The following is a 144,179-nucleotide window of genomic DNA, read 5'->3' on the forward strand; positions in this document are numbered from 1 at the left end:
CAGACTTCAGTCTATCCTGAACTCAGACTCATCCACCTTACCAACCGCTCCACATCTGCCACCCCCCTCTGTCATTCCCGCCACTGGCTTCCAATTGCCCAACGCATTAAATTCAAACTACTAACTTTGACGTACAAAGCCATTCATAACATTGCCCCAAACTACCTCACCAACCTGATACCCAAATACCACCCAACCCGTACTCTTCGCTCCTCACAAGACCTCCTACTTTCTAGCTCCCTGGTCCCCTTCTCCCACGCCCGACTGCAGGACTTCTCCAGGACTTCCCCCATCCTCTGGAACTCACTACCCCAATCCATCAGACTATCACCTACCCTCCTTACCTTTAGGCGCACCCTGAAAACCCATCTCTTCAGGGAAGCCTACCCCACCCTCACCTAACAGCCGATCTCCTCCACTCCTCCTACCACTCCATCCTCCACAGCCATTTCCTCCTGTACCACTATCCCCTCCCTACTAGATTGTGAGCTTGAAAGAGCAGGGCCCTCGCACCCCTCGTATATTGTTTTGTTACTGTATTGTCTCACGTACTGCCCCCCCACTATTTTGTACAGTGCTGAGCAAACTTTTTGGCGCTATATAAATACTGTATAATAATAATAGTAGGGAGATGGTAGCAGTGAGGGTAAGATGTACAAGTTTTGGGGTGGAGCAGAGGAGTAAAGAAATTAGATTTTGGGAACGCAGGATAGTAATATGAAAAGGAGGAGTAGAGGGGACATATTAAAAGGTACACGGAGTGGGACTCAGACTTGTAGGAGATGTTTCCCAGGGTGTTTGCTTGAAGTCCATCCAGCTCGCTGTAGTTTCTTGTTGTATCTTCCTGCTGCTTGAGTTATCCTGCTTTAGTTAAACTGCTGTGTTCAACTGCTTTTTAGCACTCCATCAAAAACAGCACTCACGCAGAAAACTGCACTCCATCTGTGACTATGCCCCCCTATGAGCTGATCTAAATTTATAGGGAGATGGTCAAATGAGCACTCTTCTCCGCCCCAGTTAGGAACTGATAAGGATCACATGAATTGGGGGGAATGTTTCTCAAACACAGACCAGACACAGGCCACAGTCATAAAAAGTGCAACAAGAGGTGAGAATCAATCAACACAGACAAAAATATATACACTATTTGTTCTGAGATTAGCAGGAGTCTATGCGTTGTTGAAGTTGCAGTTTAGAGTGGATAGAGCAGAGAGCAGCAATTTACCCAGAGATAGCAGGAGTCTGTGCCTTGTTGAAGTTGCAGTTTAGAGTGGAGAGAGCAGACAGCAGCAGTTTACCCAGAGATAACAGGAGTCTATGCCTTGTTGAAGTTGCAGTTTAGAGTGGAGAGAGCAGAGAGAAGCAATTTACCCAGAGATAGCAGGAGTCTATGCCTTGTTGAAGTTGCAGTTTAGAGTGGAGAGAGCAGAGAGAAGCAATTTACCCAGAGATAACAGGAGTCTATGCCTTGTTGAAGTTGCAGTTTAGAGTGGAGAGAGCAGACAGAAGCAATTTACCCAGAGATAACAGGAGTCTATGCCTTGTTGAAGTTGCAGTTTAGAATGGAGAGAGCAGACAGTAGCAATTTACCTGTGAAAAGCAGGGAAGCCATGATTAGACTGCTGTGTTCAACTGCTTCTTAGCACTCCATCAAAAACAGTAATATTTTTGCATTAGTTTTTTAAGTTACCCTAGAAAACACAGTTCTAATCCTTATACTGTAGTATAGCTATAGGTTATAAGAAGTGCCTTTAAACCTTTCAGAGGAAATGTATTATTACTATCGTCATCGTGATCATCGAATTTCATAATGCTATTTCCTTCTTGAACTCCTATTTTTTAATATAGCGAGTTGGTTGTAACAAGCTGGAGATTTAATTCATATGATTTTATATAACTATTAAAAGTCTGTCAGGACCAGCCCGCAATGTCATTTTACAGCAGACATGCCCAATCTGCAGGATTATGTGGATGCTTTTATTATAATTTAGTTTATCATTTCAGCGACTGTTACAAATCAGTGACTCATCTGAAGTGGCTCTGGTTCTAAAATTGCATCTTTCACAGCAGAATGTCTTTTAACACTTCCCCAACCTTAAGGCATGCAAAAAGAGACGGCTGCAACAGGGGCATAGCTAGCCATACATCAGAACCAAATGAGGTTTATTTACTAAAGCTGGAGAGTGAAAAATCAGGCTCACTTCTGCATAGAAACCAATCAGCCTCCAGGTTTTATTACCACAGCCTAACTGAACAAGCTGAGGTTAGAAGCGGATTGGTTTCTATGAAGAAGTGAGACTGATTTTGCATTCTCCAGGTTTAGAAAATAAACCCTGATATGTCATCTTAATCTGAGGATGGTTAAAGGATAAGTTCACCCTTTACAGAAAAAAATACAAATGCATATGTTTTTGCAGGTAAAAAATGTGCATTTATTGTGTATTTTCTCAGCAGCCTGCAGAGCATTGCACCCCCGATCAGCAGATCATGGGTGCAATGTCAGGCTCCTGTAGACACTTACTACAGCTTTCTACCTGTACATCTGTATGTGCTTTCTGTTTACAAGCTGTAAGAAATGTCAAAAACTATGAGAGTGCTCACCAGAGTGTAAGAGAGTTAGTGATTGGCTAGCTGTTGGCACCAAATCTCCAAGGTCTAGTCCTGCTTTGTGAGAATGGCACTCCCACAATTTTCAGGCCATTAGTCTTTATATTTACATGAAAGGGATGTTACACAAAGGTTTCCACACTTCACTGATGTTCTTCAGAAGATGGCAGTGACAAATCACATCACATAGACATACTATCTGGGATCACTTGACATCATGTTGCCAATCACATATTGGACGTATCGTAGCAGTCATTATGTGAAAGCAGCACATTTTCAGCCATCTTCTCTTTTGCAGTCTCCTTTCTTCCCAGGGTCATTAGTTTTCACTCAGAGGGCTCTGACCTGACCCATTAGGTATTATGCATCCAGCTCATGACACCCTGTATGTCGTTCCAAAGAGAGGACTGCTGCAGCTGCTTCTCTAGTTCCTGTACACTTCTCCCAGAACCTGCAGGGGGATAGAATTCACTGCAGAGAACACTTAGCGTGGCCTAAAATGCCTTCTGAAATGTGCTCTAGTCTCCACCAACCATTAAGAGACAGGAGACTACAGCCGGCTCTTCTAGGTGTAGGACCCTGCCCCTATCCAGGTCTTCTGCTGACTACGTCTGTATGCTGGTGGGGTATCTGGCTCCCATTCCCCAACTGCACTAAAGCTCCTCCCCTCATGCCTTTTATATTGGCAATGACTAAAACCATGACATCACTAAAGGAAGACTTTGTCTAAAAGGGACCTAACACCTAGTTACACAATTCCCTGCTACGACACACTATTTTGGGCCAAAGCCACTTAATGGCAGACTAGCTAACTACACCTGCTTACAAGCACCCATGCAGGTGTGGTGGTGGATGATACCATTCCTGTGAATGAAGGATGCGGCTGCATGAGTGGAGCCCCGTACAGCTATGTTCTTTTTCAAATCTGATAGTGGATGCAGGGAGAGGAACCCTTCCCACTGTCATGGGGAAGGGGGGGGGATTGATGGTGCAGGGGGGAGGTTGCTGAACATGTTACACATTACACCCTACAAATATTGGTGTACCCACATGGATGAAAAAATATATTTGAAATATATTTTAAAAATATTCTTCCCACATATACTGACATATATTTGAAATACTATAATTTTGGCCATATTCAATATATTTCAAACTATATTTAATAAATATATATAAATATATATACTGTATGTTGAAATGCGCTTTATTACAAAATATATGAAAAATATTTTTCAAAATACATTTCAAATATACTGTATGTCTTTAAAATTACAAATCTACATTTTTGGAATACATTTACAAATATATGTAATAATATATGTTAAAATAACTTTTTTATATGTTAAAAAATCTGAAGAATATATTTAAAAAAATATATTTTTTAAAATATTTTTCATATATTTTGTAATATATAAAAATGCATTTCAACATGCAGTATATATTTATTGAAATATAGTTTGAAATATATTGAATATGGCCAACATTTTAGTATTTCAAATATAGGTCAATATATTTGGGAAGAATATTTTTAAAATATATTTCAAATATATTTTTTTTCCATATGGGTAACATGTTCTGAAAGGTAACTTGTCTTTTAAAGCTGAACTCCAGTTTTACATTCAGTCTTGCACAATTCTATAGGTTCCTCTCCTATATTGAAATAGCTTTGATTACACTGCACACCGTGAGTTTCTCACAGTGTGCTTCAGGGCTCATTCACATGGGTGCTGAGGCCCGCAGCATGCAAGAGTCCTGGTTTTGTTAGTGCCCAGAGAACTGTAAAGATGCGTGTAGGCCAGCAATGGGCAAACTACGGCCCGCAGGCCGTATACGGCCCGGCGGACCTTTTAATCCGGCCCGCGGAGCGTGATACTGTCAGGATGGCTGTCAGGATGTGTGTAGGCGGGGCAGCGTGGCGAACGTGAGGGGAGCTAGGCTCCTCTCACAGTCCGCCCTGAAGACCGGTGTAGCATGAAAATCTGTCTCCTATGAGGATCTGTCCCACTCGACGTATCTGCGCATGTGCCGGAGATCGCCAATGGGCTGTTAATGCCTGAAACTGGCACATGCGCAGATACGTCGAGGGGGACAGATCCTCATAGGAGACAGATTTTCATGCTACACCGGAACGGCGCGGGAACACGGCGAGAGGAACGCGCGGAGCAAAGGTAAGTGAATTGACACAGGGGGGACTTGGGGACTTAATATGGGGGATGAATTAATATGGGGAATGAATTACTATAGGGGGGATGAATTACTATATGGGGGATGAATTTACTATGGGGGATGAATTACTATGGGGGATGAATTACTATGGGGGATGAATTACTATATGGGGGATGAATTACTATGGGGGATGAATTACTATATGGGGGATGAATTAATATGGGGAATGAATTACTATAGGGGGGATGAATTACTATATGGGGGATGAATTACTATAGGGGGGATGAATTACTATGGGGGATGAATTACTATATGGGGGATGAATTAATATGGGGAATGAATTACTATAGGGGGGATGAATTACTATAGGGGGGATGAATTACTATGGGGGATGAATTACTATGGGGGATGAATTACTATATGGGGGATGAATTACTACGGGGGATGAATTACTATATGGGGGATGAATTACTATGGGGGATGAATTACTATGGGGGATGAATTACTATATAGGGGATGAATTACTATATAGGGGATGAATTACTATATGGGGGATGAATTACTCTATGGGGGATGAATTACTATAGGGGGGATGAATTACTATAGGGGGGATGAATTACTATAGGGGGGATGAATTACTATGGGGGATGAATTACTATGGGGGATGAATTACTATGGGGGATGAATTACTATACGGGGGATGAATTACTATGCTTACTATGGGGGAATATTACTATACTTACTATGGATGACACATACACATCATTCATCTACTCTTGGTCCAATATATGAACCCATTGCGGCCCTCAAGTCAAAAAGTTTGCCCACCCCTGGTGTAGGCAGTCTTTTGTTAGGCAATGGAGATACAGCGGCTGTACATATTTAATTGGGGTACACATTATGAGAAAATTGGACAAATGGTCATCTTATTCTCCTCTAAGGTGTGTATCATGATGTAGCTGACAATGGTATTAACTTGTACAAAACTTCTTGAAGGACAAAGGCAAACGTTCTATCATGTGCACTATTTCTATGTTCGTTGCCATATTCTTGCAAGTCATTCTTTTCTTCTGATATGTGAATTTCTTTCTATTTGTTTAATGTACACATTGAGCGAAAATCAGATGTTGTGTTCATGTACGATAAAAAATTTCTAGCTTGCGCCTTCGTTTTTTTGTCAGAACAGTTGGAATCGGCTGTCGAAAGCACTATGCTAACGATCAGATAATTTTCTGATCGTTCCTCGCACAGAATTTTTCTTCCGATTGTCTAATAGAATGTACCCAGCTTTACCCGCACATCTGGGTTGACAGGTGTACAGGGACGGGTGGCTGACACCGAACACTCACTGTCTGCCTGTCCCCGCATGCCTGTCAAATATGCGTCTCTTGCACACTGTGGTTTCAGCACAAGTGTGAGCCCGTAGAAACTGCAGCACATCAAATAGAGTCTGCCTCAATTTCTAGTTAGAAGACATACATCATCATATAATCTTCTCCTCCCACCAGCCATGATCTGATATAAAAGAAAAAGCAAACGAATGCTGAAACTCCTTTACTGGATGATGGGCTCCACAATGTTAGTGTCCCCACATGGAGTACATTTTAGAAATGCAAGCCTTGATGCCCTCAACGGACCAGGGAAATCCAAAGGAACTGTGTGTAAAGAAACAAACAGAGGGCGCACAGGCCTAGTGCATTACCTTCTAAAAATGATATGTATTGAATAAAAAGTGATATAGTCACAAAGGAATAAAATCAAAGGCTCTGAGAAAAAAGTTCTGCCTCGAAATGCGTCAGTAATTTTGGAGATCTACAGTCCCCTAATAGCTACCATCTGGGGAGATTGGACTATGCTGTCTTTCTTGTGATGTGCCTTTGACTTTATTCCTTTGTGAGTATACCACTTTTTATTCAATATATTTCATTTTTAGAAGGTAATGCACTAGGCCTGTGCACCCTGTTTGTTTCTTTACCAGCCTATGATCTGCCTGAACTGCATGGAGAAGCACAGAGTCTGTGGATAAGGTTAAATAAGGTACGTAATGAAAACATACAGGTTTTATTTAAAAATCTCATAAGTATGTTGATGAGGGGTAGACAGGGAATCAAAATATAAGTGTATAAGCGGGATAAACTTCAGCTTTAACCACCTCCCTTCCGGCCGTTGTATATAAACAGCCGGACGGTGGCACTGCAGGGCGGGTGGCCGTTCATAAATGGCCTCCCTGCACCCTGCTTGTGCGTGCTCCCTGGGAGCACGCAGCACCGCGATCCGGTGCCCGCTGTGTCCTCCGGACACAGTGAAACACCGATTGTCAGACGGGACCTCTGTACGAGGTCCCGATCATGTGATCACTGATTGGCCAATCAGTGATCACATGCAAAGTAGTAAGCAAGATGTTACTTCTGTGTCAAGGTCCTACCTTTTCCCAGAGGTTATGTTACTCCATGTGCTAGCATCCATCTTGGATTTCTGCTGAGCATGATGGGAATCTTTTATGCCTTCAGGTCTCTGAGGTCCATCCCCCAGAGGGGTGTGGCTGAGTACATATAAGCCTGGGATCTGCACATGCTCTTTGCACTTGTGTCTTGTGTCTTTGTCTTGCTACAGCTCTGTGTATACGCTCGTGACTCTTCTGGTATTCTGACTCGGCTTGTGACTAAGACCATTCTCTGCGTTTCCCTTTGATCTGACCTTCCGTTGCTGAACCCGGCCCGTGACCTGTGATTCTCTGTCTACTGTTCTGTACTGTTTTGTCCCGTTGTTATTGACCCGGCTTGTCTGACTACGCTATTGTCATTCTCACCAACTACACGCCATTGGCGGCGGCCATTACCGCAGCTGGGGTGTCTCGGGGGCCGCGACCTGGTCCCTGGTTGCGTCAAGTCCATCCCCACCATCAGGGGCCCTGGTGAAGGGCAGCCTGGGACTTAGACTCCGCGCCCTGAGGGACTTCAGTCTGTTGGTGGTGGTTGTCGTCAGCCAGTGCGTTACCCTGCCACTAGGCCTACCTGTCCGTTCCACAGCCCTGCCCTGACATTACACAAGTGCCATGAATCCTGACGGTGCAGGTACGCCTTCACTTCCTATGTTGGTTGCCAGACTGGATCAACAGGATCTCCTGTTGGATCAGTTCGCTCAGGCGTTGCAAACTCTGCTGGCACGCACCGCGCACCTTACTCCTGGTGTTATTAGGCCGGTTGTCACTCCGGTGGTCGCTCCCGCTGCTGTTCCGCTTGCTGTGCCTACCGCCGCGGCTGATGCGGCACCCGCGGTGTCCAGAGGTATGACCGGTTCAGCCCCTCTTCCACAGCGCTTTGGGGGTGAGCCGAGTCAGTGTCGTGGGTTCCTTAACCAGGTGGGGATTTACTTTGAATTAATCCCCTACGCTTTTCCGACTGAGAGGTCAAAGGTGGGTTTCCTCATCTCACTACTCTCAGACAAGGCCTTGGCCTGGGCGAATCCCTTATGGGAGAGGAATGACCCCGTGATTCACGAGTTTTCCGGTTTTGTGGATGCCTTCCGTAGGGTATTCGATGTACCGGCTCGCTCCGCCTCGGCTGCCAAGCTGCTCATGTCTATGCATCAGGGTTCACGGACCGTGGCCGAGTACGCCATAGAGTTTCGTACCCTGGCAGCAGAGGTGGGTTGGAACAATGAGGCTCTGGTGGCTGCGTTTTCTCAGGGTCTTTCTGATGCATTGAAGGATGAGATCGCAGCCAAGGAATTGCCTGTGGAGCTGGAAGCACTAATTTCCTTCCTGATCCTGATTGATACCAGGCTCAGGGAGAGGCCTTCACTCAAGGAACGCCTGCGGAGGCCTTCCAATCGACTGGCACCTGCGTTTTCTATCCCACCCATTCCTCCCTCTCCTCCCACGCCTCCTGGGGATAGATTGTCTGGTGGTGAGCCCATGCAGCTGGGGTTTGCTCGCCTTTCCGAGGGAGAGCGAGCCGCTCGGCGTCGGGAGGGTCGCTGCCTGTACTGTGGTCTTGGTGGGCACTTTCGGCAGTCCTGTCCGGTCCGTCCGGGAAACGCTCGCACCTGAGATCCTGTCGGGGACAGATCTTGGGTGGAGTCTCCTCGTCCCCGGCGTTCCGCAGAGATAAGCCACTGATCACCGTTGTCCTCTCTTGGGCAGAGGGCTCGGTGACGGCCCAGGCGTTGGTAGATTCTGGGGCTGGCGGGTTGTTTATGGACAGCTCGTTTGCTGCCCAGCACTCCATTCCCCTGCAGGCTCGAGTTACCCCATTGGTTCTCGAGGCGATAGATGGCAGGCCCCTGCAACCACCGCAGGTTACCCACGAGACTATGCCAGTTGAAGTAGCTATTGGGGCTGTTCACAGGGAGTTGGCCTGTTTCCAGGTGATTTCTTCTCCGCACTATTCGGTGGTTTTGGGGTATCCCTGGCTCCAGATGCACAATCCAACCTTCAATTGGCAAACTGCCGAGATTCTCTCGTGGTCTTCACAGTGTGGGGCCGGGTGCATCCGTGGGCCGGTTAAGGTGTTGTGTGCCTCCTCAGACTCTGCGTTGCCCACTGATTATGGGGAGTACCAGGACGTGTTTGATAAGGTACGCGCTGGTGCCTTACCTGCTCATCGTCCTTACGACTGCGCCATATCCTTGCAACCCGGTGCCACTCCTCCGCGTGGCAGGGTGTATCCTCTCTCGGTTGCGGAGAATAAGGCCATGGAGGAGTACGTTGCGGATGCGCTTTCCCGGGGGCACATTCGTAAGTCTACTTCCCCAGCAGGAGCGGGCTTTTTCTTTGTAAAGAAGAAGGGTGGTGAATTGAGGCCTTGCATCGATTATAGGGGTCTCAATCGAATCACCACTAAGAATGCCTACCCGATTCCCTTGATTACTGAGTTGTTCGACCGCCTTAAGGGGGCAACAGTCTTTACCAAACTTGACCTTAGGGCGGCGTACAACCTCGTACGGATCAAACAGGGGGATGAGTGGAAGACCGCGTTTAACACCAGAACCGGTCACTACGAATACCTGGTGATGCCCTTCGGGTTGTGTAACGCGCCCGCAGTTTTTCAGGAATTCATAAATGATGTCCTTCGTGACTTGTTGCAGCAGTGCGTGGTAGTTTACTTGGATGACATCCTGGTTTACTCTGCCTCCATGGAGTCCCATATCCAGGATGTCAAGCAGGTGCTGCAACGATTACGTGAGAACGAACTTTTTTGTAAACTTGAGAAGTGCGAATTCCATCGATTCCAAGTTGCCTTTTTAGGCTACATCATTTCTGCGGAGGGATTCTCCATGGACCCTCAGAAGGTTTCGGCAGTTCTGCAGTGGCCTCGTCCCAATGGCCTTCGGCCCATTCAGCGCTTTTTGGGTTTTGCCAACTACTATCGGAAATTCATCAGAAATTTCTCCACGCTGGCAAAACCTCTCTCAGACCTAACCAAGAAGGGCAGCAATCCTCACGAGTGGCCATCCGAGGCCATCGTAGCTTTTGAGGCTCTGAAATCCGCCTTCGCTTCGGCTCCGATACTGTCTCATCCCAATCCTGGATTGCCCTTCGTTCTTGAGGTTGATGCATCCGAGACAGGAGTAGGCGCTCTCCTGTCTCAACGTCGGTCGCCCGATGGACCCCTACTTCCCTGTGGGTTCTACTCCAGGAAGCTTTCCTCTGCAGAGTGCAACTACCAGATTGGAGATAGGGAGTTGTTGGCAATCATTCTGGCTCTCAAGAAATGGAGGCACCTGCTCGAGGGCTCCGCAGTTCCGGTTCTCATTCTTACCGATCATAAGAACCTGACTTATCTTTCGGAGGCCAAAAGATTGACACCCCGTCAAGCCAGATGGGCCTTGTTCTTGTCACGGTTCAACTATGTGGTCTCCTATTTGCCTGGTTCCAAGAATGTCAGGGCTGATGCATTATCGCGGCAATACTCTGAGTTGTCCAGGGAGGACTCTGAGCCAACCTCGGTCATACCTCCGGATCATATCCTGGCTGCCATTCGTACCAGTCTGACTTCTCCCCTTGGGGAGCAGATTTTGGCGGCTCAAACTGACGCTCCTCCCGAGAGACCGGAGGGTAGATGTTTTGTACCCGAGGGGTTGCGCACCCGTCTGCTGCGTACCTACCATAACTCCAAAACTGCCGGGCATCCGGGGAGGAACCAGTTGTCTTGGGTCGTCTCTCGGTTGTTCTGGTGGCCAACTCTCCGTGCCGACATCGCCTCTTATGTAGCGGCATGTTCGATCTGTGCCCAGAATAAATCTCCACGGCATCTTCCAATGGGTCTTCTGCAACCCATTCCCAATGGGGAGCGTCCTTGGTCACACCTGGGCATGGACTTTATTGTAGACCTCCCTGTGTCTCGGGGCCATACGGTCATCCTCATGGTCGTCGATCGTTTTTCCAAAATGTGCCATTGTATTCCACTCAGGAAATTACCAACAGCGCAAGAACTGGCCACGGTCTTTTCCAGGGAGATTTTTCGCCTGCATGGGTTGCCCAAGGTGATTGTCTCGGACCGCGGGAGTCAGTTCGTGTCCAGATTCTGGCGCGCCTTCTGCTCCCAGTTGGGCATTAGTCTCTCCTTTTCTTCAGCCTACCACCCGCAGTCCAATGGGGCTGCGGAGCGTTCCAATCAGGCCTTAGAACAATTCCTTCGGTGTTATATCTCGGACCATCAGGACGATTGGGCCGATCTCCTGCCTTGGGCTGAGTTTGCCAGGAACTCAGCGGTCAACTCCTCCTCCGGGATGTCCCCCTTCATGGCCAACTATGGGTACCAACCCGCGGTATTACCTGAGAGGTTCTCACCACAGGACATTCCGGCTGTGGAGGACCATCTTGCTGCCCTGCGTTCTTCATGGGGGCAGATCCAGAGGGCTTTGAGGGACTCGGCTCAGCGTCAGAAGTTCCAGGCTGATCGCAGACGGTTGCCCGCTCCTTCATACCAGGTCGGCGATCGGGTGTGGTTGTCTACTCGTAACCTCAATCTTCGGGTGCCCACACCCAAACTAGCTCCCCGTTTTGTCGGTCCTTTTCGCATTCTCCGCAAGGTGAATCCGGTGGCCTATGCCCTTGCCCTTCCACCTGGGATGCGGATCTCCAATATCTTTCATGTATCACTGTTGAAACCTCTGATCTGCAATCGCTTCACTACCTCTCTGCCTCGGCCCCGTCCCATTCGGGTTGACGGTCATGAGGAGTATGAGGTGAGCCGGATCCTGGACTCTCGATTGGTGCGCGGCCGATTACAGTTCCTGGTTCATTGGCGCGGTTATGGTCCCGAGGAGCGTTCCTGGGTTCCTTCCGCGGATGTCCATGCTCCTGCCCTCCTCCGCGCGTTTCATACCCGCTTTCCTCGGAAACCTTTTGTTGAGCCGCGGAGGGGGAGGGGCCCTTGAGGAGGAGGTACTGTCAAGGTCCTACCTTTTCCCAGAGGTTATGTTACTCCATGTGCTAGCATCCATCTTGGATTTCTGCTGAGCATGATGGGAATCTTTTATGCCTTCAGGTCTCTGAGGTCCATCCCCCAGAGGGGTGTGGCTGAGTACATATAAGCCTGGGATCTGCACATGCTCTTTGCACTTGTGTCTTGTGTCTTTGTCTTGCTACAGCTCTGTGTATACGCTCGTGACTCTTCTGGTATTCTGACTCGGCTTGTGACTAAGACCATTCTCTGCGTTTCCCTTTGATCTGACCTTCCGTTGCTGAACCCGGCCCGTGACCTGTGATTCTCTGTCTACTGTTCTGTACTGTTTTGTCCCGTTGTTATTGACCCGGCTTGTCTGACTACGCTATTGTCATTCTCACCAACTACACGCCATTGGCGGCGGCCATTACCGCAGCTGGGGTGTCTCAGGGGCCGCGACCTGGTCCCTGGTTGCGTCAAGTCCATCCCCACCATCAGGGGCCCTGGTGAAGGGCAGCCTGGGACTTAGACTCCGCGCCCTGAGGGACTTCAGTCTGTTGGTGGTGGTTGTCGTCAGCCAGTGCGTTACCCTGCCACTAGGCCTACCTGTCCGTTCCACAGCCCTGCCCTGACATTCTGACATCATTGCTTACTACGTGTGAAATCTGTGAATGATCACAGAGGTCACATGGTACAAGGCTATTCACAACAGCCTTCTACCATGTGACAAGCTGTGACCAATCACAGCTCACTCAGTAGTTCTCAATGGCTGCAAGAATGCAGACAGAGAGAAAGAGAAATGATTGCTTTTACATCCTATATGGTGTAAAAGCAATCAGTGTAAATTAAAAAAAAAAAAAATCACCACCCCCCACAAGTACTACAGTGTCACCATGGTGACACTGTACTGCTAGGGTGACAGTATGTAAAAAAAAAAAAACATAAATAATAATATTAAAAAAAAATAAAAATATAAAACATTTTTTTTTAATTATAATTTTTGGTTCTAAACTAATTTGACTTATTTTTTTTTTTACTAAAAAGGTAACGGAATAAATTCTGGCTAAGATTTATGATGAAATATTATTTATTTGCAAACTTTTATAAGAAAAACACATTTTTCAGAATTTTTGGACTTTTTCATTTACATAACAAAAACAATAAAAATCCCAGCGGTGAATAAATACTACCAAAATAAAGCTTTATTTAGTTTTGTCCTGTTTCTGTAACCAAACAGATTTCCCTAACCTAACCAGGAGAGGAAATTGAGCAATCCCAACGCACACGTTCCTGCATCAAAAAATGGCTGTATGTGTAGATGGGTAATGCAGCGACCATCAGGTAGAACTGATAAGAGTGAAAGTGAGAAAAATGTCACCAGCACACTGAGGATCTCCAATAAGGGTCCAAAGCTTACTATTTTACACAAGAGCACCGCAGCACCCCTCCTGTGGCACCTGACAAACAGCTGATGTTATGTAGCTTTTTCTTACACTTCCAGAAACATAACCCAGTGTTAGGTTACTGTGTGAATGTTAAGCTGTCATATGTTTGGACTTTTAATACCATTTCTTTGAGACTGTTATGGGCAAAATAAGGTTTGTTCACTTTGTAACTGAAGTTAACTTCCAGTAAAGTTGCAGAAAAATGTGAATGCCTCTAAATGGTGTGTATGACAATCAGTAGCATTCAAGTGGACACATTTGCTTAACGACTGCAGGCAGTCATTCACAGCAAAAAGCCTTACATTATGCTGACCTGTTATCACACCCATGTTCAGCCTATACCTGGGGAAATTCTTGGCAGAAGCAGGTTTGGGGAAGGAATGATTCTGTTTCGGTGGTGGAGAGTCCACCAGTGGTGGTGATTGGATAGATTCCTCATGGTGCACCTGCTATGTCACCTAGACCGGTCTTTTTCAACCAGGGTACCCAGGCACACTGGGGTGCCGTCTGGGTTCTTCAGGGGTGCCTTAGCAAAATGTTTAAAAATTGCCCAAAAATTGTCAACCCAGCAAGTGCAGCATTACAACTTTTGGTACTGTGAGGACCAGCCACTGGTCAATGATGTAATTGGTTGATAAGGAGAACATCAGGTGCCTCCATCTTTGTTTTCCCCTCTCCATCAGCACTGGGGTCATTTACTGTAGCTGAGGGATGAATGGTTGAATACTAGTCAGTACCAGTATACTAAGGTATATTAGCTTTGTTAGAATAAATCACCTCAAATGTTGGGCACCCTACTTATGTTAATGTTGCAACATTATGAAAAACTATTAATTTAGGTCTTTACATTTTAGAATGGGGTGCCTCGGGAATGTGCGGGTAATTAAACGGTGCCTTTACTGAAAAATGGTTGAGGAACACTGACCTAGACACCTGTGTTTCACTGACCTTAGGTGTGATATGGGCCTCAAAGAAAAGATTCATGTGTAACTCCTACTAAGGCCAAAGGCCAGAAAGGTGGAATCTGTGATTGATGTGTGTAACCGGCGGGGAGGGTGGAGTTTAAAGTCAATGCCCCTTCAAAGCTGTATGTGTACCTGGGGAGGGAGAACTGGCCTAACAACTCCTGCCAGCAGGTGACTCCTGTAGAGTTAGGAATAATTATTGCTGTCTGTGACCCTGTTCAGCAGATTCACCTTGACAGTAAACTGGAATGTCCCCTACTGCCACACAGATGGCAATATATAAAAAAAAAATGCACCAATGGAAGAAGCAGCAACCAAATGATAAGAGTCCAAATTAATTTATTGAAGTCTTTTACAGGAATGTAGCCTTGTCTATTGTGAGCATCATAGCCTGAGCCATTGAGCTCTCTGAATGTTTTTTGTCTTCTCGCTACTTTGTGTGAGCTCACATCAAAATCCCAGCACCTCTTGGATGCATTTTTTCTTCATCAGCAATAAAAACGATTAGCAGAGGTTAAAAGCAAAAAACATGTTTTCTTTAAGTTTTAAAAGAAACTTTTGGTATGAAAAATATAATCATTGTCAACTTTCCTTTAAAAAAAAATGCCAGTCTGTCATGCTGATCCTTTGGTTTTAATACTATCTCAGTTAGTGATACAGAAGCACAAATGAGTTTGTTTCACTGCCAAGAATTGGGATGAGAGAATTGGGATGCACGAGTTAGAACTCGCAGTGATTCTGGTGGACGCACTCCGAGCCAGGGTTTCCCAGGAAGTCGTAATGTGCTTTACCAGCGAACATGATTTAGCTTGAACGCTTGAAAACTGGTTCACTGTATACGTGTTAACTTGTCTGATGTTGCATTTTAGGACCTCATTTGTAATACAAATTCACACTAACAATACTATCACTGGTGTGCACTCACCAGCAACAGGGTCAGTAAGAGACGTTCCCCTACAGCTTCATTCTACTGGTGTTTTCCCAGCAGCAAGTGAGGTTCTGCAGCATTGTAGCCAGTGGAAGAGTGACACCCCAGTAGGTCTGTTGTCTACTGCATGTCAGTGATTCTGCCATTAGTAAGGTGTCAGAATTGTCAGTGTTACATAGCTCTTACATTTTTGATAGCATGAGTGACAGTTACAGATCACATGATCCATTTAGTATCTTGCATCTCTGCATCTTTCAAATGCACCTGATTGATAGTTGATAGAAAGGGTTACACATGGGCATTAGACAACTGCAATTTAATTTCAGTTGATTATGTTTGGTTTAAACTCTTACATATACCTAGTGAAGTGATTGGCCTCAGGTGATACACAGAGAAGAAACAAATCCTCCTACATAAGTTGTACCTGTCTATCTGCAGTCTTCTCTCCTCTACATCCATGCAAAGTCCATATTTATAAAACTCATCTGAGAGTTCAGAAAAGGGGCAGAGAGCTGAAATGACACACTGCAAAGCTCAGTGAGGAGCGTTCTGAAAGCTGATTGAAGGGAAGAGACACACCCCCTCCACAAAGCTCACAGGAACAGAGCTGAGGCTGTCAATCTGCTGGAAGTCCCTCCTCTGTCACCATTTTTCTCTTGGTGTCAGGAAAACTTGTCAGAAGTGACTCATACTGATATCAGAGGAACAAAGCAGTAGACAGAAATGGCACTCAGTACTCTTAACTATGACAAGTACACAGTATAGAGGAATATGCTTTGTTCATATTTTATGTCTGAGGTTTACAACCACTTTAAAGCAGAACTAAACCCTCCTATAGCCAATGAATCTGTCATCTTAGCCTTTGATTGATCTTCAGTTGCCATGGTACTGCAAATGTGATCAGCTATGACATCAGTTATTTCATGGTTTGATAGTGTGCTTGAGAGCTAGCATAAGCACACTAGTGACTGTAACAGTTATAATTCAAGGCATACCTTGAATGTAACTGTTTTAGGAAACCATTCAATCGGTAAGTTTAGTTCCACTTTAATGTAATTAACAAACTCATTTTATAGAGAACCTAAAGGCTTAAAACATACTTGTTCGACAGTCCTGCCCCAGTGAAGGCATCTTCGAGTGCTGATCTTTGGGCCTCTTCATTGGCCAGTGGATGATGATGTCACTCCTGCGCATGCACAGGAGACTGTCATCTGGGTATTCAGAGGCCTGGTGCTGTAAGCTAAGTTGGGCATGTGCAGCTCAGTTTACAAGGCCAGGGAAGACAGCTAGCAGGTAGGTAGGGGCATTTTACTACAGACGAGACAGTAAAGGTACACAGCTTGCTATGGGGGTACATGCAGTGGAGAGGGGGGCACATGCTATGGGGGAGGAGTGGAAAAGTGGAGAGTACTGGTGGCGGAAACCAGAAAGGACCACTCTGTGCACAGAGCAAGTAAGTATAAAAAATAAATTTTCTGTAAAAAAATGTATCCTTTAGAACCACTTTAAAGAAGAAGATGTCAGCAATGACGGCTTTCATGTTTGCCACAAATGAGGTTCCCTTTAAAAGCTTGGAATCCTAAAAAAAAAAAAAAAAAAAAAAAAGGAAAGACAAACCAGAAAAAACTTACCAATAAGTTTAAGGAGAATGTCTTCAATAATAATATTATTATATAATATAATAAAGGGATATTAAATAACCACAATGATGTCAAGCTATTCTGATCTTGGAGATAATATCTGGTACCCAGCAAGTGTCAAGACCTTTTAATAACATACAGATACAAAAGGAAGGAAGGAAGTTTTGCGAAAGAAAATGCATCTAGGTCAGATGTGGTTAATGTGGGCAAATGAAAATCTAACTAAAAGTTCTCACACAAAAGTTGTTTGTGAGCTTGTCTTGCTGCTCTTTGTAGTTGGTTCCTCCTAGTATTTCACAATTACATTGCATTTTACATGATTTCATTATTTTAATAAAGTAGGGTATAATGATGCATAAACTATCCAAAACAGATCATAAACAGAAGTATATGGGGCAGCTGGATAATCTAGGTAAACTGGTAATGTGTTTGAACACTGGCAGAGTTGGCCATGTATCTTAATGGCCAAATATGTAAGATACAAAAATTTGGTGCCTTGATGAGACTCTATAATAAACTGCATTTAGATCCAACACATTTATTGTTCTAATGTTTTATACAATTTGAAGGAATTAGACATTTAAGTGTGATACCAATCCATGGTCAAATGCCCATTTTGGGATGTTTGGGCGGATTTTGTTGGTGATTTGTCTTTTTCTCTATCCTTTATGATGCCGTTTCCAGTAAAAATGCTAAATGGTGCATCATGATTTTCTTATTAGGGACATAATAGGCATGGTGGAAAATAAGTGTGAACTCTAAAGTTAGAAACATATGCTAACTAGTTTTTGAAGATGCTGGCTCTAACACTGCTATACTAAAGATGGCTTTATTACTTAGTGAATTATTGTCTTGGAACAAGCATTGAGATAATGAGATGGCAAGACAACAAAGATACACATGCTTGTTCCAGGTCAGTGAGTCACCAATTAATGAAGAAAGGAAAAAAAATGACAGCCTTAGACCATGCACCCTCAAAAGCAAGTCAGGAATGGAAGTGTACATATTTTTTACTTTCCTGACAGGTCTCTATCTAAAATGTAAGCATTTTACCCACCACATCATCACCAATGAAAACAGTTCATTCTTCTTGTTTTTTTTTATTCCCAAAGTTATTATAAAAGTTAGTTTGTAAAACAGCCTCACCATTCTGAAGGTATGACAAGTGCAGGGGCAGATGAGTAGAGTAGAATACTGAAGCAAGCAATTTATAAATGTGAACCTCAGGCAGATAAAATAAAACAGAATTTAAAGAAGAATTCAAGGTGTAAGCAGATTGAAATGCTGGTTAATGAGATAGCTGCTGCCCCAGCGGGGAGGGAGAAAGTTTACCCAGTTTTCCGCACTTTCTGCTGAGCTCTTACTCTCTCCCTATGCTGTAAATCAAAGGGAGGAGGGCTGTGCCCAGACAGAGTCTGCTGCATGGGAAGGAAAAACACAGACAAGCCACAGCATGTAATCTCCAGATGCTTACATAGAAGAGAAAAGGGGAAGCAGGTCCACCTCTGCAATCAAGCCTGCCTACTGTCACACCCACCATGTAGTGATTCACTGGGACCTGCAGGCTGCCCTGAGGACAACAGTTCTGGAGATCTGCCATTATGGACTCTGACATGAATGGACTCTAATCCTGTGCAGGTATACTGGGGCAGCCAAGACTGAGTTTGGGATTAGTCTAGGGAAAGACTGTTATCATTGACATCTGCTAAGATAAGTGTTTCAGTAAAGCTTTGAACCTGGTCTGAAGTTATTCTAAAGAGGTGTAATTCAAGTAACCGACACACCCTGCACTTAGTCTCCAACTTGGGTCAAGTTAGAGCACATTAGAGTATGAAGACAGCAAGTGTTTACCAAGGTAATGGAAGTCTAACAGTCAGTACATGCAGCCTGTTATGAGGCGTGTATCTGTGATAGGTGGGACAGCCTCTTGTAGCAAGGGAGTTGTTGTTGGCAATATTTTCACTGGCAGTCTATCTCCCATGGAGAGCTCAGAGGTCTCTGGCCTGTGCACAGGTACAGAAGAGCAAGAGCAACCTTGTAGTGCTGCTCTAGGCAAAAAAGGAAAATGTATATTGTGCTGCTGGTGCTCAGTAATGGGGTGCTGGCATGAAATATCACCATCCATTAGTGTGTAGTATACTTAGAAAAATTGCCGCTCTCCCAGTCCAGTCTGTGTTGTTAGCATGTGTGAGATGGCCTCAACCTTACACCACTCCACAAGCCATGCCCTCTGACCCACCGGGGCTTAGTCATAGGGGATGACTCCATGACTAAGCCTTTGGTGGGTGGGGCGAAACATGGGCATGGCTTGTGGAGTGGTGGGGCCATCTCACACATTTTACCAACACAGACTGGACTGGGAGAGTGGCAATTGTTCTAAGTATACTACAAACTACAAGAGTTAAGTAAGTGTACGCATGGAGCCCACACAAAGCTCATGGCGGGGCCCCATTCTGTTACTGGAGTGAGGTAACGGAGATACACTGGACAGGTGGAGTGGGCATAGCCTCAGCATGTCCCTCCTAAATGCAACAATGTCAGTAAAGTGTACATTGACATGGGGATGAGAGAGTTAACTGGAGGACAGTTTTTTTGTGCACTGTGTGTACACAGTGTACGGCCATCTCTAAAGTTGGTTGTCTGCCTTAAAGTTGATCTATCCCTGAAAGCGACCCCCTGCCTTGACCCAGGGCATTGATGAACATGGTACAGTATAGGTACCCCCTGTGTAAGGCGAGTGACCTTGTTCTAGGTGCCTAGCATAGCCCAGAAGAACCCACTCTGGGGTAGGCCTCCCAAGTGACTCCCATGGCCTCCCATGTGACACTTGCCACCCAATGAGGAGGAGAACATGGAGGGAGTGTCACCTGACTACCACTTACACAGGCATTGATATTTTATTGGACGAGGAGGAGAGCGTGATGTCACCATCCCACCTCTCATCCAATTAAAAAAGACTTTGTATTCATTGGAAAAATCCAAAGTGATCTCTGAATGGTGTCCAGATGGAGCAGCTGACCTGCTATGTTCAGTAGGTAGTAAGGCAGCCCCTCAGGACAGGATCCAGAAGCTAGTGGCGATCATTGTAGTAGTAGTATCTACACCTGCTTTACTGAAAGACGAACAGTATTAAGAAGCAGTTCTAGGCAGCAAGCAAAAGCAATTAGTGACTAGTGACCAGGGGAGTATCTGCCGCAAGGCAAACAAGGCGTTTGCCTAGTGCGGCAGTTTTCAGAGGGCCGGCACCACTCGGCGTGACTTAGGCGGGAGGCAGGCTCGGCTTGGCTCAGGCGAGAGGCAGGCTCAGGCAGAAGGCAGGGTTTAGGCAGGGGACGGGCTCAGCAAGTCTTGAGCAGGGAAGGTGGGCTCGGCTTATGCCATCCTGAACTAATGGCAAGCCGGCTGTCTTATCCTCTCTGACCATCGCACCTATGCTCCGTCCACCCAGCCTCTCTATTCCATTCACTGCATAGGGCCGGAGGGAGGAGCCTAGAGGTCAGCTGACCGTAAAGAGGGGGTGCAGGAGAGGAGACCATTGCTGCATGTCAGGTATCAGTGCAGCCGCTGACACCACGGACCCCAGATAAGTGCTCCATTACTTGTCAAATAGAGTCTCCCCCCTCTCTCTCTTCTCCCCCCTTCTCTCTCTTCTCTTCCCCCCTCTCTCTCTTCTCCCCCCTTCTCTCTATTCTCTTCCCCCTCTCTCTCTCTCTTCTCCCCCCTCTCTCTCTACCCCCCTCTCTCTCTTCTCCCCCTCTCTCCTCTCCCCCTCTCTCTCTTCTCTCCCCCATCTCTCTCTTCTCCCCCTCTCTTTTGCTCTCTCTCCCCCCCTCTCTCTTCTCCTCTCTCTTCCCCCTTCTCTCCCCCCTCTCTCTCTCTCTTCTCCCCCCTTCTCTCTTCTCCCCTCTCTCTTCCCCCCTCTCTTTTCCTCTCTCTCTTTTCCTCTCTCTCTTTTCCTTTCTCTCTTTTCCACTCTCTTTTCCTTTCTCTCTCCCTCTCTCTCTCCCTCTTTTCCTCTTTATCTCTCTTCTCCTCTTATCCCCCCCTCTCTACCCCCCTCTCTCTTTCTCTCTCTTTTCCTTTCTCTCTTTTCCTCTCTCTCACTCCCTCTTCTCCCCCCTCTCTCCTCTCTCTCTCTCTCCTTTCTCCTCTCTCTCTCTACCCCCCTCTCCCTCTTCTCTCTCTCCCTCTTCTCTCTCTCCCTCTCCTCTCTCTCTCTTCCTCTCTCTCTTCTCCTCTCTCCTTCTTCTCCTCTCTCCCTCTTCTCCTCTCTCCCTCTTCTCCTCTCCCTCTTCTCCTCTCACCCGTCCTCTCTTGTCCTCTCTCTCTTTTTCTCTCTCTCTTTTCCTCTCTCCCTTTTCCTTTCTCTCCTTTCCTCCCTCTCACTCCCCCCCCCCCCCCTCTCTCTCTCTCTTTCCCTCTTCTCCTCTCTCCCTCTTCTCCTCTCTCTCTCATAGACCCTAGATGCTCACACACACATAGGTCCTTCACGCATATGTAAATGGAGATTGCACCACACATATGTGGTACTGCCATGAATGTCAGAGTGAGAGTAAAAATTCTAGCACCAGACCTCCTGTGTAACTCTAAACTGGTAGTTTGTAAAGGCTTTTAAAATGTTGCCTATGGAGATTTTTAGGTACCATAATTTGGCACCAAATGGTATACCGTGGCTGGCGTGCGATAAATTCAGATGGTGGGGGGCGCCCGATTTTAGTCTTGCGGGGGAGGCGCCCAATTTTAGTCTTGCCTAGGGCAGCACAAAACCAAAATACATCACTGCTAGTGACAGTAAAATAAACAATGCACAGTGCTAAAATCATAAAAATGCTTGATTTGCCTTCTGTAATACACTACAACCAAATTTCACAGACCACGGGCTAGTAGGAGGAGCAGAAGGATTAGACTTCTAGCAGCATGTACTGCTAAAGCCCAATTTTATTCATTATTGAAATTAGCAGAAAGTACAGTACTTACGTTCAACTCAAAGTGTCCCTTGTGCTGATGGCTGCTCTCTTGGTTGAAATACCCTGGAAGCTGTAATCTTCCTGTGCTGTCAAGGTCAATACGATCGACTGGACATGTTCACATGCACTAGTCAAGAGTGTTGACTATGCCTGCCTATTCTGCCCCCTCCTATATTCACAGAAGCTGTACTATAGCTTCCAACAATGAAAAGTGATCTATGAATGGAGGAGGTGGACCTTTCATGTGTCTACCCATTTATAGAGTGCTTTTCATTGCAGGAAGCTATAATGCTGCTTCTATGAGTGGAGGAGGGAGGCTCAAAGGTTGTGCATAGTTGGCGAATGCCTATGATAAATCCAGCATATTATAATAATAAAAATATTGTTATGGGGAAAGGGGGGGGGGGTCAGAGGACCTTGGATTTCAGCTAACAGCAGTCAGCAGTAAAAGGGACACTTTGATGGTAAGCACAATCCCCTGTGTTTTTTTTTTTAACTAAATGTAGGCTTTAACATCCTCCTGCTTATGGAATTACTAATATTATTCAAACTTCCAAGCCAGAGTAAAAGGTGATTGTTGGCTTATGACTAGCATTCTCTTTCACTGCATGTGGGGGGGGGCAACAAGGAGTCTGCAGAGATGGTAACACCTTCCAGGCACAGATGTGTTTCATTAGCACCAAATTACCAACAAAGAGAAGTAGAATAGATTGGAGGACTACAGCAGTGTCTGGATGAAAAACCAAAGTACTTTGATGGAGGCTGTTCCTCCTCCCTCAAGCTTCTTGTGTATATCTGTTTTACCTGATGGCGCTAGTCATAGCCCCTGCGTGGGCGAACTAGGTGCTTCTTGTACTATTCTGCCTTTATGTTATTGTTGAATAAAATTATTGAACAAGAAAAAACAAAGCAAGTGGGATGTGCTCCCTGTGTGCTTTCAAAGGCTTAATTTTCATCGTTGACTAGAGTGTACCTTGAAGTGATATTAAAGGCAAAGTTTAAAAAAAAAAAAAAACAGTCATGTTATACTTATCTGCTTTGTGCAATGGCTTTGTGCAGAACAAGCCCGATCTTCCTTGTCTTGGATCTCCAGCTGACGCTCCTGGCCCCTCCCTCATGCCAAGTGCCCCCACAGCAAGCAGCTTGCTATAGGGGCACCCAAGCCGCTGCTCTGTATGTCCATTCACACACAGAGCCGCAGCTCAGCCCCCACCCCCTCTCTCTTCTCATTGGCTCACTGGCTGTGATTGCCAATGAAGAGGGAGATTACGCAGAGAGCCAAGGCTCTCATGCACATCGCTGGATTGCGATGGAGCTCAGGTAAATATTGGGGGGGTTGGGGGACTTCTGCACACAAAAGGTTTTTTACCTTCACGCATAGACTCCATAAAGGAAAAAAAAAACCTTGAGCCTTTACTGCCACTTTAAATTCAGAATAGAATACAGCAAAGAAAAAAAAAAAAAATATATATATATATATATATATAAAAAAAAGGTTTCCAGCAGATTGATGAAACACAAAAGCAATAGACAGTCTATGAAAAGATATTACCGTATTATAGAGGGTGCACACAGCCTATGTTTTAATATCTACGACCCCCAGCAGCACCTGTAGCGACCTGTGAAAGCTGCTAATATTCCTCTCCTGACCCCTCATTACACCTCTGCAGCCATGAAACGCCTTGTAATATCTCTGTAATATTTCTGTAATGAAAACCCTCTTTTGTAGTTGTTCCACTGCATCTTAATCCAGCCCCAAAGACCTGCTTTTCATTCATATCAGCCTGTCTCCCTCATCCACTTCAATGTTATCCTTAAAGAAAAAAAAAAGAAAGTAGACAGGTTCTATTTTTAGGTTACATTCAGTCTTAGAAATAAAAAAAAGAACCTCCTGGCTCTCAGAAGTAGGGAATGTAAAAGGCAGTGTAAGCAGGGCAGACTTTCCATGAGTCAGTGTGTAAGTGAAGCCAGCAGATGTAGAAACCTTGCCCACAGCTGGAGGAACAGAGGGTTGTGTGTCTCTGTGCAACCCCTGGACTAAACACTGTGTATTCTATCCCCCATTCATTGAGATTACTATGTCTACACGGGATCTTTGTTCACCTAAAGCCACTTAAAGGGTGCTAAAAGGTTCAAACATGAACTGACAAAGATCTTTCTTGTGAAAGATCTTTCAATTTCTAACATGTCTGCACTCCATGGATCAAATTTTGTAGGCATCCCGTAGCTGCTCTAGGTGGCCGAACCTCCAGCTAGTGGCCTACAGTAACATGGGTCACCCAGGGGCCAGGTTGTTAAGCCAGTTCCCAGGCCAGGTGCTCAATGCATACCTACAGGTCTGCATAACATGCAAAGATAACAAGTCTGAAACCCCCTGTTATGTATTTCCCTGATCCACGTCCACTCTGACCACTCTTCATACTGGGAGCACATTCTCTTGCAGGGTCCTGCATATTCTGTGGTTCAGCCTAGGTCCCTTAGGTTAGTCCGTAAGCCTGAGACCCATGTGACATGGGGGCCCAGGCCACCTAGCGAGTGACACAGTATGAGAGGTCCTCAACCATTGCTAAGATGGTAAACCCCCTTTCAACTAGCCACCACCAGCTCCTAGGTCAATCGTGTTTGCACTCAGCACTTGCATCTCTCCTCCTAATAGTACATCATTCTCTTTGTCTTGCATTCACAGTTAATAACGAGACAGCAACAGTTCACATAATTTAGTAGAATAGTGTTGTTTACAGAATCATATGATTGTCAATAACAAGCCCCAAAGAAGATGTCATAACACCCAAATATTGGTCCTGAACAAGATGTGATTGCCAGATGTCCAACTAGCACTACTCAGGAAGGGCTGCTGCGTTGTGCATTTACTCATAATGGTTCTCTACTGTTCAGGCCCCAGGCCTTCCAGTAACTCCTGTAATGGGAAGGGCTTCCCTTTTATATTTGCTACACGGCTGCCCTTTCTTCTCATACATATTAACTTGATAACAGGCATTTTTAACCCACTCTTAGTTACCCCTATACCCCCCCAACCCTTCTCGTACCCTCCCTCCACTCTTTCCTCCATTCTTTCATCCCTGATTCTTTCTATTGTAGTGCCCCTGCCTTTTAAGGCCTGATCAGGGTTTCCCTAAACCTAGTGGTTGATTGCTTCTACCTGCTTTTTTAGGAATATTCTTGAAATAGTGTGGGAGGGTCAGTCACTGGGTTATGAATAGTTTTCTGACCTTAGCCAATCCCTGGGAGGCTGACCCAGAAGGTGTGGCTAGGGAGAAGATAAATATTTGGGAAAAGCTAATCAGAGCTCTTTTCCCCTGGGGCCTTTCCTCCTGGGAGGGGGATCATGTATGTGTGTGTTGCAGGGAAGTTACTGCCGCTGGGCCTCAGCTGGTGTTATGGCTGAGGGCCTAAAGGAAGCTAGGCATAAGGGAACTTGCTGAAGAAAACTTCCTGTGGAAGCTCAGCTGGAGTGATGGGTGTCTTTCTCCTGAAGCTTCAGGTACAGAACTGCTCACTGAGGAAGAGATGCCAAAGCTTGCTGCTTAAAGACTGTGACTGCTCTCATAGAGTCTCAGATATACTGGCTGTTCCCCGTAGGTGTGCGCAGCCTATTGCATTAGGGTGTGCTCCCCAAAGCTCAAACACACATGTGCCCATTGGCTCAGAAGGTAGCAGGAAGTGTATCCACTGTAGCTTTGTAGTTAATGGATACAATGGAGAAACAGAAAAAGGGCGCACCGACCTAGTGCATTATCATTTAAAATAATTTATTAAAGAAACAAAAATAGGTATCATACTCACAATGGACATAATAACACAGGCATGTCAAACTGAACAAGATGTATAATCCAAACAACATCTGAGTCCATACGATGGAACCCTGGATGACCAACTGGCTAACACGTTTCGAGGACACAACCTCTTCCTCAGAGCCAACCAGGCTCTGACTCAGATGTTGTTTGGATCATACATCTTGTTCAGTTTGACATGCCTGTGTTATTATGTCCATTGTGAGTATGATACCTATTTTTGTTTCTTTAATAAATTATTTTAAACGATAATGCACTAGGTCAGTGCTCCCTTTTTCTGTTTCTCCATTTGTATCCAGTGTATTCGGACCACCCCGGTCTGTTGAGGGCAGCAAGCAGTGCATATTCCAGAAAATTCCAGAACATTCCTATTGGGTCTACTGAGTCCTTTTCTAGCGCAGGAGTAAAGTGTTTGTTGTGTTAGCTTTGTAGTTAACTCTTTTGTTTCTCCTTGTCATGCTGGCTAGCAGTTCCTTTACAGGTTGGGGCTGCTGGTTCCTTCCTGCTGCTTCTAGTCAGTGACAGGGCGAGGGGGGGGGGGGACTTCGGGGGCATTCAGACAGCCCTGGCGCATGGGGTGATTAGGATGTGCCCAAGCACACCGGCACACCCTCTGCGCATGCCAATGCTGTCTCCCTAATGCTAAATACAGCTGGAACAGGAATTTTTTAGGGAAATTGTCCTCAAGATGTTGTGCCATGAGTACCTTGCAGCTATAAACCCTCCTCTCTGCATTTGTTTAAGATCTGCAATTCATCTTCAAAAGACACCCCTAGACTGAGCCTGAATTTGTCGTTGTGCTTCTAGGACTAAAAAATGGGCAGGCAGCCTCTGAACAGGTAAGGGGGACACAATTTATTTGCAGCAGCCTCTTTGGGGGTCAGCACTACACTCTACTTTCCTTTACCTCCATGCTGGACCGACCTCAGAGCTTCTTACCTACGCTGGTTTCTTTATTTCCTCTTACCTAGATTTTGTGGAGCTCGGCATTCCTCTCCAGCCTATTTCTGTTTGTTAGTCCTAGTGGACCAAGTGACCTACTTCTAATCAGTTATTAGACTAAAAACATTGGTCCTGCTCTGCAGGACACGACATATGTTGGTTATAAAATGAATACTGTAGAATGGGTCCTTCAGCCATGTGGCACTGATCTGTTAATCTTACGCAAATGATTTTGTATTATTGCACTTTTGAAAAATGTGCTTGTTTTAGTGTAGTTTTGAAAATGTTTTCAATAAACTTTCCATTAACATGCATGCTTACATTATGTGGACAAACATTTTCTATGGCTAAATAATGTAGTGGGGAGAACATGAATGAACAAAGGCATTCCCAAAGCTGGCATGCAACAGGTAAAAAAATAGTAGATTGATCATTATTTCCAGGCCCATGTTTAGACCTCATACTGTCTCAAGCACAGGTGAATAATGATGCCACAATTACACGCTTCCATGTTATTATTTTTAACAAAAAAATGTAATTATTATATTTGTTTGGAAGCAGAAAATGGTCTGTTTTAAAAACAGGACTAGTTTTTAAGAGCAACCACACTAGAGATGGTTGTCAAATGGTTTTGCAATTCTTGAACTTGAACTTGAGTAGTCTTCTGACTAGTCTCATTATTCCCTGAACCCCCTTCCTTCTTACAGTTATCTTGCTGAAGATGACCATCTAAAAAAAATCAATAGATTCTCTCATCCACATTGAACAGGGTGGATGGGCAAATGCCCCCTTACCGTCAATTGTGTCCTGAAAGCCGACACCCACCCAGAATACCTGAACAGTGCCTGCAAATTTTTGACTATACAGACAAATAAACTAGAGATGGTTGTCAAATGGTTTTGTGTTTCTCAACATTTCCTACCTCCCATTTCCTCTTACAATTATCTTGCTTAAAGTGATATTAAAGACATTTTTAAAAAAATAACAATGTCATACTTACCTGCTTTGTGTAGTGGTTTTACACAGAGCAGCCCCGATTCTCCTTTTTTCGTGTCCTCCTGCCGGCACCAATAGCATGAAGATAAAAAACCTTGAGCCTTTACAACCATTTTAAGCTGACTATGCACATTAGGATCCATGAGGTCTCCCACCCACTGTAACAAAATCCCCTGACTTTAAAAACTGGCACCTGCAGCTTATTGGCTGTAGTCACTGTTTGACCAGCCTTTTTCGAGGGTAGACTTGGCAGGGCCTCCCATGGCCGCATTTTGGCTGATAAATGGAATTGGCTAAAATTTGAGCTGTGTATGGCCAGTTCATGTTACAGACGTGGACACAGATACAAAATAAGGAAAAAATCTAAATTTGTACATTTTCAGGCTTGCTGTTGTCCCCTCTGCTGCCCTTAATAGTGGTCAATGTGGATTATTAAAGTAAACACAGCCATGGCTATTTCCCAAGATTGGATGGATAGGGATGTCTATGGCAGAAGTACAGTGGTCTTGAAGAACACCTAAAAGCACCACACAGACATAATAGAACATTCATCTGGACTAGCTGCTTCCATTTGGATCTGCAAATGTTCAGACATTTGTAAGCCAATTGGCTAGGTCTGCTCAAGGAAAAAAGTAATCAGTTGCCAATTCTTTTCTCCTCAAGCCACCACTCGTAGCCCCCCTCTCCCTTCTTATATGGCACTGAAATGTAAGTTTATGTTTACTTATTTGTTGAAAGATTGTTCCTGAGAGCAATAGTTCAGCATGTTAGCAGGGGCAGATTGCTAGTTTGCCACTAGGTGGCTCTGTTCCAAAGTAGTGTGGTGAAGAGGAATGATGTAATTGGGTGTTAGGCCCCATCCTCTGCTTCAGCGATTTAATGACGGCCATACACACTTTGATAAATTATCAAATCTTTTTACAATTGATCTCTTCCGATAGTAATAATCAATCTACAGTTGAAAATCCATTTGATTGACATGCCACACACAGAGAAGTGGGTTTTGATCGATAGGTAAGATGCGATCATAAGTTATTGATCGCATTTCTGTTTCCACATTTAACCTCATAACCAGATCAACTGTTTTTATAAGCAAAGTATTTAAAGTGATTCTAAAGGCTTAATTGCTTGTTTTGTTCTTTAAATAACAAATATGTCATACTTACCTGCTGTGTGCAGTGGTTTTGCAGTGGTCTCCTCTTCTCAGGTACCCCACTGGCGCTCCTGGCCCCTCCCTGCTGTTGAGTGCCTCCATAGCAAGCAGCTTGCTATGGGGGCACCGGAACATGCACACTCCCCTGCCGCTGCTCCATGTGTCCAATCATGCACGGAGTCTTGGCTCGACCCAGCCCCACCTCTCTTCTCATTGGCTCACTGGCTGTGAATGTCAGTAGCGGAAGCTAATGGCCCCTGCTGCTGTCTATGCCAATGAGGAGAGAATGTCCCGGGATAGCCGTGACTCCAGTGCACATTGCTGGATCAAGAGAGGGCTTAGGTGAGTATTAGGGGGGCTGGGGGGGATGCTGCACACAGAAGTGTTTTACCTTCATGTATAGAATGCATGAAGGTTGTAAGCTCCAAGGAGCAGGGCCCTCCTAATCCTCTTGTATTGAACTGTATTGTTGCTGTATTGTCTCCCGTTATATTGTAAAGCACTGAGCAAACTGTTGGCGCTATATAAATCCTGTATTATAATAATAATGAAAGTAACAAAAAAATTGAGCCTATACAACCACTTTAAGTTCTGCCAATCAATGCAAAATTATAGATTGTTTTCCTTCATGGCCAAATGAATCAGTTTCATCGAATCCAAACAAGATTGAGTCTAAAGCAATCAGAAGGGTAGTTAGAGTTATTTGATTATGGATTTGCTCATTTTGATTGAATCACATATCAATCAGATACAAAAATTAAAACATAAGTGGCTACCATAAGGTCCTAACATCGTCAAGATTAATGCAGGGTACATAGCCCTGCACTGGAGGTTATGATGCTGAGATACAGACCACTGCTGGAGCATGAAGGGGGATGCCTGCTGGAGGTGTGGAGGATCAGGTAAGAAAAATAGTTTATCCTCTTTCCTAGAATAAATGAGCAGATAACCCTTGCAATGCAGATGCAGCCCAACTGCAAGGGATATTTTTCAAGTTTCTAAGAGTTGGGCTTTAAAGCGGTATTAGGCCCAAAAGCAAACATTGTAGCTTACAATTTCCTAAATGTGATGGCTGCATTCATTTTTTAGGCGTTCTTTCTTCTTTTTTCACCTGGTGATCTGGCCGGTAAATCTGTTGTTTTTCATAATGTAGCGCCAGCCCCAAAGGAGCCACTAGGTAATTTTGGGTTGAACAACCTCAGCCCCTCTGGCACACCTGGTTGAATAAAATCACTGCGAGCACAAGTAAAGACATTAATGTAAAATACCTTTCGCCTGGCTGTGGGTTATTACCAGTAAATAAACACACACCCATTTAGTGGTACTTGCATAAACTCACAGCAGGTAAATTAGGACACAATCTGCTAGACTGAACAATTCTTAAACTGGCCATACATGTGTAGATTTTTGGACGAGAATATTTGTAAGAAATGTTGTCCGAAAATTTTTTAAATAGTCGATGAACGGATGAATGACATTTGAAGATTTGTTTGAAGATTGTCTTTTGCTTTTAACATTCGATTTTAAAATGAATGTACTTTCTGAACGATAACAACATACAGTGGCTGAACATTTGTTTGACTGAGAAACGTTTTCCTTTTTGCACCTTCAAATTTTCTCGGCACTGCTGTCGAAAGTGAACATTCATTTGACTTCACTAACGAATATTCTTGGAATGAAAATTCTCGACTGAAATCTATACGTGTATGGCCAGCTTTAAAGGATGATGATGGCTGCATTCGTTTTTTTCAGGCTTTCTTTCTTTTGTTTTTATCCAGTAATCCAGCCAGTAAGTCTGTTGGTTTTCAAAAGAACAAGCTTTCTTGTAGATGTAGCAGTTACGGGGTTGAGACAAACCACTGACAGGGGTGTTTACAATGATCAGCTTTTATTTATTTATGTAAAACATTTATCCCAAAAGGAAAACGAACTACAGTTGCAAGAAAAAGTATGTGAACCCCTTGGGATTACGTGGAGTTTTGCATGAATTGGGCATAAAATGTGCTCTGAACGTCATCTAAGTCACAACAATAGAAGAACACAGTCTGCTGAACATAATACTACACAAACATTAGATGTTGCCATGGTTTAATTGCACATAACATGTAAACATTCACAGTGCAGGGAGGAAAAATTATGTGAACCTTTGGACTTAATAACTGGTTGACCCTCCTTTGGCAGCAATAACCTCAACCAAACGTCTCCTGTAGTTGCAGATCAGACCTGCACAACGATCTGGAATAATTTTGGATCACTTTTCTTCACAAAACTGTTTCAGTGTAGCAATATTCTTGGGATGTCTGGTGTGAATCGCTCTCTTAAGGTCATGCCACAGCATTTCAATCAGGTTGAGGTCAGGACTCTGACTGGGCCACTCCAGAAGGCGTATTCTGTGCTGTTGCAGCCATTGTTTTGTTGAATTACTTGTATGCTTTGGGTCATTGTCCTGTTGCATCACCCATCCTCTGCGGAGCTTCAGTTGGCGGACAGATGGTCGTACGTTTTCCTGCAAAATGTCTTGATAAACTCTGGAATTCATTTTCCCATCAATGACAACAATCCGTCCAGGCCCTGAGGCAGCAAAGCAGCCCCAAACCATGATGCTCCCTCCGCCATGTTTTACAGTGGGGATGAGGTTTTGATGTTGGTGTGCTGTGCCTTTTTTTCTCCACACATAGTGTTGTGTGTTCTTCCCAAACAACTCAATCTTGGTTTCATCTGTCCACAGTATATTTTGCCAGTAGTGCTGTGGAACATCCAGGTGCTCTTTTGCAAACTTCAAACGTGCTGCAATATTCTTTTTGGACAGGAATGGCTTCCTCTGTGGTGTCCTCCCATGTACTCCATTCTTGTTTAATGTTTCCCTTATTGTAGATGTGTCAACAAAAATGTTAGCATGTGCCAGAGATTTCTGTAGGTCTTTAGCTGACACTCTGGGATTCTTCTTTACCTCATGCAGCATTCTGCGCTGTGCTCTTGCAGTCATTTTTACAGGACGACCACGCCTAGGGAGAGTAGCAACAGTGCTAAACTTTCTCCATTTGTAGACAGTCTGTCTTACCGTGGACACATGAACATCAAGGCTTTTGGAGATACTTTTGTAACCCTTTCCAGCTTCATGCAAGTCAACAATTCTTGATCGTAGGTCTTCTCAGAGCTCTTTTCTGCGAGGCATGGTTCACATCAGACAGTGCTTCTTGAAACCAGTAAACCCAAAACAGGTGTGTGTTTTTTAAGGGCAGGACAGCTGTCAGCAACACATCCAATATCATCACACTGATTGGAGTCAAGGTTGGCTCACTCCTGGCTCCAATTAGCTCTGGGAGAAGTCATTAAGCTAGGGCCTCACATACTTTTTCCTCCCTGCACTGTGAATGTTTACATGTTATGTGCAATTAAACCATGGCAACATCTAATGTTTGTGTAGTATTATGTTCAGCAGACTGTGTTCTTCTATTGTTGTGACTTAGATGACGTTCAGAGCACATTTTATGCCCAATTCATGCAAAACTCCACGTAATCCCAAGGGGTTCACATACTTTTTCTTGCAACTGTATTTGCTGTTACTGCTTATAAAGATTTAGCTGTAGATTGACTTTAATTTGTTAGTGTATTTAAATCTACTAGTCCATCTAATACTCCCCTCCAATGACAACGCTGCTGTCTAAAGGTGCCCATTGTGCTCCTTCATCCAGAGTGGAGGTATTCTAATACAGGAGGTGTGCTACAGCCTCAGCTGTGTTCCTATGTGCTGTGGTCCAAAGGTGCCCCCTGTGCTCCTTCATCCAGAGTGGAGGCATCTAATACAGGAGGTGTGCTACAGCCTCAGCTCGGGTCCTATGTACTGTGGTGCAAAGGTGCCCCCTGTGCTCCTTCACCCAAAGTGGAGGCATTCTAATACAGGAGAAATTAGAGGAGAGAGAGAGGTGCGCCAGACTAAGTGTAGTAAGAAGGTAAACGTTTATTGCACACAGGTTTAAAAACACTCACAAGAGGTGGGTCTATATCAGGCATTAAATAGTGAATTGGAGGACGTCATCCGGGCGGGATCTCTGGAGCAGATGGCTGAGGTTCCAGGGGCCAAGGTTACCGTGATAGCTGGTGCTCATTAGCGGGTCCCAAGGGAGGAGCGAGGAGGGTAGATGGATGTCCAGGGAGTCGCGGTGCCGGGAGGAACCGGATCTCTGAGTGGGTGTGCCTGGCCTCTCCAGCAAGCATGGGTTAGGTCAGGCACACTCTAATACAGGAGGTGTGCTACAGCCTCAGCTCGATTCCTATGTGATGCGGTCCAAAGCTGCCCCCTGTGCTCCTTCACCCAGAGTGGAGGCACTCTGATACAGGAGGTTATGCTACAGCATCAGCTCGGTTCCTATGTGCTTCTGCCCAAAGGTGACCGTTGTGCTCCTTCATCCAGACTGGATGCATCTAATACAAGAGGTGTGCTACAGCCTCAGCTCGGTTCCTATGTACTGCTGTCCAAAGGTGCCCCCTGTGCTCCTTCATCCAGAGTGAAGGCACTTTAATACAGGAGGTGTGCTACAGCCTCAGCTCTGTTCCTAAGTGCTGTGGTCCAAAGGTGCCCCCTGTGCTTCTTCACCCAGAGTGGAGGCATCTAATACAGGAGGTGTGCTACAGCCTCAGTTCGGTTCCTATGTGCTGTGGTCCAAAGGTGCCCCCTGTGCTTCTTCATCCAGAGTGAATGCATCTAATACAGGAGGTATGCTACAGCCTCAGTTCGGTTATTATGTGCTTCTGTCCAAAGGTGCCTCTGTGCTCCTTCATCCAGAGTGGAGGCACTCTAATACGGGAGGTGTGCTACAACCTCAGCTCTGTTCCTATGTGCTTCTGCCCAAAGGTGACCGTTGTGCTCCTTCATCCAGAGTGGAGGCATCTAATACAGGAGGTGTTCTACAGCCTCAGTTCGGTTTCTATGTGCTGCTGTCCAAAGGTGCCCCCTGTGCTCCTTCATTCAGAGTGAAGGCACTTTAATACAGGAGGTGTGCTACAGCCTCACCTCTGTTCCTATGTGCTGTGGTCCAAAGGTACCCCTGTGCTCCTTCATCCAGAGTGGAGGCACTCTAATACAGAAGTTGTGCTACAGCCTCAGCTCTGTTCCTAAGGGCTGTGGTCCAAATGTGCCCCCTGTGCTCCTTCACCCAGAGTGGAGGCACTCTAATACAGGAGGTGTGCTACAGCCTCAGCTCTGTTCCTATGTGCTGCTGTCCAAAGGTGCCCCCTGTGCTCCTTCATTCAGAGTGAAGGCACTTTTATACAGGAGGTGTTCTACAGCCTCAGCTCTGTTCCTATGTGCTGCTGTCCAAAGGTGCCCCCTGTGCTCCTTCATCCAGAGTGGATGCATCTAATACAAGAGGTGTGCTACAGCCTCAGCTCGATTCCTATGTGCTGCTTTCCAAAGGTGCCCCCTGTGCTCCTTCACCCTGGAGTGGAGGCACTTTAATACAGGAGGTGTGCTACAGCCTCAGCTTGGTTCCTATGTGCTGCTGTCCAAAGGTGCCCCCTGTGCTCCTTCATTCAGAGTGAAGGCACTTTTATACAGGAGGTGTGCTACAGCCTCAGCTCGGTTCCTATATGCTGTTGTCCAAAGGTGCCCCTTGTGCTCCTTCATCCAGAGTAAAGGCACTTTAATACAGGAGGTGTGCTACAGCCTCAGCTCGGTTCCTATGTGCTGCGGGTACAAAGGTGCCCTTGTGCTCCTTCAACCAGAGTGGAGGCATCCAATACAGGAGGTGAGCTAGAGCCTCAGCTCGGTTCCTATGTGCTGCTGTCCAAAGGTGCCCCCTGTGCCCCTTCATCCAGAGTGAAGGCACTTTAATACATGAGGTGTACTACAGCCTCAGCTCAGTTCCTATGTGCTGCTGTCCAAAGGTGCCCCCTGTGCTCCTTCATTCAGAGTGAAGGCACTTTTATACAGGAGGTGTTCCACAGCCTCACCTCTGTTCCTATGTGCTGCTGTCCAAAGGTGCCCCTGTGCTCCTTCATCCAGAGTGGAGGCACTCTAATACAGAAGTTGTGCTACAGCCTCAGCTCTGTTCCTAAGTGCTGTGGTCCAAAGGTGCCCCCTGTGCTCCTTCACTCAGAGTGGAGGCACTTTAATACAGGAGGTGTGCTACAGCCTCAGCTCGGTTCCTATGTGCTGCTGTTCAAAGGTGCCCCCTGTGCTCCTTCATCCAGAGTGGAGGCATCTAATACAGGAGGTGTGCTACAGCCTCAGCTCGGTTCCTATGTACTGCTGTCCAAAGGTGCCCCCTTCACCCAGAGTGGAGGCACTCTGGAGGTGTGTTACTGGTCAGATCACCAGGTGAAAACAGAAGGGGAATGCCTAAAAAGAAAACGAATGCAGCCATCACATCTAATGACTGATAAGCTGCAAAATATGATATTTTTGGGGTTTGGGTTTAAAGCTGCTTTAAGCAGATTTACTAAAGGAGTGGAGAATCTTCACACAATAAATGTTGTGAATTTCCACTTCCATTACCCATTCATATGTGAATGAATTGAGTAAATCGGATTTTGCCTTTTTGCACAGTCGGATAATTAAAGCGAATAGTCGCCCAATTTATTGTGTGAAGATTGTGGACTCCTTTAGTAAGTCAGCCTGGCTGTGTACAAGGCCCTGAGTATATTGTCACTCAATCTATGCTGTTAATTATTCATCGGCTCCGTAAACCAAACCAGGGCTGCTATGCCACTAGAAAACTTCAGCGGATACTTCCCATGTGTTTTCAGGCAGCCAAGTCCCGTAAATCCAGCCTTGTTACATCAGTTTAACCATCTTGGCTGCCCGCCATCCCCAGATATGTAACGGCATGCACAAGCCTGAGGACTACACAGCAGGAGAAGCAAAGTGAAGCCTCAGACTGGGCTGGAGTGACTCACAAGAACCTCCAGGTACCAGCAAAGAAAGGGAGGGGATCCTGGGGAGGAGATCTACATAGGGAGAGGCTGGGGAGGAGAGCAGAGCAGACCTATGAGCGCACTGACAGCCACACGTAGAAACAAAAAAAAAAAACCACATTCATACTAGTTCCTGACGTATCTAAGGATGGAGCTACGGGGCGAGAAAAGGGAACTTTGTAAATGAAGTTTATGGATCTAGCCTTCAGCAGAAAGGTAAGACGCAGCTGGTATTCCAGGAGACTAAATTTAGAGTTTGTTGTATATATTACATGGAAGGGTTCAGTGCAGAGAGGGACCTGGAACTTTGTAGCTGTCATTTCTAAGCCTTCCTAGTTCCAGTCTGTCTACATGTTTCCCAGTGAGTGCCAACATGTAACATGGAAGTCTGACAGACTCCTTTTAAAAGTTTTAAACATTAAAAAAACATTAAATCAAACATTTTAGTAGTTGTTGAAGGGTTGACTCACACACGGAAGACTTACATGTTCTTGGTGTCTGAGTTCCCGATTTGACTCACCATTATTGTTTTATTTATGACGTGTTCCTATAGTGCCGACAGTTTACGTAGTACTTTGTATATTGTATGTTCACATCAGTCCCTGTCCTGCAGGAGCTTACAATCTAAGCTGTCTATCTGACATACTGTATGTACTAGGGTCAGTCAAAGTGTTACTAAACCCACAACAGTAAAATCAGTCTGGATATTTATTTCAGGTACTTATATAGCGCCATCAATATATGCAGCGATTTACATATATGTTGTACATTCACATCAGTCCCTAACCCTCAAGGGGCGTACAATCTAAGGTCCCTAACTTACATTCATACATACACATACTAGGGACAATTTAGACAGGATCCAATTAACCTACCAGTTTGTCTTTGGAGTGTGGGAGGAAACTGGAGTACCTGGAGTAAACCCACACAGGCACAGGGACAACATGCAAACTCCAGGCAGGCAGTGCCATGGTTGGGATTCACACCAGCGACCCTAGTACTGCCAGGTGGAAATGCTAACCATTTAGCCACTGTATATTATTATTATTATTATACAGGATTTATATAAGGCCAACAGTTTGCTCAGCGCTTTATAATATAACGGGAGACAATACAGCAACAATACAGTTCAATACAAGAGGGATAGGAGGGCCTGATCCTTGGAGCTTACAATCTAGGAGATATAGTAAAGCATGCCTGTAAAGCCTGTGGAACCTAAGGGGTTAATCCTCTGCATTGCGTAAAAACGCTGTTTGATCCTGACTTCTCTGATTCTCCCCTTCTTCCAGTGCCCCTACTCTTATCTCCTGATAAGACATATCATGTGGTGTCACTCTGCACATGCTCAGTTTAGTGTGTATTGCTAGAGAGGTTCTTTTTCCCCTAGGAGAATGCATGTGATCAGCACAAGGCCAATCAGCTCTGTCCAGACGGAGGTCAGGGGTTCTGCATCCTCCTAGAGCAGAATGAAAACTCCTCCTACAAGCTTTAACCAGTGCTCTGCTGGACACTGATAGACATCACTAGACTGCTCTAACTGCTGATGAGAAAAGGTATTTAGCAGTTTATATTTACTAAAATAATTTAATTTCCATGTTCTGTGTACTGTGGGAGATCAGATATAGTGAATGCTGGGTCCGGGGTTTAGTAACACTTTAAACGACCAACATGTCTTTAGGGGGTGGGAGGAAACCCCCTCAAATGCAGGTAGAGCATGCAAACTCCATGTAGGTCCTGTTTGAGATTTGAACCAAGAACCTTATTGCTGCAAAACAGGAGTGCAAACCACTAAAGTGGGCCAAAGATGCATCAAAGAATACACTAATCAGTGCTGCAGCCGCTTGGCTACATGCGCTGATCGAATGAAAATTTCCAACACCTCCATTCAAGCCGATCTTTGAATTGACTTTTCTCTAGTAGGAACAGGCATAGATGGATTTAAATTTGCCCGGTCTCTGCTGAACTGGACACATTTCAATCCAACTATGCCTATTCCTACTAAAGAAAAGACAATCTAAAGATCGACTTCTCTTGAACAGGGGTGTTGAAAATGTTAATGTGATCAGCGCATGCAACCAATTGGCTGCAAAGCAGATTAGTGTATTCTGAGAGCAGAGGAGACCTGTAGTCAGAATAAAAAGGGGGATTCCTTCATCCACCTCGAATTTGTGGATGGGGGAATCCACTCATTATTTTTTTTTTTGATCGGCTGGCTGATTAAAAAAAAAAAGATCGATCTATGGCCAAAGTAGTTGTAAACCTCAGTCATGAAATATTAACAAAGCATATCCTTGTATAGTGTGTGCTTGTCTCAATCCAGAGCAGAGAAGTGTAATTTCTGTCTGTTACCTCGCTCCTCTGCCATCAGCATGGATCATTGAATTTTCCTGAAACCAAGAGAAAAATGGTGACAGGGGATGGAGCTCCAGCAGATTGACAGCCTCAGCTCTGTTCCTGTGTGCTGTGTGGAGGGGGGTGTCTCTCTTCCCTCCAATCAGCTCTCAGAGCTCTCCTCACTGATGTTACCTTAGCTTTCCGCCCCCTGTTTATCAGAGCTGAGAGATCCTGTGTAAATTGTGCACTTTGATTGGATGTAGGGGAAAGACTGCCGTAGATAAACAGGTACAGCCTATATAAGAGGCTTTGTTTAATCTCTGTGTATCACCAGTCACTTCACTGGGTATATGTAAGGGTTTACAACCACTTTAAGCCTCTTAGCTGCTCCAGGTCTTATGTTATCATTCCAAACGATGAAGAATGCAGCCAGAGGAGTGAGACTCCCCAACGGATAGGCTTTACAAAAGTGAGATATAAAGTTAGTGGATGATGTGTTGCACCAGCTGTGGAGGATGGGGTGGGCTTACCTCCTGCCACCATACCCATAACTGCACATTTGTTGTTTTTCTATTTTTTATAAATAGTTTTTTTCAGCAGTCCTTGACAAGTCTGAGATTGGAAGTTCCAGCTGAGGTTCCAGCTGTGGTGTCTAGGAGGGATAGAATCCCTAAAGAATACTCTGAGAAACCATAATGCGATCTGTGATTTTACAACAGGTGGGGAGCTGCAGGTTGCTGCATTATTTGTAAGTCCTGGTTCACACTGGTGCAACTTTTCATGTGATTTGACAGTTCCAAATTGTATGACAAGTTGCACCCTATTGTCGACAATGGAACCGTTCAAATTGGTGCGACTCCGACTTTGCGGTGCTACACCAATTTGAAAAAAAGGTTCCTGTACTGTTTTTTGCGATTTCAAATGCAATTTGCATAGACATCTGTGGACGTAGTCGCAGAAATGTCAGGGAAGTCGCACCTGAAATCACACTGACCTGCAGCTTTGAAATCATGCGACTTTAAATGAAGTCGCATGATTTCAAAGTCGGATTCAGTGTGAACCAGGGCTAAGGGGCAATTTACAACTATGCATTAGAGCAACGCATGTGTTACCACAATGCACATTACAAGCGTTGATTCATCGCAGCACCATTCATTTTGAATAGCACCCCTAACACGCGTATTGCGGAAAAAAATTTGTGACATTTTTTGGCAGATTTGGTGCATCGGAGACCCATTGATTTCAGTGGGCCGCCTTAATGCAGCACACATTCATGTGTGACAAAACGCGTGTATAAATGCACCACACAATGTAAATGGGCCCTTCATACCTGGACAATGTACAGAGGTAGAACGCTCTTTGATACAGGATGATATTGGAATATACATATCACGTGGCAGGAGGAAAATGTTTGTACAGTAATTCTGCAGGTGTGTCTCAGCACTTGTACACTGGCAATGAATACAGCCCAAAAGCCTAAAACACACAGTAGCCTGTCTACAGCCTAAAAACTAGATACAAATGAACTCTTGTTGAATCCGCGTAATTCAGTATCTTTCTGTGATATATGCGGTAGACATGTGTGTTTCGATTCATTTTTAAGACTACAATTTGTGTATGCAAAATTCCGAATGGACAATGAATGTCAACGCATCCGCAAAAAAGTTGTAACAAAATAAACAAATGCTTTCTTGGGATGTCACATGATGTGATAGTTCAGGTCCATAGGGAAAGGAATTCAATTTTTGAATTCTTTCATTAATGTGTATTCGGCTAATGAAAGGATCCAAATTTCCATCCATTCATTAATTTAGATGCACATGACACCAGTCAATATTGTCCAATCAGTTTATGCCATTTCTCTTGGTGGATTGGACTAGCATCTGAAAAATATTGAATCCTTCTGATTTGAATCCATCCAATTTGATAATGTATAGAATATATTGCAATGTTCTGGAAAAACTGCATTTTCCATATCTATTTTTTGAATCCACCCGGACCAACGAATAAATGAAAGAAATGCCGAAGATACTAAACGAGTTCTGAAAACAAATCGAGTCAACAAATATGAGGAAACTAAATTCTTCAATGAATGAATGCATCCGAAATAAAACGAAAGAAAAATTTCCGACGTGCACATGTCTAATAATGGGACTCTTTTTGATGTTTTTAGGTCAGCATCTTTGCAACTTAGCATCCATATATGTTATTGTTTTTACATACTGTTTATGCTTTTTTACTTAAAGTGTATGTCCAACAAAAACTTTTTCTTTAGTGGGGAAGGGCTGGAACCCTTACCAGATTTATACTACCCTCCGGGGTTCCCTTAATCCCTAAACCCAAGAATTCTGAAGCTTTCTGTAGAATTATTGATTTCATCTAGAAAGTCAGCACTATGACTTACTCCTTCTTGTACCATCACTGTGATGGGCGGCCTTACTGGTCAATAATGAGGCACATGAGTAGGAGGGCTAGAGTTTAAATTTTCTAGCTCAGGTTGGCATTTACATGACAGAGTTCACTACGTTTTGGGGTTTTTTTGGCACTGTAGAAGCTGCATTTAGGCACCTGGAAATGGTTGCTGTACAAGCGGTAGATTAGATAAGTAACAATAGGGTTACAAGTTCATATCTGGTAGGGTCCAACCAAAACTAACATTTTAAAAAATTTAGCACTACCCTTGTGAGGGCCGCTGTGTTGTTGGTATCCCTAAGTCTCTCCCCGCACAGCCAGGCAATAGGTATTTCTCACACAGACTTGCATCCAAAGGCAATAACCAGTCCATGGACTTGGTTTTGTTGTTTTATTAGGAGAATTCAACTTGGATATTTAAATAGGGATTATTGGATGCCCAGTTTGGTTTGAATCAATGGAATGGGGATACTTCCTTCCTATGTACAAAAGGCAGATCCTGAACTGTTCTTTTCCTGAAAGCCATCAGTTGTTGCGGATCAGTAGCAGCTACCCCTTATGGGCAAGGAACTAGCAGCTCCTCAAAAATCATCTCCACTTCTCGTAGCTACATCCAGAGATGTATTTTCTTCCCCTGTAGAGCTGCAGCTCCAGGCCTGCAAACACCACCAGTCCTCCTGGCCTCTCAAAAGGTCTACCGGGACAAGAGTAAATGATTGAGCCCAGCATTGTCCTTAGAACACTTGCCACGTGTGGCAGTTTTTCCCCTTGTAGATCTCAGGGGGTGCTGCTGTACTCCTTCCTCCCTGCTGCTCCAGGTCTCGATACAATTCATGCCTTACTACTGAATGCATCCTCCTGAGCCAGCCCAAGCCCAGCCTGGGAACCCCTCCCAGGCACCGACAGGCTCCTCAACATTCCATCTTCCACCCATCTCCCTTGTCAGCCTGACTCTCCCATATTTTTGGGTCAGTCCACCATTCTACCAGGCCTCCAAACCTGGGATTGGCCAGACTTCTATGAACATGCAAATCAGGTCTCCACCTCTTCCTGCTTACTGACTTCTGGAAGGTTCTATGGTCCTCCAGAGTCAGGGGGAGGCGTTAGAGCTACAACCTGTTGAGTCATCCAGCTGACCTGCAATAACCCGACTCACATGACTCACACAAGTACCATGAATCATACCCACTGATTTTGCCTATAATCTCCTAGATTGTAAGCTCGAAAGAGCAGGGCCCTTGAACCCCTCGTGTTTTGTTTTGTTACTGTATTGTCTCATGTACTGTCCCCCACTATAATGTGCAGCGCTGAGCAAACCTTTTAGCGCTATATAAATACTGTACAATAATAATAATACACTGCACTATTCTAGTAGCACACCAGCGGGTGCTACAGAAATAACTTCAAAGCAATTGCTAAATGTAGCATGTATTAGCTATCATGTCATTGGAGATTATATAGCCATGAGGATTTATCTGTAACTAATGGAAAATGTCCAAATTGTGCCAGTTGTCAGGAGGGAATGTAAACACATTGAGTGTTGTGTCTATCCAAGTATTCTACAGACAAAAGGAACACAGTCTGCAATTCCTTTGAATAGATAAGATATGGTTATTGGACACTACACATTAGGGTCCTGAAACAGAGGAGAGCTAATGTTTTATCTCCAGACAACAAGTTATATAGCCAAGCTATCAATTCCATTCAATTTACCTTAATTTTGAGTTTTTCCAGATCCAACAGGACCCAAGAGGTTCCTTCCCTGACAACTTCTTGTCACACACAGAGGGTAGTTTAGGGATGTCCACAAAATAAAGATACTGGTAACTGAAACGGATCTAGTGAGTAGGCATTCAGCTACAGAGGCTGTGTTTTAAAAGAAATTAGAAACCAACATACAAGCAGTGGGGTATTTAGATTTTGTGCTGCCTTAGGTAACACAGAAATTGGCTGTCCCCGCCCCCCCCCTCCCCCACAGCAGAGACAGCCTGACACCGACCAACACCAGACCTTCTCCCCCTCCCTCCCACGGAGAGAGTCTGACAGTGACCAACAACACCCCTGCACCATCCCCCCCACCCAAGAGAGCCTTCCAATTACACCCACCCCACTTCCCCCGCAACAGAGAGAAAGATACTCACCCTTACAGCTCTTGACATCCCCAGGAAGGACAGTTGGGCTCTGCATACACCATCAAGCAACCCGCAGCCTCTCTTGCATCCCACCTGGTCCCCATGCTGCATATGCCCCTTGCTCCGGGGGGCAGTGCTGCCTCCCTAAAAAATGACGCCCTAGGCAAATGCCTTGTTTGCCTTGTGGTAAATACACCCCTGCCTACAAGTAAGCTCTGTAAGACCACCCAAAGCTGTCATTACATTTTTGGTTAGTACTGATGATGAGTTGAATCACCTACTATCTTTTTCCATCACTTGGAGACTTCGATGGCAAGATTGCCAGGGCTAGATCTGTGCCAACCTTGGATGTGTAGGCTGTGACCAAGCTGGCAGTTTTACTCTTAGCAGCACCCTTTACATATCTGCGATCTGCTGCTAGTTGTGTTTCTTTGCTGTGGAAAGTTCAAATTGTGGCTCCCTAGAAGACTTGAAATATTGAATGTCACATCAGGATCTATTTACTCAGTTCTGTGTTTTGCAATATGTACTCAATGTATTAAGCAAAAAAAATGTAAACTAAAAACATGCAGTGTGTCATCAGTTTGCATGTCAAACCAGTTGGCCTAGTAGAGCCAAAATAATCATTCTAAAGATTATCTCTGAGAGTCATACCATACGTCTTACCTACTGCTGTAGCAGATGTAGTTTCAGTTCCCCTTCTGCATCCTAATAGAAAGTAGAAGAAAACAAATATGGGTCTAATGAAATTGCCCATCTTAGGGGCTTTTGTAGGTAGACAGTTTTGGATAGTCAAACACATCAACGTTTTTCCACAAGAGTCCCTGAGAAATAAAATAAACCAAAAGTGAACGCAACTAACTAGTATCTCCAAAAAACAGAAATCAGTTGTAGGTGTATTGATCCTTGCAGTGAATAAACTAGTTTGTTGTCTCTGGCAAGTAAACTATGGCCTGGAGATCAGGTGTGTCAGACAGCAGAACCCTGAAATTCTGTACAAAGCAATGACAGGTAGACAGTGGCCATAGTTAAATCACACGGGGAGAGATTACCTGTCAGTTAAAGGATAAGTTCACCTTTTGGAACATGTTACACCCATATTTAGGGTATAACATGTAACAAGTTACGATCATGTTACCCCGCTCCCCGCTTTGGCAGCTAGCAGAGGATCTTCTAGCTGTGAATTTTTTAAAAACACGGCCGTGCGAAGCTCTGCCCACACAGCCACATTACTCATTCACTGTCATCTGTGAATGAGAGACTACAAGTCCCAATGGCCTTAGTGGCTGTCAGCCTATAGCCCTCAATGAACTACCGCGGTGCTGTGAAGTGCTATGGTAGTTCATTGATTCTTCCTGTCAGTATATCTGCTCACCTATACATCCCGTATAACAAGCAGATATACTGACAGATCTGCAGGAGACCAGCATGGTGTCAGCAATCTGCTGATCGCTAGTACAATGCTTTCCAGGCTCCTGCAGACAAAAATAGTAAATGCACATTTTTTTACCTACAAAAAAATGTGTATTTATTATGTTTTTCTAAAAGCTGAATGTATTCTTTAAGGACAGATGATCTTTCCTGGATGCAAGCCACTTGGGATGATAAATCTGTTCCTAACCACTGGTAATTACTCCTTATGTGATTACTTTCAAACACCAGCAGACAGCTACAGCCTGTCAGTCTGTCAGTGCTTTGTACTGGCTTCCCGGCAACAGATTTCAGCACACTCCTCGCCACAGTTTTTTTTCTCATCGCTGACGATTTGGCATGTGAATGAAGCTTAAAGCGGAGTTCCAGCTGAATAAAAAAAAAATAAAAGTCAGCAGCTTCAAAAACTGTAGCTAGCCACTTTTACAAATGCAGACACTTACCTGTCCCTTGGTCCAATGGTGTCCTCACTATGACTGGTTTCACCGGCCACCTTCTCTCCCCGGCTCCAGCATCTTCAGTGTGGGCACCCGGCTGTGACAGCTTGCGGCTTCACAGCTGGGTGCTCACTGCGTATGCGTGAGAAGCGTTGTGCTTTGTAAATGGTCCCGTAGTCTTCTGGGACCTGTTACGTGTCCCAGAAGACTATGGGGAGGGAGGGCAACTTCCCCTTCCGATCTCAGCGGAAGTGGGTACCTGTCAAATTCGGGTACCCCCTCTCACCCTGTTTTTTAGACAGATAGAGTTTCATTGGTGGTATTTAATCACCACTGATTTTTTTTTATTTTTCTGCTCTATAAATGAAAAAATACCGAAACTTTTGAAAAAAGAACCAAAATATTTTTTTCTTAGCTTTTGCAAATAAATAATCTTTCTTCATAAATATAGAACAAAATATATTCAGCTACATTTTGGGGGTAAAATTAGGCCAAAACAGTGTATATTATTTAGTCTGTCTGAAAGTTATAGAGCTTCCAAACTAGGATATATATCTGAAAATTGATCAGTTGAGGCCCTATAATATCAGACGCTGGTATGACGTATGGCAGTGATCAGGATGCTGGTATGGGGTATGGCAGTGATTAGGACATGGATTTGAGGTATGGCGGCGATCAGGATGCTGATTTGGTAGTGATCAGGGTGCTAGTATGGTGGTAATCAGGATGCTGGTATGGGGTATGAGAGGGATCAGGATGCTGGTATGGGTTATGAGAGGGACCAGGATGCTGGTAAGGCATATGGGATGATCAGAATGCTGGTATGGGGTATGGCAGAGATCAGAATGCTGGTATGGCAGTGATCAGAATGCTGGTATGGGGTATGTCGGTGATCACAATGCTGGTATGGGGTATGGCGGTGATCAGAATGCTGGTATGGGGTATGGCAGTGATTAGGACGCTGGTATGGGGTATGGTGGTGATCAGGATGCTGGTATGGATGGGGTATGGTAGTGATCAGGATGCTGGTGTGGGGTATGGTGATGATCAGAGCACTGGTATGATGTATGGCAGAGATCAGGGTGCTGGCATGGTGTATGGCGAAGATCTGGGTGCTGGTATGGTGTATGGCGAAGATCGGGGTGCTGGTATGGTGTATGGTGAAGATCTGGGTGCTGGTATGGTGTATGGTGAAGATCAGGGTGCTGGTATGGTGTATGGCGAAGATCAGCGTGCTGGTATGGTGTATGGCGAAGATTGGGGTGCTGGTATGGCATATGGCGGTGATCAGGACACTGGTATGGTGTATGGTGAAGATCTGGGTGCTGGTATGGTGTATGGTGAAGATCAGGGTGCTGGTATGGTGTATGGCGAAGATCGGGGTGCTGGTATGGTGTATGGTGAAGATCTGGGTGCTGGTATGGTGTATGGTGAAGATCAGGGTGCTGGTATGGTGCATGGCGAAGATCAGCGTGCTGGTATGGTGTATGGCGAAGATTGGGGTGCTGGTATGACATATGGTGGTGGTCATGGTGTTGGTATGGGGTACGGCAGTGATCAGGACATTGGTATGGTGTATGACGGTGTTATTGTGATCACTGGAACAAGTGACGGGCTGGCTGCATTATTTTATTTAAATTTCACTGGGGCAGTGATCAGGGACACTGGGGCAAGCTGGAACTGCAGTCTATGAATGTACAAGCATCCTGGCAGGCTGCATCATCGGTTCTCTCTGCTCTCACAGTGAGAAAGAACTGATGCTTACTTTCACTTTCCATTGTTTACTATGTGATTTCTGTGATTGGACGCAGAAATCACATGATAAGTAGTGTGATCTGCTGTGTCTGGGTGACACACAGATTGCTGGGCACCTGGATGTGCGCTCTGTGAGCTGCGTAGGAGCCACCGATGCGGGCTGACATACAGGTACGTTAGCTCACATTGGCAATGCTTCCCGGCCACCATTTATAGGCTATGGGTGGACAGGAAGCAGTTAAAGAGGAGCTGTAGCTGCTGACTAATAAAAGGACAGCTACCGGTCCAGGGATCCAGCACCACCCTCAACCAGGCCAGTTCTTTGGCAGTCATCGAGTCCCCGAAGTCGGCATGTTTGCTAATAGAAGCCAGCCGAGACTCCCTGTTGCTTCAGAGCCAGTTTCCCACTACACATGCGTGAGCCGTGCTGCACTTTGTTAATGGTCCCGCAGCCTTCTGGGACCTTTGACTTGTCTGTGGGCAAAGGGGGAGCCTAAACCTCTGCTCCAATCACCTGTGCGATCCGAGAGAAGTGGGAGCAGGTACCCATCAAAACTAGGTACCTGCTCAACAAGAACAAAAAAGTGTCCAAAAGTGGTGGAGGAGGGCAGGGAGGAGGTGGACAAGTAAACCTTTCCTTTTTGGGTGAATTTCTGCTTTAACTACAATTATTTCCTAATTTCCAGTTTTTAAATGATCATAAATGGCACCAAATCAATGGATATCACCTCAATACAAAAAACAAAAAACCCTATTTTCAATCAATCTCTGTCTCAGTTTTGTATTGTTGGCTAATTATAAGACAGGAAGTGTTTTTGGTTGAAAGCCGATTGGATGCAATGAAGTTGTGAAGTACATGGCCAGAATAATAGAAGACATATATAAAGCAGGCCATTGCTTCCAGGAGCCTGGACATTGGCCACTGATGAACCATCATTTTCCAGAAGCTGCCATGGTAATGTAAAGGACGGGGTGAACATTTCCATTTACATGGTCACATCGCCCTGTTTATAGATGACAGCAGAAATTCCCATGGATCAGGCTGCGGAGGAGGCGGAGGATCCCTCTTGTTGGGATGTTATTTTCCTGTCATCCGTGAGAGGTTCTCTCAGTATGGTCTAATCCTCCTTGTATACAATGGTGTGTATGTGGAGGAAAAGCAGGCGTCTGTGCTTGTTTCACTAACATCTTGCATGATAAACAACTCCTGCTTCCCCTCCTCGGTAGAAAAGACACTGGAGCCATTGAACTTGCTCTCCCCTGGGCTTCTCTGAAGTCCTGTGATAACAATTTAGAGGAAAAAACTTTCACGCCCCCACTCATTAAAGTTGAAAATTCCACTGGTCCCTAATATGGGCAATCTGAGCGCGTGAGCCGAAAATAAAACCAGTTCCTTGTGCAGGGAGCTTAACCCTTAAATTGTAAGAAAAACAAAAATAACACAAACAGATACAAATGGTTCTTGTTTAGGAAGAGCATAGTGGGCCTCATTTAGAGAAGCATTGAGCATGTTGCCCAGAGCCACCAATCAGAATCCTCAGACCGTAATCCTTCATAGCCCTGAATTATCCCCCTCCAGAGGCACAGGCCCTTTTTCAGACCCCAATCCCTTTGTTCCTGTTTTCTCCACACTGTTTCTCTTTCAGGTCAGTTTTCTAAAGCTACAAAAAATAGTGTTTATATTGCACTTAAAATTGTTGTAAAGGCTCAAGTTTTTTTACCTTTATGCATTCTATGCATGAAGGTAAAAAAGCTTCTGTGCGCAGCAGCCCCCCAATACTTAGAGGGCAGCACAGTGGCTAAATGGTTAGCACTTCCACCTGGCAGTACTAGTGGTTGTTGGTTCAAATCCCAGACATGGCACCACCTGCCTGGAGTTTGCAGGTTCTCACTGTTCCTGTGGGATTTCCTCCAGGTACTCCAGTATCCTCCCACACTCCAAAGATATGCTGGTAGGTTAATTGGATCCTGTCTAAATTGTCCTTAGTATATGAATGTAAGTTAGGGACTTTAGATTGTACGCCCCTTGAGGGTTAGGGACTGATGTGAATGTACAATATATATATAAAGCACTGCATAAATTGACAGCGATATATAAGTACCTGTAATAAATAAATAAAAAAACATTTTGTCCAGAGCCACCAATAAGACTGCTCAAATCATCCTTCATAGCCCTGAATTATCCCCCTCCGGAGGCACGGGCCCTTTTTCAGACCCCAATCCCTTTTGTTCCTGTTTTCTCCACACCATTTCTCTTTCAGGTCAGTTTTCTAAAGCTACAAAAAATAGTGTTTATATTGCACTTAAAATTGTTGTAAAGGCGCAAGTTTTTTTACCTTTAGGCATTCTATGTATGAAGGTAAAAAAGCTTCTGTGCGCAGCAGCCCTACAATACTTAGAGGGCAGCACAGTGGCTAAATGGTTAGCACTTCCACCTGGCAGTACTAGGGTCATTGGTTCATATCCCAACCATGGCACCACCTGCCTGGAGTTTGCATGTTCTCCCTGTGCCTGTGTGGATTTTCTCCAGGTACTCGAGTATCCTCCCACACTCCAAGGATATGCTGGTAGGTTAATTGGATCCTGTCTAAATTGTCCCTAGTATATGAATGTAAGTCAGGGACCTTAGATTGTACACCTCTTGAGGGTTAGGAACTGATGTGAATGTACAATATATACACACAAAGTGCTGCATAAATTGACAGCGCTATATAAGTACCTGTAATAAATAAATATAAAAACATGTTGCCCAGAGCCACCAATCAGACTCCTCAGACCATAATCCTTCATAGCCCTGAATTATCCCCCTCCGGAGGCACAGGCCTGTTTTCATACCCCAGTCCCTTTGTTCCTGTTTTCTCCACACCTTTTCTCTTTCAGGTCAGTTTTCTAAAGCTACAAAAAAATAGTGTTTATATTGCACTTAAAATTGTTGTAAAGTCGCAAGTTTTTTTACCTTCATGCATTCCATGCATGAAGGTAAAAAAGCTTCTGTGCGCAGCAGCCCCCCAATACTTACCTGAGCCCCTCTCGATCCAGCAATGTGCACGAGAGCCTCAGCTGTCCTAGGTAACTCTCTCATCATTGGCTGAGACAGCAGAGGGAGCCATTGGCTCCCACTACTGGCAATCACAGCCAGTGAGCCAATGAGGAGAGAGGCTAAGCCGTGTCTGTATGTGAATGAGCACATAGAGCAGCGACTCGGGAAAAAGCCTGCTCAGGTGCCCCCATAGCATGCTGCTTGTTGTCGGGGCACTTGACAAGAGGGAGGGGCCAGGAGCTCCGATGGGGGAACTGAGAAGAGGAGGATCTGGGCTGCTATGTGCAAAACCAGTGCACAGAGCAGGTAAGTATGATATGTTTGTTTTTCAAAAACATCTGCCTTTATAATCACCTAAAAGTGAAACTAAACCCATCACTTTTACTCTCCATATACATTGGGTTTAAAAAAAATGCCAGTTCCCTTGACAGAAAAAATTGTTGATATAGAATATTTTTGTACACAGTTTAGGCGAGTTTAGGAGAGTTTAGTGTTTTTTCTGCCAGAAATTTTTTTTCCTGCCACTAAATGTTGAGCTTAAACTATGCCTCCAGGGCAGCACAGTGGTGTAATGGTTAGCACATCCAGATGGTAGCAGTAGGGTCACTGGTTTAAATCCCAACCACAGCACCAACTGCCTGGAATTTGCATGTTCTCCCTGTGCTTGCATGGGTTTCCTCTAGGTACTCCAGTTTCCTCCCACACTCCAAAGACAAGCTGGTAGGCTAATTGGCCCTAGTATGTATATGAATGTGAGTTAGAGACCTTAGATTGTACACTCCCTGAGGGTTAGGGACTGATGTGAATATATATATATATATATATGTAAAGCACTGCATAAATTGACAGCGCTATATAGGTACATAAATTAAATAATCATCCTGATGTGCATGGACACGTAGGATAACAGCAAGCTGCTTCTACAGGCAAAACACTAAACTTCTGTACAAGCAGCAATTTTTAAACCAGTGTGCATGGAGCCTATTTCCCAAAAAAATTACATTCAAGGCATGCCATGAATGATGACCATCACAGTTGTTTGTGCTCTCAACTAAACTGTTGAGCCATCAGATGGCTGGTGTAATAGCTGATCAAATGTACAGCATCAAGGCAACTACAGATCAAACAGGGGTTAAGATAGCAGCTTCCTTTGGCTGTAAGAATTAGGAGTGTTTAGTTCCACTTTAACTGTTTCCCAAAAACAGTTACATTAAGGCTATGAATGATAACTAGCACAGTTGCTTGTGCTGTCATACAAACTGTCAAGCCATCACCAGGTGGAGTAATAACTGATCACATGAGCAGCACCATGGCAACTGCAGATCAAAAAGGCTAAGATGGCAGCTTCTTTGGTTGTAAAAGATAGGAGTTCTGCTTTAAAGCAGCATTAAACCCAAAACCAAAAAATTTAATATATTGCACCTTATCAATCATTAGATGTGGTGGCCGCATTTGTTTTTTTTTTTACCTTTTATTTTCACCTGGTGGTCTGGCCAGTAACATGCCTCCACTCTGGATGAAGAAGCACAGGGGCACCTTTGGACAGCAGCATTGTCAGCCTGGGGGGAGGGGGTGTGTTAGACAGACTAGCAGATTTTAATACACTAACAAATGGAAGCCAAACTCCAGCAAACACTTTACAGCAAACAATTCCTTTCAGGATAAAGGCTTTATATAAATATATAAAAGATGATCATTGTAAGCACCCCTGTCAGTGGTAAATGGTTTGTACCAGTCTTTTAACTGCTACATCTGCAGGACAACTTGCGCTTTCGAAAAACAACAGACTTACTGGCTGGATCACCAGGTGAAAGTATCAGAAAGAAAGTCCAAAAAAGAAAACTAATGCAGCCATCACACCTAAGAATTTGTAAGCCTGCAATATAATAAAAGTTTGGTTTGGGTTTTAATTCCGCTTTAAGTTTATGTTGGACACATTCAATAAAAATCTTGAAGGAGCCGATTGTTAAGTAAAAAGGTGCTACACCTATAGAAACCTATGTTATTTATTTTCTACCGACGTGAGTCACTTTTTTTTATTTGTGCATTTCTTGAGAACATGCCATGATTGCTTTATAAAAGGGGATTACTAGTGCAACCTCAGGCTGCCTATATACGTGAGATTAAATCTTCCAGATCGGGTGCCAATCTCATGTCTATGGGTGCAAGACAGGTTTGTAAATCTGTCCTAATAGATATTAATCCCCTATAGTAAAATCTCCACCCTTTACCTTTCCTCGCCATTACCATGAAGAAGACTTCAGCCAAGCTCACTCGTACTGTATATCTACGGGCACTTGTGCTCCACTGGCTGCTGATATCTCAGGGTGGAATTGCATAGTCTCATATTTGAAAGTGGTGCAGATAAAGAGCATCATGACATGATAAATGGATCATGAAAAAGTTAGATTACGATTTATCACTCATGAGCATGGAAGGGGCTCTTTACTGAGCAAAAAGATGTTCCTTCAATACTTGTTCCTTTTTCTTTACCAGCAAGAGAACAATCCCTTTACATCTTGTTTGGCATTAAACTGCAGGTCCTCGTAGCTATCCCAGGCCTGCCAAAACTTTTCTTTGTGATTTCGACATCCTTCATAAAGGTTTCCTCCCACTTTTCTCTCATCCCACTGCCTTTAATGAAGTTAGGAGATGCTAGTCTTCATCAAGCCTTAACACAGGTACTTAGTGCATTCTGCCATGATTTTAATAACGTTAGGAAAACTATAGTAAATACAAACACGTTTCGCAGTACGCATCGCTTCTTCAGGACTGTATCTAAAATGTGACAGATGCAATACATATGGTATACAACTTTAATCTACAAATTGGAAAAGACACAAATAATATATAGGTACATATAGGTAACTATGTACCAGGGGCAGACTGACAACTCATGGGGCCCCCGGGCAATAGGGGATCATGGGACCCCTGTTTCCTTGCCCAAAGTCAAAAAAGCCTATGAAAAAGGTACCAGGGGCATCTCATGGGGCCCCCTACTGACCCCAGGCCCTCGAGCAGTGCCCGAATTTCCAAATGGTCAGTCCACCCCTGCTATGTACCTATATGTTTTTTATTTGTGTCTTTTTTAATTTGTAGATTGAAGTTGTATATGTATTGCTTTTGTCATATTTGAGATACAGTCCTGAAGAAGCTGTGTGTACCACAAAATGCGTAGACTCATCATGTGACGCAAATCTTCAATTTTAATATAATATTGTTATTGTTTCTCAACAGAACAAGCTGTCCTGCAAACATAGCAATTAGAGTGTTGAGACATACCATTTACTACTGACCGGTTGCTTTTCAATGATCAGCATGTATGAAAAGGAAAACCTGTTGCTGAAACTGCTTGTGTAACTGCAGTGTACTGTAAGCTGGAGTTTGGCTTCAATTAGTGTATCTAAATCTGCTCTTCTATTGAACACTCCTCCCCACCACCCGCTCCCACCCCAGACTGACAATGCTGCTCTCCAAAGGTAACCCCTGTGCTCCTTCATCCAGAGTGGGGGGACTCTAATACTGAGAGTGCATTACTGGTCAGATAATCAGATCACCAGATGATAACCGATGGAAAAGCCAAAAAGAAAATTAAAGCGGCCACCGCATTGAGGGATTAGTAAGCTGCCGTATATCACATTTTTTGTGCTGGGTTTTTACCACATTAATGTGATAACTTTAAACAAACAAATACTGTGATAAAAATCTAATGATTGCATTAGTGTAACAGCGTCAAAACTTACGCACAAAAAAAAAACTATAAAATACAAATAAATACTATAATTTTAAATATTGTCCATCATGCTGGACATTTCTTAGAACACGTGTACTACATGATCTTCACCATATATAGATTGGTGCAATAGTAAATGAGTGCCATGCTACTGCTTCCTGCTTACTTATACCAGTTTGCAAGTGGCTTAGTGGTTAGCACTTTAGCAAGTGGCTTAGGGCGGCGCAGTGGCTTAGTGGTTAGCACATCTGCCTTGCAGTAAATGGGTCGTGGGTTTGATTCCCGACCATGGCACCTCCTGCATGGAGTTTGCATGTTCTCCCTGTACTTGCGTGGGTTTCCTCTGGGTACTCCGGTTTCCTTCCACACTCCAAAGACATGCTGGTAGGTGAATTGATTCCTGCCCAAATTGTTCCTAGTATGTGTATGTATGAATGTGAGTTAGGGACCTTAGATTGTACACTCCTTGAGGGTTAGGGACTGATGTGAATGTACAATATATATGTAAAGCACTGTGTAAATTGATGGCGCTATATAAGTACCTGAAATAAATAAATATTGCTCATCTTTCTTAGCTCTGTATACATAAAAGTTTTTTTTTTAAGATGCATCTATAATATGTATTTTATCTTGAATTTTAGTTGTATTTATGCCAGTTGGTCATCCTTGAACCAACTGGTGTTTGTATTTACTATATTTTTCCTCTTGTCTTTTTGGTGTGATGACCAAATGATATGTTCGATAATTTGCAGAGGGTCATCCCCCCCTTTTCTCTACTCCTCTTGCTCATTTGTATTTTAATATCATTACCTGCTCAAGCCCTGAAAAGGTGGAAGACTTTTTTCACCTGAAATGCGTTGACTGCATTTGAATCTCTTAACCATCGAAAGCTTGAATAAGTCCCTTAGGTGAGATGAACTTCTGTACCACGTGCTCCTCTACACATCCAAAAATGTAAAGTCTGAGGAGCACTTTTTAGTCACTATCAGAGAGGTAGCAGCCTAGGACCAGAAGAGGGACCACCCATACTATATTGCAGTCATGGATGTGCTTCTTCGAAGAACAAAATCACATTACGGTAAATTCATTGCAACCAATTTTTACTTCTATCGATCCAGCACTATCACAGACACATCAGCCATCCACTTTTCTCAGTAAAATCCATTGGTCATAGAGTTTTTCCAACAAGCTGAGTATTCTTTTGGTGAGATAAGGAATGCTTTCAGGTCTTTGCATGTATATTTCTTGATTATTGCAAGTGAGACATAAATAAACAGCTGTTTATGGCCTGCCCTGATGTGACCTGAAATTTAGAAATTTGATTATCAGGGCATTTATCAACTTTAAAAAAACATTGCTAGTGTTTCATTACATTTATCATGGCTTATCTGGCTTTGAATCATGCACAATGGGCATTTGCATTTCTCAGCTGGACGACTTTTACCCCTGGCAGGAACAAGCAGCTTAAAAAATGCCCCTAAAGCCGCGTATCGCACATATGTTCAGCTGCATTTAAGAGCTTCAAGTGTTTGCATGTTTATGTACTCCATTGGCCAGAATATTCATGTATTTCGGCCATTTGAATGAATGAAAACTCAACCATTAACCACTTGCCTACAGGGCACTTATATCCCCTTTGTGCCCAGGCCAATTTTCAGCTTTCAGCGCTTTTGCACTTTAAATGACAATTGCACGGTCATGCAACATTGTACCCATATGACATTTTTATTATTTTTTTTCACACAAATAGAGCTTTCTTTTGGTGGTATTTAATCACCACTGGGTGTTTTGCGCTATAAACAAGAAAGAGCAAAAAAAAAACATTTTTCTTTGTTTCTATTATAAAATTTTGCAAACAGGTACTTGTTCTCCTTTTCTCCTTCACTGATGTGCATTTATGAGGCTGAACTGATAGGCAGCACTGATGGGTACTGATAGGCAGCACTGATGAGGTGGCATAGATAGGCAGCACTGATAGGAGGCACTGATAGGCGGTACTTATGGGCACTGATGGGCAGCACTAATGGGTGGCACTGACTGACGACACTGCTGGGCACCGCTGGGTGGCATTGCTGGGCGGCACTGATGGGGCACTGATGGGTACTGGAGGGTGGCACTGCTGGGTACTGGAGGGTGGCACTGCTGGTTACTGGAGGGTGGCTGGGTACTGGAGGGTGGCACTGCTGGGTACTGGAGGGTGGCACTGCTGGGCACAGGTGGGTGGCACTGCTAGGCACAGGTGGGTGGAACTGATGGGCACAGGTGGGTGGCACAGCTGGGCACAGGTGGGTGGCACTGCAGGGCACTGATGGGCACAGGTGGGTGACACTGATAGGCACAGGTGGGTAGCACTGCTAGGCTGCACTGATGGGCACTGATCATCAGTGCCCTGATGATCAGTGCCCTGATGATCAGTGCCGAACCGTTCTCTGACAATTGCCAGTTCTTGGCAGTACAGCGTGAGGAAAGTGCAGCCGAGAACCTGCAACTATATTTACCCGGTGATCTGCTGTGTCATTGGACGCAGCTGATCACGTGGTAAAAGGCCGCTGTGATTGGCCTTCTACCACATCACGTGATCAGCTGTGTCTATAAGACACAGAGATCATGGAGATCGTCGGGTGTGCACCCCGGGGGTCCGCGGGATGGCGCATTCTGGGAGGACGTCATATGATGCTCTCCCAGAACTGGGTAACCGCGCTGTAGCCGTCATTTGGCTATAGCGCAGTTATCAAGAGGTTAAACATGTTTAGACATGTTTACGGTGGCAAGCATACTGTCTGCCCAAAAGCTCCTCTCCTGAATGCGCTGGTGATGGTTCTATTCTTTGCCTGTAAACACTCCTCTTCTAAGATGCCTGTAAATGCCTTTTTGGGCATGGCTAACATAGAGGTGTGTTTACAGACAGAAAAAAAATACCAAATTCCTGTAAAAGTGGTGTTTTGTAAGCTCTGTGTTCATGAGACCTTTGACTGAATTCAGAGATCCTTAGGTAGCAAAGATTGTGAAAGAATCTATGTCTTCCAAAACAATTATGTCACTTTTCTAGAGCGAGAGTCTAATTAGCTGCTATTTTTTTATAAGGATGATCGGTATAAGGGTTTTAAAAAGAAAATATAGGACACTTGTACATACTCTATAACAGCCATTAACTGTTGGCCCAAAATTATTCAAAAACTTTATTATGTTCTCCTTGCCTAAGAGAGTCATAGTTAGGGCCTGTGTCACTGTCAACGGTCTTTGGATTTTTTGACGGAACCAGCTTGACAACAGTTTGAGACTCTTCTGAGATCATTCCAAATTCATTGACACGTGCATTTGATGTGCAGCTGACTTTCTTCTGACCTGAAACTGGCCTTTAAGTTTTAGTGGGTTTTGCATAGACTTGTATAGGAATGCAAAACCCACTGGACATGAACAAAGAAGGGAAGGGATATACTACACAGGGTGCCAACATCCCAAAGAATGCAAAGGGGGGAGTCCTCTTTTGAACGGGACTGTAACGGCACAATTCTCTTATATAATAAATTTAAACAGTTCAATAAATATTTTTTTAAAACAATATGCAGTTTTATTTTTACAATTTTTAAAAAAAGCAAACATAGAGCTACAATATAGATTAGGTGGTGTCATCAAAGATGTTATTACAAATCTAGTCATGGATCATGCATAATTCGCACTTGACGCGTTTCGAGATCAACAGAAATCTCTTCCTCAGAAGTGCTGAAGAAGGCATGACACCTATAACAAACATATATATAACAATATACATCACACGATTTATTTAGTATAAATAATATGATAATTTACGATATGGTTCTACACCTACATGATTCCATGTGAGGTAAAAACCGCCAAAACTTTTAATAACTAATTTTATATGAACACAGCCAAGGACTTCTCATATATCTCAGGCAAAAATGATGAAACAAAAAATAAGTAAGGAAACCAGTGAAAGACAATTGCCGCCCAAACGCCTCCTGAAGGGGCCCTGCCCAAATGCACCGGCAACAAGAGCACCTGCCAGCTGATGCTGATAGAGCAGTGCTGCAATATGAATAATGAGGAAAAAAAATTGTATTAATATCAATTCCACTCCCTCATCATATCACGACTCGACTACTGCAACTCCCTCCTCACTGGCCTGCCTCGCCGCTGGCTATCCCCGCTTCAGTCGATCCTGAATACGGCTGCCAGACTCATTCACCTTTCCAACCGCTCCATCTCCGCCACCCCCCTCTGCCAATCCCTCCACTGGCTTCCGATTGCGCAACGGATCAAATTCAAAATCCTAACACTGACGTACAAAACCATCCACCATACTGCCCCGTACTACATCACTGACCTAATATCCAAGTACCGCCCAGCACGCACACTCCGATCCTCACAAGACCTCCTTCTCTCTAGTTCCCTGGTCTCCTCCTCCCATGCCCGCCTTCAGGACTTCTCCAGGGTGTCACCCATCCTCTGGAACTCCCTGCCCCAACCCATCAGATTATCACCTACTCTCCTCTCCTTTAGGCGCACCCTGAAAACCCATCTCTTCAGGGAAGCCTACCCACCCCCTGCTAACCTGCCGACCTCCTCCACTCTTCCTACCACTCCATCCCCCACAGCTATCTCCTCCTGTACCACCATCCCCTCCCTCCTAGATTGTAAGCTCAAAAGAGCAGGGCCCTCGATCCCCTCATGTTTTGCATTGTATTGGTATTGTTATGTCACATGTTCTGTCCCCCTTTGTAATGTACAGCGCTGAGCAAACCATTGGTGCTTTATAAATACTGTATAATAATAATATATCATCACCCTTAATGGAAATTTAAATTAAAAACTAAACGCAATTACTATGAGTGCGAAGTGATGACTAAAGGAAATTTGCGTGAGAAAATATTGATGGCCTGATAATGATCAGGACTGGGATGTAGAAAACAACCCCCTGTGAAGTAATATACCTACTTGGACCTGGACATGAACAAAAACCCATCAACATTGGCCCTTAGCCAGCTTTAAAAAAGACACATGTCCATTAAGTTCAACCAATGATCATAAAAATAACTATAAAACTACTTGAGATAAGAGCTGCACTAGATGTTTTCTGCATTCCTGGTATCGCAGTCCTGAAGTGTAAGCATTGTCAAATGTCATATGGTCAGAAAACGTTTCTACATTTAATTGGAACACAATATTAATTGAAAAAAGCAGCCACTGGCTTGGCTCAGTAAAATTTGGAGGCCAAATGTAGGTTGTTTTTCGCTCTATGAACTGTATCATTCAATAGTAAGAGAACTTAATGAGCTTTTGCAGATCACAAAGTCTTGTATAACATGAGAGGGGGCTCCCAAACACACACTCCCTTTTGGTATCTGCCTGGCTTGCAAGACTGCCATTCCAGGTTTGGGGTAGTCATGAATGGTGACTCTTGATGACTTTGGCAACCGCAAAGCAAATAAATACTGTATGTATGTGGGTAACTATGTTGCTTAATAATTTCAAGAAGCAGTAAGAGCACACAGCATTAGATATGAGCAGTGGGAAATTCATCATCGTGTGTCAATCACAATGAGTAATAAACTTCCTGATTCCTGTCTGTGTTCTCTATGTCTTTGCTTTGCAGCTGTCATTCAGTTACACTGGACTGTGTGTAAAAACAGCTGTAATATACAAAAAATAACATCTGCTGAGATGGCCACGCATCAGATGTTAACGTTTTTGTAAAACCGTTATACCTCCATGTGCTACAAAAGCCACAAAATGTTAGCTGTGTGTAGTAATACATCTATATCCTATATCTAATATTCTGCTCTACACATTTCTATGTACTTTTACTGACAAGGGTATGTTGGAGATTTTGGCAATGATATTAAAATGGATTTTAATTTTTATCTCAAAATTTGGAAGCAGATTCTGCTTCAAATTATGTCAAGCAAGCAGCATCACTAATATTTTAAAATACCCGGGGCACCCCCGGGACACCTTGATTGAAATGTTGCAGGGCTAGCAGCATGCCAGAAAGTCACTGCTTCTTGACAACCCCCCACCACCACCACCAATCTCTCCTCTCTCCCAGGGCGGACTGACAACTCATGGGGCCTCCGGGCAATAGGGGATCATGGGGCCCCTGTGTCCTTGCCCAAACTCAAAAAAGCCTATGAAAAAGGTACCAGGGGCATCTCATGGGGCCCCCTACTGACCCCCGGCCCTCAGTCCACCCCTGCCTCTCTCCTTTATCTTTTCTCATTGTTGTCTGTCACCTTTGGTCTATTCCCTTATTTGCAGCTTTCTCCTATCATTCGTGCTCTATTTGCTGACAGTGGTCCCTGGCCAGAGAAGCAGGGCATTTAAAGTTAGCTAGCAATGCCATTACTGCCAACATACTTTATATTGGATATCCCTAATTAAATCCTTAAACTGTCTTTGGATTAAATCTGGTTCTAAAACTAACATAGTTTGTTTTTGTTATAACTGCATTTGTAATAAGCAGTTAAAAACTTAACCTCATATACTGTATGCGATACCATGGCTTAAATTAAAGTCAAATGTATCATCATTCCCAATAAATGAGAAACAATTTTAAAGTGGATCAGCTGCATGATGTTTCAAATGATCTTGTGCATAGATCTCAGAACCAAAGTTCCTCAAAGTTTGTTTTTGTCTGGAGAAGTGGTGGTCAACTTAAAATTTATAGAAGGCCTTCTCTTTGGATGGGCCACACAATAGCATAGCAGGTGCATTCTAAATGAATAAGCTGCATTTTTGCATACTGCAACCAGGGGCGGACTGACAACTCATGGGGCCCCGGGACAATAGGGGATCAGGGGCCCCTATGTCCTTGCCCACACTCAAAAAAAGCCTATAAAAAAGTATCTGGGGCATTTCATGGGGCCCCCTACTGACCCCGGGCCCTCGGGCAGTGCTCGAATGGTCAGTCTGCCCCTGACTGCAACACACACTGAAGAGAAGGTGGGTGTAAAATAGACTCTATCATTGGTGTCATTGGCAATAATAGTAACCTCCAACATTGGTGTCAGTGGCCACAATCAAAACCCCTAGCTTTGATCTCAGTTGATATAATAATAACCCACAGCATTGGTGTCAGTGGCTGTAATACTATCCCCCAGCAGTCATGCCAGAGATCATAAAAATAAACTCCATACTGTTGTCAGTGACCAATATAACAACATCCAACATTAATGTCACTGGTAAATCTATTAAACTCCCCTGCACTGGTGCTAACTCTCAGTGCTATTTAACATCCCTCTATTGATGGGCAGTGGCAGTATTTTTAACCCCCATCCTCACTGTGCAATAGTGACAGAAGAAGGAGGCATGACTTCTGTTTGATTCTGAGGCTTTTCTATTACTTCAGGGTGAAGATCACTTGGTCTGGCAGTACAGTCTTTTTCTCAGTACTAGATACTGCCACTCTGGTGCCCATTAAGTGGTGGACCCAGCCCAGCACATGGCAGGCTGCACACAGAGAGCACAGAGGCCATGTGTTGGGCACCGGGGATCTGCAGGGTCATACACGGTCATACTTGGGATGATTGTGACAATAACTGCAAAGGAACTTAGAGACACTCAGAACAACTTGGAGCATGTACTTTGCGTGTCAGGATCTAGCAATGCCCATATGTCAATCAATGAAGAACTGCCTCCTCAAATCCTAATCATCTTGTTAACTGAACCCTACTAAGGTATCTTCTCAGGCTTCCTTTAATTAGGGAAACCCTTTACAGATCCAAAATAGTCCCCAATTCCACTTCTCCAGAGGAAGTATTCTGTCACTCTACTGAGGTACTTATGTTATCCTGCTACATTTTCCATTCATTTCTAAAATAAAAAAAGCTAATGTCTACAACAAAGGGTGTCCAGAGAAATTAGCAGATGATTTAATTCACTGGTGCCCATCTAACGTAAAAATGTATTAGCAGATTTTGCACTCTCCAGTTTTAGTAAATCAACCCCCATGTGTCCTAATAAAATGGGGGATCACCTTTTTGTTGTGGCATTACCTATTTTTTTTTTTGTCCTGAAATTTTTGCACAACATTAAAGTATGTTTAAAACCTTTTTAGGACTGTCTCCCGTTGGAAGACTTGCCTTAATTTCCTGTTCCAGAGACCCATCAGGGAATGAGAGGAAATCACTCCAAAGTGAAGAAAATCTCTATTAAATAGTTGACACTGACACAGTTGTCTCAGCTCAAAGATTTCCCCTCACCTCTTAGTTCAGTGGCAACTTTTTGGATTTCTCATCATTTTCTGCTGACAATAGTCACCAAGACAAAGAAAGAAGTGAATCTCTCCGGGGGGTTCTAGCTCTTCCCCACATTATGTAAAATTTAAAAAAAAAAAAGTTTTGGCTACGAATACACCTACAAATGCATGTGCCTGATCTCAACAGTTTTGTAACAACATTGACGGCTCATGTACACGGGGCATTTGGAAAACTCTTCTGAACGATGGAAACTGACTGCTGGAAAACATAGCTTAAAAAACGTCAGTTTAGCCATGTTTGCATACCGCGTTTATGTGCGTTTGCATTTAGAAGCGTTTTTAAAAGATAACCTCAGGAGACCTTCCCAAATTCCCAGAATGCACTGAAAAATAGTAAATAATTAACTATTTCAGACATTTTGAGAGGAATAGAGAGCAGAAGCAGAGAGATCAGTATGTGCTGAGATGACCTGTCTTTTCTGGTTGTATTCACTATGGATCCCATCATGAGCATAATGCGGAACGTTCTACCATTTTTTCATTCAAGCGTACCTGTAACTGACTGCGATGGTGTACTGGGTCCATTTGAATACATGGAAACCGCTTTACATGCATTTCTGATGATGAAAAAAGGCTCTGGACAGCATCTGGATATGGAACAGTAAAAAAACGCTTATAAACGCAAACGCTTATAAACGCGGTTAACCGTGTTTACAAGCATTTACAAGCGTTTGGTGTTTGAAACGTCAGTAAAATCTACTCCTGAACGCAAGTTTGGTGCGTTCAAAAAAACGACTGTAAACTCAACTGCCTGTAAACGACTGTAAACGACTATGTGTACATGGACACATAGGAAAACATTAGGGAGAGTTCAGGGGCTGCTGAAAAAAACGCTGAACAGCTCTTGAACGTCAGTTTAGGATCTACAGTGTACATGACCCTTAGATGCAAGTACCATTCTCAGACTGGCAGCTGTTGTGTCTGCCAAGGAGGGTGTTGAATCTAAAAACATTTTTGAGCTTGTTTCCTGCTCATATGGGCTGCTAAACGTCTTTATAAATACTGTATAATAATAATAATAAACGTCCATCAAGCTTTTTTGATTCTCACCCATACAGGGTTGACAATGCTAGTTTAATAGATGCTTCTTGAGACAACCAGACTTTTTGTCATACACAAAAATGTGGACTGATGTGTTTTATTTTTGCCAGAGATAGTTTTATAGCCCCGTATTGTCCCATCCTGTGGCTGGCAACCAGCAGTTTCCCTATCTTGGCTCTAAAATATACCAATAGCTTAAAAACACGAGGTTTGTAAAGGCCACTGGGATATTTTTTCTTGGACGTTTGGCAGCCAAATGCAATCAACAGAAATAAAAGCCTATATTTCAAACCATCTATGCACCATAAAGACTTGTAATCACAGGTCTGGCTTAGGTAGCTAGGTAGAATGGGGCTTCTCTGCAAATATTAATACAATTAGTCATTGACCAATACTGAGAGCCCTTCTATTCATTCCCCTGCTCAGTGTTACATGTAATTGGCTCATAAACTTCCCAAGCACACACATTTCACTCCTGCTGTGCTCTAAACTCTGCCAACTCCTAATTCCTGCAATAACAATGACTATTTCTGCATCAGCCACACACAGAAGTGCCAAGGTACCTTTCCTACACTATGCGGCATGACGTCTTCCACTGTGAATGCCCACACATTCCTCCTTGCCAATAAAAACGTCACCCTGCCCTGTAGTACATCATTCTTATATTCTCCTATAAACCCAGATAAGGATTTTCAGTGTGCCCAGTATTGTGTTTCTCAGGACTATCCTAAACTTTAAAAACTACTCCTCAGATCCTAGACAGTGCAGCATTGCAAATTTCCATATAATTCAATATTTCTGTAGGTAGTTAAAGAGTTACTAAACCCACAAAAGTAAAATCAGTCCAGGGGCGGACTGACCATTTGGAAACTCGGGCACTGCCCGAGGGCCCGGGGTCAGTAGGGGGCCCCATGAGATGCCCCTGGTACCTTTTTCATAGGCTTTTTTGACTTTGGGCAAGGACACAGGGGCCCCATGATCCCCTATTGCCCGGGGGCCCCATGAGCTGTCAGTCCGCCCCTAAATCAGTCTGTATATGCAGTAAAGCATGCTTGTTATACTCACTATGGAACCTAAGGGGTTAATCATCTGCATTGTGTAAAACGGATGTTTGATTCTGACATCTCTGATCCTCTCCTACTTCCAGTGTCCCTCTCTTATCTCTTGATAAGACATATTGAGTGGAGTCACTCTGCACATGCTCAGCTTGGTGTGAATTACTAGAGAGTTTTTTTTTCTTGGGAGAGTGCATGTGATCAGCACAGGGCCAATCAGAACTGTCCAGACAGAGGTCAGGGGGTTCTGTATCCTTCTAGAGCAGTGGTTCTCAACCTGTGGGTCGCGACCCCTTTGGGGGTCGAACGACCCTTTCACAGGGGTCGCCTAAGACCATCAGAAAACACATATTTCCGATGTGTAAAGAGCAGCTACTGTGTAGAAAGCAGCTGCTGTGTTGAAAGCAGCTACTCTGTTAAAAGCAGCTACTGTGTTGAAAGCAGCAGTATTGGAGGTAAAACGACACTCATGAATTATAATTACTGGGTAAATAATTTTATGGTTGGGGGGTCACCACAACATGAGGAACTGTATTAAAGGGTCACGGCATTAGGAAGGTTGAGAACCACTGTTCTAGAGCAATGAAAATGATAACTCCTCCTACAAGCTTTAACATGCCCTCTGCTGGACACTGATAGAAGTCACAAGACTGGTTTAACTGCAGATGAGAAAAGGTATTTAGCAGTTTATATTTACTAAAATAATTCCATTTCTATGTTCTGTGTACTGTGGGAGACCAGATATAGTGAACACTTCAAGGTTATAGAAGAAATCCCTTAGTGGTATACATCTCTTACATCTTTGTACAAGGACCTTTCTATATATACAGTGTATTGGCAGCTAATATGGTATTTATCTTAAGGTTCTTTGAACTCTGTTGGCAATCTGGTGATCATAAACATGGATCACTATCAGTTTCATCATGAAGAGTTTGTTGGTTGATGATATTCCAATCAAGGGTATAACTACATTCACACCAACCCAATCACCTGCTATAAAACCATGGGGTTAAAGCAGGGACCCCATTTATGTCTAAAAAGGTACTATAAAAAATTCACTCACTATTTTCATCAATTAACCATTCTTCCTGAGAAATTGCACCGACTGCTACCTCAGGGGCTGACATGCTTTTGTTACTTTTCCGTCAAAGCCAGTTTGCCCCAGCTTAAGGGTCAGCACAACAAAGGCTCATAAGCTGAGTCTCTGAATAGCCATGCCAGCACCTGTGGGCTATAAAGTGACCCATTCAGAATGTCTATTTATAGCCTGTTCAGTTATAGTGGCAAGGAGGCATAAAAAAAGGATCATTATGGGGTAGATTTACTAAAACTGGTGCATTTAGAATCTGGTGCAGCTGGCAGCCAATCAGCTACTACCTTAGATTGTAGGCCACGCCTAATGTTTTTGCTATCTCTCTGATGGGTTTGTTTTGTTTTTTCAGCCTAATGATGGCTTGCTTCACTGATAGTGACAGCTCTTTGGATCTCATCTTGAGAGTTGACAGCAACAGATTCCAAATGCAAATAGCACACTTGAAATGAACTCTGGACCTTTTATCTGCTCATTGTAATTGGGATAATGAGGGAATAACACACACCTGGCCATGGAACAGCTGAGAAGCCAATTGTCCCATTACTTTTGGTCCCTTAACAAGTGGAAGGCACATATGCAAACTGTTGTAATTCCTACACCGTTCACCTGATTTGGGTGTAAATACCCTCAAATTAAAGCTGACAGTCTGCAGTTAAAGCACATCTTGTTCGTTTCATTTCAAATCCATTGTGGTGGTGTATAGAGCCAAAAATGTTAGAATTGTGTCGATGTCCCAATATTTATGGACCTGACTGTTGTATGTTATGAGTAAGGGCTCATGTACACTGCAGCTGATAAACTGACATTTAGGAGCTGTTCAGCGGTTTTTTCAGCAGCCCCTGAACTCACCCTAATGTTTTCCTATGTGTCCATGTACACATCTTTGTTTACAGTCGTTTACAGGCATTTGAGTTTACAGTCATTTTTTTGAATGCAGAAAACTTGCGTTCAGCAGTTGATTTTCTCAGCGTTTCAAACGCAAAATGCTTGTAAACGCGGCAAATTGCATTTATAAGCGTTTGCGTTTGAAACTTTTTTTAACTCTTCGAGTTCCCGATGCTGTCCAGAGCCCTTTTCATCATAAAAAAAATGCATGCAAAGTGTTTTCAATGTACTCAGATGGACAAAACACTGAATACAGGGTGTTCCTACCAAGCTTGTCACACATTGTAATGACCAATTCACACCTCAGACCTCTCCCACCCTTGGAAACAAAAGATATGTTAATGACCATTCACATCTCAAATTCCTCATGAAGACCCCTGTCAGGTGGCCTTAATGACCAACTCCACCAGACACCTTTCCACCCTTGGAAACAAAAGAAATGTTAATGCGAAACTCATCCTAACCTAATCTCAACACATACTGCTGTCTCTGCTTCTACTCTCTGCATTTCTCTGAAACAGTCTGAAATAGTTAATAATTTGCCACTTTTCAGTGCATTCTGGGCATTTGGGAGGTTCTCCTGTGTTTATCTTTAAAAAATGCATCTAAATGCAAAAGCACATAAACACACATAAATGCGCATAAACGTGTTATGCAAATGTGACAAACAGACATTTTTTAACCTACGTTTTCCAGCAGTCAGTTTCCATCATTGAGAAGTGTCCCGTGTACATGGGGCCTTATTGTTGCAGTATTTACCACAGAGTATTTTCTAATATGGTAGACACATTTTCCAGAAGCTTCCTTTTAGATACTTTTATTTATGCACAAAAGACCAGCTCCAAGTTTGGGATCTCCTCACCACCACTAGTGTGTTGTCATAAAGTTGTTTTTTTCACCTGTACCTACATGTAACCCTTATTTTAATAAGACTTATTTATTATTTATTTCAGGTACTTATATAGCGCCGTCGATTTACACAGTGCTTTACATATATATTGTACATTCACATCAGTCCCTAACCCTCAAGGGGCGTACAATCTAAGGTCCCTAACTCAAATTCATACATACACATACTAGGGCCAATTTAGACAGGATCCAATTAACCTACCAGCATGTCTTTGGAGTGTGGGAGGAAACCGGAGTACCCAGAGGAAACCCACGCAGGCACAGGGAGAACATGCAAACTCCAGGCAGGAGGTGCCATAAGTGGGATTCGAAACCAATGACCCTAGTACTGCCAGGTGGAAGTGCTAACTATTTAGCCACTGTGCTGCTCACAGACTTGCCTGTAGGTACTGTAAATATCTCCTAAACATGCATAATTTAGGAAATATTTACTTGTAAAGGAGCACTGGTGCATGCGCTCTGAAGGAATGGCATGCCCATGCTGTTCTTTCTAAGCTGTGTGTTATAAAAAGTGACTGCCACGCGCATGCGCGTGAGTGACGTCATCGTGGCTCGGCCATTCAAGCCACCGAAGCTGGTGAACCAGGAAGAAGGACTGGGTGAAGATGGAAGCCCTGTCATTGGTGACAGCGCACCACTGGAGAGCTTCGTTTTAAAGCAGAGCTCCAACCCAAAAAGGGAAGTTCCACTTTAAAGACTGCTCCCCCAATCCCCATTAAGGGTTGGCACCTTTGGGGGGGCGGGGTTTGCAGGTACCCGAATTTGACAGGTACCCACTCCCACTTCCGGTCCCATCACCTAGGCGACCGGAAGTGAAAGGTGTCCTCCCTCCCTGTAGTCTTTTGGGACACGTGACAGGTCCCAGAAGACTACAGGGCCATTCATGAAGTGCAGCCGCAAGCTGTCACAGCCGGGTACCCACACTGAAGATGCCGGCCATCTGGAATACAGAACGGCTGGTGAAACGGGCTGCAGGGGACACACCGCGGGACCGAGGGACAGGTAAGTGGCTGTTTTTTTAAAAGTCAGCAGCTACAGTTTTTGTAGCTGCTAACTTCTATTTTTGGACAGGGTGAGTGGAACTCCGCTTTAAGCTAAATTTGACATAATGTGCTAGTATGTGATGCATACTAGGACATTATGACATTGTCTTGCAGGGTTCTTTTTTTTCACGGTTTACTACCGCTTTAAAAAAAAAAAAAAAACTGCGCTTCACTCAGTTCTGAAGAGTAATGGTGCTGCTTCAACTAGCGAGTGAGTCTGCAGGAGAGAGCATCGGATTTCGAGTATTGCAGCAAGAGCTGCTTTTATTTCTAACTTGTGGTGGGAAGTGACATGTTTATCTTTTTGCCCAAGCTAAACCTGAACTTTTAATCTAGAGATTTGCAGATTAGCCACTAGATCAAGGTTTCTGAGCCTCAGTACAATTATTCTGTCTCTTTGGGAAAAATAGGATGAAAGCCACAGAAAGAATGCACTGTTTTGCAAAAGTTGGCTGACTAAAAGACTTGTACTGTGAGAAGAAGAAATAAGGTGCAGCCGTTGTGCAGTAACTTCTCTATGGCTTTCCCGTTTACATGTTTAATTAGAAATTTTACATACTTTTTAAAACTCTAACAAACCATGATAGCTTGATTACATCAGTTTCATCTCTTTTAAATCTATATTTTACATCAGGGGTGTCCAACCCGTGAAGCACAAGATGGCTATGAACAGGGGCGGACTGACAACTCATGGAGCCCCCAGGCAATAGGGGATCATGGGGCCCCTGTGTCCTTGCTCACACTCAAAGCACACCCAAAAAAGCTTATAAAAAGCTACCAGGGGCATTTCATGGGGCCCCCTACTGACCCCGGGCCCTCGGGCAGTGCTCGAGTGCTCGAATGGTCAGTCCGCCCCTGGCTATGAATACAGCCCAATACAAAACTGTAAACTTACCTCAACTTACACTTAGTGAAAACATGCAGCCGAAGAAAAATTTGACAATGTATCTTTATTGGACTTTTATAAATTTGGAAAAATCTCCCAGTCTTCACAATAACGCCTTATTCATGTAATCACTTTTTGGCAGCACCTATTTGGGGGCAACTCTTTTCAAAGATTAAGCACACAAAGGGCAAAATTAGAACCAAAATATCTGACGAGCACCTTGAGAATTAATTGAGAATTGCTAATACATCCATCAAATCAGATATTTAATAAAAATATTACCAAAAAGGTTTTTTTACATGGATAGGTACATTATCTATATCAGTCATTGTTAACCACTTCAAGTCCAGACACTTTTACCCCCTTCCTGTCCAGGCCAATTTTCAGCTTTCAGCGCTATCACACTTTGAATGACAATTGCGCGGTCATGCAACACTGTACCCATATGAAATTTTTAGCATTTTGTTAGACAGATAAAGCTTTATTTTGGTGGTATTTATTCACCACTGGGATTATTTTTTTTTTTTTGCTATATAAATGAAAAAGTCCAAAAATTTTGAAAGGTGTTTTTCTTATAAAATTTTGCAAATCAATAATCTTTCTTCATAAATCTTGGCCAAAATTTATTCAGTTATCTTTTTAGTAAAAATAACCCAAATTAGTTTATAACCAAAAATTATGATTTTTTAAAAAACATTTTTACATTCTTATTTTATTTTTTTATATTATTATTTATGGTTTTTTTTTTACATACTGTCACCCTAGCAGTACAGTGTCACCATGGTGACACTGTACTACTTGTGGGGGGATGATGAAGATTTTTTTTTTTTTTACACTGATTGCTTTTACACCCATAAAGGCCATAAAAGCAATCATTTCTCCTTCTCTCTGGCTGCACTCTTGCAGCCATTGAGAAATACTGTGTGAGCTGTGATTGGTCACAGCTTGTCACATGGTACAAGGCTGTTGTGAATAGCCTTCTAGCATGTGACCTCTGTGATCATCCACAGATTTCACACGTAGTAAGCAATGATGTCAGAAGTGATCACATTATCGGGACCTCGCAGAAGGGTCCCGTACAACTATCTGTGTTCCTGAGGACACAGCGGACACCGGATCGCGGTGCTGCATGCTCTCAGGGAGCAGGAAAAGTCGGAACGTGAAACACCAGTTTACAAATAAACGTAAAAAATAAAATACCATTGGCCATTGACCACTGAAAAGTCGGGAAGATCACAAGTTAACCACTTCCCATCCGGCCATTGTATATAGACGGCCACCCGCCCCTGCACTGCCACCGTCTGGCCGTTTATATACAACGGCCGGATGGGAAGTGGTTAACTTGTGATCTGCCCGACTTTTCCTGCTCATCAGCTCTTCTTATTGTTAATGTATTTTATGTGTGGCCCAAGACAATTCCTCTTCTTCCAGTGTGGCCCAGGAAAGTCGAAAGGTTGGACAGCCTTGGTTTCCATATTCATTGATAAGAGTACACATTGACTTTATTTGCTAAGGGAAAACAAAATTTTATGTAAGATAAAAATTCCAACAATTCAACTCCGGAAGGAATAAAGTAGGCCATGTTTCATACAAACTTTTATTTATTTGTAAACTTTTTTATATAGTAGACTCAGAGTAAATACATTGATCAAGAGACATAATATAAAACAGTGCACTGTTGTGTCAAGATGAGATATAGGATGCCAGTCTGTACCCTTATCGAGAAATGTACACCGTAAGACAAGTAAAACTAAATTTGATGTCCTGTCCTTTATACAGTAGGAGTTACTATATTTTTTTTGTGTCCTTATGTCTAGCAGAGAGGGAAACAAAGTTCTTGGTCATTTATAACCGCCACTTTTAATGGGTCATACACTTGCTTATCTGCTACTACAGGCCTGTTCTTGAAATGATTGTCTAGTGTCAGATTGCCTGCAAACTTGGTTCAGTACTATATTTTGTGCATGATTAGTGAGATGCATATATACAATTCCTTTTGTAAAAAAAAAAATGGTGCCAATCAAGTAATGCTTAGAATTCAAACACCAGCCTGTGCAATTTATCAGACAACAGGTACTTTTAACCTCCCTAGCGGTCTGATTATGTCAGTATTTCTGTGCTCAAAGCGGTACATTTTTTTGCATGGAAATATGTATTTTTTTTATTGTAGGCCTGTAATTTTTAGAATAACTCACTGAAATCTGTCCGAACAAGAGTCTAGTAAACATCCCGGGTATGATAAAATTTGAAACACGAAATCATAAATTATAATTTAATAAATAATCATAAAAAATAATAATAATAATACATGTAATTCAATAATATAATCAAACCAAAAACACTGAAATTTGAAATATAGCTCCAAGTTCTCACATCACTAAGCAAAGTTGCAAAATCATTTTCAGTGTCTGATGACGAATTTCCCCACAAATCATTATCACTCAATTCTGCAAGTAGTTCTAATTTACTATCTCTGTTTTCTATCTGGTCTAAAACCGCTTTTGACCTAAAGGGACGCTTTTTGGACGCCATGGACATTTCTCAGTTTCAAGGCAGAAAGAACAGTAAAAATGCAGGCAGGGCACAGGACAAAGCACTCGGGACAAAATGTATGTGAAATGGTTTGATACAGTAATGTTATACTGTGTGATTTTAGTGTATTTAGTGAATGTCACTTTTTCACATTTTTAAATTTTCTGCCATTCCGTCCCCCGTACGTCCCGACGTCGCAGGGAACGGAACCCGGAAGACAGATGCCAGCATCGGTCGGAGGACATTGCAGGGGACACTGCAGGAGGGACATCGCGGGAGCGAAGGACAAGGTAAGTGAAGAAAGGTCCCGGAGCAGTGCTGCAAGGTATTCCTGAGTGTAGCTCGGGGTTACTGCTTGTGGTGCTGAAACTTTACACCGAGCTACACTCAAGAATACCTCCAGGGAGGTTAAAGTAGATCTATAACTAAACACCATGATGTGTTGTTTGATAAAGTATTATTTTCAGAAATAATTGTCACTCTTTTTTCTATTTTTACCTATTAGTTCAACCTTTTTACATCTGAATACTCTTGATCTCATGCAGACCCTTTCAGACACTTCCTGTCCATGGGCTCTTACTTTACTTCTGGCTGTAATCTATTGTTCTGAATGAGAGAGGACTATGCCTATACAATGTGTGATGGTCACTTGTAGCTTCCACCAAAGGCTCATGTGACAGAGAGACAACGCATGAGAAAAATTGTGAATCAGTTGTCACCCTATATCAAGAAGTGCCTGAATAAAGACCTTCATGGCTGGATCACCAGGTGTCCTTTTAAAAAATAATGCATTTTTCTATTCTGCATTGTAGCTTCTATGTAGGTTAGGCGAGATAAACTTAACCTCAAACTGGCTGTAATTTATGTCTTAACTGCCAATTGTTGCTGCAGAATTTGTCATTATTTGTGTTTCATATCTGTATATATGATGGAACATTGTTCATTAATACTTCTTGGTTCTTTTTTGTAAAATTATTCTTTAAAAACCATTGGAAACTAAAAAAATAATACAAATTTAAAAAAATCGGTAACAACATTTAAAACATTAACAGTTCTATGAAATTTTAGTGATTGGGTTTAGATCTACTGTAACCCTTTGGCGCCGGTGCCTCCTTGCCCTTTAAGGGTTTCAGAAGCCGGTAGGCAGGCAGGGTTATAGGGTCATGTGACCGCCATGATTCGCTGTCAGGTTTCTTCACAGTGAGAGCTGTGAAAATGTGGAATAGACTCCCTCAAGAGTTGGTTCTGGCCAGCTGAGTGGATTGCTTCAAAAAAAGCCTAGATTGTTTCTTAGATACACAGAATATAACTGGATACTAATATTTATAGGTAAAGTTGATCCAGGGAATATCCAATTGCCTCTCGGGGGATCAGGAAGGAATTTTTTTTCCCGGCAGGAGCAAATTGGATCGTGCTTTGCTAGGTTTTTTTTTGCCTTCCTCTGGATCAACTGTGGGTATAGGATTATAACTTTTTTTTTTAATGGTTGAACTGGATAGACTTTTGTCTGTTTTCAGCCAGATCAGCACCTTTCTGTGAGTACCGGACATGTGTGCTGGGAGCGCACAGGGTGCACTCTCTCAGCACATATGTTTTTTTTAATTGCACGCAAATGTGCGGCCGCTCGGCATCAAGGCCCAGATGCCAAGAGGGCGCACATTTGTGTGAGCTCAGCATGAAGAGGTTAAGTAGCCAAGGACATTGGCCTCGAATGATTTTTCAATTTGGAATATTGAACACAAGATTTAGAAACATTCTGTATTCCTAGATTTAGATGTGACATGCCTTTAAACAAGGCAAAATTCATTTATCCATCTTGGTTGTTCTTTTGCATTTATATGAGTAACTTGGGCACTAGCTATTTTTCAGTTTTACTGATCACAGAATGTGGAAAAGCCACAATGTCAGTGAGTAAATTAGAAATATTTTATACAGTCACACATCATGGTATTTCAATAAGTAACATAATGAGTAATATAACACACTCATCGTGCGGTTGAAAAGTTCACTTACAAGACCAACTTTTGGTATCTTCTGGGTGACTTTTCAATATTAATGCTGACAAGAATAGCCTCAGCTAAAACCCTCAGGTATTACCAGCCTGTCACATTGACTTTGCTCACTCAATCAATATTGTATCCCCTTTTAACAAGTTACAGCCTGCACAGTTGAGTTTCTTACCTGTTTCCCTGTTTGGGACATTTTTTTTTTCACTGTGATGACCCTGAGATGGTAGTCTTGAGATCAGCAACTTGGAAAAAAATAGTTTGAATGCTAAAAAATCACAAAATAGATTAAAAAGATAGTAGCATTAGGACTTGTTCAATCCGCTGCATGGTGAAGGGAGTGGCGCTGATGTTATAAAGTGTCACTTCCGCGGGTTGTGATGCAATGTACTGCATTGCAAAATGCTGTGCTGAAAAAGAAGTAGAGCATGTCCTACTTTTTTTTTCAGTGCGCAATACTACATCATAGTGGTGTAAACTGAATTCATAGAACTCAAGGCAAGCTGGCATTGTCTATGTGTCAGGCTGGCCAGCTAAGCCCAATGCATTTGATATGAATGGGCCCTTACAACACAAAGGAACCCTTCACTTGTTTGTATCCCTACACATAATGATAACCTAAGCCTACAACTTCAATCCTTATCTTGAATGTAATCATAAACCTAATTAATTCAAGGTAGAAATGAGGGCAGAACATTTTTTTTCATTTTGGATAAAGGAGGGTATAACCACTTACAATAAACAACCTACGCTTACATATATAAAGACAATAAGTGTAAATCAATATATGAAAAATAACAATTAATGCTGGTCAGGTGATGTCCTGATCAACGTCATGTCCACCTGTGTGCTCCCATTTGCGGTTTACAAGATCAGAACCCAATAGTGTCCTTTCTGCTTCCTTTCTGCCCACATGATGAATCTTGGAATACATTGATGAATTGCACCTATACTCCATTGAACCCTGGATATCTCCGTGAGCACATCTCACCAGTAATAAGCGTTTTTGACTTTTAAGCCATAAAAGCTAGAAGTCCACCATATCTGGTTACTGTGGAATACACAAGGGAGGGATCACTGAGCACTACATGGTATGATTACCCTGTGGTTTTTGAGGAACGGGATATATTATTATTGTTATTATAATACAGTATTTATAACGCGCCAACAGATATATATTTCTTTTTGGACTTTCTTCTTTTGGCATGGATTTCTTTGATTGAAGCACTTAAAGTGGAGCTCCACCCAAAAGGGGAAGTTCCGCTTTAAGGACTGCTCCCCTGCTCCTCATTAAGGATTGGCACCTTTGGGGGGCGGGAGGGGAGCGGTTTCCCAAATTTGACAGGTACCCGCTCCCACTTCCGGTCCGATCACCTAGGCGATCGGAAGCGGAAGGTGTCCTCCCTCCCTTCCTGTAGTCTTTTGGGACACGTGACAGGTCCCAGAAGACTACAGGACCATTCATGAAGTGCAGCGCTATTTGCGCATGCGTAGTGGGTACCCAGCTGTGAAGCTGCAAGCTATCACAGCCAGGTTCCCACACTGAAGATGCCGGCCTGCTGGAATACAAAGAAACGGGCTGCGGGGGACACATCGTGGGACCAAGGGACAGGTGAGTGGCTGTTTTTTAAAAGTCAGCAGCTACAGTTTTTGTAGCTGCTGACTTTTTGTAGCTGCTGACTTTTATTTTTTGACAGGATGAGTGGAACTCCGCTTTAATCATGGATTATTTTGGATTGTGGACTTTCTTTATATTTATTATATATATTTTTTGCATTGTGTTATTGATTATTTTAGAGTATAACCACTGTCAAGTTTTGCCATCTGTGTGCCTTCAGGGAGATTTCCTTCTCTTTCTGTTCTATAGCCAAAACAAGAAGTGAGAGGAAATCCCTTAAAAGGTAAAAGTTCCTGGTAGTCACCAGGGTCACCTAACTAGCGTTCCCATTGAGGCAGCCTATCAAGCTTCCTAAAGGCGTTAGAGCTTTATCTATCTGTACGGCCCTGGATTTAGCTGTAATAGCATGGTTTTGGAGGCTGCTGAATTTTTTTTTTAGGATTCAGGCCCTCATTAAGGAGAACTGAAGGCATTGTTTTTCATTTAGGATAGAGTGAGAGAGAGTTATAACCCCTGTCAGAGTTTTTTTTTTTTTTGCCATCCCATTGGGAAAATTTCCCATAGCCAAAACAGGAAGTGAGAGGAAATCCCTCCAAAGTAATGGAATCCTTGGTTGTGATCAGATTCACAAGAATTAGTGTCCCCATTGGAATATTTCCCTTCTATTCTATTTCCACTCTCTGTGATAAAGGTACATAGGGCAAATAGAATCTCCATAACACATACAACAATAAAAAATCTGACATGTTCTAGTACTTCTCCACTTGACTTGCAGGCAACCGCAAACTGCAGTTCCCATGAGCACTGACAGTTGAGCGGAGGGTACTGTGCTCAATTAGGTACATGTAGTTCAGCTGTGCATTTCACATGTGGGGCTGAAAAGGCTGCTTATCATTCCAATGCAGCAGTGTCTACATTGTCTGCAGAAGAAAGTTAGGTACAGCAGTTGCAGGTATTTCCATCAGGATCATTAGGTATCTGCCACTATGAATAACATTCTATCAAACATACATACTGTAGCTCTGCTTTTGAATTTTGAACATACATATACTTTTTGCCAGTTTTCATGCTTTACCCCCATGATCACTTTGAAACAAATTTTAAAATAGATTTATTGACTTTTAAGAAACCAAACATTTATACTCACATAGGTAGATGCAGCATCAATCTGATGCTGCATTTCTCCCCCATTGGCTCTGCAATGAGAACTGAAAACACCGCTGATCACTCAGTTCTTCCCACTGCTCTGAGCAGCAAGCCGTGACTGTCAGTCTCCGGCTCTCTGCTCTGCCCCTTTAGCACTCACTGAAGTGCTGGGCTGTGGAGGGGGGTGGGAAAGGCTAGGTCAGGCTCTTGACAGATCACTGAGAGGCTGAGCCAGGAGCCAGTCCAGGCTTCTGGGTGGATCCCGACCATATGGTTGCCTGGACTGGCTCTGTGACTTCAGCTGACAACTGGCTTCAGCTCTCTATAAGCTGAACTTGGGTTACAGAAGTGCAAAACGAACTGCAATTCTTTGATCCATAGGAGAAGCATAGCCAGAAAAGCTTTGGCTATACTTCTCCTTTAATGTTTGTGTTCTTTAGATTATTTAATTTTTTTTTTTTTTCAAATTAGGCTGATGCCACTGACATTTTAAAAAATAACTTATCGGCATATGGTGGTGGAGTTTTTTGTTAGCTTTGCATCTTACTAAAAATATTTGCTTCTCTTCTCTCCATTTGGACAAAGTGACTAAGAATCCATTCATATATACTGTATAATTTGGTAACCACAGACGGGCCAAAAACAAAGAAGGATCTAAGAATTATAAATAGGCCGACTCTCACCTCTGGAAATAATAGTATGCTTTACAGTTTCCCCAGTTAAAATGGTAGTAAAGCCCCATGGTTTACTTGTACCTACAGGCAAACCTAAAAAAAAACTTACCTGTAGGTCCAGTAAATATCTCCTAAACAAGCACCATTTATGAGATATTAACTATAATAGTAGTTATATGGCGTGCCGTCCATTGAGAGAGCCGTGCTGCAGCCGTGACTCTCGTGTGCATGCGTGGGAGTGACGTCATTGTGGTTTGGCCTGTCAAATAGCCGAAGTCTGTGTACCCGGAAGGAAGACCAGGTGAAGATGGAAGAGCCTACAGCGGTGACAGCGCACCACTGGAGGGCTTCATTTTCAGGTAAGTCTTTCATAATGTGCTAGTATGTGATGCATACTAGCTTTTAATTTGCAGGGGAAATGTTTAGAGGATTTTTTACTTTTTGTGGTTTAATACTGCTTTAAATAAAGTATCTTTAACCACTAGCCTACAGGGCACTTATACCCCCTTCCTGCCCAGGCCAATTTCCAGCTTTCAGCACTGTTGCACTTTGAATGACAATTGCGGAGTCTGCATGACTACGCTGACTGCACTGACTGGCATTGATAGGTGGCACTGACTGGCACTGATGGGTGACACTGCATACACTGTACCCATATGAACTTTTTATAATTTTTTTGTGACAGATAGAGCTTTATTTTGGTGGTATTTAATCACCTCTGGGTTATTTATTTTTTCTTAAACAAACCAAAAACCACTGAAAATGTTGAAAAAAAAACATTTTTTCTTAGTTTTTGTTATAAAATGTTGTAAATAAGTGATTTTTCTCCTTCACTGATGTGCGCTAATGAGGCTGCACTGATGGGCACTGATAGGCTGCACTGATGGACACTGATAGGCTGCACTGATGGACACTGATAGGTGGCACTGATGGGCACTGATGAGGAGGCACTGGTAGGTGGCACTGATGGGCATTGACAGGCATCACTGATGGGCACTGAAAGGCAGCACTCATATATGGCACTGATAGGCAGCACTGACTGGCACTGTTAGGTGGCACTGACAGGCAGCACTGATGCACACTGAAAGGTGGCATTGACTGGCACTGATAGGTGGCACTGATTGGCAGCACTGATAGGTGGCACTGACTGGCATTGATAGGTGGCACTGACTGGCACTGATGGATGACACTGAAAGGCAGCTCAGATGGGCACTGATATGTGGTATTGATGTGGCACTAAAATGTGGCACTGATGGGCACTGGCAGGTGGCATGGATGAGCACTGAGAGCTGGCACTAATGGACACTGACAGGTGGCACTGCTGGGGCTACACAGATCATCAGGGCACACTGATTATCAGTGGTCTGATGATCTGTGTACATGTCCCCTCCGAGGAATGCCGATTACCGGCTCTCCTCTCCTCATGAGCTGTCAGCGTGATAGCTCGGGGGGAGAGAAATGCCGATAACCAGCATTTCCCTGTTTACATGTGATCAGTTGTGATTGGACACAGTTGATCACATGACCGAGCCGACATCTTCAGCTCTTTCCGTGGATCGGTGATCCGCTGTGTCCGAGGGACACAGCGCACCGCCGATCACCGCGCTGCACACTCCGGGAGCCGCGCATGCGTGGTTAGAATGGGAGGACATCATATGACGTCCTCCCAGAACGAGAGGACCACCTTGCGTCCATCATATTACTGTATGGCGGGCGGGAGACGGTTAAAGGAATGTATAATCTTCATTTACCTATTTATTTGTTGTCTTTACTACTGTGAAAACATAAAGATTAGTCACTTGAAGTCCGGAAGATTTTACCCCCTTCATGGCCAGGCCATTTTTTGCTATTTAGCACTGTGTAAACTGGTAATTGCTCAGTCATGTAATGCTGTACACAAACAAAATTTATATAATTTTTTTCACATAAATAGAGCTTTCTTTTAGTAGTATTGAATCACCTCTGGGTTTTTTATTTTTGCCACAAACAATTACCGAAAATGTAAAAAAAAAACAATATTTTTTACTTTCTGCCATAAAACATATCCAATAAAAAATTTAAAAAATCTAATTTCTTCATAGATGTGGGTCAAAATGTATTCTGCTACAACTCTTTGATAAAAAAAAAACAGTAAGTGTATATTAATTGATTTGCATGAAAGTTACAGTGCCTACAAACTATGGTATACCTAATGGAAATGTTATTTATTTATTTTTTCATACTACTAATGGCAGTGATCATTGACTTATAATGGGACGGCGATAGTGCGGCGGGCAATGTGACACTAACTGACGCTGGGTTGAGCCGACTGGAGGAACTGACTAACTGGCACTGACATCTCCAGTGACATTAATACAGTGATCAGTGTTAATACTATACATTGCCCGTGTACTTATGACACTGGTTGAGAAGGGGTTAACATCCAGGGTTATGAAGAGGTTAAGTGTGTGCCTAACTATGTCATGTGTAATGTGTGTAAAGTGTGCTGCTTTTTACTAATGATCTCTTAGTTTCTCATCCCTGCTTACAGGAAAGAGAAACACAGAGATCGTTCCCTCTGTACAGAGCTCTTGATTGTCAACATAGAGCTCCTGACTGCGATCCTTCGAATTTTCTCATCACTGCAGATGAAAATGATTGTCGACTTAATCCCACTAACAATTAGAAAAATGAAAATGTTCAATCTTATTAAAATGTCCAGCATGCCTTACAAGCCATGGGGGAGATATACTAAAACTGGTGCACAAAGAATCTGGTTTTCCTGCCGCCCTATAGCAGAAATACTTCTACAGAGCATCAGGGGTGCGCAAAATCACGTATATATACATTATTTTTCATTTCCAGGGTAGGGTACAGGCCCTACCTGTGCCGCCCTTGGCGGCCTCACCTGTCGATCACCAGGTCCTGGCTGGTGATTCCCCGCCGGCACCAAGCGATCGCTGTGTATCACGGAGGGGGAGAGAGACCTATATATAAATATAGATCTCTCCCCTGTCAGCTCCTGCACATTGCTTTGTATTGCTCTGCATAGCACAGCCATACAAAGCAGTGTGCTGACACAGTAAAGCACACACACAGCACACTGCAAAACAGCACACAGTTAACCCTTTGATCACCCCAGATGGTAACCCCTTCATGTCCAGTGCCATTATCAGTATCAGTGCTTTTTATTAGCACTGATCACTGTATTGGTGTCACTGGGGATGTCAGTGACAGTTACTCAGTTCCACCCAATGTCAGAATGCCCACTGCAGTCCCGCAGTCCCACTATAAGTTGCTGATTGCCACCATTACTAGTATATAAGAATAAACCAAATTCCGGTATCTATACCGCCATTTGTAAACGCTATAATTTTCACATAAACCAATTAATTTACACATATTGGGATTTTTTTTGTAGCAAAGACATGTAGCAGAATACATTTTGGCCTAAATTTATGACTAAATTTTATTTTTTTACTGGACATGTTTAATAGCAAAAAGTCAAAAATATATTTTTTTTCTCAAAATTGTCGGTCTTTTTTTTTTTTATAGTGCACGAGGCGATCAAATACCACCAAAAGAAAGCTCTATTTCTGGGAAAAGAGCACTTAAATTTCATTTTGTTGCAGTGTTGCATGACCGCACAATTGTCAGTTAAAGTAACGCAGCTCCATATCGAAAAAAGGCCCGGTCAGGAAGGGGGGTAAATCTTCTAGAGGGCAAGTAGTTAAGCTTTGACAATTAAACCAGGAAGCTGATTGGTTACTATGCAGAGCTGCACCAGATTCTGTGTGCACCAGTTTCAGACTCATTCATTCTGTATTATATATTCATCTGTATAATGAAGATTTTATACAACCAATTTAAAAAACTGACGTGAAACACCAGTTTACAAATAAATATAAAAAAATAAAATACCATTGGCCAAAAACCTTTAACAGAACAGTGAACCAAAGTGACACGGGCTCCGGGTTAGAGCAAACATCTGTTATTGGAGTCAGTTAAATGTGTCCTTCCTGATACCATTATCGCAGCGCTACCTTGAAATCCACAATAACTAAGATTAGGTTGAACAAAGAAAGACTAAACCAATGCACACCCAAACAAACAACATGAGCCGCTTTCTTCAGCCACTTCTTTTTTAGCAATAGCTGATGCTGCCAATAATATAAACTTTGCTTTGATCCTGCACAATATAATTTCATTTCATTTCACAACCTATCTCATGTCATTATGTCTGGACACTCCTGGACCTCCTATGCAGCTGCAGTACAATTAGGATGGCCTTGCAGCTGGACCAGAATCTCTTCCACTTCAGACTGACATTCCAAGGAGAAAAACAAGATGGAAAATTTATCTCAGTAATTTGTTTTAGAACTCGTTCACACCATGCCTGTTGAACTGCATTTATCTGCGTAGGTCAATGAAGACTCAAGGATACATAAAGAACACATTTTTTTGTGCCCTGTTCACACCATAAGTCCTCATGCACACTGAACGTTTTTACAGCGGCTGTTTTTGGCTTTTGACGTTTTTTTTTGCAGTCAGTAAACTCCCCAGCATGTTATCCTATGTGTCCATGCACACATAGACTGTAATCAACGTTTTTTGGCAGGGGCATTTTTGGATGGAAAAAAAACCCAGGACTAATGGGTTTCTAGAGGAGTTTTTTAGTTGTAAAAACGCTCCAAAGCTGAAAAACGTGGCAAAATGCAGTAAAAAATCAGTGACAGGCAGACCTACGTGGATCAGCACGCACATTCCACTCCTCACAAGACCTCCTTCTCTCTCGTTCCCTGGTCTCCTCCTCCCATGCCCGCCTCCAGGACTTCTCCAGGGTGTCACCCATCCTCTGGAACTCCCTGCCCCAACCCATCAGATTATCACCTACTCTCCTCTCCTTTAGGCGCACCCTGAAAACCCATCTCTTCAGGGAAGCCTACCCCACCCCTGCTAACTTGCCGTCCTCCTCCACTCTTCCTACCACTCCATCCCCCACAGCTATCTCCTCCTGTGCCACCATCCCCTCCCTCCTAGATTGTAAGCTCAAAAGAGCAGGGCCCTCGATCCCCTCATGTTTTGCATTGTATTGGTATTGTTATGTCACATGTTCTGTCCCCCTCTGTAATGTACAGCGCTGAGCGAACTATTGGCGCTTTATAAATACTGTATAATAATAATAATAATAATAATAAATTATATAAATAGTAAATCGTGGCAAACCGGACTTTTTTTTACCCAAAAAATATTTTTTTTGGTTAAAAAAACGCTAAAGAATGCAAATGCGAAAAAAATGCGGCTAAAGCTAATGAAAAAAGCTAAAAAACACTGAAAAGTCACTTTACACAGCTAACATTACCAGCGCAATTAAAATGCCCAGTGTGCATGGAGCCTCATGCAGCGCTGACATGCACTGTGGTTTGTGCATAAACATGCAGCGAAACGCATGATTTTGCATGTCAATGCAGTGCGTAATATTGCATAGAGTTGAAGGAAATGTCATTTTTTGACATTTCAATAAAGTTAAAAAAAAAGTAGGCAGTTTGATGTGTAACAACCCACTGCACGCCCTTCACACTCTATACCAGTGTGCATGCGTTGTAGGGTGCATAATATGTGCCGACTGATGTGAATGAGCTCTTTAGCTTATGCAGAGTGTAAAGACAGATAAGATTTTGTGAAAAGAATACATTCATGCCAGTTTACAGCTGAACTCCAGGCAAAAAAATAGTCTTCCCTTGCAGTCGGGCTGTGCACATACTGCAAGGGTTAATTGCTCATTTTTGTCTATTGCAGAAATTAAGGGAGATACACTTACCTGATCCTCCCCACACAGGACCGGTGCCTGCACCACCTGCACCCCTGTGCTCTAGCAGCCGTGAGAGTTGGACTGTTCCTGATGTCATCAAGCCCAGAGAAAACTCCATAGACCTGCTTCAAGGTGTGAGGACACCAGGAACAGTCCACCGCTGTATTGTGGGGGAGCGCCATTAGCCAGTGGAGTGGAGGATCAGGTACACACTCCACTGGCTAATGGCGCTCCCCTACAATCCAGCGGTGGACTCACAGCTAGAAGCAGGTCTATAGAGCTTTCTAGATGCAGGTATGTAGAGCTTTCTGATAAGGCTGATAAGGCTTTCTCTTCTCCCCTGACCAAAACAAGCACTTAACCCTTGGAGTCTGGGCACAGTCCCATTGCAAGGGAAACCTTTTTTTTTGCCCAGAGTTGGCCTTTAGGCCTCATGCACACTGAATGTTTTTGTTATCTTTTCTAGATACCTTTCCTCCTGGTTTCCTCCAGTGTTTTGGTAGGAAAAATGCTTGTAAATGCAGGAACACACAGGCTAACATGCAGGGCTGTTTAGAAGCAGAAAAAGAAAACAGAAGACACCCTAAGAGCTGCGTCAAAAAATGTCCATTGTGCATGAGGCCTTAAGTGGAATATATTGCAGCATACCTTTCCCTAGATGTGGTGGCTGTTGGTAATGGTGGTAGTGGTAGTTTTATTTTTTCCCCTTTTTTTTTCAGCTGGAGATCCTGCCAGTAATTCACTTCCTGTCTTAGGGTGACAACACTCACCCATTGTACTATATCTGTAGAGGAGCAGTGTTGGTACCCTCAGTGTTGCACTGACTGTGTGGTGTACATACCTCTGACCTGTAGATGTCACTGTTTACAGTTGTTACACGTAGAATACTTTCTATACTCTGTACAATTTATTTCCAGTTCCTGTCCCTGGTATAGTACACTGGAAAGGCTGAATGTGTTTTGTGGATGCCTGAACTTGTTAAAGTGGTTGTAAACCTCAGGAATGAAATATGAACAAAACATACTCCTCTATAGTGTGTACTTTTCTCTATCCAGAGGACATTCCTGTACTCTGCCTTGCTCCTCTGTTATCTGCATGAGCCACTTCCTGAGCCACAGCTTTCCTGAAACCAAGAGTAAAATGGTGATAGGGGTGGGCACAGCCTGTGACTGACAGCCTCAGCTCTGTTTCTGTGTGCAGTGTGAAGGGGGGGGGGGGGCCCTTCCTCCAATCAGCTCTCAGAGCTCTCCTCACTGACTGTAACTTCAACTCTCCGCCCCCTGCTTTTCAGAGTTGAGAAATCCTGTGTAAATTCTGCACTTTGAATGGACGTAGGGAAAGATGGCTGTAGATAAACAGGTACAACTTATGTAGGAGGATTTGTTTCATCTCTGTGTATCACCTGAGGCCAATCAATGGGTAAATGTAAGGGTTTACAACCCCTTAAAGCGGTTCTTGAGCCAAAAGCGCAGCCTTTCAGCATTTACAGAGCACAGCGGATACACACCCCAGGGGGCATACGGGAGGCATGGTTCTGGTAGGATATCTATAGAAGCCCTCCCAGAATCATGCCTTCCGTGCGCCCCATGGGGTGTGCATTCACTGTGCTCTGTAAATGCTGTGTCCTTTGGACACAGCTGATCACAGATTGCTGTAAAGGGCAAATCATAGGTCCTTTACTATGTGATCAGCTGTGTCCAATCACAGCTGATCACATTGTAATTAGACTTTCCAGTTATCGGCAGTCCTTTCCTCACGTGCTGTCACAGTGTGAGAAGAGAAGAGTTGGTAACCGGCGATTGTGACAGGGAAGGTTTACACTGATAATCAGGGCACTGATCATCAGTGCCCTGATTATCAGCACAGCATAATCCTATCAGTGCCCATCATTGACGCCTATCAGTGCAGCCTCATCAGTGCTGCCTAGCGTGCAAACTCATTAGTACCTCCTCATCAATGCCACCTCATCAGTGCCCATCAGTGCAGTCTATCAGTGCCACTTATCAGTGCTCATCAGTGCAGCCCCATCAGCTCACATCAGTGAAGGAGAAAAATTACTTATTTGCGAAATATTATACCAGAAATGAAGAAAAACTTTTTCTTCAACATTTTCAGTGTTTTTTCATTTGTTTAGCAAGAAAAAAAAAGGGCGATCAAATACCACCAAAATAAAAAAATTATAACAATTTCATATGGGTACAGTGTCGCATAACCATGCAATTGTCATTCAAAGTGCAACAGCGCTGAAAACTGGAAGTGCCCAGTACTGAAGTGGTTATTATAGAGAGTGCTACTTGAGTAAAAATTCTGTCTTCCAGGCTACAAGACACTACAGACTACAATGTAGTATAGAAATAGCATTTCAAATATCAGAGAAATTCTAACCCTTCCCCACATTATCCAAACCTAACAAAATGTTGGCTGGAATTGGTCTTTACCTTAGTCATAAGGCCTCTGGTTCAGACCATGTCCGTACATGCATGCAAAACACACTCCATTTGCAATCTGCAGCGGGTATCAATAGAAAGTTAACAACACCCCATATGCAGGCGCAGTGCATTTGCCCACACCGGATTGCATGGTACTTTTGTACCATGCGATCCGGTTACCATACATGCTACGTTTGGTGTAGTGAGGTGCAACTTTAGCCCTTTCAAAATGAACAGGCTGAAATTGCACTGCACAGAACCACATGTGAATCGCACAGGAACGCACAGCGCATTTTTGTGTGACTCATGTAAAGGCATGGTGTCAACCGGCCCATACATGGGCAGCCAGGGGGCAGAAAAAACAGGCTGTTGAGCTGCGGCTTTTTTCCCCGACTGCCCAATGAGAGCCTAGAATACAGCCAGGAGGGCTGTTCTAATGCTGAAGCCACAATGCTCTGTGTCATGGCTGTGGCAAATGTAACGCGCCATTGAAGTCAAAGGGGACTGAGCCACAATTGGGAGCCAAAGCTAGGATTGTGGTAGAGGTGCGTTAGTCCCATTGTAAATTGCCATTTACCAAAAAAAAAAAAGCACTCAGGAGGTGGCAGGATCTCCTCTTGACCACCGACAATAGCTACTTAGCCGCACTCTGAGAAGCCATCCACCAATCAATTTTCAGAGCACAGGCTAGTGTGACCCAAACATAAGGGTAGCAAAGTATATTTTTTATTTTGTATTAAGCATTTAGCAAAAAGCGCAATATTCCATCTCAACAACCGAGCGGCCCCGGTGTAGACGACTGCTGAAGTGATACTGAAGTCAGAACATACATAATACATCTCTGAATATTGCTTTAGAGTGTAACTTTGCCTTTGGGGAAAAAAGAGTTATGTGAATCCCGAGGTGCCGTGTATGGATCCTGAAATGTACTTATTTCCCTTTTATGGAGTGTTTTTGCTATTCTCAGCCTGGTACTTTCTTTGCAGCTTCAAAAAAAAAAAAAAACCCTGTATCGCTGCATTGGAATCTGTGTGCCAACAAACCTCCCTGGGGTCTCAGTGGAGCTGTAGGACCTGATTTACTACAGAGAAAAGTGAAATAAACATGGACCACATATATCCGGCGACATTCACACAGCAGTTTATCTGCCAGGGGAGGCTGCAGACAAGAATCAGAAGACACTAGCTGAAGGTTGTAAGCTCTGCCTGCGCACACTGGGTGCAAACAGTTGTAGCTGTCAGTAGCGGCTGCTGGATTTCTACTTTTATACAAATTATTCACCAGCGACACTGCTGTTCAGTTACTTGAGAATAAAGCCTCTGATCGACCCAGATAAAAGCCATTTCAAAACTAGTAAGATGGGTGTGTTATCCACCCTGTGTGCCTCTGATCGACCCCAGCATGTGCCCAGGGTCGATGTTTCACAGCCAATTGGCCAGCTTGCATGCAGCTGTAGCACACAGTGTTGCTGCATCCAGAGGCGGCATTTAGCTGCCTCTGAACGGCGTAGCTAAACTGCTACTTCAATGTGGTTAGAAGGGGCCCTCTGGAGTGGCCAGATTCACAAACTAGCCAGCGGGCCTTTGTATTCTATAGCACTAGTATATTCAAATCAATAATACCATGTTTTCCTAAACCAATTGTCTCAGTTGTGTGCCACTTCTGGGCATTTTTAACTAAATTCATCCTGAAAACTATAGAAGGATGAGTTGTGGGGTAAGAGGAGTCACAAGGCTCTTTAGAGGTCACAAAACATGAAAACATCTTTTCTTTCTCTATTGGTGGTCTGTGCCATTGAACATTAGTTCTTCTTATAAAGCAGACCCCATGCGGCCTCCAATAGTGAATTCTAGACACAAGGGACAGAGTTTGTACAAAGAAGGTGTCATTATTTTGGGGTGTCTGGGTTAGCTTGCTGTCTAAACAATAGGGTATTGCTTAGACAGCAAGCTAACCCAGACAGTATGTGAGTTCACTTTTGCCTTCCACTTTCTACAAACAAATATATTCCATGGCTTCTTCTTTTATGCTCAAGGCAGTATGTGAAATACGGTAGTTTTTTTTTAAGACAAAGCTGACAGTTGCTCTTTAGCAATAGTCTGCGATAATTATAACTTTACAGTAACAGTTTCTTGACAATAGGAAGGGTGTTCATGCATATTCCATTTTTCAGTTAAATTGGTATCTACAGGGTATTACCGGTAGCTACGTAGGTATTATAATAAACCTCGCTGGTGTTTTCCTGACTATAGGAAAAAAGAAGATTGCTGTGCTTCTTCATAATATGGTTTTATCGCCTTTTTTTGCTGTTATAATTCCTATAATGGTAAATGCCATTACATGCTTGAAAGGTGTGTGTGCATGGGGGGGGGTATAATATGTATAATATGTTCAGTTGGTATTTGTGCTCTTTGTTCAAGAAAGCATTGGAAGGAGTAAAAAGTAACTTTTTTTTTTCCTTTTTGACATCCTGGTTCTAGGACGCACATACCCAGCAGTGACTATATGCTGCCTAATGGAATGAATGGTAGACAATCTCTATATCCGGCTGGTAGAGTACCTTGGATGAATTTTATGTGATATGCTGATTTGTGAAAGTACCACTGTGAGTATATGATATTACAATTTAATAACATTTTTTTGAAGATAACACACGTTGCTGGTTTACTTTCTATTTGTTCTGTAATGTGTTGCAGTAACAAGCGGTAAAATTCAGATTTTGTCTCATGTTACTGCAACACACATGAACTGAAAGCCCTATTTGCATTGAATTGTGATTCCATTCATTTAGAATGCCAATGCAATGCCCTGTTCACAAATTGCATAGTGGAAATGAGCGCTCCTGCTCACGATTTTTGGTATGAAATTTTAACACGATTCCACATGCCGTGCATAGGGCAGCCCATTCACTTCAATGGGCTGCCCTATGCACATTTGTTGCCAAAAAACTCCTCCTCTTCTTTAAGCAACAAGCTTAGCGGGATTTTGCCGCTATCACTGTGCAATTCTGTCACACACAAATCAGAACAAAATTGCACTGTGTTTGTGGTGCCATTAAGAATAATGGCATCCAAACTTGTGTCTTGTATTTTGCTGTGATTTGGAATCATGGGCAGAACTGGTGAGTCTGCCTGCAATTCTAGATTGTGTAATGTGACCAGGGCCTCAGATATTTCCTCTCATTTCCTGACCATGTGTCAGACAGAAAAATAATTGAGGGTAAGCCTCATAAATTGGAACATACAGTACATGAATTTTACACATAGATGAGCTTATTGGACATCCCATTTGAACACCATGGACATTAATATGGAGTTTTCCCTTCCCTGTGTGACTTTAACAGCCTCCACTCTCCTGGGAAGGCTTTCCACAAGATTTTGGAGTGTGTCTTTGGAAATGTGTGCCCATTCAGTATAGCATTTTTAAGATCAGGTACTAATGTTGGATGAGAAGACCTGGCTTGCAATTGGCATTCCAGTTCATCCTAAAGGTGTTCAGTAGGGTTAAGATCCAGGCTTTGTGTAGGTCAGTTGAGTTCCTCCACACCAAACCATGTTTTTATGGACATGAATTTGCACACAGGGACACAGTCATGCTGAAACAGAAAAGGACCTTTCCTGAATAGTTGGCACAAGATTGAAAGAATACAAAAGTCTAAAATGTTTTTGTATGTTGTCGCATTAACATTTGCTGAACACAATGATTTGGAGGGGTATACATGAACCTTTGGCCATATAATGTAGGTATGATTTTCAGGTGTCCAAAACCTCGTGTACTATACAGCTGCAATATACACCCCTACTGAAGGATACAGAGAGTAAGTGCCAGGCCCATAAAGTGTCATTAAACCCTACAATATTAAAAGCATTTCCATCAACTTACCTTAGTACATGCCTAGTATGTTGCTTTGTCTTTTTCAAAACCTTGCGTTTCTTCTTAGTTGAGTCGGTCCATTGATCTCTGCCTATACAAAATAATTTATGATAAAAGCCATAAAAAAGGTTACCTTTTTTGGACTGTATGGAGCTTAACTCACAATTCAAGTCATTATAAAATAGTTTTTTATTTTGCAAATCAAACAATACAAAATATATCAAAAACGTATATCGAGTATAACAGAACCTTCACCTACCACCATATTAAAATATGACAACGTTGTCAAGACACATACATCGGACGTCCGGACTTCTCACAGTCCATGAGTTGCTGCTTAAGGTTTCTAGTTTTTGGGTGACCGTGTGACACTAGAGGGTCCTATGAAGCCATCTTTACAAGTGTGCCCCTTGGAAAGAGAGAATCCTATGAGAGGCATCAAGGGAAGACTTCAGGGGCATGCATGCCTGCTTCCTGGCCCTTGTAATTATGGGACATGTAGTCCCAAGATGGGATGTCAAGTGGACTAGTATGTAGTGCTTTACACACGCTGCGCAAGTTCACATAGGAACCCAAAGGCTGCAACAGTGAAGACAATAATTTGCAACTTTCATTTAAATAAATGTACATTGCCTTGCCTGTTGTAGTGTTCTGTGCAGACTGAATACTCTTCAAAAAATGCTAGGTGTTAATGCTAAACTTTAGCAGGTTGCTCTCCAGTGACTCAGACCCGTTACGGTAGAGATGTGAGATATACACAGTCACACTGTTGGTTTTCCCCTGTGATAGTAAATACCAATGTGGCTAGGTCTCAGTACTAAAGGCAGATGTAAGAACCACATTCCAGGGCAGGGCTGGGGCTGTGAATCAGCCTCCTGCTATTTACCAGTTGACTGCACTGCTGGCTACACAATGTTCTCTGTGAGCTGTTAACTGTGACATAGTTTCTTTTTTTTTTTTTTGTTTAATCTTGTTTAGAGTTGGTTTCCTCAGCCTTCGCTCCCCCGTGTTGGCTGAGAGCAGTCGTCATAAGTTGGGAAACTCTCTAAACTCCTTCACAGCTGTCAAGTTTCAGAGACGCTCATTCACTTGCTTCCCATTCAACTACAGTATGTACTTAATAATACCGTGAAGGGAAACAGAAATGTCTAAATGTTTAGATTCATAAAGCTTCACCAGCGTAGTAATGAGCATTTCCCAGAAAAGGAACACGACAATCAGGCTATTCTTTATTTTGTATGGCTCTGATCCGATAAGGATCTTATGACTCTCTTTTATTTTGTTTATACTTTAAAAAATTTAAAGTAGGCCAGCCATTTTTTTATACAGTGAAAAATAGTTGAGGCCTCCGTCAAATTTAATTGCTTGGATGTTGGTAGGGATAGGCCGAACACCTTCCTGTTCGGTTCACGGTCAGACGTTCAATGAATGTTCGACCGCGAACTTCAAACAGGGACGATTCACTAAGCGGTATTTTAACGCATCTGAGTATGCAGTAAGATACCACACAGCTACTAAAATACCGCATGAGTTATATTAGTCAGATTGTAAGCTCCAAGGAGCAGGGCCCTCCTAACCCTATTGTATTGCACTGTATCGTTGCTGTTTTGTCTCCATTTATATTGTTAAGCGCTGAGCAAACTGTTGGCGCTATATAAATCCTGTATAATAATAATAATAATAACAATGCAGTATTTTAGTAGTGAAAACATTCTTCAATGTTTCAGCTGTCAGCAGGGTCCCCGCTGACAGCAGAATGTAAAAAGTATCTTGCCCGGCATTGCCCAGCAATTAAAATTTTTTTTAAAAAACGGCGGTGCCCCCCATCCATACCAAGCCCTTATGTCTAGTATGGATCTTGAGGGGAACCCTACACGCCAACATTTTTTAAAATATGGCGTGTGGTCCCCCCAAAATCCATACCAGACCCTTATCTGAGCAGGCAGCCCTGCAGGTCAGGAAATGGGGGGGAATGAGCGAGAGCCCCCCCCTGAACCATACCAGTCCACATGCCCTCAACATGGGGGGGTTCTTCCCCCTCAAAGCACCTTGTCCCCATGTTGATGGGGACAAGGACCTCTTTCCCACAACCATGGCCAGTGGTTGTGGGCATCTGTGGGTGGGGTGCTATCAGAATCTGGAAGCCCCTTATAACAAGGGGGCCCCTAGATCCCGCCCCCCCCCCCTTTGTGCATGAGTATGGGGTACATGGTACCGCTACTCATGCTAAAAAAAAAAAAGTAGTGTTAAAAAATTACAGAAGAAAGTCTTTTATTAAAAGTTCTTTATTAAAAACAAATATTTCAAAAATGTCCCCCGAAGTAGATCTAACCTCAATCTCGATGCCCGCTGCCACCACCAACCCGAAAAAAAAGTGCTCCGCTATTGACACTGGCTCCTGCCATCTGACAGCTGCACCGGCCTGACAGTTTTTAATTACCGCTATGACGTCACAAGGGGCAGGGTCACCCCCGACTCATTGTGGCATCATCATGCACTGTGATTGGCCAAAGCATTGCATCTGAACTGTGGTCAGGTGTATTGCTTTGGCCAATCGCAATGCACTGTCAGGGTGCAGTGCATTGTAGGGTGCAGCAGACGAACAGCCCACCGAACTCCCTTACCGTGCACATGTTCGCCGAACACATGACTGGCTGATGTTCAAGCCGAACTTATGTTCAATTCAAACATCAAGCCCAACCCTGGTTGTTGGTTTCCACTGGCTGCTGAACATTGTCAAGTGCTCACAATACAGAGTTTAAATAACTGTTTGGAGTCCATGCCAGTGGATACTGTATATTTTAAGCCCTGATGAAGGGGATGGTGTGTGGTCCCTGAAACATGTTGGTCGTAGCACCCATTATGCATTTGGAATAAATTCTCATTGGTGGATTCTAACACTTTGGAGTGGCTTTTTCGATTTTGAAACTCTAGAATTACTTCTATATTCCACTGTTCCAGCTACTCGGTTCAAAGATCAGCCCACTTATCATCTAAACCCCCACTGGAATTTAGTTTCTCGTTTAAAGAGATTTTCCTTCACTTACTGTCCAAAAGTGATGACAAGAATTGAGTGAATATTTCTGCAAAGTTGGGGAAAATCATACCCTTGACAGTTGACACCAGGTGATCCCAGTAAAATATTTTCCTAGTTTATGGTATGTGACAAACTTAACATTTTCCTCTCTTCTCTTTTTCACTTAGTCAGTTTGACCATAAGTGAGAGAAAAAACCCAAGTAGGGACATGGACAGCAATGAAAAACCTAACAGCAGTATGGGACCCTGGTCAAGGTAGCATCTATGGTCCCCCATTCCTTCAGTTGACATTGATAAAGTCTGCAACAGGCACAGAGAAGATACCCCATTTGCTTTGTCTATACTGATATGGTCCCATAAGATACCAACTGCCTACAAGTCTATTCTCTGTTGCGAAGTGACTTGTGGTTGTGGCTAGATTTCTACTGGAAATAAGAGCTCATTCACGCTCTTGGCACACAAGTATATGCTGTTTGCATTGTGCACGCAAGCTGTGGTTCACTTTTATTAATATAGCCCTATTTTTTTCAGCACACACCAGCACGGCCCATTGGTGTGAACTGAAGCAATAGGACATTATTATTATAATACAGGATTTATATAGCGCCAACAGTTTGCTCAGCACTTTACAATATAACGGGAGACAATACAGCAACAATACAGTTCAATACAAGAGGGAAAAGAGGGCCCTGCTCCTTGGAGTTTACAATCTAGGAGACATAAGGCAAATTTTCTTTGCTTTAGGACTGCGTTGGGCAATGCTGACCAATGCTGCCCAACAGAGCCGGTGTGAGCAAGCCGTAAAGAATTGATGTTGTGGTAGAAACTAAAGGAGCACAACCATCCAAAAAATATTTCAAACAATTATAATAGTTTATAATTAGAGCGCTATCTTTTTTTTTTTTTTTTTTTTTTTTTAAGCAGGAATATGTCAAGTTTCCCCATGACCTAAAACATGCCTGAACTCTGAATACTTATTATAGTTCCTACACTTCTTCACTGCATAAAGCAGGATAGTGTGAGAGACTGTAGATGGTTTTTCTATCCTTGATTTATACTGCTTTTCGCATTCTCCTTCGCTGTCAGTCAGTGCAGGGATTTCCACTGTCAGCCTAACTTTTGATTTCACCTTCTTTGCGGGCATGAGGGATTACAATATAATTTCTAAAAAAGGAAAATTATTTTAGCCAAAAAAAGTTCAAGTGAAACCTGACAGAAACTGATTGGAAATCCAAAATGTTATTGGTTGGCACCAGAACAGGTGTAGAAAATCTATTCTGGCCTGGTGACAACTGTCTTTAAAAGGATTCCCCTCATTTTAGAGAGATTACTTCTCCTTTCCTGTTGTGTCTCAGGATACGACAGGAAGTGAAAAGAAACCTCCCAAACTAAACAAACCAGAAAAAAAACAATTGAGGTAGCTCACACCTAACACATTTGTTGACAGGGGTCCAATTTACAAATTTTTCGCCTGATTCAGGTGATGATCTCATGTTCATGAGACAGCATGAAAAAGCAGACTACATAGACAAAGAGATCAGTTCCAAGACCAGCCAACTTTCAGCCCTGGTTCACACTGATGCGGTGCGGAATTCGCAGCGTTTTCAGTGCGAATTCCGTATCTCATCAGAATCGCACCCCATTCATGCTGCGGGTGTGTATGTTAAGTTAACAATACCCCAAAAGCGGTCTGCAAAATGTGGTGAGATGTGCAGAATCGGATCGCATAGGTGTGAATACCTATGAGATCTGATTCTAGTGCGGACCCAAAAAAGGGTCTTGCACATTTTTGGTGCGGGTGCAGTTCGAATAGAGCCATATAAAATGTATGGCTCCAATCGCACTGCACACAAATCTCATGTGATTTGCACAGGAATGCAGTGCGGTTCCAGTGTGAATCCCATGTGATATACTGCACCGCACATATGTGAACCCAGGCTAAATCTGTGTCTAACCCTCCCTGTTCGACAGATGGGCTTCTGTCAAATGGACCAACTGACAAACTTTCTTTGATCAGTAGCCTTCAGCCAATCGGCTGCAGCGCTGATCAGTGTTTTCCAACAGCGAAGAGTCCCCGCATGCAGAATCCAATGTCCCAGCGGGGGTAATCTCTTTTTTTTGTTCAGTCTGCTGGCTAAACTAAACAAAATGAGCCATTTGTACCCAGCTTACGAAATGCAAACTCATTCAGCTTGTTAATGAATCAGGCCAAATACCCCTTTTATTGAAGACAAGGACAGTTCACATTTGTAGATAAAAAAAGCTGAAAACAGTACAATTCTCTATGTTTGATATCATCTAACTTGCCCTGCTAATTTATGGCTCCTTTAAATTAAAATGGAATTTATACAAGACGTTTGCAGTGTGCACTTTGTGCTGTGTGCACCTTTTCTGGGCTCTAATTGCAGTCTATCTTTATCCGCAGATCTCTAGATTAATAACAAGACCTCTAGTTTGACTTGTTTTACATTGATCCCATAAAATAACTATTTCAATCGAACAGCAATTAAAATACACAGACGTGGCAATTATTTCTGACCAGCTAGTGTTGAGTATTGGCATTCTGCAAAATTCATCGAATGCCGCAACGTTTCATTAATAAACCCTGTTATCCACTGCCTAAAGTGAAACGACTTCAAAACTTTCAGCTTATTAGTGCTGCATGCCATTCAAGACAAGTTTATTGTAATGATTTTATTACTTTAGGCAAATAAGATTCACTACTCAAATATCTATAGCAATTTGATGTCCATATTGTACACTGAACTGTTGGTTCTCTGATGCAAGAGGCAGAGTCTATGATTGGAAGCAAAACTTTTCATTTAAAAATATATACAGTAGATGGGCAGGATTGGATAAGTTGGCAAAAAGGGAGCTGTGGACTCGTTTATGACCCCAGGCACTAGCCACAGTGTGTTCCTCCATTAGCACCTTTCAACCAGAGATAAAAGGCCTTTTCCCTCTGTACCTCGCCTTTTGGTGAACATGTGCTGGTAACATATCCTGCAACTCCATTGGAGAGATTTTCCCTAATTTCCTATATCACTGGGACGGGAAATCAGAGAAAATCTATCTCATGGTGACAGAGACAGTAATAAAACCAAACAGAATTTCCAGACCTTCCCCACTCTATATCAAAAGTAGAAAAAAAGCTAAACAAATGTAAACAGCTAAATACATTGGTGTCATAAGATTACGGCACCATGGAAAACCATTTAAATGTCAAAAGACTGCCCCATATTATAAGGCAATATACTTTATAATAATCCTAAGCCTTAAGTTTGCCTTCAAACTATTAGTAAACCCTTAAAGTTTACTAAACCCAGGACCCTGCATTCACTATATCTGCTCTCCCACAGTACACAGAACATGGAAATGCAATTATTTTAGTAAATATAAACTGCCAAATACCTTTTCTCATCAGCAGTATATAGTAGTCTTGTAAATTCTATCAGTGTCCAGCTGAGCACTGGTTAAAGCTAGTAGGAGAAGTTTTCATTCTGCTCTGACTGTCCTATGAGTCTACATAACCCCTGACCCTCTGTCTGGACAGTGCTGACTGGCCCTGTGCTGATCACACCCTCCCAAAGACAAAAAAACTCTCTAGCAATACACACAAAACAGAGCATGTGCATAGTGACTCCTAGAGCTCTGTACTATCAGCAGATGGATTGGGAGCAATAGAAGAAGGGGAGGATCAGAGAAGACAGGATCAAGCAGCCTTTTTACACAATGCAAAGGATTAACCCCTTAGGTTCCACAGTGAGTATAACAAGCATGCTTTACTACATACTGATACAGACTGATTTTACTGTTGTGGGTTTAGTAACACTTTAAGCGTATGTTCCAGACCAACTGCCACCACTGGGTGGCACTCATCAGATTATAGGACCTTGCAAACCTAGAGATTTGTACATTTCCTTTTTCCAGTCTGGAATAACTCCAATGCTGCAAGCTTTTATTGTTCCCCAGTCCACAAGAATAATGAATGATCTCCTGATCCACAAAAAGAATAAAAGAATGCTCCAAAAAGTGTAGTACTAGTAGTAAAAATGTATAAGAACAACAAACAAATAAAAGCAGCTCGACTTACAGCATGGATTTTCAACAGTCCACTTGATCCGCCCAATGCATTTCATCCTATGGTATGTCCTCCATTGAAAATAATATTACATTTTTATAAGATTGTTTGAAAGGATTTATTATTTGTTCCTTCTTGTTGGCTGCTGGTTTGTATGTGTTAGTGTGTATCGGTTTATGTTTTTATTTAAAGTGGTTTTAAAGCCTTACAAATACTCAGTGAAGTGACTGGCCTCAGGTGATAGAGAGGAAACAAATCCTCCTACATAAGTTGTACATGTCTTTTTGCTGTCTTCTCTTCTTTACATCTGTTCAAAGTGGTGAACTTATAAAAGCTGTCTGGGAATTAAAAAATAGGGGGCGGAGAGCTGAAGTTGCACTTTGTAGAGCTTAGTGAGGAGAGTTCTGAGAGCTGATTGGAGGGAAGAGACACACACCCTCCACACAGCACACAGGAAGAGACCTGAGGCTGTCAATATGCTGGAGGCCCCTCCCCGGTCACCATTTTTCTCTTGGTGTCAGGAAAATTCAATGATTCATGCTGATGGCAGAGGAGCGAGGCAACAGACAGAAATTACACTTATTGCTCTTAATTGAGACAAGCACACACTATAGAGGGATATGCTTTGCTCATATTTAATTTCTGGGTTTACAACCACTTTAAATACATTGGTGAACTGTCTAACCTATAACTATCTATATCAGTTTGTAGAGCTTAGAGTTATAAAACTACAGCTACAATGTCCAAAAAAGACAATACCCTTGAATCAGATACATAAATGTATGTAAAAAGCAACAAGGGAAATTCCCAAATCCCAGCCACAATGAATAGTATCACTAATTATGTACAAAGTATCCAATATGAAGCAGTCAGCAGAGGAGCAGCCAATGTATCTTGGTGAATGCAATGATCATATTTGTTATTTATAAAAATACAATTGTATACATTTATATAAAATACAGGCAAAATCATTGCATTCCCCAAGATACATTGGCCGCTACTCTGCTGTTTCATACTGGATACGTTGCATGTAATTGGTGATGCTAGATCAGGGGTAGGCAACCCCCCGGCACTAGTGCCAGAGGTGGCACACGACAACATTAAGGATGGAGCCCAAGGGGAGTCCTGGGAGACCCATCTGCCAAACAATATAGCTGGCCAGCGGCTCCATACAGAAGAAGCAATGTGGCTGGTGCCCGCCTACCTCTGTTCCCACTGGTGTCGGTTCCTGCATTGCTCTCTCCACACTGAAGCTGTGTCAAGTCGGATTGCCCAGGTTGCTTGTTCTCACGTTGAAAGAGTAATTATATTCAGTATTTTTCCTCCTCTGTGGTACAGCACTCTTTTAGCCTGAGCCGGCTCATAGCCAGGCATTTACTATCAGTGTACCTGCCCTCCCTCTGAACATTTCTCTCCCTAAGCATCCATGCACCTGGCTCAGCTTGGAGGGGATGTAGCCAGAGAGGTTTATCTTCAAATGGCTATTAATCCCTTCCAGAGCAATCTTTTATGAGTAACAAGTGCAGGAATTGGGGTGGGCTGAAACTAGAGCTGATCTGAGGCCTGAAGAAACATGAATTGGGCCTGATCTGGGGTGCAAATGTGCAGGATTTGGGGTGTTTGGAAGTGTGAAGGTGCAGGAATTGGGCTACTCTGAGCTATGAAGGTGCAGGATATGGGGTGAGCTGAAGTGTAAAGGTGCAGTAATTGGAGCTGATCTGTAGCCTGAAGGAACAGGAATTGGGGCTGATCTGAGTTGTAAAAATGCAGAAATCGGGATGAATTGAGGTTTGGAGGTGCAGAAATTGGGACTGATCTGAGGTGCGAAGGGCAGGAATTGGGACTGATCTGAGGCTTGGAGGTGCAGGAATTGGGCCAATCTGAGGTGTGAAGGTACAGGAATGGAGATGATCTGAGATATGAAAGTGCAGGATATGGGGTGAGCTGAAGTGTGAAGGTGCAGTAACTGGGGCTGATCTGAGGTGTGAAGGTACAGGAATTGTGATCAGAGTTCTGGGGGTTCAAGAATTGGGGCTTATCTGAGGCCTGAAGTGGCACAGAAAGTGTCGCTGGAGAATGAAGGTGCAGGAATTGGGGCTGATCTGCGGTGTGAAGGTACAGAAATTGTGATCAGAGTTCTGGGGGTTCAAGAATTGGGGCTTATCTGAGGCTTGAAGTGGCGCTGGAGAATGAAGGTGCAGGAATTGGGGCTGATCTGAGGTGTAAAGGTGCAGGAATTGGGGCCGATCTGAGGTGTGAAGGTGCAGGAATTGGGGCTGATCTAAGGTGTGAAGGTGCAGGAATTGGGGCTGATCTGAGGTGTGAAGGTGCAGGAATTGGGGCTAATCTGAGGTGTGAAGGTGCAGGATTTGAGGTAAACTGAAGTGTGAAGGTGCAGGAATTGGGCGATATAAACTGCAAGGGTGCAGGAATTGGAGATGATTAGAGGTGTAAAGATGCAGGTATTTTATTGATCTGAGGTGTGAAAATGCTAGAATTGGGACTGATCTGAGGCCTGAAGGAACAGGAATTGGGGCTGATCTGGGTTGTAAAAGTGCAGGAATTGGGGTGAACTGAGGTCTCAAGGTGCACAAATTGGGGTAACCTGAGGTGTGAAGGTGCAAAAATTGGGACTGACCTGAGGTGTGAAGGTGCAGAAATTGGGGCTGATCTGAGGTGTGAAGGTGCAGAAATTGGGGTGATTTGAGGTGTAAAGGTGCAAAAATTAGGGCTGATCTGGGGTGTAAAAGTATAGACATAGGGGTGATCTGATGGTTAAAGATGCAGGCATTCGTGTGAGCTGAGATGTGAAGGTGCAGGAAATGGAGTGATCTGAGGTGTGATGGTACAGGAATTGAGGCTGATCTGAGGCCTGGAGATGCAGGAATTGAGGCTGACCTGAGGCCTGGAGATGCAGGAATTGAAGCTGATCTGAGGTCTGGAGATGCAGGAATTGAAGCTGATCTGAGGTCTGGAGGTGCAGGAGTTGGGGTGATCTGAGCTGTAAAAGTCAGGAACTGGAGCTAATCCGAAGTGTAAAGGTGAAGGAATTGGGGCTGATCTGAGGCCTTAAGAAATAGGAATTGGGGCTAATCTAAAGCCTGAAGAAATAGTATTTGGGCCTGATTTGGTGGGGCAAATGTACAGGATCTGGGGTGATTGTAGGTGTGAAGGTGCGGGAATTGGGCTAATCTGAGGTGTGAAGGTGCAGGAATCAGGGCTGGTCTGGGGTGTGAAAATGCAGGTTTTTTTGGTAATCTGAGGGGTAAATGTGCAGGAATTGGGGTGATCTGAGGTGTGAAGGTACAGGAATTGGGGTAATCTGAGGTGTGAAGGTACAGGAATTGGGGTAATCTGAGGTGTGAAGATGCAGGAATTGGGGTAATCTGAGGTGTGAAGATGCAGGAATTGGGGTAATCTGAGGTGTGAAGATGCAGGAATTAGGGTGATCTGAGGTGTGAAGGTGCAGGAATTAGGGTGATCTGAGGTGTGAAGATGCAGGGATGAGGGCTGATTTAAGGTCTGAGGGTGCAGAGATTGGGTTTGATCTGAGAGAACTTTATTAGGGTGACCGCTATCACAGGTGCAGGAATCAGGGCTGATCTGGGGTGTGAAAATGCAGGTTTTTTGGTAATCTGAGGGGTAAATGTGCAGGAATTGGGGTGATCTGAGGTGTGAAGGTACAGAAATTGGGGTAATCTGAGGTGTGAAGGTACAGGAATTGGGGTAACCTGAGGTGTGAAGGTACAGGAATTGGGGTAATCTGAGGTGTGAAGATGCAGGAATTGGGGTAATCTGAGGTGTGAAGATGCAGGAATTGGGGTAATCTGAGGTGAGAAGATGCAGGAATTAGGGTGATCTGAGGTGTGAAGGTGCAGGAATTAGGGTGATCTGAGGTGTGATGAGGGCTGATTTAAGGTGTGAGGGTGCAAAGATTGTGTTTGATCTGAGAGAACTTTATTAGGGTGACAGCTATCACACACTCACACCTAATTTCCAACTGTTAACAGTCCTCAGTTAACATATTCATTTCAACTTTACCATACTCGCCTCACAGTTTATATGTTCTGGAACATTTGCCATCCTTAAAAGCTCGATGTTTTCTTACTATTGTTTACAGCCTTTTCCTGATTGAGTGTGTAAAGTTGACATTTTTTATATAACTGGCACTCTTAATTTCTTCGAAAACGTTTTTCGACACACCATGCTCAAAATGTTGCTTCCCCTGTGTTAGATGCTGTGACAGTGAGCACAGGAAGATTCTTTGTTACCTAGCAAATGATTTTTATTTTTGGCCAATCAGTCTTTTAAACAGCACATCCAGGTTAGTGACCTCCCTACAAAACACGTTGTAGTGCAGTGCAGGAGATTTCCAGATTCAGTTAAAATACAGAGTCAAGTATTTATAATAATTTAAAGCTAACATCTGGGCAATTAAAAATAAATAAGAACAGACCCCCAGAAGGTGCTACTAATTAAAAAGCAGCTAAGGCTTCAATAACCACATTTAATCTGAAGTATTCCTCCGCAGTACTTCTATATCACCACAAGATGTCTGCAGTCTTCCAGGTTAAATGATGCCCAGTGTCACTCATCCTAGAGGACTGAGGAGACACTGTGAGTGCAAAGTGTCATGGAACCTTCCCTGATGGGGCATCACCACAGCACCCTTTATTCCCAATATAATATTACAGAAAGGTGCTCTCTGCATCATCCAGTGCTGTCTACTGCTGGGAGAATATTGGGAAAAGAAGAGCATCCTGCATGTCACGTAACTGGCATGAGGACCTTGAAAAATGTAAGTATAAAGAGAAAAAAAGGAAAACATACAGGAGAGGGGGCAGGCGAGCACTAGTGGGTGGGTGGCTGGGTCCCAAATTAGGCTTTCATTTAACCACTTGCCCTCCAGAGGATCCCCCCCCCCCCCTTCCTGACCAGGCCATTTTTTTTTTCTTCGTTACTTTAATTGCGCGGTCATGCAATGCTGCACCCAACTAAAATTTACATCCTTTTTTTCCCACAAATAGAGCTTTCTTTCAGTGGTATTTGATCGCCTGTGCGTTTTTCATTTTTTTGCACTATAAACAAAAAAAGACTGACAATTGTGAAAGAAATACAATATTTTGGACTTCTTGCTATTAAACATGTCCAGTAAAAAAATTTAAAAAATCAAATTTCGTCATAAATTTAGGCCAAAATGTATTCTGCTACATGTCTTTGCTAAAAAAAAAATCTCAATACGTGTAAATTAATTGGTTTACGTGAACGTTATAGCATTTCCAAATGGCGGTATAGATACTGGAATTTTTTTTTTATTACTAGTAATGGCGGCAATCAGTGACTTAAAGCGGGTTTCTAACACTGTGGGGGAACTGACTTAGTGTCACTGACATCCCCAGTGACACCAATACAGTGATCAGTGCTAATAAAAAGCTGTACTAATGGCACTGGGCAGGAAGGGGTTAACATCTGGAGCGATCAAAGGATTAACTGTGTGCTGTTTCACTACTTGGAATGTGTGCTGTGTTTCACTGTAAGCACATTGCTTTGTATGGCTCTTCTATGCAGAGCCATACAAAGCAGCGTGCAGGAGCTCAGGAGATCATTTGATAAAGTTGTGATGACGAAACGCGTCAGAAAGTGATGTCAGACGTTACCGGAAGTATCGCAGCAGCCATCTTGGATGAGGTCCAGACTGCCAAAAGGAGATAGTGAGCTATTAGGCTGATTTTAAAGCTGCATATACTCTGCTATGATGTAAGCACTTTTAATAAAGATTCATACAACTTTTAAGAAGGTTTTGCACAATGATCTTGTACTTTCATTCTGGACATTCACATCGATGATTCGGAGTACTGGTAGCAAGAGCCTGGAGCCTGAACCTGGTCTGAGTTAAGCCTGCATTACCTGTCAATCTGGTACGAAGAATAGAAGAGGACGTATTGGTTTGATGAACATAGAGAATTGATGGAGCACTAAGAACTGGCGGACTATATGAAGATTATATTAGGGTGTATGGATTCAAATTGAAAAAGCAACAATTTTATTGAACATTGGGGCATTTGGTTTATATTCACGGTGACCGACACTGTTTATATTTAGTGTGCAGGAGTTGACAGGGGAGAGATCTGTGTTGTTTATACACAGGACTCTCCACCTGGTCGGAGATACTTGGCGATCAACGGGTGCCAGCGAATAATCACCAGCCGTGACCCGGTGATTGACAGACGAGGCCTCAAATGGCAGCGTGTGCGCGTCCCCTACCCAGAACTGCAGAATCACTTATATATATTTGATTTTGCGCACCCATGCCGCCCTGTAGCAGTATTTCTGCTATAGGGCGGCATGGAACTGGTTAAACATATTTGATTTTTTTTTTTAATGCATTAGTATAATTTTTTTACAGAAAGCTATAGCCTCCTTGTAAGAGCTCATCAGCACTCCTCAAATGATTATCATTTAGCCAGAATACCAAGCATATTTGTTAATCACAGAGTTTTATGATTAAACAAGAGAAGCATTCGTCTGTATAAACATATCGAAGTACTTTAGCAGAATCTAAACAGCACATTACTGGCAGAACAGCTACATAGGGACAGCTTGGCAGTCATGAAACCCACTCGGTGGATTCTAACAATGGGCCGAGTATGTATATTACTCAACTACGGTGACTTCTGTCTGATCTGACTCAAACCAGGAGTCGTTCACTGTCATAAGATGTCATAGCTGTATAATGGTCTTAAAGTGGAACTTCACTGTCTCAATCAACATGGACTATTTCTAATCCTTATGCTGCTAGGATTAGGAAATAGATAGGAAGTATATCATATTTACTTGTTTTAACCTTTTTTTTTACATTTCTTTAGTTACTTAATGGTTTCCAGTCCTAGGCAAATTATGCCATACATTCCAGGAGGGGAGGATGGGTTTTATCAGCTAAGTACACCTTCCTGTCTGCATACCTGAGCTAAGGGCAGATGGATTCCAGGAATTATTCCAGGAATGTTTTGCGTTTTTCTTCAGTTACTTTCTGGTTTCCATGCCTAGGCAAATTATGTCATACATTCTAGGAGTCTTGAGGAGGGGAGGGAGGGTTTTCAGCTCAGCCAATGACTGAGCAAAGGGCAGATGGATTCCAGAAGTAACTGCAACATGAATCATCTGCCCTTACTCAAGATGGCCACTGCCAGAAATACCAGGGAGTGTTTTTCAAAATGATTTCTCATCAAAATAAAGCATGGAGACGCAGATGGATGGAGGAGTTTGCTTTTATATTAAAAATGAATTATATTGCATTTTGGTGGTGCTCAGATGCAGTGGAGTTCCAGTTTAATTTTAACAGAGCTAAACAGAAATGTCAGGTTAACAACAATGGATCTCTCTATAATGCCTGTTATAATGCCTAAAGGGGTTCCCTTTTTTGTGGAGTGCAGCCTGCCCTAAAGCAGAACTACACAGCACCTGGGCAAAACAAACCAAAAACTACATTTAATTCATTTTTAATATTCAAAACAAACTTCCCCATCCATCTGTGTCTCCATGTTTTATTTTGCTGAGAAATCAGTTTGAAAAACACCCCCCTACCATTTTTGGCCATGACCATCTTGAGCAAGGGCAGATGATTCATGTAGCAGTTAGTTCCTGGAATCCTTCTGCCCTTAGCTTACGCATGCAGACAAGACGGTGTTCTTAGCTGAGTAAACCCCTCCTAAAGACTCCTGGGATGTTTGATTTAATTTGCCTAGACCTGGAAATGAGCACGTAACTAAGAAATGTAAAAAAAAAAGTTTAAAACATGTAAATATAATACAATATACTTTTCTATCTATTTATTAATTCTAGCAACAAAAGAATTTTAAAAAGTCAGTGTTGATTGGGAGAGTGAAGTTCCACTTTAAACAGTGATACTGCGGTGAACATCATAAGAAGATCAGCCAGTGGGACCCAAAAGAGACAGCTTGCTACCTGATGACATCAAAAAGAAGATGGCAGCATGGGACCTGGAGTGTGGTAGCTCTTGGTATGTCACAGCAGGCGAGAGTTGAATTTGCTAGGCAGGTGAGCATGTTAGGCCAGCTCAACCCAGCATACCGGGTAAAAAGGGATTATTATTACAATTAACCCAGGGAAGGGGGTTGGTAAAGCTCCTCTTTAAGATGCAATTGAAGAAATTAAATTTAGCTTTGAATAGAGTGGAGAGAGATTAGAACCCCTTTCAGGTTTTTATAGCTGTGCCCTTCCCCCCCCCCCCCCCATTTGTCCTGTTTACCATTATCACCAAGAGTGAAAGTGAGAAAATCCCATATTTTGAGTTCTCCAGAACAAGAATAGAAGGAAAATAATAACAGGGACATTATTTCTGGTGAATCTAGTGGCAACAAGAAATTCCCTTACTTTTGGATGGAATCCCTCCTGCTTTGGCTATGAGCCAAGAAGTGAAAAGAAAACTCCACAATGGGACACAGATGGGAAGAAACAATTACAGATGTGCTAACACTCCCCTTCTCTATCCAAAATGGAAAAGCAAAGTTTTGCCTTTAGTTCTGCTTTAAGTTCTGGTATGTTGGCTTAGTTTAATAGCAGAATGTTCCTAGGTGGACTTTTGAGTACATCTGTGATAAGAGACATACCGAGGCTGCCACTTCTAGTCTCCTCCTGAAAATGCTAGTTGCCTCACTGTCTCTGATTGTAATTCTATTGCTTTTGTGAGTGTAGCACTATCCCCTTAGGAGTTGCTGAGTTTTGGGTCTCCCTAAAGCTCTGCTCATCCAGGCAACATGCATTTTCTTCCACACTTTGCACTCAGAGTCAGTAAACAGTCCTTGAGCTTGGCTTTGTGATTTTATTAAGAGATTTAGAACTTGGGTGGACTTAAGGGGTGTATGGGATGCCCAAGGAAACTACAAACCTGAGGACAAACTCCTTAGCAAGCACAGTATGTAAAGATGTGGACAAAAAAAGTCTCTCCTTTAAAAGCATTCCAGCTCTCTGGTGTACCTCCTCAGACCCCAGATGAATCTTCACCCAGATGCACGGAGGGTATTCTTTGGGCAAGGGGACCCAGAAACTGCCACTTAGCAAAACAGCCCCAGATGAGAAGCTAGCTGGGTTTTCTACCTGACTCTACCTCTCCCCTTATCCAGCCCAGGGGGATGTAGGATTACTCACTCTATCTCTGCTGTGAGCTTGGTGGGTTGGTGGTTGCCTTCAGGCTTTATGCTGGGCTGGCTTCTTCCCTGCTCCACAGGCTGTCCTTTCTCTCCACTTAGCAAAACAGCCCCAGATGAGAAGCTAGCTGGGTTTTCTACCTGACTCTACCTCTCCCCTTATCCAGCCCAGGGGGATGTAGGATTACTCACTCTATCTCTGCTGTGAGCTTGGTGGGTTGGTGGTTGCCTTCAGGCTTTATGCTGGGCTGGCTTCTTCCCTGCTCCACAGGCTGTCCTTTCTCTGGGGACAATGAGGCAGAGAGATCCTCCTTTCAGGTCCAGCCTGTAGGTGGGCCCCTCTCCTGGGCCTCCTCCTAGGCTCCACACTCCAGCCTTCACTCCATCTTCCACCCGACACACTACCCCTGCTGATCAGGCTCTCTCATACTTAAGGGCCGCCCTGATTCCGTGCCAAGCCTCCTGCTTGGGGATTGGTCAAAGTCCCTTAAACATGCAGATCAGCCCCTCTTTACCCTGATCCTTCCAGAATCTTCTCAAGTTTCTAGAGCAGGGGGAGGTATCAGGGAACTGTCCTGCAAAGCCCCCAGCTCTAACCTAGAGTAACCTGGCTAACTATTCCCAGGCTGCTACTCAACCTCTGCCTAAAAACTATATAGCTCCCCATTGCTAAAATGGAGGGGCACTACACGAGTGTCAGAAAAGTTTCAGAATGCCTTACTACTATGCTTGTCCCGGGGAAGTGACTCAGAATTGAGGCCAAACACTCTGCCCTGATTGGACAGCAAAGGAGTAGCAGAATACTTATGAACTTATTGCAACCAAACAAAGGATTTCCCAGCAACACTTACCAGCCAGCCTGCAAAACAACCAATTTGGCCCTGTCTAAGAGTTTGCGTTAAAAACAGAGGGTTTTGTTTGCACACATTTGCAAATACATGCGTAAGCTACAGTCACACGTCAAGTGTCCTCTGTATACTGTGGACCTAACTAAAATTTCCAAAGCCTCCATAGTAGGAGCACATGTATCAATGGATAGGTAAAGGGCATGTTTGCCTGGAGGAGCCTATTCCTCCTTAAAAGTACAGGGGCGCATGTGATGCTCAGTTATACCAGAATGACAGCAAAGGCATCCAGAGTGTCCCTGCATCCAAATTAGCCAACTACACAAAAAATGGCAACCATCCCAACCTATAACCAGTCTTAGCAGTAAGGTGCACATGGAAGGGCAATGTACATCACAAACAAACAAAGGATTTCCCAGCAACACTTACCAGCCAGCCTGCAAAACAACCAGTTTGACCCTGTCTTCCCTCTGCTTACTCTGCTCTCCCCTTCTGTCAACAAGTTCCATCAGCACATGTGCACTGCAGCATAGCCTCATTAGCTGTTTTTGCTCCTTTTCCCAGTCTGATTGCTGCATAATGGCAATTAAAAAAAGATGAAATTAAGAGAGATTCAAGGAATTATATTACTTCAATGAAAAATGTATTTTATGATTTTTCAGTCAACTCATAACTAGTGTAATTAGTCTTTTTTTTAATGTGCTTGTATTTTAGCAGTTATGACATTACTGTTAGTTACGTTTTGTAATGACACAGAGAGCAATTCTCATTTTAAACAAGAAGCAAGAACCGAGAGAAGTGGGTAGTTGCCAATCTTAGCACAAACAGGATGTGTCATGTTCTCAGACCCTGATCAGGGGGGAGCGCCGCACTAAACAGGAAATCTGTACTTAATAAACATGTGCCAGTTTGTTTTCAGTGTACTTTATAAAGCGCTACAAGATTCTTAACGCTAGTTTGCAATATTCTGCCTGATCTATAAAGGCAGTGCAATAACTAGATTTGTTTTATCATAGTATGCAATAAACAACAGACCACAAATCTTTTGATGTCAGGGACCCTTTGGTAATTCTCTTGAAGTGATAAAAACTTACATGTGCATGGTGTCACACTCATTTTACAGTATGTTAGTGGCTATATCTCTTTGTTTGGCTGAACACTGGGGACAAAATGTGCTTAAAGTGATACTAAACCCAGGACCCTGCATTCACTATATCTGCTCTCCCACAGTAGACACAACATGGAAATGCAAATATTTTAGTAAATATAAACGGCTAAATACCTTTTCTCATCAGCATTTAGAGCAGTCTTGTGACTTCAGCAGAGCACTGGTTAAAGCTTGTAGGAGGAGTTTTCTATCTGCTCTAGGGGGACGTGAAACCTCTGACCCTCTGGACAGTGCTGATTGGCCATGTGCTGATTACATGCACCCTCCCAAGAAAAAGAAAACCTGTCTAGCAAATCACACTGAACTGAGCATGTGCTTGTAATTACGGATTCAGTCTGTATCAGGTGGATATAACCCCTTAGGGTTCACAGTGCATATAACAAGCATGCTTTACTGCATATACAGACTGATTTTACTGTTGTGAGTTTAGTAACACTTTAACTTTGAAGTGGGCCCCCCACGGCAAGGGTTATCATTTTGTACCTCTGCTCTGTTTCAAATGCCATTTTATGCATTGACACACCTCCTTAGACCCAGTCTGTCCGGTTAGTATGGGCACCTGCTGATTTGGCACTATACACAGGCAGCTTAAAATGTTAATAAGCGCAGGGCCCTGCATTTACTATATCTGGTCTCCTATAGTGCACAGAACATGGAAGTGCAATTATTTTATTAAATATAAACTGCTAAGTATCTTTTCTCTTCAGCAGTTAGAGCAGTCTTGTGACTTCTATCAGTGTCCAGCAGAGCACATGTTAAAGCTTGTAGGAGGAGTTTTCATTTTGCTCTAGGAGGATGCAGAACCCCTGACCTTTGTCTGGACAGCTCTGATTGGCCCAGTGCTGATCACATGCAGTCCCAAGAAAATAAAACCTCTCTAGCAAAATAAACCAAACTGAGCATGTGCAGAGTGACTCCACACCATATGTCTTATCAGGAGATAAGAGGGGGGCACTAGGAGAAGGGGAGGATCAGAGAAGTCAGGATTGAACAGCCTTTCTACACAATGCAGAGGTTATAGGTTATAGGTTCTACAGTGAGTATAACAAGCATGCTTTACTGCATGTACTGGATTTTACTGTTGTGGGTTTAGTAACACTTTAACTCTTCAACTAGACACAAAAGTTAAATCCAATTTTACTTCAGCTGATTTCAGAACAGAGGATGTTTTTCTAGTCCTTTGAAGTAGAAGACAATGAATTTCCTAAGCCCTAACTCTGTGAAGTATTAGCACTGACCGAGGGTACATGGAAGAAATGGGAAGGTTCTAGTTAGGACTAAACTAACTAGAATCAAACAGGAGGGAAGGACAGAGGGAGAAATCAAAATCACATAGCCAACAACCTGTAGTTACCTGAAACCTCCACTTGATGTCAGTATACCACAAAATAATCATTACCTGACATAGTAAAATAAAATGCAGAACAGTTACAAAAAGAGAGGGAAAGTACAACTTCTACACCAGGGGTGTCAAACTCCAACATAATGGTCACCATTATGGTTGCCCTCAAAGGGCCAGTTGCGTTGGTAAGGCTAGATGTCCAGAGCACCCCACTCCCCTTACATCAGATGTCAAGTGCCCCCCACCACCATCAGAGGTCAAGAGTTTCTCATCCTCCCTTACATCACAGTGCACCCCCCTAACCTTGTGCTGCTACCGGGAAGAAGCTGGGAAGCAGACAGTGTAGGGTCTGGAGGAGGACCAGAAGAGGGTTGGAGTTAGCTTTATGCTGAGACCAGGGAAGGTGGAGATGATGGAGTGCTGCGGCTGCACAGAGAAATGTAGAATCTGAAGGAGGAGTTCTGTCCTCCTCTCTTCTGCCAACTGCTGATATGGGGGGACAGAGAAAAGCCTTTCTGCTGCTGGACAGAGAAGAGCAGGATCTGGTGGAGTTCTGTTCTCCTCTCTGCTGAGACAAGGAGGGGATGGAGATGAGGGGGGTACAGCAGCAGAGTTGCAAGGACCACATGAAATGGCTTGGTGGGCTGGACTTAGCCTGCAGGCCTTGTGTTTGACACATGTTCTCTACACCATTGCTTTAGGGCAGAGATGTGAAACTCGCAGTTTGAGAACTGAGATGGAATCCCAGAATTATTTTTTAAAAAATGTAATAATTTTTTGAGGTGGGCTCCAAAATGATCCTTTATATTTAACTGGCGTTTAATAGGATTTGTATGCTTTTTGGATCCATATAAATTACAGATTGGTGTCCTGTACAGTGGGTTTTGCTTTAAAATGTCCTCCTTCTCTAAGGCAGGGGTTTCCCAAATTTTTAGTAATTCGTTCTAGGGACTTTGACGAATGTCTGTTGTTAATGGTCTATAAAATAACATATATATTTATTCCCACAGGACGAAGTTAAACATTCTCATAAAGCATTTGGATTATTAGATATGACTGTATTTACATGACCACAGCACAATGGATTTCCAAAGCTTGAACTCTTCTATCAGTACACCATCAAGTACACCAGACTTCCAAGAACCCACCACTTCCACCATTGATCAAATAACTGCTTTCTTCCAGAGCATCTATACAATGTTACAAAATAAACATGAAAATGGACTCTACAACAGTATCTGCCTGGGAGTTCTGCTTGCCCTGCCATTGCTTGTTCTGTTCATCTCTAGTATTATCTGCTGTCACTATTGCTGTTGTCGGACCAAAAAAATGAACACGCTCAAACCGCTTCCAAGCAAGAAGAAAAAGAAGAAGAATGGAGAGGAGGACTTATGGATCTCCAGTCCTCAAGGCAAGTCCATCATGCTGGAGAAGGTTCCTTCTTTTAATGTATAGCGCTGGGACTATGGGCATGAAACCATTGGACAGATTCTTCTTGATAAGCACAGAATGACTGTTACAGCTTAGCAATAAAATATGAATAAGTGTTATGGCATTTGATGCAGAATACATACTGTAGGTCTACTGTTCATCCTTAGCTCAGTCTGCGGATACTGCTTCTTATAACATTCCACATATAGCAATGTGAACAATCAGTGTGTCCGAGTCTTTTTCAATTAAATAAACTGAAGATAAGCCTTTTTATAAGCATGAAGAAGTGGGAGTGCCTCATAAATCTGGATGGAGTGTAATCATTCACATGCATAACTCTGTGAAAAGGGATTTCCTACACTGTTGTAAGCCCTGCTTGGTGACACGGAGGGGCTCTCACCTACTCACCTACTATCTCCCTAAGTTTCCCCATCCTGATGTCACTGATTTTACTGATTTTACTTGGTGGAGTCCATATATTGAAATACAGTTCATAGTTCATATAAAGATCTATTGTATTTTATGGCTGTGATACTATTCTTAATTTCACCAGCAGGTGGCGCTACAGGTAAACTTGAGAACACATGGGAGCTGTAGAATGGAAGAATTGAAGAAATATATATATATATATGTGTATATATATACTGTTTTCATACCTCTTGCTGACATGAATCCCCCATATTAAGAGCTGTGCAAGGGAGTGTGTCAGCACAATTCTGACCACTGGATTACAGGCAGGCTGGAATGGAAAGAAACAAACTGACTACGTTGAGATAGATGCGCTTCTATGCCTAGCGGGGTCAGTTTGAAGTAGGAATGCAGAGGGGCTGGCAGGATCACCAGGTGTTTCACACAAAGGAAGCAACACAAAGAGAACAGTATACTTTTTTTTTAATACAAGTACATGTATACGTATCAGAAATATGTAATATTGAGGTAAAATACACTTTAATGTTCTTATCAATGTGCAATCGGCAAACAACTAAATAACCATAACTTTCCTTCCAATCGATTTAGATTTGATTTAGATCAGATTTGGTCAAACAGGTGGCCAGCGTGTTGATCAGTTTTCATTGATCAGCAGCACTGAGAGGCTTTGGTCATGAGTTCAATTGCATTAGGAATAGTGCCCCATTGTTGATCTCAGTGGAAGGAATAGTGCCCCACTGTTGGTCTTAGTGGAAGGAATAGTGCCCCGTTTTTGGTGTGGGTGGAAGGAATAGTGTACAGTTGTTGGTCTTAGCGGAAGGAATAGTGCCCCACTGTTGGCCACAGTGGAAGGAATAGTGTACAGTTGTTGGTCTCAGTGGAAGGAATGGTGCTCATTGTTGGTGTCAGTGGAAGCAATAGTGTACAGTTGTTGGTCTCAGTGGAAGGAATGGTGCTCATTGTTAGTGTCAGTAAGGAATAGTGTACAGTTGTTGGTCTCAGTGGAAGGAAGAGTGCTCATTGTTAGTGACAGTGGAAGGAATAGTGCTCATTGTTGGTGTCAGTGGAAGGAATAGTGCTCATTGTTGGTGTCAGTGGAAGGAATAGTGTTCATTGTTGGTCTCAGTGGAAGGAATAGTGCTCATTGTTGGTGTCAGTGGAAGGAATAGTGTTCATTGTTGGTCTCAGTGGAAAGAATAGTGTTCATTGTTGGTCTCAGTGGAAGGAATAGTGTTCATTGTTGCTCTCAGTGGACGGAATAGTGCTCATTGTTGGTGTCAGTGGAAGGATTAGTGTTCATTGTTGGTCTCAGTGGAAGCAATAGTGTTCATTGTTGGTCTCAGTGGACGGAATAGTGTACAGTTGTTGCTCTCAGTGGAAGGAAATAGTGCCCATTGTTATTTTCAGTGGGAGGAATAGCGCTCCATCATTAGTGTCAGTCAGTGATAGAAATAGTGCCGTTATGGTTGGTGTCAATGGGAGGAATAGTGCCCCAAGGGTCTGATAAAAGCAAGGAAAAAGCTGCATCTGGCCTGCAAGCTGCTGTTTGAGCAGCACTAACCTTATGTTAAACCATTGAGAAGCTTGTGGCGCCGCTCGAGGCTGTATGTAGATAATAATCACCCTGTTGGCAGAGAAGGAAAGAGGGAGAAGCATCCCAAGCTACTCCTGAGACTTGGTGAGGTATGTGAAGGTGAACACCACTCAAATCGATCCCCAGGAGTCAGAAAACTCTGGCCACGCCCTCTGATGCATTTCACCCCGCCCATAGGGGGGACTTGGTCACAGAGCCTCTGTGACCAAGCCCCCCAGTGGGCGGGGTGAAACACATAAGAGGGCGTGGCCAGAGTTTTCTGACTCCTGGGGATCGATTTGAGTGGTGTTCATCCTCACATACCTAACCTTATGTTAGAGTTTAGCTTCTAATGTTTACAATTTTTTAAGACAGGGTTCACACCTGTGTTTTTATTGCACATCAATCTCCATTGGATCAATGGAAACAGTGGCTTAACTACAATCTTCAGAGCCATGGCACAAGAAATCATGAAGGGCCCTTCCCTCTGAGCCCGGTGGTGGAACGCCAGGGCAGGTTGCAAGTGAGACCTTTGTGACTCTGGTAGTTCTGCCAATAGTGTCAGCAATATTTTTTTATTTTGTTATTTTTTTTTTTTTACAGTCTTTTTATTATTTTTACAATTTTTTTAGGAGCCCCATTGGGGGCTTTGGTGAGATATCAGGGGTCTAAACAGACAGATGTTCAACCTTTGAGACAGAAAAAGGAGATTGAGGACACAGTCCTCAACCTCCAGCTCTGCTGCTCCAGAGGCACAGAATGAATGGACAGGAACTGGTACCTTTATATGCACCTGCCCCCACTGAACCTCATATCCAGGCATACAGGGGGCCGCACTGGCCCCCTACAGCATGGGGCCAGGGTGCAATTGTGACCCCTGTAGGTACACCCCTGAATAGAAACCTATAAAAATGTATTGTTTTACACAAGTTGACGTGTTACCTAAAACATATACAGTGTGTGTGAATGCAGCCAAGAACATACTAAAGAAGGCTGTATGCCTTTCCAACAAATGCTGCAAAATTTATATTTAAACATTAGCATAAAAGAAAAGTAAAAAAGTTTCCTATAGTATAGAACAAATTTGTAATAAATTGCATCTTAGCATCCTTTTATATTCACTTGATGATACTGCCAGTAACACATTTAGGCCGGCCATACATGGGTCAATTTTCGAACAATTTTTAGTTCGAAAATCGGACCTAAGAATAATATTTTTGCTCTGTTAGTGGGGCAATGCCACTGGCCAATTTTTGTGGTTCCTCCCCATTTCGTTTATTGGGCATGCTGGAAAATTTGTGAAAAACTACTGATTTTCTAAATCATTGGTGGCACCATTGGATTACAGAACGAACAATGTTTTTGATTTTCGATCGAAAAATTGTTCGGAATTCGACCCATGTATGGACTACTTTAGGGATAGATTTACTAAAACTAGGGCGCTCAGAATCTGGAGCAGCTGTGCATAATAGCCAATCAGCTTCTAACTTCAGCTTGTTCAATTAAGATTTGGCAATAAAACCTGCAAGCTGATTGGTTTCTATGCAGAGTTGCACCAGATTTTGTACTTTCCAGCTTTAGTAAACAAACCCCTTAATGTACTGACTGTATGGAAGAGCAGCCTTGTCACCCAAGGACAAGAAGTTTGTTAGAACTAGAGAACACCTTTTTACTTTCCTCTTCTCCATAACATGGGGGGGGGTTCTGTAGTCCACAGAGACAACTGTAAGCAATGCTGACTGTTAAGAGTGCAGCAGAGGCAGAGAGCATGGGACGTTATCAGCTGACTGGATTTTTGGCATAATCAACAGGTATTTTTTACAATTCTCAATTATAACAACATGATTTCAATTTTATATTTAACAAGCCAGGGAAGCAAAAAGATAAGTTCATGGTTGAGGTTTACAAACTTTAGACCAAAAGCATGATGAAATGTAATTGCTATAAGCAGCTCATTTATTAAAAAAAAAAGAAAAGATACAATTATTATTTTGTTTCATATTTGTTGGCTGAAGTTTATTATTGAGGTGCCAGTAAGTACATAAAAATGGTTCTAAGAGCTCATTCACATGTGTGGCTATAGTGCTGCCCCTCTAAGAAGCCATCCCATTGCCTCCTCTCCACCTGCCACAACAGTGTACATTGCACGTGGTTGCAGCTCAGCGCCATGCACTTGAATGGGTCACATTTGGCGGCCGTCCTGCTTGCTGAATGCCATATGCCATTTAACTTTGGCCTTGTGACTGCAGCATGGGTATGCCCCTCAGAGGCTGCATTGCTTTGTTCAGGTTGATGGTTGGGGGACAGAAACTACTACCTTCTCCCAATCACCCACCTAGACAAAGCAATGCAACCACTTAGGGTTGTACCCATGTCAAGGCTGCAATGTTTAGCAGCAACAGACAAACAGCATGTCGCATTTGGCAAGCAGTTCCATGCCAAACATGACACATTCAAATGCAACATTTTGAGAAAAATAAATAAATCACGATATGCTTCCTTACCACCTGGCAAACGTCCTCTGAAAAGTGATCCACCATGGATCCCTTTTCAGAGAGACAGTGGGAAGGCTGTACAGGTCAACAAGTCTGTTTTTGGGCAAGGGAGTGCCTATAAGGGCTAAGAGGTGTCCCCTGTTCACATTTTAGAAAGTTGGTTAACATAAATGAGCTTGAGTCCTCATGCACACTTGACGTTTTTACAGCGGCTGTTTTTGGCTTTTGATGTTTTTTTCTACAGCCAGTAAACCCCCCCTGCATGTTATCCTATGTGTCCATTCACACAGAGACTGTAATCAACGTATTTTGGCTGGGACAGTTTTTGGCTAGGAAAAAAAGTTCTGGGTTTCTAGAGGAGTTTTTTAGCTGTAAAAACGTTCTAACGCTGAAAAACGTGTCAAAACACGTCAAAAGTGGTAAAATGCTGCAAACCAGCGTTTTTGGATGTTTTTTTTACTAAAAAAAATTGTTTTTTTGGTTCAAAAAACGCTAAAAAATGCAAACATGGGAAAACGCCACTAATCGCGGCAAAACGTTGCTGAACGCTAACGCACAAATGCTAAAAAAAGCTGAAAAACACATTTTTAACATGTCTTTAAACAGCTAATGTTACCAGCGTTATCAAAATGCCCCGTGTGCATGAGGGCTTAAAGCGGAGTTCCACTCACCCTGTCAAAGAATAATACAAAAACTGTAGCTGCTGACTTTTAAAAAACAGCCACTTAGCTGTCCCTCGGTCCCGCGATGTGTCCCCCGCAGCCCGTTTCACTGGCCGTCCTGTATTCCAGGAGGCCGGCATCTTCAGTGTGGGCACCCGGCTGTGATAGCTTGCGGCTTCACAGCCGGGTACCCACTACGCATGCGCCTGGTCCTGTAGTCTTCTGGGACCTGTCACGTGTCCCAAAAGACTACAGGGAGGGAGGACACCTTCTGCTTCTGATCGCCTAGGTGATCGGACTGGAAGTGGGAGCGGGTACCTGTCAAATTTGGGAAACCGCTCCCCTTCCGCCCCCCAAAGGTGCCAATCCTTAATGGGAAGCAGGGGAGCAGTCCTTAAAGCGGAACTTCCCCTTTTGGGTGGAGCTCTGCTTTAAGTGACCCAATCAAAGAAAACCGTGCCAAAAGAAGAAAGTCCAAAAAGAAACATATATCTGTTGGCGCGTTATAAATACTGTATAATAATAATAATATCTCCCGTTCCTCAAAAACCACAGGGTAATCATACCATGTAGTGCTCAGTGATCCCTCCCTTGTGTATTCCACACTAATCACTAGCCACTTACCTGTCTCTCGGTCCCGTGGTGTGTCCCCTGCAGTCCATTTCACCAGCCGTCATGTATTCCAGGAGGCCGGCATCTTCAGTGTGGGCACCCGGCTTCACAGCCAGGTACCCACTGCGCATGTGCGAGTAGCGCTGTGCTTCATGAATGGTCCTGTAGTCTTCTGGGACCTGTCCCAGGGAGGGAAGGAGAAAGGACACCGTCCGCTTCCGATCGCCTAGGCGATCGGACCGGAAGTGGGAGCAGGTACCTGTGAAATACGGGTACCCGCTCCCCCCCACCCCCCAAAGGTGCCAATCCTTAATGGGGAGCGGGGGACCAGTCCTTAAAGCGGAACTTCCCCTTTTGGGTGGAGCTCCGCTTTAAGCAGCGCTTTTAGGCCAGATGTTTAGAAGGATGCCATCTATACTCTAGATCTCCCTCTTCTGATGTGATGACAGGTGCTACAACCTGACCCCTGTTCCTGCACCACCCCCCGCACAGTTTGGGAAAGTCACACACCTCGGCTGGCAGACCATTTTGTATTATACTGTGTGAAGGTTTAAAATGCATTGCAGACATCATAGCTACAAAATTGCAGCATTAATATCGGTAACAACTAGACACCCTGACTACCCCCACATCATATTTTATTTACATTTCTTTTACAAATAATACAGTCTTTGTGCAAGGAGTTTTAATCTTTGCTTAAATCGGAAAGATGTAAAAAGAAAACCTTTGAAATTCCTTCTTGTTGTCACGGCACAGATAATAAAATATTAATGGCTCTGTAGTATATGTTTACCGCACACTCATACACCTTCAAAATGACACCGAGCTATTATTGAGCAGCATAGCATCCCATTCATCTGTATTCCCAATGCTTTCCCCGGCCCCAAAATACATTATTAATGTACATGTTGCCAGGGCATGCAGAGGCTTGTGGTTTGACAGCAACTGTTAAGACACTCATTAAATATTCCTACATTGGCGAAAGAAATCATCTGATAACTTTGCGACTAGCAGCTAATTGTCATGACCCTCTAGGCGTGCCCATACAAGGGAAAGTAACGGGATTGCATTTATGTCCCTCTTCTGAGCATTACATAGTCAGCTTTCTTTAGATTTCCCTATAATGGCGTTTGACAATTGTAAGCACAAACAATATGGTACTTTGGAGTGTGTGGGAGCACGGCATGTGAGGGAGCACATAGATCACTGAAAAAAGAAAAGAAGGTGCTACTACCCATCCAATGCTCATCCCAGGAACTAGGCAGGTGCGTGATCCACAGTTGCTTATCCATCCCAGAATTAAATGAAATCAATCCGCACTACCGCCATTGCTCTAAAATCTTTGTTTTATTAAATCAACCACAGTAAAAACATCACAGGTATAAAAGTTGACACGTTTCAGCTTAATAAGCCTTAATCATAACCCATACCATTGACCTGGTCCCACAGTCGATTCTGCCTTCAGGGTGGGGCTCCGAACACATACATCACCCATACCTCCACCTTTTTACCCTCTCCCTTCCCATCCCCCCCCCTTCCCATTCCTCATACTCGCACACATCTTGAAAAGTTCTGATTGGTTAATCAAAAAATGAATGGTGAGCGCAAGACACAGAGAAAGAAAAAGTAAAGCAGCTAGCAGATACCTCCACCTTTCACGGGAGCATGATGAGCAACCAACCACCTCACCTAATAATTACATTTCTCTTCCTACCCTCCTCTATTACCCTCTCCCAATCCCACCACACCCCCCCCCCCCTTTTCCCATTCCCCATACACACACCTTGACAAGTTCTGATTGGTTGTTATGAGTTTTTATGCCTCATTGTTTTTGGCATTTGTCCGTATATTTGATTGATCGCTGTGAGTCACTGGACATTATCGCTCCAATGCTCTTTATATATGAATAATTCCAGCAATGTACAGGAGATATATTCAATTGGATTCAGCAGTAAATCTGCACAAAGTACCTTATGCTCATAGCCGGTAATTCAGTTTTGCAGATCGGTGCTTCTGCTTCTTGTCCACGGGGAAGACAACAACGCTAGTGCTATTAATATTCCTGTGAAATACGGGTGATTCAATCAGAACCACTCCAACCAAGATATCCTGAAGCTACTGCTGTACTCCAAGGACTACCTTGAGAAGATGCTTAGACATCGAAGAGTTTACTTTTATTGCTTTTATTTTGTAAATAGGCAATGTTATTGCACTGAATTTGCACTGACGCCAAGTACAATGTTTACTCCTGAAAATGCAAAAAAAAATAATTTGACAAAAACGTGATATATTTCTACTTTTGTTTTAAACTGTGCTAATAACCTGTGTGTAATAATGTGCTGTAATCCTTCTTTATATTAATTCCCCCAAATGTCCTGTACACCAGCTGAAGCTTCATATTATGCTCACAGCAGGAGAGACTCACTGTTGAAATAACCGAGGAGGCAGAAGGCAAGGATAGTTAAAGCTGACTTTAAGGTTCGATCATGATTGCATAATATAAGTATGCATATCTCATACCTGAGGGGTCGCTGTGGAAGTTGAAAACAACAGCAGTGACATCTCCCGTGTCCTTCCCTACTGCGCCCTTAGACTATTGTTTTGGGCTATTTTCTCTTCTGGTTGAATGTTTTTAAGCTACATCTTGTAATAAATGTTATGGAATGTTACATTTGCCATGTAAAAGACACCTTAATATCAGACAATAACATATCTCACATTTCCAGGGGTATTATGAGCAACTTTTGCGCAAACATTGACACATTGACACTGCTAATTTCTTTTATTTCATTTAAATATTAAAAAATAATAAAAAGAAAAGAAAGTCTTGAACTCCCCCACCGCCTCCAATATGAAGTAAATGTAGGACTTTCAAAGTCATTATTAAATCAATATTCAATAATAATGCAGCTACAGCCTCCTGTTTGACAAATTGTTACAGTGACATATATGAAAATTACAGTGACTACATGCAAAATATATCCATAAATTAGAAAACAAACAAGTGTGTCAAATCATATTACGCAGTGAGAGTTGTAATTATTCTGTGATCCCCTTTTCATTTGTATGATGAGAATGGGCCACCTGACGGCGTCATCTGTGATGAAACGTGTCAGGTGGGGTCTATGGGAGTGATGTCATCATGCATCACGGTCTGATTGGACATACCGATAAAGCTTGGCAGCTCACGGGAATGCTGTTCAGATTGTTTTTCCTTTTTAATCCAAACAACTTTTATAGCCAAGATAATAAAAAAGAATGGAACAGTACTTACAGAATCCACAATGACATTACTGCACCAACAGGATTACACATAAATAGAAATGTGGATACGCAGATTCCATAATGGACAGAATAACAGAAATAATAGTCAATCAGAACAGAGACGACAAGGATCCAAGGCCTTCTTGACAATACCTCACTTTTTCCTTTTTACCTTTTATTCCTTCCCGTCCAGATGTAAGCATAAATGGGAGGAAAGGAACAAAGCCAAAAAGATGCCTTTAAACAATTAAAAAAAACAACAACAACCGCAACATCTGGGTCATCAGAGAAAATGGAGGATGCACATGACCTCCCCTAAGGGGAGAAGTGGAGCCACACACCTGTTATAAAATGCCACACCCAGGGGCGCACTGACAACTCATGGAGCCCCCGGGCAATAGGGGATCATGGGGCCCCTGTGTCCTTGGCCAAACTCAAAAAAGCCTATGAAAAAGATACCAGGAGCATCTCATGTGGCCCCCTACTGACCCCAGGGCCCTTGGGCAGTGCCCGAGTTTTCAAATGGTCAGTCCGCCCCTGGCCACACCTGATAAAGTCGGTCCAGGCCTAGGTGTATCCAGCCAACCCTGCCATACCTGCTGGAGCTTACGATAAGCATTGCGATGTCGGTACGTGAGTTTTTCCTGCAGGAGTAACTAATTAACATAATCTATCCATTGCTTACTAGTCGGAGGAGCCAACAATAACCAGTATCTTGCTATTAACTTCCTAGCCAAATAAAAAAATTTAGATACCATAATATACACTCCTGCTTGGAACAAATCTTGGTCCAGTGCTCCCAGCAGACATTGCAAGGGATCCTGGGGAACCGTATATTGCGGCACTAGAGAAATAAATTGGAGAACCTCACTCCAATATCTATGTAACTTGGGGCAGCATCAGAGCATGTGAATGAAATTGCCCTGTTGGACCCTACACCTCGGGCAATCAGGTGAATCATGCCTACCCCACTGGTACAGTTGCACAGGGGTCCTATACGCTTGATGAAGGATAAACAATTGAGACAATTTATGAGAGGGAGAAAGAGAAATCACCAGAACTGATTCCAAGGCAGCATCCCAGACATCTCCAGCAAACTCTCCATACCTGGAATTCTTCTTAAAATTATGAACATATGATAGCGATAGGCATTTCCTTGCAAAGGAGATTTGGAAATAATTTAATTGACCAATGGCTGAAAACTTGAAGATCTCTGAAGATTCCCTAATATTGCAGAGGAGGCCTAAAAATACAAGTACAGTTAAAGCAAACATACACTGCATCTGATCAGCACAAACTAAAAACAATATTTAATTCATTTTTAATATTTAAAGCAAACTCCCCCATCCATCTATGTCTCCATTCTTTATTTGCTGAGAAATCACTCCTCTAGCATTTCCGGCAGTGGCCATGTTAAATAAGGGCACATGATCCATGTAGCATATACTTCCTGGAATCCATCTGCCCTTAGCTCAGGCATAAATGCGTGATTAGCTGATAAAAACCCATCTTCCCCTCCTGGGATTTATGGCATCATTTGCCAAGGACTAGAAACCATTAAGTAACTAAAGAAATGTAGAAAACAAAAGGTTAAAACAAGTAAATATGATATACGTTCCTATCTATTTAATAATGATAGCATCATAAGGATTAAAAATAGTCAATGTTGATTGAGAGAGTAAAGTTCCACATTAAGCAAAACTCCAGGGCCTAGCCTTAAAGGGAGGAAGGTTAAGTCCACAGTGGGAAAATGAACCAGAATAAGAGAGGTGCACATCAAAGAAAATACAAGAATATTGCTGCTGTTAGGCTTTTAAGGGTCTGAAATGGCTGACAGAATTCTTTCAAAATTAAAAATGTTAATAAACGATTTGCAGAACTTGAATAATTCATAGAATTATATAAAATGTAAAGTCACTGCATCTTTTCTTTCTGCACCCTAGAATCTTTGCTGCTTTTTGAAAAATGCCCTGTTATTCGTGGAAGATCATGCACAAAAATTTCTTCGTTCACAGCTCACTTCCCATGTATAGCAACCATAACACTTCCTCTACCTTTTCATGGTGAAAAGAAGTCATTCTGTGTATTTTTTCTTTTTTACTGGTAAACAAGGGGTTTTAATCAACACCAAGTAATCAAGTTCAATGAGGCGGGAGATTTTATTACGAGGCGCCTGATTTTAAGAGTATATTGGCCTACATGCAGTGAGACGTTCAAGGTAAAGCCACATACAAGGAACAGAATGCACATTTTTTAAAGGTTAAAACAAATGTATTTTCTTAACAAGTAGTGCGGATGCTGATTTCACACCTCATATCTCCGGAGAGCAATACATCCTACTCAAGGTGAAATCTTAGATTTAATGAGCGGCAGAATAAATTTTAACTGTAGAAAAAAAAAGATTTTTTTTTTTTTTTTTCTAACAAGCTGGATGAATTACTGCTTTAATCAACTGCTCGTTATTACAAGGTCTTTGGGCACCCTAGATACTAAATTGCATTTTTTTAAATTAATCTCTTACGCAACCCCCACAGTAACTGAATAATAATGACATTTGTAAAATCAATAGCATGCATGCTCTCCACTCTCTTCATTTATATTGGAAGCCATCAAGAATGCATTATCATTGAGCGATTCTGCATAAAACTGTACAGTACTGCTGCGCTCAGCCTGTATAAGAGTTGCTCATGCTAATTTAGATGTGGAATCTGGATTTTTAATGCAGCCTGGGACTTTGAAACTGACATCGGGGAATCCAACGGGAAAAGCAACTTTTATCTCAAAATCTTCTTCGTTTGCTGTCAACTGAGTGCAATTGCTTGGCAGCTTATTGCAGAAATCCAGGCACCCTGTTAACTGAAACCCAGACACGACTATAAGAAGGCCAGAATGTTACAGAAAAACTCCATGTAAACAGCTAAATATGCAGTTGAAATACAAGTATTGTTTTATGTGCTAAAGGATTTGCAATTTTGTATCATTGTGTCATTTCTAAACCGGCATCTCAGTCCAGGAAATACATTCTGATCTTAGATAATGTCCGAACGAAGATGGCCTATCTTTTAAAGAGGAAAACAGATGATGGTAATGTCAGGAGAGTACTGTGATCACTCGTAAAGATAATAAATAACTGTTAATAAATAACTGTGTGCTAAGCCAGCCATAGATGGTTTGAATCTCAGCTGGTTCATCAAAAACCGGACAAAATTTGTTCTATTTATTGGCTGATTGTAACCAAGTCAACCCATTGATCAACTTAAGTACAACCAGACTTTAGGATTTCTAGCATGTGACTATTGCCAGCGGCTATAGCCGCTAGCAATAATCATGGCTCCTGTGCCCCCCGCCAGGAGAAAACATTAGATTCATGTGAGGGATTCCCCCATCAACACTGACTGTGTTGATGGGGGAATAAAGTGATTTGCTTTCCTGCAATCCACTGTTGCAGGGGAGAAAATCTCATCCTCTATGGCTTGCCTTAGGGTATTATTATTATACAGTATTTATATAGCGCCAATAGTTCGCTGTACATTACAATGGGAGACAATACATGAGACAGTACAATGACAATACAGTGTGATACACGAGGGGTTCGAGGGCCCTGCTCCTTGGAGCTTACAATCTAGGAGGTATCTATGCACTATACAATCTGTAAAAAAAACTCCTGCGTATAGACACAAGGATGGACTGAATAATAAATGCGTACATTCGTGCATTTTCGCACATGTGTGTACACATGCATAAAAATTATTCTATCCTTTTCTAGGTTGTGTCATAAATACTGTCCAGCAACCCAGAATTTTATCTTTTTTTATTACTGATCTGCAGTACATGCAGCACAAGTTTAAGCACCTATGTGTACAGGCCCATTAAAAACAATGGGCTGCATCTAGATAAGTAAACAAAAACCTGAATGCCTAAATATGTGGCGCTTTTAGGAGCCCGTGTGCAAGAGGCCTTAGATTTACCAACAAGTAGGTATTGCAAGAGCCTGCCTGAATGGATACAAAATGATTGAAAACATTTGGTAGGTCCTCATATTTCCATAGTTTTGGTCAGATTGTAACACGTATGGTTAGCCTTAGACTGACCCATTACTTATGCTTATGTATACTTATGTACAATGCTTAACATAAGAAAATATAGTTGGAGCTCCATAAGCATTCCCCTTGACTTATTAACTGCCAAAATAATGGCCACTACTCTGTACACATACTCTTAGACCTTTCTGCTGCGTTTGATACAGTTGACAACCCTCTCCGCCTCCAAAAACTCTACTCACTTGGCTTTCAAGATTTTGCTCTTTCCTGGTTCTCCTCCTACCTACCTATCAGTGCACCTTCAGTGTCATCTACAATTCCACAGGGCTCTGTCCTTGGTCCCCTTCTATTCTCCATCTACACCTCCTCCATGGGTCATTTGATAGTCTCCCGTGGTTTCCAATGACACCTCTATGCTGTCGATACCCATTTATATCTCTTAACTCCTCAGCTCACTTCTTCTGTTTCTTCACACACCACTAACTTAGATATCTGCATGGATGTCACAAAACTTCTTCAAGCTCAGTTTGAGATCATAATATTTCCACCCTCCTGCATTCCCTCCCCCAACTCCATCGAGCTCAACAGCACTGCAATCAACCACTCCCCTCAGGGTGTGAGGTGTAATCTTGGACTCTGACCACAGCTTCCAGCCCCACATCGAATCACTGTTCAAATCTTACCACTTTCATCCCTGCAACATTTCAAAAATTCTTGCCCTTCTTTAGAACTGACACCACAAAGGTTCCAATACACTCCAATTATATCTTTCAGCTTGACTATTGCAACTAATAAGGTACTCTCCCCTCCACACATATCTACATAGGTTATCCCCCTTTCAGTCTATCATGAATGCTGCTGTCAGACCCATCCACCTATCCAACTGGTTAGTGTCTGCCAAACCTCTCTGCCAATACCTCAACTGATTTTCATTTGCCCAACACATAATATTCAATATACAAACCATAGCGTACAAAGCCATCCACAACTCTGCCCCAAGCTACATCACCAGCCTCATCTCAAAGTATCACCAAAACCATCTTCTCACTCAATTGTACACCAACAAACTCAGGCTCCAATATAGGGGTCTTTTAGGGTCCTTGGACACCAAGCTTAAAAAACTCTGCTGCTACAGGACTTTTGCTTTGTGCATGTAGAAGCAGCTTGATGTTGTCTTATATGTCCATGCACATTAGGACATTTGGAGGAATATTTTAAGCTCAGCGTTTAGAGGCAGAAAAAAAACTCTCCTGGATTGCGTTTTTTGAGAGGAGTTTTCTGGCAGAAAAAACACTAAACACGAGTATAAAAACACTGTAGGACTGTTTATTTTCTGCCAAAGAAACTGGCATTTTTTCAAGGCCTAATGTGCATGGACCTTTAAAGTTTATTGACAGTTTCAGCCAAACATGTGGTGTAAGATACCCAAGGCACACAAAAAAAACTCTGAGGGCATCTTCCTGAAAAAACTTATCCCACCAGTATTAGCAGTAGGCCCTTTAGTAGCAGCCTCAAAACTACTGCCAACAAAGAAAGGGCTGCTTATGATCCTATGTCCTATGAAGTAGCACATCCTGGAGTATAGCCCTCAATGAATGGTTCAGTACCTGCAGATCCAAGTGAAAAGTGATCTCAATCTCACCTCCCAAGACCACCTTCTCTCTAGTCCTATGTCACCTCCTCCTATGCTCGTCCAGGACTTCTCCAGAGCCTCTCCTTTACTCTGGTACTGTATACCTCAATTCTACTCCATCTGCTTTGGGGAATCTTTGAAAACACGTTCCTTTAGAGAAGGCTATCCCACCTCTACGTATCAGGAGGTGTACTTTCCCCATCAACTCATCCCCCAATAGTTATTGCCTTTTCTATCAGTTGCTTCTCCATTTAGGTTTTAAATTGTCATAAGCAGGACCCTCCTGACTCTCTTGTATTGAATTCTATTGTTGCTGTACTCTCTCTCCCTTTTTTAAGGTGCTGTGCAAACTGTTGTCACTATATAAATTCTATATAATAATAATAGTATGGGAGCTGGAACAGCTAGACTATAAGTAGGCTTGCTGAAGGTGGGGGGAGCTGCTTGAGAATTGATTGGCATTGTTCTTTTGCCTGGTAGCAAATATCCAGCAGTAAAGTCATACTTACTGTCATCCATGTGTGATTCCTGGAAAAGGTGGTACAGACCGTTCCAGCCCCTTTAGCCAAGGACAGAGCTTAGCCTGGCTGTCTGAGCTAAGTAGCCATGACATATCTACAAACAGAAGAGAATAAGTAGGAGATTTGATTTAGCAAAAAAATGGTGCTTCACTATGAAGGGTCTGTGACAGGGTAAACACACAATTTCAACCTTTTTGGTGGGTGTCAGAATATTACTAACAGTAATCCAGGAGCCCGGAGAATCATTAAAAGTAAAAGTATGATTTTTTTTTTTTGTAGAAACACAGTATATTCTTAATAATACTTAACTGTTTACTATAAAGTAATCTATGATTTTGTGTACACAATTCTTTCTCTATTGTGCATAGAGATTTGTAGATCAGCCATTAGCGGTAGCTCAGTGCAACCACTGCTTCCCATCTCTTAAGAATGGCATCTGCTGTACATGGAGATCAGCATCTAAACACATTGCTGTGGGCTGCAGGATGTGGTGTGTGGGACCCCTAGCTAAAGCAGAATTCTAGTTAAATAATTTGCTAGGAAATGGGGCTTTTTTTCTTGTATAATTGTGAGAAACCTTGCATGTTTCTTCTGCCCCTGAAAATGCCTTTTAACTATCTCCAAGTATTTTTATAGTGTACACTGCTTGCAGTGCATGTGCAGAGCAGTGTAAACTCTTGGCCCTTTCTCAGGAATTGTAAAAGATGCTGACAACGGAGTCAGGCTTTGGGATGGTGTAGCTTCTGCTCCTCCTAAATGTCATCATAAGTGTCTAGCAGGGGCGGACTGACAACTCATGGGGCCCCCGGGCAATAGGGGATCATGGCAATGGTTTGTTACCATTTAAGTTTACTTTCAAGGGTGAAAGTTGTTGACTTTTCTTTTGGGGGTGGTAGTTATAATAGAAAGGTTTTGTGCTGCAAGATTGTTTTTTATGAAGGGGTCCTTAACTCCAAGAACAGCCTCAGCCCTTCTGACACCCCAGGTTGGTTGAACGTTCCTGCAAGCACTTGTAGGAACACAAGTATAGATACCTTTAACTTGGTTGTGAATTAGTAACAGGAAACAGACACAAGATTGTTTAGTGGTAAATTACCTCAATGTATTGGTAAGGGTTAGACTAAATGGTGGTTTGAGCATAAAAGAACACAGAGAACATAGGTTCAGACACAGTCTGCTAGACAGTATATTTCCTATGCCAAGGTAACTTAGAATATAGGTCTGTACCACTAGACTGGGATTAACTCATAATTGAGCAAAGTCAGCAATAAACAGTGCATATAAGCATTAACAGAAATGTGAATAACAATACTATAACTAGTCTAGAGTGTGCTGGAGAATGGCTAGTATATGATGCAATGCCCCCTGTGAGGTACTTCTTCGCATACGCAAGAGGTGAAGGTCTCTGTGTAGCAGCTGTAAAAGAACCGTCTTTAGTATTAACTCTTCAGTTGGCTACCATTGGGGCCTAGTTGTACCGGTGGTGCAAATGAGAAAAGTCCCAATCAAACCTGCAAGCAGCAATAAGGCTGCTAGATGGCTGCATGGTCAGTTCCTAAAGGGCTTAGTCTCTAGCAGCAGATAGTAATTCCACTCAGCAGCAGCAGTTCACCAGTCCCAGCAATATTGCAGTTTACTATCCAGTCACACACAGCATTGAGTCCACTCGCTGCTTTGCACCTAGGTGACTCTAGCTGTCAGCACACCTGGCATCCCCATCTCACTATGCCCACCATTATGCCGCAAAGGTGGTACACACTGAACAGCAATATGCACTCTCCGGGGTCCCTCATGGCAAGAGGAACCTGTATCCTCTACAGACTGAGAAAATGCAGCTCTTTCCCCTCGGGGAAATGCAGTTCAAAAGCTTTTGAGTATAGTAGAGTCTCTCTCCTCTGGAGTACAGTTCCTACAGTGCAATGCTGCTTGCCTCTATTGAACTCTTCCTACCCAGCAGCTCCAGACTCTTGCTGATATAGCTGTTAACCAGTTCAGCACCGCAGGGAAGCTGCTATAGAAAGCATCTGCAGTGTAGAAGTGGAAAACCCAGATACTCCTGCGCTTAGGGATGGACTCAATGTCATAAGGACCACATAATGAAATTCTTGGGATATGCACGCCTTGCTGCCCTCAAAAAACCTGGGGGAGTCCAAATATACTGAATAGAGAAAAACAAATAGAGGGCGCACAGGCCTAGTGCATTGCCTTAAATATGTTTATTAAATGGTAAAAATAGGTATTGTACTCACAGATTATCAATAAATAAAAGGCACATTGTGAAGGAACAGCTCTGTCCAATTCACACTGCGTGTCTGTCTGTAATGGGAACTCTGGACATCCAAAAAGCTGACACGTTTCGAGGACTAGCCTCTTCCTCAGAGCCCTCTGTTTATTTTTCTCTATTCTAGAAAGCATCTGCAGCCTGTGTTTATTTTACTGTCCATTCTTAGCCAAGCACCTGGCTACATTTGCAATGCTCCACAATTCAAAATAATGCACTACTACTCATTGTAGGTGCAGTGCACTTGCAAAATTGCTGTTGGTTCAATTTTTGGTCATTCAAGTTCCCAACCTCCACTGTCTTTTCACAAACAATTCTGGTCCTGTGTGCTGGGACTTGCACTTACAATTTAGCTGCAGGTTGCCAAATCCTAGAGATTTATACTCTTCCCCTCGCCCAGCTCCAAAGCTTGTAAGCCTGCAGGATTTGTGCTTATCAGGACAAAAATAAAGTGGATCAGTTCTACAGGGGAAAAAAAACCTTAGAGCCATGGCTATTAGTGAAAATACAGAATCAAATGTTTAAAAGGCACTAGGGATTCGAAAAGTAATTTATGAATTAAGAAAGCATTTTAGTAAAGCTACAAGATACCTTTTATGTTAAAGAGTATCTATAAAAATAAATATTTGACTGTAGTGTTTAGAGGACACAAGTATGTCCATAAAATTTTATTGGCTCAATTATCAGAGCTCAAGGAATGAATGTTATTTTTTCATCTGTTGCCGCTGCTAATACTGTTTGTTCGAGCAGACGTTAGACTGTCTGCAGGATTCCTTTTTTTCTGCCAAGTGCTCATCACAAAGTGTGAATTATTCATAATTGTGGTAACATCACTTTGTCACAAAGTTTGGTAGAATAGTTAAATATCTTGATTTCATTTTGCTATTTTCTCACTTTTCTGAACCAACTGTATTTATTCTGAATAATCGGAGTTTAACTGCCAAGGACAGAAAATATGCGTGGTGTGAACGGGAAAAGCTATGACCACTTAAAGCGAAGTTCCAGAGAAACTATAAAAAAATAAGTCCGTAGCTACAAAAACTGTAGCTGCTGACTTATTGAAAACAGGCACTCACCTGTCCCTTGATCCTGCAGTGTCCTCCCCGCAGCCTGTTTCACCGGACGTCCTGTGTTCCTGGTACCGGCATTTTCAGTGTGAGCACCTGGCTGTGACAGCTTGCAGCTTCACTGCTGGGTGCCCACTGCGCATGTGCGAGTGGCGCTGCGCTTTCTGAATGGTCCTGTAGTCTTCTGGGATCTGTCATGTGTCCCATAAGTCTACAGGAAGGGAGGGGGGAAGCAAAACTTCCGCTCCCGATCACCTAGGCGATCGCAGTGGAAATCGGAGCATGTGCCAATTAATTCCGCTCCCCTAAAGGTGCCAATCCTTAACAGGGAGCGGGGTACCAGTTCTTAAAGTGGAACTTCCCCTTTTGGGTGGAGCTCCGCTTTAACTGTCTACACCCTAGACCAGTGGTGGTCAACTTTCTTGATATGGGGGGCCTCAAGTGCAACCCCTGACATCATTAAAGGGCTGTGCAAAATGTTCTGGAACAATTCTCAGTCATCCATTACTGTTGCTTTGAATTGCAGTATGTAAATCTTGCATTATTGCATATGTATATCTTGGTTCTGGCATCTAGAGCCTATTCAGTGTTATTACAACTATTATTAATTACAACAATTATTTCTGTATTTATAGATGGTATAACTCAGATCCCCTGTCTTCTGGGGATAGTTAGTTTGGTCTCTTAGATAGATCCCCCCTTTCTTCTCCCAGTTCCCTCAGTGAGCTGCTAGCTTTCATAGCAGGCATGAGAAGAGTATTGTCTCTTTATACTTCAAATGACTGGTGAACAACATGTACTGCATTTTAGGAAGTAAAACAACGTTGGATTAAACTGCCATGATTTATCCTGCTGTGGATGGTGCATACTGAGAAGGTGACCATACTGGTCAGAAAGACCAAGGTCTAAAGGAGGTATGTCAATGCATAAAGCAGTTCTTGAAATAGAACACATTCAGTGAATGTAATACTATAAAAAGCTGTCTGAAATTTAAGAAATACAGCAGGAGGGTGTCCAAGTCTACACACATTCTTCATCAGATTTTTTAAATAAATCTGAGAACACCCAACTGACCACACCCACTTTTAAACCACAGCACACAAAATCACACCTACATTTGTATCCACACCTACAACATCACACCCCCATTTTTAATATGCCCTGAAAGAGTGAGCCACAGAATTTTGGAACAAGAGGCAGACATTGAAGTTATACAGACAAAATGCCGTGAGCACCATGTGCAGAGGAATGATGCGGTGCATGCTATGCTTGCTATGGTAGATTGTGGGTGTGGCCAAATTATTAAAACAGTGGGAAGGGCTTAAAGTGATATGCCTTAAATAAAATCTGAGCCATGCTGCTGTGGGTCAGGAGTAAGTATTGCAGAGATCAGAAGCAAACACCACAGTTAGAGCAGAGGTCAGGTCAACAGTAAGTCACATTGAGGGCAAGTCTTTGGAGCTCCCTGAGATTAAAGGTTTCCAAATCCAATAGAAGCAAGAACATTGGTGGCTGGCTCCTTCTTACCACTTTAATTAAAAAAAAAATACAAAGACTAGCACACACTAACACTGTTAATTGATATGCGCAACAACTGTTGACACTGATTTTTGCACACTTTAAATAGAAAACCATATGATAGGCCAACTGAAAGACATGCCCAGAGCTTTGAAAGAAGAGAATAAGCGCAGGGCATACATGACAGGGTGGAAGGAAAACTTGGCAAGATAGGGTTATTATAGCTGTTGGTATATGAAATGAGAGTACACTTACTGGATTGGAGGAGTGGACGGGGTGATGGAAGGAGCTGAAGAGAAAGTAGCTGGTGGGGAGGAGTGAAGGGTGTAACTTGCAAACTGGAAATTATCAGTGGAACGTCCCTCCCGCCCTGGTAATTGGGTTTGCATAGTTTGGAGGAGGTGGGGTGCAGTTGGGGTCCTTGACGGGGGTCTAAAACTTGGTGTGTTGGTAAAACGGTGGGACCCATATCAGGTATGGAGTCCTCCTGTTCGTCTGGTTCAGTGTAGACTGACAGGGGAGGAAAGGTTGGTAGGGGTCTGTGGTCAGTTAGGATAGTCCTCGAGGTAGTGCTGGGCAGCTGGGGATAGAACCTCGTTTAATCGCACCATGGACTCCAAAATGGTGGAAGGAAGTGTCGTCAAGTATCCACAACTGTTCTTGGAGCTGGATTGTTTATAACTGTGAATGTTTTTCTTGTTATTTATGGTTTTGGTTTAATAAAAGGCCGATTTAGCCATTTGCCCCATTTGGGTGTTGGTGTCTTTATTTAAGGAAAAGGGAGGTGGAAATGGGGGATAGTTTTTTAGTGGGCAGAGGCAACAGATGTATTTCAACTACCCTAGTCATGTGCTATGGAAGAACTGTACATGATTAGAGAAAAATTCCTTTGGCAGGCAGAATGGCACTGTTCTTTTTTAGAATACTGTCTCCCATGTAGCATCGCTGTATCTAATTTAGGTAATAAGCAACAGGGATAAAGTTTGGGTTCAGGGTTCTCAGCCCTGGCATTAACCATAAAACACTTCATGGGATTTGAACTTAGGCCACCTGGTTGGAAGGGGCAATAAAGGAGACTTTTTGATGAGTCAGCCCCCTCACTATGAAGGGGTGAGATCAGAGCAGGTATGTTGACTATGGTCATAATCTGTGAAAGGAAAAAGATGGTAGTGTATGACTTGTTGCACCAGCAGCTATATCATAGATACTTGCTTGGGAAGAATGCTGCTGGAGATACCGTGTTTAGCCCTTTGACCGTCTTCCCCACTTGAGGTAACATATCCTAAGCCCTTGAAACCTCTTGTGAGACTTCCCTCCCTGTTACTAGAGACTGCAGATGTTGTGACAGATGAAGCAGAAGAATGTTGCTGAGAGGAGGTGACACAGCAAGTGAGAAATGATAAGTAGGAGGATTTTGAGTCTTTTGTGACCGATTTGTCTCACTGAGATGCTGCTCCCATCAAGCTTGTGTAGCAGAGTCATGCATTTCCTAATGTGATACCCAAATAACTGAAATTTTGTACCACAGTTGGTACTTTTACCTCATTCCAACACTGATTTGTACCTCAAGGCAACCCACCATTAGACCCCACCCCCAGGTGTAGTTTGGAACACACTCCCCCACAATGGGAAGCCTTCCAAAGCCTGAAGGTCAAATTGATATGCAAAGAGCACCTATCAACTTATAAAAAAACATCTAAGCATCACTTAGACCCTCCAAAAACATTTACCAATCAAGGCAACCATTTTCAAATGACTCTGCGGCTTTCAAAGTCAACGTGACCATAATAATTTCATACCAATTGGGCTTAATGTCCATCAGGTTTAACCAAAGGAAGCAAAGGTATAAATATAAAACGGAAAGTTTAAATAAGTGCTTAATGGCTGCTTGGAAATAGGAAAAATAAAGTAAATCAGAGCAGTGCCATATATTTAAAAGGAGATTGCAAAAAGTAATATAATTAAACCCCAGTACACATAATAATAAACAACATAAATAATGCAAGAAAATAATGTTTAGTTTAGTCATTTTAGTTCACAGAGGGAAATAATAGGAAAGAAGAGAAATCATTGGCACTGGCAGAAAATACATAGGTGGTAAATTAATAGACAGCACTTGCTGACACAGAGGGTAGGGAGAGCATTAGTGAACAATTATGTTGAAATAAACAATCAGAGACTAATGATATTACTAAGGTAGTGTAAGGACCATATCAATGTATTATGATGAAGTGTTTAAAAATCCAAACCTCAGTCACACTGGAAGAATCAAGAAGTAACAAAATTAAAATCCATATTAAAATAAAATCGCAATGAGAGAGACATTGAGGCTTCCTTCCCTGCTCCCTCTGATAAATGCTAGGTAACTGGCTGTTCCCCTTTGTTTTTTGGATACAATGGTGAAGTACTAGAACACCTGTTGGGTTTTTTTTAATATGCAGGGTGTTCTGTCCTCCATACACATTTCCCTGTGTGTAATTCGACCTTCAGCTAAACCATCCTGTTCTGCAATAAGCCAGACTGAATGATATCTTGAAGCTATATTAACAAAACATGGTGGGGGAAACTATTCGAAAAAACACAAGGAATAGTTATGCTGTAGATGGCGATAATTATCACCAGTGATGCTGCCTTTAGGGGATGCAAAGGATGCATGTTTTAATCCAACATGTGCTCTGACAGCTGGCCTAAAATGCATCGCTTTTCTTTCTCTCCGAATTATGGGGATTTTTAATAACTCTTAAAGCGGAGTTCCAGACATTTTTGTGTTTATTAAAAGTCAGCAGCTACATGAACTGTAGCTGCTGACTTTTAATAAACACACACTTACATGTCCCAGAGTCCAGCAATGTTCTTTCCCCTTCTCTCCTCCACGGCACCAGCATCTCAACTGTGGGCACCATGCTGTGACAGCTTGCAGCTTCACAGCCTGGTGCCCACTGCGCATGCTTTAGTCACACTGCACCTCCTAATTGGTCCGGCAGTCTCCTGGGACCTATGAAAGTTCCCAGGAGACTGCAGGAGGGAGGAGGAGGCCGAACTTCTGGCTCACTTTGCAAACTGAGCCAGAAGTGGGAGCGGGTACCTGTCAAAACCAGGTACCCGCTCCCCACTCCCCCCCCAAAGGCTGCCAAATATGGAAAGCTTCTGCTTTTGAGTGGAACTCCGCTTTAACGCTTATCTAAATAGTCTCTAGTTTCTGTAATACAATACATTTATTACTGGCTCCATCTAGTGGTCAAATTTTATATTGCAGTTAGGACAGGTATAATACATTATATTCCCCTGCTGGATGCAGAAGGTTATGTTACAGAAACATACTTTAACAGTACCAGGCAAGAAACAAGGGAAAAACCTGTAACAGAGCTCAGCAACTGATATCATGTTTTATTACTATATTTTTTTAAAACTTCTTAACCCGTTTTGGAACAGGCTACCTTCAGTTAAGTAATTTGGCGGGGTGGCCTAAAGCACTACATTTGTGGCTAGAGAGAGACAAGAAGCCCTATGCAAACAGACTGTGCCCACTGAATGCATAATATAACTTAAAAGCGTTGTATATGCACGACCCAAATTTACCTACCAAAATACCCTCTGGCCATCTAAGTTTCCTTTAGGTAGAAACAGCAATTATTACTTTTTTTGTGACATCAATCTGAGGCCTGAAAAAATATTGCAGAGACATCTACTTGACAGAAGAATCAGTGTACCCCTAGGTCAGTTCCTATTGATGTAGTCATGCACCCTCCAGAACTGCATCTTCCAAGAGCCCTTTTGTCTAGGCAGCAGCTGGGAAAAAAGAAAGTTTTGCTGGGAAATAAATCAATGTATGCATGTGGAGAGGGACAGAGAGGGGCAGGAACAGGCTAAGATCTGTAGTCCAGCTGGGGAGAACTCAGGCAGGGCTGAATACACTGCATGGGAATTCAGTGCAGCAGAGTCAGTGTTGTCAGCCAACTAGGGTACTAAAAGCCTGGGGCCTGGGGGTGGAAGGAAGCCCCAAGTCATTGATGCAAATTAAACGTACAAAATGTATGAACACATGAAGATAACACATATTCTTTACTATTAATAAGGGTTGGAGAGGTTGCTGTCAACACTGACCATCTAACCCAATTTAGTCTGCAGAGCCAATGACAGATGCATAAGAAGAGCCCTCAGGATCAGTCACTAGTCTCAGATTCCTACTACTTTCTTTGTACAGTTGTTTTTCTTTGCAGGGTAAATGTATTGCCCTCATAGCTTTTGTTGCAGCTCCCAGCCAGTTTTAAAATAGCCCTGTATGCCTAATGGGATTTTCCTCAGATTGTCTCAGCTAAAAACTGATAGGACAGCTGAGGTTTGTACTGTTTTTAGAGATTTTTATTAGGATGATAGAGTAATACTAATTATGTGTGGGAGCATTAGCAATTATGTAATCATATAAAAATGTGATGTTGATTATAATTGCTATATTTGCTACCATCGTCCTTCCTTCCTTCCTTCCTTCCTTCCTTCCATCTGTCCGTCCGTCTGTCCTTCCTTCCTTCTGTCAGTCCTTCCTTCCTTCCTTCCGTCTGTCCGTCCTTCCTTCCTTCTGTCAGTCCTTCCTTCCTTCCTTCCTTCCTTCCTTCCATCCTTCCTTCCGTCTGTCCGTCCGTCCGTCCGTCCGTCCGTACTTCCTGCCTTCTGTCAGTCCTTCCTTCCTTCCGTCCTTCCGTCCTTCCTTCCTTCCGTCCTTCCTTCCCACCTGTTTCTGCACTTGCTTGCTGTGGTGTGGGAGAACTTAGAATATCCACCAAGGCCCTGTCAGCTCTCTTGCTACCTATCCTTGATTTAGGCATATTTTATGTTAGAGAAGATACAGGTCACTATGGGGCCTCATCAAAATTCTGCCATGTGGTCCCATAATCTGTAATTATGTCCATGAAGGTAGGATCTTACTGGATTTTGGACAGGATCTTCTGTTCTTGCAGCATTCTAAAAGGTATAAAGACATAGGTCATAAACGAATGTGCATTTTTTGCAGAGATGTACTGTATATGTTTTTGTTTTCAATTTTACCTAGACATACAGCTAATTATTTACAGTTTTGAACCTTTAAAATGTATGTTATGGCCAAATTATTCAAGAACCAGTCTCAGTAGAATGTGAAACAGCCACAGAACTGTAATTATTTGCGTTCATTCTGACACAAGTATTTTGGGAGGTCACTCTATTTTTGGCCTTTTAAGACGCTGCAATTTTTCCATCTACATTCTCTGCAAACGGAAACCTACAGGGAGCTGATGACCAATGTTGTACTTGTGGGCAAGTAGACAGGGCAGACGTCCAAAGCACATTTGCTGATCCCTAGAAGATTCAGTACTCGGTTATGCCTGGGAAGGGTTCAGAGCAGAGATGCAGCAATACTTCAAACACAATGATCTCTGGAAGCTACTGCTAGGAAATTGGGCAATAATCATGTTGTGGCATTTTAAAAGGGAAAAAGCTGTTCTCAAATCACTCAAGACCTGACCGATACTTTGGAATATTGTTTGCGACAGCTTTAAAGAATTTTCCCTTATGTAAAAAAATAACTAGTATGAAAAATCAACATGTACCCAAAAACAACACATTGCAGGGAAAGCCTGGAACTATATCATCCTTCTAACTGAGATTTAGAAATGTTAATAAAATAATATGAAATATGTCAAGAGATTTACATAGTACTGTCAGTTCAGGAACATAATGCATTGCATAGAAATATAGAAAAGTGGCAGCAGAAAAAGACTAAGTGGTCTATCGAATTTGCCAGTATTTTTTTTTTTGGAGGGGTGCAGGCAGGGTGTTTGGGGTTTTTTTTAAAATATAGATCTATGCTTGTCCGAAGCATGTTTGAAGCTGTTTACTGTTGACTGGCTCGCTACCTTTGCTGGCCGTTATTTCTTAGCGCCGCCAATTTACGCAGTGCTTTACATATATAAATAGTGTACATTCGCATTAGTCCCTAACCAGGGGCGGAATGACAACTCATGGGGCCTCCGGGCAATAGGGGATCATGGGGGCCCTGTGTCCTTGCCCAAACTCAAAAAAACCTATGAAAAAGGTACCAGGGGCATCTCATGGGGCCCCCTACTGACCCCGGGCCCTCGGCAGTGCCCGAGTTTCCAAATGGTCAGTCCGCCCCTGTCCCTAACCCTCAGGGAATGTACAATATAAGGTCCCTAACTTACATTCATATATATATACTAGGGCCAATTTAGACAGGATTTAATTAACCTGCCAGCATGTCTTTGGAGTGTGGGAGGAAACCCACGGAGGCACAGGGAGAACATGCAAACTCCAGGCTGGTGGCACCTTGGTTGGGTCCGAACCAATGATCCTAGTACTGCCAGGCAGAAGTGCTAACCATTTAGCCACTGTGCTGTTTATTCCAAGCATCAACTACTCTTTCAGTAAAATAGTACTTTCTGAGATTTTGAACTTCCCTCCAGTTAGTTTAAGGTCATGTCTCCATGTTCTTGATTTTGGTTTCATGTTGAAAATACTGTCCTCCTGAACCTTATTCACTCCCTTGATGCATTATGTTGAATCATTTGAAAACCTGGGAGTCAATCTCCATAATTAAAATGTTTTAAATTTAAGAAGAGCATAAAAACATATTGGTCATTTTGGTAAAGTAAAATGTGTGCAGCATTTTACTTACTGTGCTTTATGTTCCAAATCTATTAAAATGTTTCATTAAATCCACAAAGGGCTTTATCCAATGGATCATCTAAATTTATCATACACATATTATTTTATTGATGTTTGCTGCATTTTGAGTGTAAAAGTCAATTCACGACGATTATCACGTACGTCATCGCTTTTTACAGCAACTCTGTCAATAGAATAAAGTTTTTTATAAATGTGCCCCCAACAAAGAAGAATATTTATCTCTACCACCACCTGTTTTGCAGATCTTCCCTGCATTGAATAAATACCACTGTCTGAAGAATCTTCAGAATCTAATATTTCAGGAAATGTTGGATGCCTTGTCCCCTGCTGTAGTCAATTGTTTGATCTGCCATCTTTTATGGCACTGCTGTGTCCTGTAGTGACAGAGAGGCCTGTAAAGGGAATCACAGATCACAACAGGGGAACAGGCATGTAGGCAGGTGCCTAGTAAGATACATCTATGTGCTGCTAAGTAAGGGTTAATGTGTGGTGCTGTGGGGTTAAGTATTCTGTGGGATGATATGTCTTCCCCTGCATGACTCAATTCTAGCTTTCTGTGCATGGAAGGGGAACAGTGAGGACAACCTGTGTTGCTATGTGAGCCTGAGTAGTGGAGGTGCTTCTCTTTGGAGGGATCTCGGGGTGGGTTCTGCACATCGGCCTATGACCACCACTGAGGACATGGACTTAACCTATTCTAAAGTTATGGACAATAGACATGTGCAGAACGAAAAAATGTGTTCCATTTCGGATCGATTTGTTAAGTTACTAATTTTGTTTCATTGCTTTCATAACAAAATTAGATTCATTAAGTTACATTTCATTTTCAGCCAGTTTGAATTTTACCAATGAATTCAAAGCATTCTAATCGAATTCAAATCAAAAATATCGAATTGATCCAAATTCATTGTGAAGAATAGCTGGTTCATTTTAGAAGATGGTTATATTCTTTCTAATTTATTTTTTTTTTTTTATATTCTATTCTTTTATTTTCTATTTTATTAAATTCTTTTTGTTTACTATTCTATTTTATTATATTCTTTTATTTATTCTATTCTATTTTTATTCTATTCTGTTTTTTTTATTTTATATTCTGTTCTATTCTTTTTTAGTTGTTTATTTTCGATTCGATTCTTTTCTATTCTATTTTATTCTATTACTTTATTTTCTATTCTATACTGTTCTGTTTTACTCTATTCTTTTCTATTCACTTCTATTCTGTATCTTTCTAATCTATTCTTTTTGACATTCAGATTTAAGAAGATGGCTATATTCTAACACTAATACACATAGTATTTGATGGAAATCAGCAATAGTCAGTAATATGTTTATATTTCAAATTTGTTTTTGAATTTGATCTAGTTTTTTAATTTGGTTCGAATTTTGGACCAGATTTTGTTTTGTTATATCGGATTCGTTTAAATTTATTGCTATTGTAATACAGAAATTCAGATGCATCTGAATCTTCACTTAGCAAAAAATTTGTCTGAATCTCCATTCGGTACAAAACGAACTTCTAATGGACAGCTCCAGTTAACACCACATGGCACAGCCAACAGCCTGGTATAATGTTACTCTTAATGGAAAAGGAGAATGCATAGTGATATTTGTATGTGATGCTGTTTGCACTGCAGTGAAGCTCTAAAGGATTGTAAATATTATTTATATAGTAAAGAAGTTGCAAGTTAAGTACATTATCTGGTCTGAGTTACTTGAGTAAGAGCAAATAAGGACTCATGTACACGGGGCGTTTGGAAAACTCTTCTGAACGATGGAAACTGACTGCTGGAAAACGGAGGTTAAAAAAACGTCAGTTTAGCTGCGTTTGCATACCGCGTTTATGTGCATTTATGAGTGTTTGCATTTAGAAGCGTTTTTAAAAGATAACCTCAGGAGACCTTCCCAAATACCCAGAATGCACTGAAAAACAGTAAATAATTAACTATTTCAGACATTTTGAGAGAAATTGAGAGAGCAGAAGCAGAGAAAGCAGTATGTGTTGAGATGACCTGTCTTTTCTGGTTGTATTCACTATGGATCCCATCATGAGCATAATGCGGCACGTTCTACCATTTTTTCCTTCATGCGAAACCTGGAACTGACTGCGCTGGTGTACCGGGTCCATTGAAATACATGGAAAACGCTTTGCATGCATTTCTGATGATGAAAAAAGGCTCTGGACAGCATCTGGACATGGAACAGTTAAAAACCGCTTCTAAACTCAAATGCATATAAATACAGTTAACCACGTTTACATGCGTTTACAAGCATTTGGCGTTTGAAACATCAGTAAAATCTACTCCTGAACGCAAGTATGGTGCATTCAAAAAACGACCGTAAACTCAACTGCCTGTAAACGACTGTAAACGACTATGCGTACATGGACACATAGGAAAACATTAGGGAGAGTTCAGGAGCTGCTGAAAAAAACAGAGAAAAGCTCCTGAACATCAGTTTATCAACTGCAGTGTACATGAACCCTAAGTGTATTCATAGTGTAATAAAGAACTGGGGATGGGAATGAAGACTATCATCTTAACTTGCAGTTATAGAGCAAAGTGTGTATTAAGGTTAACTCTTGATGTTATGAAGCAAGGAATGTCAAGAAGGAACACCAGCCAGTTCGGGAGATGGAGATGTGGTGGTCAGTGATGGAGGTTCCTTAGGTGGGGGTAGCAGGTCCCCAAGGGACAGCAGGGTCCCTGACTTAGAGCCTGCTATGCAATGGAAACTTCCTTGGGACTGGGCATGGAACCATGTGTATGCAATAGGGCAGAGCCTAGTATATCTGATTTGGGGGTACAGTAAAAAAAAGTCAGAGGGCATAATGTCAATAGTGTGACAGAGAAGCATGGAACCATCATTCTCTGTTCACTTGGCAAGCTTCTGTACCCTGGAGTCACAACCTGGAAGTAATGTCTGACAGGTAGTACAGAGGTGGTGCAGGAGTGAACAGAGAACACTATTATGTATTAGTATGATTAAACAGAACCTGTGCCCCCTTATATCAGGTGTCCCTATCAGAGTCCTTCCTTACATCAGGAGTCCTCCTCAGAGTTCCCCCACACATCAGAGTTCCTATAAGAGTCCCCCCTCACATCAGGTGTCCTCAACAGAGTGCCCCTTACATAAAATGTCCACATCAGGATGCACCCTCACATCAATTTCCTCCCCCCCAAAGTGCCTGTGGGATCCACTGTCCCCCATCAAAGTCCCCCTTACATCAGTTGTCCTCATCAAGTCTCATGGATCAGTTGTATGTATCAATGATCAGGAGGGGGGCACAGCTAAATCCAGGCCTGGTATGCAGGGCCCTGCAAACTAAGTGTGGTGGCTCCTCTCTGCCTTTAAGGCTGGATATATATAAAAGTATAGTGTGAGTGTCATGAAGAGTTGGCAGAGGGTAATCAGCAGGGGCGGACTGACCATTTGGAAACTCGGGCACTGCCCGAGGGCCCGGGGTCAGTAGGGGGCCCCATGAGATGCCCCTGGTACCTTTTTCGTATGCTTTTTTGAGTTTGGATAAGGACACAGGGGCCCCATGATCCCCTATTGCCGGGGAGCCCCATGAGTTTTCAGTCCGCCCCTGGTAATCAGTACTCAATGTTAATCCCTCAAAATGACTTTGCAGTCAGTGCTGGGACAGGTGTCACAGACAGGTGAGAAAACGTGGTCATTCTGTGTGTGGGGCCTGGTGAAACAGTTTGGTCTCTGGCCATAAGAGGCACTAACCCACATGTGAGATAAATGTAACAGAATGCAGTTCCCCCATGCTGTCTGTATATGCCTACAGACATGTATGCTCCTGGAAGTTTTTGATTCTTTAGTGACTGGTGTTCCTGCAATACATCAAGGATGAACAGCACAGGTAGTGGGAGATGTAAGTATTAACTGTCTACTTTGACATGAAGTGTACTGTAATCATTACAGTGGTTTCCAGCTTCCACAAGGATCCCACAGGTATGGAACATTCATACCTACATTCCAAGTCATTCCAAGTACAGTATGGTCCAAGCTTGACCATGTACCTATTCACCAATATGCATTCCTGGACTCAGCTTTAAAGAAGAACGTCACGCTCTCAATCAACATTTACTGTTTTCAATCATGCTGCTAGTAATACTAAATAGATAGGAAGGTATGTTATATTTTCTTGTGTAACGCACCCCTGTGGGATCCACAGTATAGAAACACCCTCTGAGATTTTTCGTGGACATTGGTGGCAGCATCGGTAACGGAGCTGACCGATTTTTTGTTTATCAGCCGACAATTCGGCCGATAAACGGCCCGTCTATGGCCAGCCCAACTTTATGTGCACCACTCTGACACACCCCTGATAAAATCAAAGGACACCAAATCAAACACTGGTGACTGTATTGATAACTGGTCTATATCAAGGACAGTCTGGGGGTAACAAAACAAGGAAACCACAATACCCCTAGCTCTATACAGAGACTACTAAGCTAATAGAATAAAAAAGAAATCACAGGAAGTAATAATAATAATTATTATACAGGATTTATATAGCGCCAACAGTTTGCTCGGCGATTTACAGTATAAAGGGAGACAATACGACAACAATACAGTTCAATACCAAAGGGTAAGGAGGGCCCTGCTCCTGGGAGCTTACAATCTAATAGGGAGGGGCTGGTGGTACAAGAGGTAATAACTGTGAGGGATGGATTGATGGGAGAAATAGAAGATTTGGCTATTAGCTGAAGGCAGGATAGGCTTCCCTGAAGGTTTTTAGGGATTGCCTAAAAGTGAGCAGAGTAGGTGACAGACTGGGGTAGAGAGTTCCAGAGGATGGGGGAAGCTCTGGAGAAGTCCTGGAGATGAGCATGAGAGGAGGAGACAAGGGAGCTAGAGAGCATTAGGTCTTGGGAGGAGTGGAGCGGACAAATTGGGTGATATTTAGAGACAAAATTGGTGATGTAATTTGGGGCAGAGTTGTAAATGGCTTTGTATGTTAATGTTTTGAATTTTATTCATTGGGCAATGGGAAGCCAGTTGAGGGGTTGGCAGAGAGGGGTGGCAGACATGGAACGGTTGGTAAGGTGGATGAGTCTGGCAGCAGCATTCATGTTAGACTGAAGAAGGGATAGCCTGTGATTAGGTAGGCCAGGCCCGGCTTTATACTTACATTTTGAGATTCAGCTTAAAAGGTAGCAAGGGCACAGAGGTTCTGTGTTGACAGCAAAATGATAGAAACAAAACTCTTATTCAGCTATACTATCATCAGGTCCCCAAGAAACCCAAAGTTCAAGTCTGCCTGCAGGTCTTTGCAATACACTAATTGAACAAGGTTTCAGTGGAAGGATAGGGTCTTGAGTAGGTAGGCTTGTGGGCTCAGACAAAAAGACACCGGTACCAAAAGAAATGGCCTCAACAATACAAAAAAAAAAGAAAAGGATCACTGTAACAGAAGAAAATCCTTGCAGCTGGCTAGCAAAGTTGGAGCCCTTATGGTGGTGCACATTTTATAGAGTCCACAGGTTCTCTCCTAGTCACAGTCAGCAGGTAACTAACAGAATAAACTGTTGGAAGCTTAGTTCAATCCTGCAACTTTGTTGAATAAAAGATAAGGGTAACAAGTTCTGTATAATTGCAGAGTGGGGAAGTAAGGGAATTGCTTACTTGGTGATTTTGGAGCCTTGGGTTAGGGTCACAGCAAAGTCAATGTGACTGGCTGCAGAAGTTCTGACCTATAGTAGAACTTCCTGAGGGGGGTGGCAGAGATTAAAGGTGGTGAATTCAAGGATCAATGTCTGTTATGTAAAAAAGAAGAAAGAAAGGATGGGAGAGCAACCCTCTCACTGCCTCCTGTGCTTCAGCTGTGGTTTCTGTAGTTGGAGGGGCACCTCTGTCAGCTGTGCTGGCCTCCAGCAGACTTGCTTGGGTGTTCTGCCCAAGCAAGATGGCCCTGCAACCCAATCAGCGTACCTGGGTCTATGAGGATGCAAACTGGCAGCTCCGCTGTACAGTCTCAGGCTCTGTAGATGAACTTTGTTCCAAGCTTTAGGTGTTACTATAAGAAGAATGAAATGTGTCTCTGCTAGCTGTCAGCAACAGGGATGGCCTGGCTGTGCAGAATTCAGGTGCTGCAGACCCCACACTCTGTTGGTCCTTCTGTTCCTGTCCCCAGACTGTCTCCAAGTGCCCCTAACTCTGCCAGGCTAAGTGTTAAGATTCCCCTCTCTCTTCCCCTCCTGATACCAAGACTCTTGGGAACTGTAGTTTGTTCCCCCACAGAGCACAGTTCCACTTGCTATATTGAAACTACATGATCCTCTCTGTTAAAATAAATATTTTTAAAACTATATTTTTTTAAAATACATTCTTCAGTTTATTTTTAACATATAAAAAAGTTATTTTAACATATAATTTTACATATATTTGTAAATGTATTCCAAAAATGTAGATTTGTATTTTTAAAGACACACAGTATATTTGAAATGAATTTTTAAAAATATTTTTCATATATTTTGTAATAGAAAAGCATTTCAACATGAGATATATATATATAATTTTTTTTTTTAAATGTATTCAATATGGCCAAAATTGTAGCATTTCAAATATATGTCATTACATTTGGGAAGCATATTTTTTCAAATATATTTTTCTTCCCTATGGGAATCTCTGAATAACTATCCCTTGAAATCGCACTGACACCAGCAGGCAAATCGCACAGCATCTATCTGAACCTTTCTTCAAACTGCATCAGAGTTATATTATGTTACATTATATGGCCAGCTCTGAAATAGTGCTTCATTTCATTTAGCATGATGCTTTTTCTCTCTCTACCATGTGTAAAATTCTCTTTTATGGTTTTTAAACAATAAAGTGCTAATTATGATGTGATGTTGAGTAGAATTTGCTGCAGAGTTAAATGACTTTTAGACAATCAGACTGCAGGTGTCTTCATGCAGTAATAAAGTTTAGCTTACATTATGCTACCGCATAAATAAAAGACAGAATAAAATTGCACAAGATTTGCACATGAATCTATTTTGTAATCATTTCATCCTCCACTGCAATTCTCATTTCATGCTGCCGCTGTCCCTTCTTATAACTGGAGAGTGTCTGACTGCTGGAGACAATATACTGCCAGCAGAGGCAAATACACTATATTTTCTTCATGTTCCTGCATGTGCTTTATAAATAATAAACGTTTAACTGTCTCAGTCTTCTACTCTCTGGGCAGAGAGTGCTTTTAACCCAGTTGACTTATTTCCTCTTGATTGAAGCATGATCTCTCACATTTTTACTGCTTATAAAGATTATTTTCACGCACCAGAGTGTTTTGAGTGGGAATAAGATGAATTCAATATAGATCACTTAGGCTAGGCTTGTCAAAATCAAATGAAACAGTTAGCAGCATAGAGGAAACAAATCTTTAAGGGGTTACATTACTTCTGGTGAAGGCCATACACACATATTTCCCAAAAAGAATATAGCACTTTGGTAATAAGCACCGTGACAGACCCAACCAGGACAGGAGCTTTTGGAGGGGATTGCAGGCAAGCCTCTTGCCTACTGACCATGGCAATGGCATCTGAGGGGGCTCTATTATTTGGTGTGTGCCTGGGTGACCTTTGGAATAGTTTACTTTGGACTCAAGTCCATCTGACCTGTCAGTGTATTTGCTTGCTCGTACATCCCCCAGACTCAATGAACTACCACGGTGCTCCAAAGTTCCATGGTAGTTCATTGAAAACTACAAGCCGACAGCCACAAAGGCTTCCAGAACTTGTAGTGTTCTCATCCACAAAACACTGTGAATGAGTGATGCGGTCGGGCGGGCGGAGCAGGGGAAAGAAAATCCCTTGCTAGCTGTCACAACACGGATCAGAAGGGTGCCGGGGCTGGTCTGAT

The 144,179-nt window shown here is 42.9% G+C and overlaps 1 protein-coding gene across 2 annotated transcripts; it reads left to right on the top strand.

Annotated features, from left to right (window-relative positions):
* The first annotated feature begins 35,905 nt into the window (after positions 1-35,905).
* KIAA0040 (KIAA0040 ortholog) lies at positions 35,906-110,054 on the top strand. Of its 2 annotated transcripts, none has more exons than XM_089676336.1 (3): positions 35,906-35,924; positions 87,068-87,192; positions 109,111-110,054. In XM_089676336.1, the coding sequence occupies exon 3, from the start codon at positions 109,181-109,183 to the stop codon at positions 109,553-109,555; it is 375 nt and encodes a 124-aa protein (XP_089532462.1). In that variant the 5' UTR covers positions 35,906-35,924; positions 87,068-87,192; positions 109,111-109,180; the 3' UTR covers positions 109,556-110,054. The 2 variants fall into 2 exon arrangements, with proteins under 2 accessions (XP_089532462.1, XP_089532461.1); XM_089676335.1 differs by lacking the exon at positions 35,906-35,924 and adding an exon at positions 35,983-36,146.
* The last annotated feature ends 34,125 nt before the right edge of the window (positions 110,055-144,179 follow it).

Source organism: Staurois parvus, unplaced genomic scaffold (genome assembly GCF_062004578.1).
Source record: "Staurois parvus isolate SC_StPar_1 unplaced genomic scaffold, SC_StPar_1.0 ptg000166l, whole genome shotgun sequence".
Taxonomy (NCBI): Eukaryota; Metazoa; Chordata; class Amphibia; order Anura; family Ranidae; genus Staurois; species Staurois parvus.

Coding starts and splice junctions, on each gene's coding strand:
- KIAA0040 (XM_089676336.1), top strand. CDS start 109,181: ATGGATTTCCAAAGCTTGAACTCTTCTATCAGTACACCATCAAGTACA.